We start from the raw sequence: 144,179 nt of genomic DNA on the forward strand, positions 1-144,179 counted from the left end.
GACAACCCCAAAGCAGTGAACAGCATATTAATCCAAAAGAAAGATAAAAAGAGTACAATCAATCAATCAATCAATCGCAACAATATAAAATTGCAAAATACTGATCACACTAGATATGCATTCATGATCTGCACTAATGTTCTCAGCACAGACATGGCCCCCAGCATCCCACTTAACACTTAGAAGTGTAGCTAAGCCTCTTACACCCCACCCCACCCCACCCCACCCCATTTCTCCAGGCTAGGAGCAAGCCCATCCACAACCAATCACCCATGGGGTAGTGCCTTCACCTTCATCAGACCCCTAAGGACCAACCCAAAAGGGAACTTCCACTTGGGGTTTTCCCCGCTGGAGCTGGCCTGTTGGCGGATGACCCACCATCAATGGTGGCCTCCAAATATATAGACTACACCACTGGAAACTAGATTATGATATGAAAAATCACAGTCAGTCATACACTCTTATGATTTGAAATGGAAGCATTTGTTGTCATTTTGCAACATTTCTTGGATAGGTCATTAAATTGCCTCTGGGGGTTTTCTTTAGTTTTCTGTATCTTGGCTTTTTCTTTTTTCACTGGAGTCAAATGGCACTTCTTTGTACTTAACTTTATAATGCATCGCTCAGTATCTTTCTTCTTCTTCTAAGGACTGATTCACAGGTCTGCTGCTTTTTTCTATTATGATTATTAATTGAATTTATATACCGCCCTTCATCCAAGGATCACAGGGCGGTTTGCAGTATAAAAACGCAAAAATACATAATAACAAAACAACACCCCTCCCCACACATAGATGGTTTATTTAGCCAAAGGCTTGGGGAAAGGTTTTCTACATAGAACCATCTAGGCAGCCTAAAATACAGAATGCAGCCTTGTGAGGAAGGTAACACCTGGCCAGTAACACCAGATACTGCAGCTGCTGCTTCCTGGTAGCTATTTGTGTGAGCAGAGTGCCTATGTTTGTGTGATTCCAGATCAGACATTATTTCTGCCATGTGGCTGCATTCCTACAGACATTTGGATAGCTCCTCATGGAAGCACCGTGAAGGCTATTTCACATTTTGAAAATAACTGATGCACATTCAAGCCGTCCAAGTGATCAGTATGCATGGAGGCACTTTTCTTCAGAGCCATGCAGAGGGAAGTTCTTCCCCATGGATTTTCATTACTTACTGAAATTCTGTTGCTTTCTCTCTTGTAAAGAGTGGGGCAGGAGAAAAGGTATCAGGGTAGTAGGATGGGCCACTTACACATCACCAAATAAAGAGGACAAAAGAAAAGCAGATCTGTATAAATCCTGCAAATGCTAACTTGTACATAGTGATGCACACTTGGAAACAATTACTGCCATTTAAATAGTCACAATCCCTCTCAATATAACAGTGTAGCTGTTGTGTCTGCTGTCTGTTCAGGTGCTTATTGTCAATGGGAAACTTTTGAGGGTCACCCTTTTTAGGGTTCTTTGAACTTGGCTTGGACAGGCAATCTGACAAAAAGAGGACCCTAGGAAGTTCGTAATATGTGAGCTGGCTTCAGGTGATTTGTCCTCGAGTATAAAATGTGGCAGAAAGGGAGGAGGTGAAGGTGACACTTGGCAAGTGACCCGTGAGAGACTACAGAGGAAGTCCAGGCCAAACCAACACTCTCTGGGGATTATAAATAAGAAAAGGTATGTGTGCAGATCATTCCTCCAAACACCAGTGCCATTTTTTCCTTGTCTGCAAGGTCTCAAGTCTTGTTTTCATTTCGGCATATGGCTTTATTTTTGATACGTTTCAAAAGAAAATAGATTCCGTAGCCATGCTACAGTCACATCAAAGCAACATACCTATCCAAACCTAGGACGAATTGCTGATGTCGAACAACTACATCGCTATTTAAGGCAGCACGCTTTCCCTAATCAAGCGTTAGGGAACATAATTCGGCCCATTGTCCTCCACCGCTCCCCCCCCCCCGCTCAGGAACTGGCTTGCCTAAATAACTGAGGGGGAGGAGCCAAGCGGCCCTTCCCGCCAAGAGCAGCGTTGCTTGGGCGCAGAAAAGGGCGGGAACTGCGTGCTCGCGCATTGGAGGAATTAGAACCTTATTTGCAGCTGCTGCTGCTTTTAATTCCCTGATAAACCCATTACATAAGGATCGACGGGGAGACTTCAGACGGCCGCCGCCGCAGCTCCCCCTACCTCCACTGGGAGAGAGAAAGCTGCCTGCAGGCAACGCAGTGCATTGCGTTACATGCACCGGGGTGGGGAGAGGTGGGGGAGAGAGATGATGTCGGTGCAAGCGCCAGCCTTGACTCAGCAAGAGTGGCGCGCGGCCCCTTTAAAGGGCCAGCTTACCCCACCCCCCACCCCCGCTCCTCCACCAGGCTCAGGCGTGCCGAGCGCGAGCGGCGTCTCTCCCTCCTACCCTCCCTTGCTCTCTACTCCATTGCGGGGACAGGCAGCCGGCTCTCGCTTTCTCTCCCCCCCCACCCCCGTCCGCCGCGCGCGCCTGCCTTCCAATCCGCGCCCGCCGCCCGCCTGCCAGCCAGTCCCGGGGAGGGAAGGGAGAGTGTGTGTGCGAGCGCGAGCGCGCCCCTGCTGCACCCAGCAGTTTCGCAGCCAGCCTGGAGAGACGGAGACAGACAGGGAGGGAGGGAGACGGCGCACCAGGAGAGAGGAGCTGCTGCCGTCGCCGCTGATTGCGAAGCGTGCGCGCCCCCCCTTCCTTCCAGCGCTCGCTTTTCCTCCCCACGCCTGACAGCCCCCTGTTTCAAAGGGGAAAAAAGGGAAGGGGGAAAAAGAGCAATAAACCCGAAAGGCAAGAAGTAGGAGGGTGGGGGGCGCGGGAAACAATGGAGGTGCCTCGCCTGGATCACCATATGAGCAGCCCGAGCAGCCCCTGCGAGGATGTCATCAAGAACCTCAGCTTGGAGGCGATCCAGCTCTGCGATAGGGACGGTGAGTGGAAGGTACCGGGGCTTGGTTGGGTAGGTAGGGGGAGCTCATCTCAGCGCAAAGCGGCCCGTGCTCTTGCTGCCACCGCCTCGCCCCACCCCCACCGGGCTTGCTAATGCAAAATTACCCCCCCCCCCGCGCGTATGGCTCTTTGTTGCCACCTCATCTACCCTCTCCAGCCGCCGCCCCCCCAATCCAATCCTGCGCGGGGTAAGGTTTAAATATCCCTCTCCATCCCTGGCATTTGAGAACAAAAGAACAGTTTTTTTTTTTTTTTAAAGGAATCCCCTCTATAAGGTGGGGGGGATAGTTCTACGCCTTGCAGAGCGCTTGCCTGTTTCGAGAATTGGAAAGGAGGAGGAGCTGCATTCAAACGGCTCTGAGAAACGCGTGTTTAGGCATGCATTTTCACGCGCACAGCCACTCCGAGTCCGATTGAGATGATCACTTCTTGCGAAGCCATGATCTCGAACTCCAGGCACGAACCCGATTGTGACGTCCTGAATTATTATTAGAGTGGGGAGTGAGGGGGTGGTATGTTCTTAGCTCTCTCTTATTTATGTTACTAATGAAGAAACTTGTCAAATCGCACAGGCGTACACACATGTAGTAATTCAATATAAATGCCACTTGAGGGGTACAAAAACGCCAGGGTTTGTGGCTGTAGTACGGGGTTTGGTAAAGGAAAAGAGAAAAGGAGAGGTTTGTATGTTTCAGCACCATGGACAGTTGCAGCCTCTTTTCTGGACTGTGGCGGAAGTTCGTCTGATCTAATGCAGAATTCGAGACTGATGCAAGCGATTTTGTGTGCTAATGTTAAATCCTTTGTTCTGTACTCTAGCAGTTACAAATTTTGATACAGAGGGAATATGGGAGTAGACATAGCGAGAAAATCTTAAAAGCAAGGGAATGTGACAGTGTTGGCTTGTTAATGCATGTTCTGCTAAGTGGCATGGTTAAAACTAATAACAAAACTTAATTTGTTAGGCAGAATGCAAAAGGGTTGTTTGAGCTGCAGAAACCCAGGCATTTGTAAGGCTGTGTAATAAAGAACGGGGAACAACCAATTTACATACTGATGTACCCACACTGGAGACTAGCAATTAGGAGTGTGTTTAATATTAATTCTATACAATTATGTCTCACTTAGTTGAAGAAGCACTGTGCTAAACAGCAGAATAACCTGTGTTCAGAAAGTAATACCCTAGAGTTAATTTACAAAACACAATTTAATTTTGTATTCATTTGCCTACCTTGCATTGTTCAACATCTAGTAATTCAAAACAACATAAAAATTACTTTAAATAGTATCCCCTAGCTTAAAAGTAGAAAAAATATGGCTTATATGACAGTGAACTATACCACAAGGTTTTAGTACTCTGAACATTTCGTGGTTTAATGTTAACTGTATATTTATTCTGTCTACACATATTATTTTGGAGTATGCACCTGCAATCTACAAGCAAGTTATTATTGAGTAGTCCCATCTGTGCCAGTTGAAGAACTGTAAAGTTGGTTCAGGACTGCAAATAAAGTAGCGCAACAAATTTGCTATATACCCTAAAAGCTTTGTTATAACGGGCCTTTTTAGTAACAGGCTTAACCATTCTGAAGCTGAATATTTGTCAAGTTATAGTTTTAACATTGTGTTCAGGAGTGTGAGTTTAAGGAGCCTTTTCCATTTCTACTTGAGTCCCCACAATTGCCATGCAGATTTCAATGATTATATTTTTGGTTACAAGTACAAATGGCATTAAAAACCCGTGTTAAGGGAAATGTTCCTGTGTTGGTGTGGGCAGCAACAAAGCAAAACTAGCTTTCATTTCATTTCATTTAATAGATACAGTAGCACAATTTCCTTAAATTGATTTAACTATGTCATTTCCACTAAATATTTAACAGTGAGTGGGTGCATTCGTGCATCTCAGTAAGCCAGGGTTGCTTGCTTACCGTAGTTTATTGAGAACAAGCCGCACACTGGTGCACCATTCCCACTTTGCTGTTCCTCTGAAGTGGGTGGAAAACAAACCAAGAAGCCATAGTCGGTTTTAATTCAGTTTCAAACCACGGTTTGTTGTTCACTTATGAACCTCTGGCTTGTCAAGGATCCTGGGTTGGGATGTCACAGGAAGCCAAGCTTAATTGTGGCTTCCTAGTTTGTATCTTCTATTTGCGTCAGAGGGAGGGGTGAAGTGAGAGAGATTAGGCGGCATTCATCAGCACACTGCTCATTCATGATAAACCATGACAAGCCACAAACGTGACCGGTATATATATTAGTCATAGCTGTGTTTGGTAACAGCAGATATTTTGAGATGGGGGTAAATGGAAGGCTCGCATAGTTCTCTGCCGTTTTTGCTTGTCTCAAAGTGTAGTGAAGCTTGCAGAGTTAATTGTAGCAGTCTGCTAATTGATTCAGAATAGCCTTAATTAATTGTTGTGTACGATGAAGCAGGGTTACACTTTTTAGTGTGGTTTTGTTTCCTCCTGATCTTTAAGAAAAAGAAAAGCTGGCTCAAAAAAAAAAAAAGATACTGGGGAAGTGCCAGTTCCTCCCCACAATAGATTTCATGCCTAGCTAATCCTCATACATACTAAACTCTGATGGCTGTGATCCTTAAAAAGAACTCCACCAGTGCAAGGCTCATTAATCCCAATGCCTTTTGAGGTAGGGCATTATTCCAAATATTACAGGCAGACAGAAACGTGTGCAGGCTTCATGCATTGAAATTTTACCACTAGTGTGCAGAACCTGATGTGGGTAAGTGCATTTGAAACATACTTTGCTTCCAACAGGTGGCACTTAAGACTCAAGAATGCCTACATGGAAAGACAAAATGGGATAAATGGACCCAACTTTCCAGGAGAGCAGCATATAATTAGTTGCTTCTAAGTGCAACACCATAAAAAACGACATAGCATCTCTTCTAAAGCATCATGGGGTGCAATCTATCAAGCAGTGTTGCTGTACAATGAGCATTTTGATGGCTCATGGGCAGGGCTCCTGTGAAAACTCCACTGAAATGAATGGCTATTTCGCAGCAGCAATTGTAAGGGAGACTTAAATATGATCTTTGCAGTTCTCGTCTCTTTGAAATCACTGGATGTTCAACTCTTCCCCAGATGACCGATGGTTTAAACTGACTAATGTTCTCATTTTATGGATGTAGACTTTCGCCCATTTAATGTGTGCGAACCTCACTGAAATCGGCAAGTACACTATTGTGGCCCATGTTACTGTTTTGTTTTCGTGTTGAGAAAATAGGTGTTTGGCTTTCTTTTAACTTGCTCAAGGTGAATCTAATCAGACAAGCACTTAACGATGCCCACTGGCAATGATGTGCATCTGAATGTGAAAAGATAAAGGAACACACAAAATAATGAACATTATATTCAGTAGTATTTTAACCTACTGCTATGTAATGGAGATGTTAGCTCTATAAATTTAAAACAGCTCAGTTCTTCTACAGTCTCATTTGAAAGTTTATTTGATTTGAATAGTTGCTTGCTTGGTTACCCTCTAGACCTGATGCATAGCAAATGTGAGATGTCAAAATCCTAATATTAGAAGTTCGAGAGAAAATAGTCTACCTGTTGATAACAACAATACATTTAAGATGTGACATGCATTTATTTTCCATTTCTCACTTTTCCAACTGTGTTGCCACCCTGAAGGCCAAACCGAGAATCTAGAATACTATACATTCCAGACGAAAAGAAATGTGATTATTCCAGAGAGACACAAACCCTTTCTGTAGATATAGAGTAGGACTCTGTTTTCCTATCCAAATGTTCTTCAGGTGGTCCACATCCATATTAATCAAATTAAATAAAAATGAAATATTTATTAAGTGCCAAAATCAACCAACAGATGCAGTGAAACATCAGCCCATAGACATTGTAACATCTTTCAACCTTCTTTTTTTTTTTTAAAAAAATACAAACTCCTGTTTTAATATAGCTGCGCTGGTCCACAGCTCATGTTGAGGCTTCATTTAGAGTGCTCACGCCAGTGTAAATGACAGAGGCTTCAAATATCTGAAAGACGGCCTCCTTCCCTACAGACCTTTCAGAGCAGCAGAGAGGGGCCTCTTGGTAGTTCCAGCACCCTCACAAGCTTGGGGTGGGGGGGGGCAGCCTGGGAGACGGCATTCTTTGATGATAATTATAACAGAAACATTTTACAATAGCACTTAAAGGCCTGCAGGTATCTTCTCAAACTGACCTCTCTGTTCAAGTTGTTCCATAAAGCTGGGGTCGCTATTTAAGAGCAATCCTAGATCATCCAATCAAGTCTCCTCCTAGAGTATTTTCAGCAGATCCTCTCTGCAAATTGTAAGTTGTAATAGGGAATGCAATAGCCTTTTAAAATCTAAATCTGGGCTCCCTTGTTGCTGTGGCGACTGAATGTGCAGATGGAGTTCCCCATTCACTTTGATGATGGAATGGGATGCATAGTGTTCAGTGATGTGAGTTTTCGGGGGTGGGGGAGGGAGGGAATCGAATTGGAAACATGTCCAGTGCATTCCTGAGGGTTTTCTAGTAATCTAATGTAGCATGTTTACTTGTGTTTAGTAAATGGAGCCAAACACTTTGTAACTGCTAAGATTGTTTAATACTGTGTTTACAACTGGCATCCATTCATTGTTATCAACGAACTTAGGAAATGGAAATTTTCCCATGGGAAAATAAAGCAATATCTTTTTTTTCTCACTCCACATTGTTGTTGGTATGCTCACAATATCTTCTCTCTTTTGTAACCAATTTATTGGTAACATAGTCGCACAGGGAAGCAGTGAAATGGGGTGAGAGAGAGAGAGAGAGAGAGAGAGAAGGCAATTCCCAGCCATTTTTCTCTTGCTGCTGCTTACGCAGGTTAACAATGGCAGCAGATTGCTGGGATATTCTTTGTTGTCTTGGTGGGTCTAATCTAAAATGTTTTCATTCCATTTTACCACCCCAAACCCCAATTTATAGGTATTTAGATGTATGCAAACTATAAATATTCATTCATTTTCAATATCCTCTGGTTATTACATTTTGTTTGTTGTGCCATGTTGAAATGCATATTCCTGGATATAGGCTGATGCCTGTTTGTCTGTCTTCAAATACATGGATCTGACTTACAGTAAAATAATTGTGGAGGTGGGGGAAAGATATATTATGATCTTTAAGCAAAATAAAATGTGAATTGAGAATGTGATATTAAAATATTAATATTAATAAATAGCATGACACACTTTGCAAAAGGGGATCCAGACTGCAACTTGGTCATATCGTGAAGGCACAAAATCCATTCAGTCTCCCAATCGCACAGGCATAAATAACTCTAGTGTCATCTTTTATTTAAATTCATAATAGGCACATCCTGAAATGGCACGATCACATTTCTGGTGCATCATCAACATTTTTAATGTCCATAGCAAATAAAAGAACACTGTTAAGGTTGTGATTACAATATGGAATTACACGCACACACACACACCAGTCTAGCTCCTGTAATAGGCACAGCTTTAAAACTCATTCTGAAAACCAGTGCTTATTTTGAGTCCTGCTGCAACAGAACAAAGTGTATTTATCTAGTCCAGCATTTGGATTTCCCCGCAGTGACCCTCCCCCATACTTCCAAGAGAGCCCACAAGCAGGGCCTGAAGGTATAGCAGTTCCCCAGATGCTGCTCCCCACCTGGTAGTCAGAAGGTATACTGTGTCTGAACATGCAGGCTCCATTTAGCTACATGGCTAATAGCAGTAGATAGGCAAAATCAAGGAGGGCAAGTCTGTTCCCTCTTCAGTGCCATCTAAACTTGTGGCTGTTGTCAGATCTTGGGGAAGCCAATTCCATTAACTGGGCACTGTGTGAAGAGGGTACAAATGGCACCTAGGTAAGAGATGTGAAGCTCCAGGGGAAGAGGTCCACCCCATGCCTTCATGTAGCTTAGCAGAAACATCTTTCCAGAACAGTAATTCAGAATATTCTTCTTTGTCCCTACTTGTCACATTCTAAAAATGCCATGTTCCCTTTGACTTTACTAATACCCTCCTTCTTAATTATTTTGCTTATATCCTTCAAGTGTTTCTAATTGTCTGCCGACCACATAGACAGGTGTGTGTGTGTGTAATATGTAATAATGTGTATTCTAATTTTTCTTGAGCATCAGTTATGTCTCCTGCCCCAGGCAATTTCTATTGCTCTTCCTTGAGCAGTATCCCTTCCTTTAAAAAAAGCCATTTATTGTTTGCTTTCTAATGGCATGGATGGTATTATATGCCTTTGTGCTGTTTATCCAGTTTGCCTTAACATACATTGTATTATTGCGTTTCATGCTGACAGCTGCTTCTGAGGCCACGATTAGCTGGGAAGCAGAGTAATCATTAGGATGTCCTTTCTCAGCTCCAGTGTTGCATCAAATTGTGTCCAGAAGTATTCTTCATTAGGCACTTGAATATAGTCCACTGAGGACTGTCTCTGCTTAGCACCCAGTCTCCCAGCGGAGCTTTCTTTATAAATGGAGTACTCAAGCTATGAAAGAAGAATTCATTACAGTTTCACAAGGAAAGCATGGGAGGTGAAAGTCATGCTATTTCCTAACAGGCAGCTTTTTCTGTGTCTTGCCTTTCCATTGTGTGTGTTTCTGTTAGATCATTTCTGAATGGTTCAGCATTCATTCTTCTACCTCTTTGCGAGGTGTAGATTTTTTTTAAATATATAAAAACACTCATTTGTATGAAATACCCAGTCATCTGCCCATTGCGACTACCAGTTCTCATTTAACATCATTGGTGAATTCAGCAGTATGTGTTCTCACTCGTCTGGATCATTAATCAAGCCTTTGTAATTGCATTTGTATCTATCCCCTGCATCTGGGGTACCTCGCTGTACACCTGTCCCTGCTTGAATCCTTTAAATTTGCCATGGTCTTTTGTTCACTCCCATGTGCCAGTGTTCCCACAACAAACAAGACGTTGTGGCAGGAAGGAGGGCAACCAATCATTTTACTGAGATGAAATGTATGAAAAAAAGAACCACAAATCCCTCAATCTGTGTAAGACTTCAACTGCTTATTACGATCAATTTATTCATAAGGTGGGTTATTTTGTTGTTGTTTCTGTGAGAGACCAGTACTACTTGAGACTGCCTTTTTCAGCTTTATAACCTTCAGGCCTATGCCTAACTTAGGTCCGTCCATCCATGTGTGGTCCAGTGTTAGAAACTCAGGTATATATGTTAGGCGCCAAATGGCTCCTTAAACCAGGGTTACTGTCACCAAAACGGAATGCCTGGCTGCTCAAAGGCCATATTTTTAAATGCAACTTTTTGTTTCCTGAAATTTATTCTGATTGTGCATTTCTAATCTAGCAGAATTGTACAGGATGTGTGGCTAGTGTATGAAAACAGTCAAGATCCAACTATCCCCAGGTATGCACCTCCAGATGGTGGAGATGTCAGGCGCCATCCTGGCGCCCAGGCATCTTCACTTGGTCACAAGTGGCCGTTGGCGAGGTGCAAAACGCACCTGGTTCCTGGCCAATTTTGAACGCTGGTCTGGTCCATCTTCCAGATGGTTTCCAGTAGCAAAATTAGGGGTTGTCAAGTGCTGGACAACCCTTACAATATGCATTGAGTAGGGCTGTGCTCATTTGGTTGATCATTAGGATGCTGCATTGGTCCAGATGCTTTGATTTGTCTCTGTTTATTTTTATTACTTTGCTCCATACACTGGGATTGAAAATATTCAATGACGAGCAGGCTGCTATTACTATTCATCCTCATCATCTAACTCAGCACTGTCTACAATGACTAGCAGCACTTCTCCAGGGTTTCAAGCGGGAGTTTCTTCCATCCCTACCTGGAGATGTTGGCGATTGAATCTAGGACCTTTAACACACAAAAGAAGGCACTTTTACCACTGAGTTGCAACCCTTCTCCACAATTGTGCACATTTCAACAAGTCTTTTGCCTATCACTCACCTCATCTTAACTGGGGAAAAAATCACATTTATGGAGTAGCCTGTGAATTTAACCAAGTCTTGTCACATGTTTGTCCCACAGTTAAAAATGAGAGCTTGGGGACAACCAGTGAATCCAGTTGGCATAGGCTCAGGGTGGTCGAAAGGAACATGGTATATGCTTGGCTTGTGGAACTCTTAACTGCAGAATGGAATCTATGGAGTTTTGTTACTTTATGCATGGTGGCACTTTCTGTAGCTATTCACTACTTTCAAAACAAGGCAGTACCTAGGAAAGGTCTTGGTGTGCAACAGATGTCTGTTTTTAACTCTTTCCTGTTGTAGCCTGCCTCTCTGACCTTGGCAGTTCGCCGCCACTCACCCTTTCTGGTTTCTGATTCTCCTCATTAATAGTCTTGGCTTGCTATGTCCTCTCTATTCCTTTGAACAATCTCGCAGCTGTTGGGTTTTTCCTACCTCATTAATTCGCCTTCGCTTTTCATATCCAGAGTAATTTTTCTTCTCCTTCGCTTGTTCCTCTTAATTTCTCTGCCCCCTTTGCCATCAATGTCCATCTGCAGGTTTCTTGAGAATAGGCTTCAAAAAGGGCATTGTGTGTCCACTTCTCTGTCCCTGTCCCTGTCTTTCTTTTCTTTTCTTTTTTTTGGTAGATGCACTAGGCTACCTATTTAAGGAGAAGTAGCAATGCAGGGGAGGAAGTCAAGCCAAAATCTGCGTACGTGTCAACAGAGGAAAAAACTTGTGTGTGCAGTTATGGCTTTGTTACCTGTTTTTGCTACCAAATGGGAAGGGACTATCTCTGAAAGAGAACTCAAATGAATGGGAATTGATTGCATGTTGCTCTAGGGCCAGGAAGTCCTTGGTTAACATCCCCCAGACAGTCAGGACCTTCACTGGGTAGCACTGGGCTTGTCACTGTCTCTCTGCTTAACTTGCCTCATGGGGTTGCTACCATAAAGCAGAGCAACCCCACATGCATTGCTCTGGATTCCTTGGAAGAAGGATGAGGTAAGCTATAGATACAGTAAGTAATCAGCAACTTTAACTGAAGTTTGCCCCAGCAGATTAAGGTAGAGCTAGGTAATGAAAAGTTTGTATGAGCTAAATTTGGACACCCAATTCCATTTTAAGCATTTTTGATAAGGTGTATGGGCATAGCTGTCAACCTTTCCCCCTTTTTTGCGGGAAATTCCCTTATTATAGCATTGGGAAACAGCAGGGAGGGTTGACAGCTATGGTCGTTTCCCAATGCAAGAAAAAGGAAGGTTGACAGCTATGTGAATGGGATGTGCTCTGTCAGGAGCTTTGTGATGACCCATGAATGCTGCCTGTGTGAAAACAGTCAAGATCCAAGTATCCTCAGGCATGCACCTCCAGATGGTCAAAATGTCAGGCACCATCCTGGTGCCCAGGCACCTGCACTTGGTCACAAGTGGCTGATAGCTAGGTGCAAAATGCGCCTGGCGCCTGGCTAATTTCAAACATATCTAGTACATTACTAACATCAGAGCTACTGATTTATGTTCATATTGGGGATAAAATGGGTTTGGGTTAAGACTGAGCAGTATTGGGTTCTCTGAGATTTTCTAGTGTACTAATAGCAGAGGTAAGAAATGATTTGGGGACTATAGTCCACCAACTACCTATATGTATATAACCACCTATGAAACTGTGTGCTACACAAAGCTGGATTTTATTCAGCTGGACCGCATCCCATCATGACCACCCTCACAAATTCTGGCTGTGTGGTGATTTCTATCTTTCATTTTATGTTTCAGTAATGAAACCAAATATAATGCCCTGTTAGTAGTGTGAAAAGTTTTCATTTGTAACAGAGAGAGAAGAGATCCTTAACCAAAGTTTCCCTTCGAAAGCTTTGATGCCATGTGTGCGTTGTCACATCCCTTGTCTGACCTTGAAAATATTTCTTTCAGCTAGTTATAACACATTGTGCTGTTGGTAACGGAATCAATTTCTATTGTGGTGTTTGTAGCTGAATCATTAATCAATTTTAGTTTTATTGTTATTACAAAGTGTTCTTGTCTCTGTCCACGCTTGAATGCAGGTACTGTTTTGCATAGGTGGTTTAGAAAACCATAATCAGACTTTTTAAAAATATGCTGAAGACATTCGTGAACCTTGACAATTGTCCCTCAAATTGGTAGTGGGTAGGTTATGTCTTGCTACAATATTCCATACACACACACACACACACACACACACACACCACTCCATGTTTCTGTCCTCTTGTGTGTGTTTTTTCAGACGAAGAACATTGTCTAATCTCAATGCTCTCTTTTAACATTCTGTTATTATTTGATAATTGGACTATGCCTTTCCTAAGAAAAGCAAATTTCCATACTACGGTAATTAGGGTTGAATCTTAAAAGCTGCTCACCTGTCAGGATAGGATGGCATAGTTAGACCAGGCCTCAGCAGGCAGGACATGGAAACCAGGGTATGGCAGAGAAGAGGTAAGCTAGGCCAGGTGGAATTTGGAATAAGAACTGGGTTTCCGAAAAGAGGTGACCGAAGAAAAGCAAAGGAAAGCAGACCAAGGTATAAACGAGGGATAAGGGAACCCTTTTCACCATTAGGGCCACATTCCATTTTAGGCAGCCTTTTGGGGGCCACATCCCAGTGCTGTGTGGGGCTAGAGGCAAAAGTGGGCAGAGAAACTAAGTTTTGTGTTTGTCCAGTAAGCTAGTTTCTTCACACTTGGACACCCTCCTCTTTGCTCCCTCCTGGCAAGCAACAAGCATTATCTGAGTCAAATAATGCATTCCAGCCAGGCAAAAGCACTCAAGAAGGATGCAAAGCAGGGCTGGAGAGTGGTTGGGGCATAGGCGTAGTGCCAAGGGGCAGATAGAGACGATGACATTTGCCCCCTTGGGCTGACGTTCCCCATCCCTGTTATAAACAGATTCAAGGCATGGTGAAGGAGCTCTACCTGGAACGGCAGTCGGCCCTCTTCGCAGCCTCTTCCTGCACCCTGTTGTTGAAGATGTTGGGACTGTTCATAGACTCCACTTGTCTTTTTTCTTTTGTGATTTAAGTTGAATCACATTCAGCACCACATGTAGTTTGGCCCTGATTTCTTATAGACTTGATATGCCTCCAAAAACCATACAGGTACTTTAGCCTTGTATTGATAAGGTAGGCTGGCAGTGCTGTGGGGCCTCTGCCTCCTGACCCAGCTAAAATCAACAGTGGGAGAAGTATTTGTGAGGGGAGCACGGATATCATGCTTCTTTATGTAGACCTGCCTCATACGTTCAAAATCACAGTCTTGAGTGAAAGAGGTTGGCCAAATGGTTTTTGCAAAGTGTGGTTGACCCGGGAGAATTCCATCAAATGAGAACCCAGCAACAAAGATTTATAATACAGTACAAGAGTGCCAATAGGAGGAGGAGACCAGATCCAGATGTGTGAGCAAACACTGCAGCAGCTGGAACCAGCTGCCCCGCAGTGCAGACCGGGCTATAATAGTGTATCTTGTTGCAAGGAGATAGATGCAAAGTTACAGCTTATAGATACAGTGAAGGGACTGTGCACAATGGCCTCTTTCTTCACTGGACTTCTTTAGTATCCCTCCCTGATGATGGCTTGCCCTTCTTTTGCCTCGCTCCTCTGCCACGGGAACCATCCCTTCCCTTGTGACTCTGCAATGCCTCCCTGGCACTCTTCAAGCTCTGCCAGGTCATACTAGGAAGGTTATTCACTTCTCTTCTGCTGAATGTGTTCTGTTCTGTACTTGCTGTAAAATGAGGTGGTAAAATCCTCAGGAGAGAGATTGGAATGTACCACTTCAGATAGTAAGTGGGGCTCTGCCACTTTGTTGATGCTCTCTTTGAATGCCTTCAGGGTGTCAGTATTTCATGAAAGAGATTCAAGTACCGGGCACATACCAGAACTTTTGGTTTCCACAATTGCCATGGGAAAATGTGCTATTAAATCCACTTTTTAAAATATTAGATTTTTGTGCTTTGGAAAGTAACAGGGAAATGCATCAAATAGCATGGGATAAATGATTAATGGGAAGATGTGCAAAAACTCTGCACGCAAATCGGGACAAATGCAGGATGGGTGCTCGTTGACATATAACCTTCCCACACATGCAAAAATCAGAACAAATGTTCAATAAATACCAGATACAATCTAACTTCTGCCTAAGGTTTGGACAAGCCAATCAGGATGAATGGGCAATAAATAACTTGTCCGGAGGAGCAATCGTATTGTGATGGGGTGGGTGGGATCCTGCTCAGTCAGTTCTTTGTTGTGCTAGGTCTGTACATGCAGCAAAGTGTGCGAGAGTTTTAAGCATTCAAATGTGACCCTCACCCATTTGTAGTTTTAGGACTGACCATTGCTACCTCTTTCTACTGCACATGTAAACAAAGCCAGCCTACCTTTTTCATTTTGTCTCTCCTTGTGTGCTCTGTATTGGGATCTGTTAATTCACATTGCTTAGGGGCAGGATTAGACTTGGTGATGCATTCACAAATCTCTGGCATCACATGTGCTTTGGCCCTTAAATTCTCAGGAAGCTGAATTTTACCCCAAGTAATGTCATCACCTGTGCTTCCGGAAGGTGGGGAGCTTACTTTTGCCTGTATTTTTCTGCATTTCACTTCCCTGTGGTTTCTTCTTCTTTCTACAATTCATTTATGTACCTGCAACTCCGCTTATGCCACATTAAAGTTTGTTGGTCTTTATGGGGTGCCACAAGACTCCTTTTGTTTATGCTTCTTCTGTATTCCTTCAGTGTATACATAGGACTCAAAGCATCCTCTGCTTGTTTTCTTAAATTATCAGGACATTTTTGGACGCTGGATGCAGTCCTGACCGAGTCTGGCTGTTCATACGCTGAATGCAATTTATTTCTATATTTGTAATACAGAATTCACTATGAAATAAGTGTAGATTTCTGATGCCTAAATTGGCCTCCACTTTTTAAAAATGTGGCATTTTGACACATCATATTTATACAGGAGTCATTGGAGACCCCCCCCCCAAAAAAATTTTTTTGATCTAGTCACTGCGACTTATGCTGCAGAGAGATAATACAGTCCTGCTAGGCTGAGCATTCATTTGATATTGCATCAACACATTCAGCCTTAAATGAGAATGCAGAACCCAAAATAACAATGTGCTAAGCTTTTTATAGATGCCATTGTCTTTCTCTGTAGCTGTCCTTTTAATGCTAAGTATGGACTATGTGGTTTTGCATATGTTGCGTGGATTATGTGTTGGATGCATTGATCTTTTGCTCCAGCAGCTATATTCAGACCCATTCGCAGACACCCTCCCTTTTTAAAACAGCCTTATAAACAAATCGGCAAAAAACGATAGCCCAGAAAAATCCTTCCATGCCCACACATATGTTTGTCCATAATTTACAGTATATCAATACTTGGAAAGGTGCGAGGGGGAAAGATCTGTTATTTTCAAGATTACAAATGTTTCTTGTCTCTAGACATACTTGTTCCAGGTGAGTCTTGTTCGATGGTCCGGCCTTTAAAGGCTACTGTACTGTAGAATCCACATTAGTTAGAATCCAGAAAAAATGTTGGTAAACTTGACTCCAATTGAAATCAACAGGGGAGAAATAGTCATGCTTTCAATTGCATTCATTTCAATGGGATTTAAGTTTAACTAAAGACAGGCTCACTGTTTTGGAGGTGTTTATTAGGTAGGTTGGAATGGGTGAATAGTTGTTGCTCTTCTAGGTATGGACTGAAAAACTCAATCTTCAGTTCTGTATCTGCTGAGCATCCACCTTAATTTTGCAGTTTACACAATGCAATGGTGCTGCGAAGGAGTTGGTAGTCCTTTGCAGCTGCTTACTAGGATCATGCCCATTGATCTAGCAACTCATTTGTATATTCAGATACTCAATCGGACATTGTTATTTCTCCACAGAAATACTTATTATCTACATCTATATAGAAAACTGGCATTCTGCCATCATCTTAGGAAGCTTTGCATCCAATGTGAGGATCACTTGTTCATCCTGTGAATCTCTCGTCTATACTGTAGACTGGTTCTTGTTGCTCCTGTCTAATTTAGGGATTATGCCCAAGGATTCTTGGTTTCATTGCAATATCTAGCTGCTGCATTGAGTCTTTGGAACCAGTTGCTGCCAGGTCATCAGGGAGGGGGCACTATTCATGAATAGGTGGTTTTGCAGCAGCATGGCAGACTCTCTGCTTCAACTTTGAGCTGTTTGCCTGATGGAGGCAGCTTCCATTTGGTGAATATTTGTGTGTAGCCGTCTGTATTATGCTAAGGCCAAGACGCAGAGTAAAATCAATGTACTTCCCCTCTTTTTCATGCTCAGGATTGTTCCCCTTTTCTGTCCTATGCCCAGAATTTCCAGCTTTAGTCCCTTGACTTCCAAAATTCCTTATTGATACAATTATCACAAGGAGGCTTGCTGTGGTGTGTATATATAGGACATTTTTGTGTGTGCTTTTTTTAAACTTGGTATAATGTCACCTAGTAGTCATCTTTTAAATATCAGCTTCACTTCACTTGATCTTCTCCAGTCTTCATTTTTCTTAAATTGAAGTAATTTTTCATCATATAAATGTCAGCAGATAGCTCTTGCACATCTTCCTCCCACTGTTCTCTCAAGATATATATAGAGCAAAGGAGTATGTCAAACGTTTGGTAATAGGTTTGGTAACCAGCCATATTCTAGATAGTACATAACCTAGCAGAACCAGATCTCTCCCCCCCCCCCTTTTCTCAGTTACATTTTAGGAAAACATTCTAGAAAATGAGGGAAAGTGCCAATTATCTTCACTCCTTTGACCTATGTCAAGTGCATAAATTCATTCACTGTGTTGTCTGTATTTGCAGAACTGGAATTCTAAAGATGGGTTTGCATAGATTCAAGAGCCCCAAAAGTTTCACTGCTCCAAGTGTATACTTCCCCAAGTGACTTATGGTGTGGCTTGTTTGTGTGTGCTTACAGGGGGTAACTGTTAACTACTGTTGCCCCCAAACTGCTCATGATGTAAAACTCCAGCGTGGCAGTTGTGTCTCTTGCCCCTGCTACAGTTTAGTTCCATTCTTTTCTCCTCACCTCCCAAATGGTATTGAAGCAGAAATTGAGTCTGCCTTGCTAGAGCTCAGAGACAAAGAATCTGGCCTTGCAAATGAGATTGGACTACGCTTAACTTCTTTAGGCTGCCGACCTAGGAATAAGTCTCATTGAACTCACCGGGACCTGAGTAGATATGCCTAGGATTGTGCTGCAAATCTGACAGAAGCCTATCCTGATCAGGCTTGTCTTGTCTCCTTCTTGTTTCCTTTCCTTCTGTCATTGATTCATGAATCCTCATTTCTCACCCTCCTTTTCACTACCAAAACACAAAAAACTTGTCCACAAATTCTTGCATGTTTCTGCAAAAAAGGATAACATTTCCTGCCTAGGAATACTGTGGTCTGCTCCCCACCTCCACCCCTGTCACTCTCCATCCTTATCCTGACTGCAAAGGAAAAGTGGAGCGTTACCACTTACAGTTTGAACCTCCAGATCTTTTAAGGAGCTCCTTGCAGCTTCAAAGTCAAGAGGAGCTTTTTACAGACCTTTATAGAAGAACTGTTCAGAATTATGTCCTGCTTGCTTCTGCAATCCTATGAGCGCTCTGTTAAACCCAACTTAGGCTGTGATCATAAGTCCGCCCACAAAGATGCTACATCTGTCTATACTATAGTTGCACTAGTCTGTCATCACACTGTTTTTGTTGGTTGTTTCCCAAGATTCTAAAGGTAGGGGTGGGAAAAGGAAAAGGGGCCAAGAAGGAAAAGGAGGGGACTCATGTCAATGGTAAATGACTTGGGAAGTTTAAGAGAAGGCCTTGGTGTGGGGCAAGGAGCAACTCTGTGTTTGCGGCAGTTTTAGTTCTCTGGTTCCAGCAGGGACGAGAAAGGAGGAAGTAGGGAAGGGGCATGTGGAATTGAGTGGGAGTAAATTTGACATTTGGAGCAATGGGGGAATTGGGGAGAAGGGAATGAAGTGTTTGTGAGGGAGATAATTTTGGGGCTCTGGCAAAGAGTGAATTAAGTTGGAGAGGAGGAAGAATTGAGGAAGGAGCAAATGGAAACCAATGGTGTTGAAGGAGGCATTTGCTGTGCTACGGAGGACTAGGGAGGGGGCATTGGGAGAAATGAAGGGGAATATATCAGTGTCCCACTTGGAAGTTTCATGGAGTAGAAAGAGGGGTTGATTTGTGGAGAGTGGGAGGGGTAGCAAGCAGGAAAGAGACAGCCTAGTACAGTGGTACCTCGGGTTACAAATGCTTCAGGTTACAAATGCTTCGGGTTACAAACTCCGCTAACCCGGAAGTAGTACCTCGGGTTGAGAACTTTGCCCCAGGATGAGAAGGGAATCGTGCGGCGGTTGGAGGCCCCATTAGCGAAAGCACGCCTCACAGGTTAAGAACGGTTAAGAATGGACCTCTGGAACGAATTAAGTTTGTAACCCAAGGTACCACTGTATTTGTATAATTATATATTTTATATTTATATAAAATTTATATATATTTATACATTTACTAAAATGGCTTAACTTAACTCTTCAGTGTATTTATTTAAACTGGGGGTTGCTAACCTGTGACCCTCCAGATGTTGTTAGACTCACAACTCCCATCAGCCCCAGAGAGCATGGTCAGTCATCAGGAGCTGTGGTCAAGCGATATCTGGACGTCCACAGCTTCCCCACACCGACTTAAACAATTTCCAAGCTGCTTCTCAGGATCATCCGTCCTCCTGAAGCTGCTAAAAAAGCAAGCAATTCAGTAAAACAACATTGTTAATGAGACAGTTAAAATCTGTGCAACATTTAACTAATTAAATACAAGAAAAAAGCAGCAAACAGTAAACCTTATAAGCATCACAGGCAACCTCCTCAGCCTCTGCACAGGGCATTAGCTTATCGTAATTGAAATCAGATTAGACGAGAAAAGTATTTAGGACTCATATAAAAAAGAAGAAGAAAGGAATTTTTTAAAAAAATCATGGGAACTGTAGTCCTCTGAGTGGGCCAGGGCTCCTGGTTGAAAATTATGGGCACAAAAATACAGTTTCCACAGTTTCTTCAAGGAAACCATGACAGTTAAAGTAGTTCAAATCCAATTTGCTCTGTTTGTGTACATGTGCCCTAGTTTGGAAGCAAGTTTCTTTCGAAGTCAACTAGACTTGCTTCCAAATAAATCGGAGTGAGTTTCCTGCAAGGTTGTCCTTGATATTCTTCAGTCAAGTTTCCTCTTCAGTATATTTCTTTATGTGCCACAAGAAAAAGAGAATATGTGAAAGCCAGGATTCTTAAAGGCAGTTCAGGCAATTTTATGTTTTTGTGAAGCAGAGGAAATATTATTTCAAAGGGAAGAACTCAGACCTCTAAATCTTGAGGGACACAAGTCTCTGTGGCAAACTGAGCAGCAATGTGTTATTTATGGAGCAGACATGCTGCTTTTGAAAAGAGTCGAGAAACATGATTTATGCGGTAAGAGTTTGCCAGGCATGAAGAACTTGGAACCATCTGACAACAAATATGCTGTGTGCATCTTAGAGAATATCTGCAGTGCAGATTTTGAGGTAGTCTTCATCTTGTACTGCTCACAAAGCATTTGCCTTTCACCTCACCCATTTCTTCCTCTGCTTTTGTGGCCAGTATGCTTTTTTCTTCCTTCCTTTGGGTCCACATATCCCAGGATGCTTAGTCTCTTGGGTATTTAAAACCTTGATGATTGTAAGATTTTTTTTTATCTTGATCTGTTATATGATACTCATTGAAATGCAAAATACCCATGAATGAATAGATCTACCATACATCCAGAGTTGGTCTAACACTTTGCAGGTAGGTGTAGCGGTAATAAAGAGGTGGATTGCCCTGCTGCCAAAGGACAGGTACTATAATTAAAGAGCGTTTGCTGGTGCTACAAGGACTCTGTGTTGGTGCCAATGATTGAAGGTTGCAAGTACAAATCCTTTAGCCACTCTCATTTTGTCAGTTTCCAAAGTCTGATACTCGGCACTTATGGAGCAAGAGCCAGATCTTTAGAGCCAGGTAAGTTGATGCAGGAGCTTGGAAGGGATGCTAAAATGCAGGTGGACTTCACATTTGGATTTTTACCAGCTGAACTGACATGGCTTCCTGTGAAGTAATCCTAATTGGTGAAATTCCTAGGAATTTTGTTAGAGATTCCCCAGGCCCCTCTCGCAGCGGAACTCCAGCTCCCAGGATTCTCTGTGGAGAGGGACTGACTGGACCAGTCTAAGTATCTGGTTTGCTTCTATCTCTCTATAAAGCAGTGCTTGTCAAACTCTTTCCCAGGAACCCAGGATTCCCTCATGAGTTTATCAGCAGGCCGTTCAAGCGAGCTGATCAGCAATGGAGAACAAGCTTACCAGATACTACTGATCTTTCCTGTAAAGCAGGCATGGAGGAGTGTGTGTGTGTGTGTGCGCACACACACACACACTCTGGTGTGTAGATTCAGTGTCAAGCAAGCAAGGTGTGACATTATTTGCACATTTAACCCTGGTATGCTTACTTGCTTGCTTCCCATTGTGAATAAGAGGATTAGAGAAGACAGAGTTCTGATCACAACCATGGCAGCAGGTCCCCATTATCCCACGTCACCATCCTAGTCTCGGTTCTTTCTGTGCCCCACTGGCTATTTACTTATTTATTTTAAAAGCAAGCATTGCCAGGGCTAAAGTAATAAATAGAATCCCATCTATTTTGACCCTTGGTTTGCACAGGCGAGGCTCCGTAGGCTCTATACCATACTATACATGACTATGCCATAGAACCCAGAATAACAGCAGTATTTGGCAAGACTTTGCCAAATTTGTGCCCTTCCTATGTTTCGGATGCTGACTGGAGCTGATGGAAGATGTAATTTAAAACACCTGGATGGTACCAGCTTGGTGAAGGATGGCAAAGGCAGTCCTTGGCAGATGCACATGGGTTCCCTAACAAGCAAATAGATGTGGGGATAAGGGTTCTTGTAGGTAGGAAATTTGAAAACCGCTCTTCTGTTTGAGTTCCAGATTAAATCACTTCTTGTTTACAGTTTTTTTGTTTTTTTGTTTTTTTACTTTTCTGGATAATAGCTATAACTTATTATCATTCTTCTTGAATGGGATATCTTTCTCCCAGTCAGTGTGGCCTGCAGCCTGGCTGTTTCATTCTCTCAACCCCCACAGAGTGCTTCTTTGAAAGTGCTATGAATTTTCATGGCTGGAGAAACTAATGGGAAGCTAGAGACAATTGGTATTGGCATTTAAAAAACTCTGCAGGTCCATTAGTCACTCATGCCCTTTCAAGCAGAAATCCATCTAGAGAATGACCTTGTCCAACCGTGAGATACCACTATTATGCAAGAAGAATGATCTATTCTAGCTTGGGGGGTTGGGGGGTTTTGATGTTTTGGCGGTGGTTGTATTTCCAGGCCATCGTATCTGTTAAAAGTTCACCTCATGTGGAGGTGGTGATCAAGGTGGCACTTAAGCAACACTTAATAAGTCCAAAGCCAATCCCTGGCCCCTAAGGAGAGCTAAAAGTTTTGTGCAGAAACCCCAAGTGAGGTTATCTTTCTCTGGGCTGGGCTATTCAAGATGGGGGGAGGGCCTGAATGTTTCCATACATGAAACAAGCAAAAATGCTTCCCCCCCCCCCAAAAAAAATAGTATATTGAGGAAAAGGTTAGCCTAGAACCTAGTATAGTAGTTTTATGGGGGGTGGACTTTCTGGATATTTGGTTCCCAACTGCAGCTTGAAATGGTACCACCCAGTAACGATTCGCCACTTGGGGTATCGGGATGCCTTTTCTTTTGTTCTAAGGGTGAGATTTATCCCTCCCATCTTTTCCAAGTTCTCTAGCCACAGTAAAACCATGGAAGTGTATTCCCATTTAACGTGGAGAACTAGTAACTGCTTCCCATTAAAACAATCTAGAAAAGAATCTTGCTGTTGATATGCAGTATATATCAGCATACTTACATTTCATTTGTTTGAGCAAATCCTAGATTGATCAGCAAATGCCTATAGCTGCAATGGTATTGTTTCTGAAAAAATTAATATGCTTTGGGGTACAATCCATAGGACTTTTAAATATTCACACTGTTAGAACTCTTATATCCAACTTGAGCAATATTATGTGGGGGTTTTTCCTGCCTTGCTTGCTCCCAAACTGCAGTGTCCTCTTACTGCAATGCACTCTACATGGGGCTACCTTTGAAGGTGACCCGGAAACTGCAATTAATCCAGAATGCGGCGGCTAGACTAGTGACTGGGGGTGGCTGCCAGGACCACATAACACCGGTCCTGAGAGATCTATATTGGCTCCCAGTACATTTTCTGAGCACAATTCAAAGTGTTGGTGCTGACTTTTAAAGCCCTAAACAGCCTCGATCCAGTATATCTGAAGGAGCGTCTCCACCCCCATCGTTCTGCCCAGACACTGAGGTCCAGCTCCGAGGGCCTTCTGGTGGTTCCCTCATTGCGAGAATCAAGGTTACAGAGAACCAGACAGAGGGCCTTCTCGGTAGTGGCGCCCGCCCTGTGGAACACCCTTCCATCAGAGGTCAAGGAAATAAGCAGCTATCCTATTTTTAAAAGACATCTGAAGGCAGCCCTGTTTAGGGAAGTTTTTTTAATATTTAATGCTGTACTGTTTTTAACACTTATAGAATCATAGAGTTGGAAGAGACCACAAGGGCCATCCAGTCTAACCCCCTGCCAAGCAGGAAACACCATCAAAGCATTCCTGACAGATGGCTGTTAAGCCTCTGCTTAAATACCTCCAAAGAAGGAGACTCCACCACACTCCTTGGCAGCAAATTCCACTGTCAAACAGTGATTGGGAGCCACCCAGAGTGGCCGGGGAAACTCAGCCAGATGGGCAGGGTACAAATAATATATTATATTATTATTGTTGTTGTTGTTTTGTTGTTGTTGTTGTTATCTTGTAGGTATTTTCTTGCAGGTATTTGTGCCTTGAGAAATAAGGGCGTGCTTGGAAAACCCATTTTGGCAGTCACAATTCTGCACAGGCTGTCTGTGAAAGCAGAGTGGCATCGGTAGCAGATGTCCTGCTGTTTTTCAAGGAGCTGAAATTCAATTGCCATGTTGACTGGAAAAATAATTTCCACCCCTTAGGCAGAGTAACTGATTTAATAGCATCCCTTTCTGATACAGGCTGACGTATGATCACATGCATATCCACATATGTACAGGAATGTGAAGGTCACACTCATGATTCAGAATGTCACATTGCTTGTTGGCGCTCACCACAGGACATGCCCTCATCATGAGACTTTAAAAATTGGGTTGGTGGAGCAGAAGTCCTATGACATTGTCCTCCATCTTTGTTCAGAATCATAGGACTTTGCATCTCTTAATATGTCTACACATTACAGCTTTAAACCAGTTTGAAACTCATCCTATGCCAGCCAATGATTCATAGTTTGACAGGCAGATCTCAACACCATTACTGAATGGTAGTTCTGCAAATTCTTTTGAGGATGTCCTGGCATTTAAACTAGTTTTAAAATGGTTTATATTTATAGTGTGGATGTTCCTTCGTGTGCATTTCACTCCAGAGCTCAACGCTCCCTGCATGTGTGGAGTAAGTTAAACCTGATGTACTAATTTACTGTATGTAGGGAGGTTTTGTTTATAGGATTCCCCACTTGCAGTTTAAAGTGATGCAGTGCACAAGTCCAATATTTCAATCTGTGATTCTGCATGGTGTGTAAATAAGTTCTTTCTTCTTGAGACTTGAACATGACACTTCTGCTAATGCAACCTAAAATGGCTGTCTCTTGTCTTGTGGCTGATTCACATTGAATATATTGTAGACGGTACAAGGCTCCCCAAGTCACTTTTGGAGGTGATGCTTTCTTGCTATAGTTGCCCACCCTTAAAAACAAAAAAAGGCTGAAGAAAATTAAGAAAGCACAAATGACCTTTCAGGCATGTTCTGCTCTTTTAGTTCAATTTTATTTTCTTCCAGGTATTGTTACCTCTGACAGGGCACAGCTTTGAATATCTGACAGAAATGTACTGCCTTCCCTTCCCTATGCGCTGTGTGAAACGATAAAGAGAATAATAAAGTACGTGGAAAAACACTTTGTTTGCTGAGATTTTGCTTCAGCTGCAGTTGTGATGATCACAACTGCTTCAGAATTGATTAGACAATTTAACTTGAAATTTAGCTCTGGCTATGGCAGAGAGAGAGAGAAGCCTGTGAACAGGAGCATAAAACATTAATCTTTTGGTGGTCCCTTTGATCTTAGTAGAGCTGGCAGCTTGTGCTTATTCTTTTGACTTTTTAAGGGGTATAATCTTGCCCTCAAATGTGTGAACAATGTTTGTTCTTTGGCATTTCAGAAAATGGCGAAAGGTAGACTGTTTGGCTCGGAGAGTGCAAGGCTTTCTGGAGAGCAGAAAAGCTTCCAGAAGATTGAGTTGTTCGCTGCATTAGAGCTAGGACAGGGAATCTGTGGACAAAGCACCACACGTGGCCCATGGTCTAATTTAAGGTGGCATTTGGCATCACTGGATGCTGAAGGATTCCCACTTTTGAATCTCTTCTGGTTATAGTAGTGTGTTGTACACAAGAGGTGGAGAAGAGATGCTATGACACAGAGAGAAAGAGCAATGCAGTCCTGCAATAAATGCTGCACACACACACACACACACACACACCCAACACACACACTTTTGGCTCTGGTTCAACTAACTGTTGGTTGGGCCCCTGACAGACTATTCTTGTGGTTCAGAGGCTCTTCAAAGGAAGAAGACTCCCCACTCCTAGCCTGAAAGAGTTCACTTCCTCCTGGTGCTGGATTTGGGGCTGACCCCAAAGCACGTTTCTGAGGCTTCAGTCCTACTTTGTGCAACACTTCTTAGCCACAGATAATCTGTGTTTTGTGTGGTCGACCTGCAGAAGGGGAAGGGGAAACAATCGTTTCCAAATATACTGAGTTGAGGTGGGTGCACATTGGAAATCATGGTTCGCTGCAGTTTCCTGACACAGGTCACTATGTTTCCCCTTCATCCTTCACTGCATTCCCCCACAAAACACTGGTGGTAAATATGAACGCTTGAAAATTTCCAAATATCTCCTATGGTTCCATAATCTTCAAATTTACCAGTTTTAAAGCAAGAACACCACTTGAGTAAGGACTTTCCGACATTATAAATTATTGTTGCAATTAGTCCTTCATTGCTTTCCCCTGTGCCTGGGCTTTCCCCCAATGTTGTCTCTGCAGGCTCTCTGTATTTAGAGTGTGGGTAGACTTGTTGGTGCTATTTTCTCCAAAAGCAAACTTTAATCAAGCAGCTTGTCATTTTCCTTCATCAGCTTGACCTATATCATAGCCTCAGGGTTTCATAATAGGTTTCAGTTGTTTCCTTTTGTCTGGAGGGCTCTGATTCCTGCTTGGTTGAGGACCTGTTGAGTGTGGATGACTACATTCTCTTGATGTGCTAGAAGAAAACGGCTGGCAAGACAGCAAGCCCTGCAGCCTATTGTTACGACCACTATATCCTCTACGGCAAGTGGCACAGATCCTCCGGCAGGCAACCGGATAAGTCTGAGAGCAAAAGAACTTGATTGCTTTGCCTTGGCAGATTAGACCAAGATACATCCAGTCCAGCCTTTTGTTTTCAGCAGTGGTCATTCGGATGCCTCCAGGCATTAGTAAGCAAGACATAAAAATTATGGCCCTTCCCCCTCTTTGTTGCACTTGGCACCTGATATTTTGAGGGTCTCCAACACTATTTAACGTGCTGCCCATTAATGGTGCTCCCTCCTAGATATTTCCTGGGCTGACTGCTTTCATAATAATGCACAAGAACAAAATTTAACGTTGTGAGGATCAGAACTTTTCTGGTCACAGCTGGCAATAGCCAAGCATCAGACTCAAAAAAGAATTGGGGACCCTTGAGTATCACCTTGAAAATAGAAACCCATTGGAGAATGTTTGGTGTTTTTTTTTTTTTTTTTTTTTTTTTTGCTTATTTTAGGGTTTGGTCTGCCACTCAGGAGGGTCCCAGTTTGCTGGCTAGCCAGGAGGGCTTTTCTCTTCCTTGGGCAACCAGCTTAAATGTCGCTGAAACCAAAGGGCTGGTGGTGAGTGATCTGCAGGGGTGACCATTGGCCCCCACCTTTCTGATTTCATCCCTGAAGCTGTTTATTTCCTGCCCTATGGGAACTAATAGCTCTCCTATGTATGCCATATGTTGAGCTTCAAAACTCATGGGAACCAAAATAGCTTCACAAGTATTCAAATGGGGAACCTTTCACCAGATCCATGTTTGGATAGCAAGACTCTGGACAAAAGGTCCAATATTTGTGAAGCATATCAAGTGGTGAAAACCATCAGTCACTTTGGTGGGTTTCATAAGATGCTGGGAGAATGCCCCTGACAAAGAACCTTGTGAAATGTATTTGACAAATCAATTCGCTGTTGCCGTTTGCAAAGGGACCTTTCTGGAAAACCGAGCAAAATTACGATAGCTAAGAGATTGCATTTTGCAGACTCTGACAAGATTCTGTAAGCATCCATGGTAGGATATTTTATCATTTTAATGAGGCATTAGAGTAAATGCAGTTTTTAACTATGTCATTGATAGTGAATTAATTTGTTTTTAAAGTGCTCTAATGTAATACATTCAAACTTGGGAGATGTCAAAATAAGACCTGCTTTTCCGCACCGTTCGTACTGCATAGAAATTATTCAGAGATGCTGAGAAATGCAAGTGAATGGGGATTGTTCACTCTGGCAAGCTGAAATGCTAAGTGTTGGCAGAATGTTATCCATAGTACTGCACTGAATTTCTTCTGAGGAGAAAAGGTATCTTAATTGGTCCCACCACCAAGGTTTAGATGGTTGTTTTGTGGTATTAAAATTTGGCCACAAACCTCTCATGTTCCAGCTGTTGCTGCTCTTTTACAGCCAACAATTCCCTCTGTAAGCCGGAGGAAGCCTAGGAAGCAAGTGCCATGGGGCCATTGGGTTGATGGCTCAAGCCATCTTTCAGTTCCATAAACTCGCACAGCCCCTGGCGAAATAGCTAGCAACGCTGCAGAGTAAACTACCTCAACAGTTCTGAAAAACTTGCCTTGTCCACCAAAAAAATGTGTCGTTGCAACGCCTTTTGCCACCAGATCACCAGAGGCAACGTCGGAAATCCAACCAATGCAGTGCTTAGCAGGCTTTAAAAAGAGACTAGACAAATGCATGGAGGATGGGCCAATGAACTGCTAACAAATTTGTCATCTATGATAGCAAATCCATGATCTGAGGCAGCATACCTCTGTTTCTGGGGGCAAACAACAAGGGAGCGTGGCATACCTCTCAGAAGTACCTGAAGACTGAAAGGGAATTTTTATTTTAGTTTTTTAAAGCGAAAAAGAGAGAGTGGAAGTTCAGCTCTATAATGTGTCCTTTTTGAAAAGGTTGTTCTTTCACCCTTTTTTTGCAATTAAAATAATTCCGCTTGCCTTTGAGTGTTTGTTCTGGAAGAAAGGCGGTAATGAAGAGTGGGAGTGTGCTAGTTCATGTTGTGCTAACATAGCGTTCGACAACTGTGACTCTTTTTTAGTCACTGCTCATATGGATAATAAGTTAATTATACAATTAGCCATTTGTGAATCAGACATGTGCTGGGGACGTTGGTGGGGAGAAAAGAGCAACAATTTGTTCACAGCTTTCATCACTATTGTTGGCTCAGACATACACTTGACACATAAAAAATATATAGGCCTGTGGTAAATGTCCTGTTCCCCACCAGGCATCCTTGCGCATGACCAAAGGAGCTATTTATTTTTACTATGTTTAAAATTAGCACAACATTTAAACAGTTTTTTCCCCTCCCTGTAGAGTTGTTGGTGGTATTTTTCCCTTCAGCACTTTCCTAGAAATTGGCACTCCCATGCCAAACTTAATAGAATTTGGTCTGGAAATTATTATTATTATTATTAGTATTAGTTTTAGTTTTATTATTATTTATTAAATTTATATACTGCCTTTCATCCAAAGATCACACGGTGGTTTGCATCATGAAAATACAAAGTGAAAACACAAAATACATAACAGAGTGGCAATAAATCAATGCCCATCCCACAAACACATTTAAAAGGCTGTAGATTGTTTAATTAGCCAAAGGCCTGGGAGAAGAGGAATGTTTTCACCTAGTGCCTAAAGATATGTAATAAAGGCACCAGGAAAGCCTCCCTGGAGAGAGAATTCCACAGACAGAGAGCCACCACGGAAAAGGCCCGGTCTCGCGTTGCCACCCTCCAGACCTCTTGTGGATGAGGCACACAAAGAAGGGTCTCGGATGATGACCGCAGGGTTCAGGGCAGTTCATATGGGGAGAGGTGGTCCTTGAGGAATTGTAGTGTTGGGCAAATTGAGCAAACCTGCAGCACGCCCCAGATCTGAAGGATGTTAAGAAGTGCTACAATCTCTGTGCCATCCTGCAGCCCTCACCAAGCAAGAGAACAACAGGGGAGACTAAACAAGGAAGCTTCTTGACAATCAGGCAGAGCAGTTGACTTGTGGCTGCCCAGGACGCCTATAAAACCTTTCTGTTTAGGCTTGCCTCTAAGCAGGTTCAACAGAATTTACCCTCAGGTTACCAACCGACACTGCTGTTGTTAAGGGACTCTGCTGTTAAGGGCTCTCTGATAGAGGTTGCCATCATAATACTTCACATATGTGGCACCTATACACCCCATTTTGCCTATCAAAGTCTAGCCAAAGAGGTTAGTAGGGATTTATAATCAACTGATAAGAGTATGTCCCGGCAGCAAGTGATCTGTATGGCCCATGGGCATCCCCTCTCACTGTCCTCCATCCCTTATCTGCTGGCCAAAAAAGCTGAGTTTACAAATCAATATGTAACTGAGGAAATTCACTTGTGAACATTGATCAACAGACTTTTAGCAGCCTACCTGTCCACATATGCCGATAGTTGTGGGCTGGTAGCCTGAGCGTAGATTCTGTAAGGTGCAAAGTGCTTCCTAGTATATGCAATTGAAAGGGCTGTGGGAAAAGAGGGGAAAACTTAAGCGTGAAAATGAAACACAGAGATGCAGGTGTTTGAATGTCCATGTCAAGTGGATAGTTTTCAGTAAAAGGATATGCAAATGTCCCTCAAACCTTTTCTGCATGCTGTTTCGATGTGTTCAGAATTCAACCCTAGGATCAGTTTTAGGTCAGCGCAAAAAAGTCATATTCAGTGTTAAGATAAAGAATTCAAAATAAAGCAACAAAACTAGCATTGTGCAGGCAATTATGCAAATATTTTCCTTTGATGGAGGATGATCTCTGATATAAATGTTTATGTTTTTATTGTATGCGTGTGTGTGTGTGTTTAAGTGTAACTGCTTTTATTTTTATTACGGGCGGTAGACAAATATTTTTATAAATAAATACATTATTATGAGGGTGTCAGTTCTTGAAGTCCTCACATTGTGAATGTTGTGTGAAATGCTGACAGCCCATCTGCTGATAGTTTTTGGCTGTAGTTGGGTACTATATTTTAATCCTTTTGGACCATTGTGTATTTGCTGGATTTTGTTTATATGTCATATTTATTAATATTTTATTTTATTTCTGCTGCACCTCGGTACTGTTTTTAATATGCTGGGCCTTGGTGTTCATTATTGATTACGTCCATTGATATTTTATTTCATGTACATTAATATTTTACTTTATTGTAAGGCTCCTTGAGGATATTTTTTTTTAACTTAACTTGTAAAAATAATGAATAAATAATAACGAAAGAAAGGATATAGTCCAGAGCTCAAAGAAGAAGAAGAATGTGGCTTAGATTTTCAGCTCCCCGGCTTGAATCGCCTTTCTTGTGGAGAGAAGGCTTATAAGGTAGTGGCTTTTTACTTGAGGAAAAAAGATGAATAGCAGGGAATATAAAAGGCTCTTGCACATTTCTGAATGGTGCAGAGTGAGTGAAAAGGCAGAAATTACTCTCTCTCTCTCATACAGAGACTCAGAGGTCACCTGAAGAAACACACAATGTGACTTAATGGAGGCAGTTTGAATGTATCGTGTGATAAAGTGTTGTACTTGCCTGCCTGAACCAGAAATCGGTATGTCAATGGCAGCTATTAATTAGGGGTGCTTAAGGTGTTTGCTGGCAGTAGTGGGGCACTATGTCTGAATTCACAAGTGAGATCCAGCATAACATCAGCACGAGACATTTTGAGAGCTGGTTTAGTGCAAGTGGTCATGCAAGAGGTAGCGTACAAGTTTAACTGTTGGAGAGTAGAACAGTAGAAGTTGCACTAGGGTTTCCAGCTACGTCACGAGTCAGTGGTGGTCACTCCTCGCTCCTCCCTCCTCCGCGGACAGCGAGGAGGTTCAGTCAGGGGGAAGCCAGGGTTTATGAGGCAAAAATCCTGGCAATGCTCCCCAGTGGGGTCTAGGGAGTTCACTGCATCCCGCTGTGCCGCACAAGCCCAGGTCTGCCAACTTGAAAGGCAGAGCGGATGCAACCTCGGAGTATGTCCCTGCCACGGACGACCCTCCATCTCCGGCATGATTTGTGGTGAGTTCCTCCATAATTCGGACAATTGGCATTAATCAAGAGGTGCTGTTGGACCGACACATGTGCAACATCTTTCACAAGCCACCCGCTCAATTTGGCTATAGTACACTATGCTAAAAAATGGGGTTCCCACAAGTGGGATGGCTGTTAAACCGCTGGGCTGCCACAGTTGAAATCTGCCAGTGTTTCTTGCAGGTGTTGTTTTTATGGTGTGTGTGTTTAAATTCCAGAACTTTAAGAAAGATGACATAAAAGAAATATTCAAGGGTGCCTGTCCTGTAGGGAAGCTGGTGTGTGTTAGGCGTGGGCGATACATCAATATATCGTCCAGGAGCAGTATGAGGCCAGAGTGGGATGGTGGTTTCACTCAGCGATACATCACCGATGAAACCGCCACCACTCCTGAGTCCCTCTGCTAGCAATTTCCTCCAGTGAACGTTGCTAGCAGAGGGACTCAAGAGCGGTGGCAGTTTCACCGGCGACGTATCGCTGAGTGAAACCACCCTCACACTGCGCAGAGGGAGGGAAAATGCTGCATTGGCGAGGTGCCGATACAACTTGTTCCTCCCTCAGTAGCTTTAAACTGCTCGGCTGAGGAGTGTGCAGTTGCCGCTCTCCTCAGCTGAGTAGTTAAAGGACCCCCCAACCCGGCGCTGGCTCCCATGCAAGTGGGGGGAGCACCAGGGATGATTCTGCGAGCCGTTCAAACAAGCTACATTGTCCCAGCCCACTAGGCACTGGGGTGAAATCGCCTCAGCACCTGCAATGAGAGCTGTGGCAATTTCACCCAGCACCTCACAGGCTGAGGCCAACGCAGCTTGTTTTTTCAACATCGCGGTATATCGCCACACCTCAATGTTTGGCTGGTGATATACCACAATGTTGAAAAGCTGATATTGCCCAGCCCGTGTCTCTGTGTGTTGTATTTTATTTTAATTTTGGTCCTGCTGGAGTGCACCAGTTCAGAAAGAAAAATAAAGACATAAGTTTGTTTTTTTAAGGCCCACATTTTTCCTTAAAATGTTGCTCAGAAGAATAAGAATCTTGTCTTCTAAGGAAGCTGGGTTGTCATATTTTTTTTTCCTCTCCTTGTATGCAAAGTACATTATCAACATTCCAAAATTATTCATTCTGGCCAGAAGACAATCATGTTGGAATCTAATGCATAATGGGGTGGATCGGGAAGAATTTGCTCACGTCAACCAAACTTGTATGCCTCTTGGTTGCAAGATGCAGAGGGACAAACAGTGGAGAATGTTTATATCTGCCATGCTCTCTCTGTGAGCTTCCAAGGCTGATCTAACCAACACAGTTCTTGCATTCTTAACATAAAGTAAGAGCAATGGGGCGCCATCCCTGGCCAGGATCCCTCGCCAGTTTGGTGTAGTGGTTAAGAGCAGCAGACTCGTAATCTGGGGAACCGGGTTCGTGTCTGCACTCCTCCACATGCAGCTGCTGGGTGACCTTGGGCTAGTCACACTTCTCTGAAGTCTCTCAGCCCCACTCACCTCACAGAGTGTTTGTTGTGGGGGAGGAAGGGAAAGGAGAATGTTAGCCGCTTTGAGACTCCTTCGGGTAGTGAAAAGCGGGATATCAAATCCAAACTCTTCTTCTCTTCTTCTTCTTCCCTTTGTGTTTACGGTAGGGGTGGGAAACCAAATGTACATACAAACATGCTGGGGGGGGAGGAGGCTAAGGATAAGGTACTTGGAGCAGTCAAGATGTTGTTGGGCTCCAAGTCTTATCGGCTCCAGACAGCAAGGCCTATGTTCAGCAATAGCTGCAATTGAAGTCCAGCAACATCTGGAGAGCCACACCATTGATGATAAGAAGCCAGCCCATTGAGGGGATGAAATGATGAGCAACAAGGGAACTGAACACAATGCAGTGCCCAGAAAGCCTTGATTTGTCTCCTCTCCACCTGTTCCTGGGCATGTCCAGTGACCCAGTGCACGTGTCATTTTAAAGATGAAAGTGACTAGCCCTCATCACTCTGTGATACAGCTTGAAGGTAGAATCACAGAATTGATGACTTGGGAGGAACCCTGAGGTCATCTCGACCAACCCCCTGCAATGCAAGAAAATGTGGTTGTCCCATAAGGGGATTGAAGCTGCAACCTTGGCATTAGCAGCACCACGCTCTAACCCAGTGTTTTTCAACCTTTTTTGGGCAAAGGCACACTTGTTTCATGAAAAAAATCACGAGGCACACCACCATTAGAAAATGTTAAAAAAAAATAACTCTGTGCCTATATTGACTATATATAAAGTAATTTTTCAATTTTTCCCACGGCACACCAGGCAACATCTCGCGGCACACTAGTGTGCCACGGAACAGTGGTTGAAAAACACTGCTCTAACCAACTGAGCTATCCTGACTTCTGCTTTCTACATGTTCTCTCATCTCTTTTGAATTTGTGTGGTCCTGGTCTTTCGAAATGTGATGCAGAAGCGAGAGCCTTCCCCGGGGCCTACAACCTGCATCTCACAAACAGAGATGACCACTGCATTTTACTACCCACCTCACGGCCATGACTGTTGGGTCCAAGTGTTTGGCTTGTTACAGTCGCAGGCATTTTCTGCTGGAGTTGCTGTAAAATGCCAAAAACGTGTCCCAGCAACTAAGAGAAGCTCTTTGGTTATTTACAAATAAATGTAGGAAGCCAGTTGCAGTCGTTGAGTCAGCCTTTTTCATTCAAAAACTCTGAATCACCCTGTTCAGAGCCGGAATACCTCTTGTTTGGTTTGCATAACATGGTTTGCCATCTCTTTCCGAGGCAAAAAAAAAATTCTCCCTTTTGGAGGGGCGCTGCTGCACAATATGCAGGCATTCAGGGTACTGTGGCTCCTCCTCACTGTCTCCCCTTGCTGGTGAGAACTACACCTGTTGACTTCCTGCCTGTAATGCATCTGCTAACAGCAGAAGCTCCTGCGTCCACTCAAGGAGAAACTGTAGGAGACTTGGACATGAAATCGTGGAATGAGAGCCACGGCCATTTGGCTGGAGTCCGGAGTCTGCATTCAGCAGGAGCTTTCCATCAATTGCAAATGTTTTAGCTCAGCTTTCTCCTTGCCCCTTTTGCTTTCCTATCTCTTCTCACATTCTCGGTTTCCCTGGTGCGGTGTCTTTTTCACACACACACACACACACACACACACACACACACACCTTTCCCCATTCTCTGCCTTTTTTCCTTCTGCAGTGTCAGTTTGCACCTCCCCACCGTCTCATGCAGTATGAAGCTGATAAACATCACATAGCCCTGCCTGCTTTCGCACTTGCTGGTGGCACCACTGCAGGAAAGAGCTGCTATGCGGGAGAGAAGGCCTAATTTTAGTACAGACACTTCTCCCTTGGCAGTGGGATGTTAGTGGGCACTTGGCTCCTCCCTCTCCTGTGCGAACTGCAGAAATCTGACAGGGTGCTCTTTGGAAAGGCAGTGCAACTGTAAATACACCCAGAGTGGTGACCAAAGGTGACAGGAGAATGATTGCTAGGCACACATTTGTAGAAGCCCAGAATCGGGTTTTTCTTATTAAAAGATGGTATGTTGTGTTTGGCACTAAGGAGGGGGTGGGAGGAAACTGCATTAACAAGACATGGATAGTGCAGTAATTTGCATACTGATAGGCTGATTGGTCCGAGGCACTTTGCTGTCCTAGGGAGCAGAGCCAAAACAAACACCCAAAAAGAAACCTGCCACTGAAATTATGTGTGCTATGGTGCAGCATACAAAAACTTCCCTCGTACAAGAAATAAAAGTGAGGCAAATTCCAAGTGGTGGTGGTGGTTTGGGTTTTTTAGTTTTTGAGAGAAGTGCAGCAAGTTTCAGAGTCCTCCCATCCTGATTTTACACACACACACACACACACACACACACACACACACACACACTTTTTATTTCCGCTTTTATGCCAGAAAAGCACTTAAAGTGGTGTTTCAATCAAAACAAAATAAAATAAAAAATTCCTTCCAGTAGCACCTTAGAGACCAACTAAGTTGTTATTGGTATGAGTTTTCATGTGCATGCACACTTCTTCAGATACACTGAAACGGAAGTCACCAGACCCCGTTTTGTTTTCAATCAGTACACCTTGCCTTTTGCTATTGAAACCCTCTCCCAGGTCACCGATTGCTGGGCTCCCAACTCCCATCAGCCCAAATGGCCAGTGTTTAGACCTGATGGGAGCTGTAGCCCTTCAGTGCCTGAGGGGACAGGTTCCCCCACCCATGATATAGTAGTTGCTACTCTGCCATCCAGGCTTCATCAACAGCTGCTCAAATCCAAGCCATGGGAACTTCTTGAAGTAGTAGAGCATGTGCTTCACAGATAGGAGCCCCCAGGTCCAAGCCATAGCATTTCCTTGCATGCATTTAATTTGTACAGTTTCAACTTCAAGGTTGAAATCACATTAGTTAAATGTGCGACTGTACTGTACATAAGAGATGAGACGCCTTTAAAAAGCAATTAGACAAAGCAGGTTTTGAAGCCAAAAGGCCTTTTCTGTTCTGTTCAGAGGTAGACTGCCTCTGCACCTGGAGGTTCTACAGTACTTGGTAATTAGCTGACTGATAGCTTTCATCCTCCAGGTTCATAGGCCGTTTGTCTCTGAATAAGTTGAAGGAGATGAACAACCAACAGAGAAGCGTCATTGTCAACAACCCTCCTTGTGGGCTCCCTGGTGCAGTTGGTTACTATTGTGGGAAGCGGGATGCTGAACCAAATGCAAGTGCTTAGTTCTTCTATAGAAGCCAAATAAATAAATAAATCTCCAAAACATCTTGTACCATTTGCACAAAGCAGGCCACAAGCTCTGACTGGACAGTGCAATAAAAGTGATGTTACTGTTTATTGCTGCTGCTTATAAATGCTAGCAAACATTTCCATTCCCGCATTAAGGCCTTCATAGTACCCATGTCTAAAATAGGCATTGAAGCTTAATTAAATTGTGTGTGTGGGTAAGTAAAATATTCCAGTGGCCTGGAATAGTGGCTGGCATTAGCTATTAATTAGCAAAGCAATTATTTCTGGAACAGCAACAATTCTCTCTGACATTAATTACTTCATATGTCTCTCAGGGATAGTAAAAAGAAAAGAAAGGGGGGGGGGAAACAACTCACATTAGCTCAGCTGACTTTCCTGTGAACCGGACTGCAGCCTTAACTAATGCTGATGAGCATCGAGTCACGTGGATTAATCCCATTTGCGTCTGCGGGCAGGCCCTGCGCTTATGGGTGTGCTGTGGACATCCCATCAACCCTGACCCCTTGGCCATGATGGTGACTGGGAGTCCAACAACGTTTGGAGGGCCACAGGCTCCCCAGTCCCGTTAGAGGCTCTGCATCTATGTAGCCTATGCACTATCTCTTGTGTACGGTTGCCAGGTGGCTAGCAGGGGCATACGAAGTGGGGGGCGGAGGGGCGGTTTGATCCGGGTGCCACTCTGGGGGTGTGGTGTGACAAGATGGCCCCTGCCTCCCCCCAGCTGTAGAGTGGCTGAGGGCATACATAGTCCATATGGGCGCCGCTCTCATGCGCTGTCCATACAGGCTGCCTCTTGCACGGTGACCATATGGGCTGTCGTGCGTGTGCACTCCGTACAGGATGCCACACATGCGCAGTCCATATGGGGATGCCCCGACCCAGGTCCCGGAGAGGGTTCCTCTGCCACTGGTGGCTAGTACTGCTACAAAACAGTAAATGTTCTGTCAGGTAATCACTAAGCCTTTCTCCACTCCTGCAGCAGAATAAAACTAGACTGTAGTAGTTAAGACCTCAGGTGCAACCGCGTCATTTATTTAGTTGTCGCCCCAGATCAGGATGCTCAGTTTTTATTCAATGTATTGCTTAAGTAATATCAACAACATCAAGTTACAGTTAAAGAAATAAGAAGCATTGTGTCCAGATTTGCCCATGCAACAGAACCCCCTCCTTGTATGGTCCCCCAAATGGAGCAATCTCTATTCTCTACCTCAGAGTATGGCATGCATGGCCAGGCCTTTGAGATCCAAAAATCTCCCAAATTTTCACCTCCCATTTCTGCTCTGCCTATGTGACATGGCAGGTTCCGGCTTGGCTGCACCCCTGGTCTTGCCCAGCATTTTGGCATCTTAAAACAGACAGACACATGCACACCGACACCCCTAATCCTCACCATTAATGAAGAAAACAATTCCCTCTCGTTTTCCAGGAATATTAGAAGGGGCAATCAATCTCCAACACCACTCTTTATTAATCTCTTCCCTCTTGTACAGGGAACAAATCGCAAGACAGTGGAATCGCAGAGATGGAGGAGCTTCCTGTTCCACACAACATCAAAATCAGCAACATCACCTGTGATTCCTTCAAGATTTCGTGGGACATGGATTCCAAGTCCAAGGAACGCATCACTCACTACTTCATCGATCTAAATAAGAAGAGAACAAGAATTCCAACAAATTTAAGCAGCAAGGTATGTTTTTGTTTTTGTCAAACTGATCAGCAGAATGAGCTTCGAGTAACTGCGAAGTTCTACATGCTTTTCAGATCGCTGAAATGCTTTGCGATTGTGACACTTGAAAGGAGAGGTGGTGATCTTAATCTCTTAAATGGTGAATTTACCAAAGAAAAGGCTTTCATTAAGTCCATGTTTTAAACTCCAGTTGAGCGTTTTTTTCAGTGCCTAATAGTGAGCCCTGCCCCCAAGAAACTGATGGATAATTTCTGTTCCCATCAGCGAAATGTCATTCCCCCCCACCACCCTCACTGCCCAGATTTCTTTGTCCACAAACAAGGGTAGAGAATTTCAAGAGGTCATTTGCACACAGCCCTCATTTCAAACATAAACCTGGTTCACACCAACCTTTCTCCTTGTGATTCCAAACATATGAGAGATCGTATGGCGAAGAAGCAGGGGAAAACAGTATACACGCGGGAACCATCTTAAGTCGTGTGTGTGATTCTTGTGGTGTTTCTTCAAACTCTATTGTCCAAGTACTTTGACCAGATGTTGGCCTACTTACTCCAGAAGGCATGGTTGAGGGGATGGGGGAACCTGCAAAATGGCTTCCCCGATGTTATAAAGCAGCAGCTTAAAAGACACCTCACACCAGTTTTGTTGTGTGTGTGTGTGTGTGTGTGTGTGTGTGTGTGTACACAGTATTGAGTTGCCAGGTACATCAACTTGTATTGATTTTTGCCTGGACATCAGTTCGTTTCATCAGTTGTGTCCTTTTCATCAGTTCTACGCCACATTATGCTTTAAGGTGGGGCAAAAGGTGTGAATTAAAAGGGAAACCGTTCAATACTAGAATGACAATAGTTCACCCCATGAGGTACTTTTGAAGAAATGAAGAGGCTTGCAGCAGAAATAAAACATTTAGGTCTCGCAGCAGAAAATAAAACATTTCTGGGTGACTAGCGCTGGGGTGGGGAAACAAAAAGAAATCAATGTTTGTGTGCCAAGGGGGTAATAGGATCAGATCAATGGTTATTATAAACAACGTAGCTGATCTACCTAAGGCTACTAAGACTGTGTCCAAGCATATGCTCTGAAATTATCGGCCCTGTTCTAGTAGTTTTGGGTTTGACCCAACGCATGAGCCCCACAAACCTCTGGGTCATGGTGAGTTCCTTAAACCAGGCGCCTTACATGTAACCCACAGCATGCATTTAAAGCACATCTAGTGCACATTTTAAACCACATGAGACACACACACCCCGAAAATGTTGGGAACTGTAGTTTAAGGGTACTGGGAATTGTAGCCCTGTGAGAGGGAAACAACAGGATTATTTGTGGGAAGTCATGTCTGCTGGCTGTGCTTAAATGTATGGTATGGATCTCCTCTTTCCCACCTCTCCATAGGCTTAAGGATAGTTGCAGTGTTTTAAAATCATGAAGACAAATTTAAACACAAAACATGACTGGGTCGTGATGAAGTACCAGTCATGCAGAAAATATTAACCAGGCACACCGATTTTGCAGCGCAAATGCCTGCAAAACTCTTTCCAAAAGCCTTCTGAAACTCCTAGTAAACTGGCGAGGCTGAAGGCCCTATAGGCACATTCAAGTATGCCTGTTTGGGAAACCATATCAGCTTATATGCCCGTTGCCCCATGGATCAGAAGGATGATTTCAAACACACTGATATTATGGGGTGGTTTTTGTTGTTGTTGTTGTTTTGAGGTTGCCCCCTCCAGAGAAATTTAATCAAATGCAAAAGTGGAGGGAAATGAAAAGGAGAGTTGTAATGCTTTGCTATAAAATGTTGTGCCCTGGCGATTAGAAAACCTGGCAGGAATCTGAGGGGTGGATTAAAAAACAACATATTGGAAAATATAGAGGGTGAAGGGCAGTAGCAGAAGAAAGGACTGTAGAAGACATTAAGAGCCAAGGAGAGCATGAGAGAGAGATGAATGGGAAGCTAAATACTTCAGCTGACAAACTTATCCCGTAGGAAAGCAGAGGTTAAAATAGCAGCAACTATTGGTACCGGTGACAATTATAACAGATTGAACTGATTTGGTTTAAAAAAAAAAAAAAGGCTTCGGAGTATCCCTGCCTGGACTAGAAGATAATGAGCTAGAAGATCCTGAATTAATAGGCTTGATGGGCTTAGCAGAATTTGCATGAAGCAAAAGTTTGGGTACAAGGTTATAATTTCTACAATACATTTTAATATAATATCTATAAGTACGTAGCAGATTATTCAAGTTAAATGTAACCTAACAGGTGCAATAGGCAAGCCACCATGATCTCCATATAACAACTGCTTGTGCTGCCTGCCAGTTTTAGGGGTGGGCAGTTAACTGACAAATGAGCTGTGATGAGCTTGATGTGTCACAACAAGTAGTGGTAACCTATATACATCCTTCTAGTGTTTTTTTTTGGGGGGGGATGTGAGTGATAAAGTTTAAGTTAGTGACAGCGGAGAAATTCATCTCACTTTGCATATAAAATCTATCTTTCCAAAAACAACACACAAACTAAAACACAGCCGTCCTTTGGAAATTTCACATTTCTGAATTTTGCAATGTGGTTCGTTTGCAATGTATAAAAAAATGCATATACTAAAGTATGCATGAAAAGGCACATCATTAGGGGAAGTTGCTTTGCAAAAAAAAATGCACGTTAGGCAAGAAGTGCATATTTAGGAGAAATTTAGAGAGAATTCTTCATGAGGACTTTCTTGAAAACAAAATTGCAAATGTATAAAACGTGGAGGGGGGGGGGGTTGCAGCTCACAAAACTTTGAACACTTCAGACATTACAAGGATTTAATTACCTAATGGATAGTTCATTACCAACTAGGTTCTACTCAAAATAAATTCTGCACTATTACAAAGGTAAAATATAAAAATCAGAAATGTAGAGAGAAGTGTAAGGTGAATAAAAAGGAAATGTTTTGCCAAGAAGATGCCACAAGACCCCGGAGGACAAATACTACCTGTGGAGATGGCAGCCAAGAATGATTAGCATTAGTAGAACCTAAGCTGCACAATCAATTGTGAAGTGATTTTTCAAGAGAGAGAAAAGTCAAAGTCACTTACATCGATTTTGCAATAAACAATATGGGGCAGAGTTACAAGGCATTTCGTGAACAGAATGACTTAAGAAGATGATTTTGTGCAAAGTAATTTCAAAAACAAACCACCGCATAGAATTCCTGGCGAGTTCAGTCCTTTCTTGGGATGAACATATGCATAGGATAGTCTTGAATATCAGCAAGGCTTGATGGTATCCAGAAGCATTATCTTTGATCATTATCGTGACTGTTGCCCACCTACTGTAATCTTTTTGCTCTCTTTCTTAAAACCTAAAATTGCACTCCCCTCCACACTGTACTCTCCTTTCAAACAGGGCCATTTCCCGCACACCTCAGTTGCGTACGAACTGAAGCCCTTTGCTGCACGTCACTGGGTGTTATTTATCTGCCTGGATAAAGAGACATAATAAATTGTTTGGATCGTTTGATATTCAGATAAAAGGAGAGTTCTATCTGTGCGCACTTGTGGTGTATTAGAATTATGGGGTGGAAAACTTCTTGTGTTTAGATGATAACAATATTTGGATTATTACAGAATGGAAAGGGGAGTGTGGTTTTCTTTGACGTAGGGTCTCTTGTGAAGAGGCAACAGCATCTGAACCTCTTTCTGAAGGCTAAGCATAATTAAGCGAGAATGGAACTTGATGGGCATGCTGATATTCTTTCTATCTGGGTTGAAGGTGCATCTTTCATAACTGTGAAATATGAGAGTGATGCTGTTAATCGACAGCACATTCCATTTTTTTCTTTTTTTTGCTGAGCGTAATAGAGTTCTTGGTGGAGTGAATGGAATCTGGTTTGAATTAAGATGTAATTAACAAATAACCTTCTGCTTCGACGTGTTGCGTGAGAGCTTCCATGCTCGCTCGTTTCCAAAACGCCTGGAAATAGCCACTGTTAAGTCCAGACGGCAACTTAAGAGACACATTACTTAGGCAATATTGGTACGGTACCCAACTCATCCTATCCTGTGTCTAGTTCTAGCTTTGCCACTGCTTTGGTGCTGGATGGCTGGTGGTTCCCCTGCTCTACAAGAGTGTTCCCAAACTTGGGTCTCCAGCTGTTTTTGGACTACACTCCCATCATCCCTAGCTAGCAAGACCAGCGTTCAGGGATGATGGGAATTGTAGTCCTCCAATTTCAGGAGACACTGCTCTACAATCACCCCAACTTATTCTGCATGTTCACAGTTGTTAAAGGCACAGGAGCAGGCCCAGCTGTGAGTTTCTCAGTGGCATTGGTGACATTCATCTCCCAGCATGCCATAGGTGTGGGTAGGCTCACGTGGACCTTTCCCATACTTCGGCTTCTGGAGCCAACCTGCTACATTTTTCACTTTGGCTACTGTGTTGGTTCAGCAACTTGTCTCTCCTGTTTTCTATGCAGTAACATGGAACTCTGTAGCTTCTGATTATCTCTGCCAATCCTGCCCAGTGGATCAAAAACCTTATGTACAGACCCATTAATGGGCGGTGGCACTATTCATAGAGGAGTGATGCATGCCTGTCACCAAGCAATGTTGAATGCTATATGTATTGTGTAAGATGAGCTTGCTTGGGGGGGGAGGTACTGTCAATTTGAGACTGGTTATTTCAGAACTGTGGGGAAATGGTGTCATCTTTGCTGTGGGATTTAAATACAGTGGTACCTCAGGTTAGAGACGCTTCAGGTTACAGACCTCCACTAACCCAGAAATATTACCTTGGGTTAAGAACTTGCTTCAGGATAAGAACAGAAATTGTGCTCTGGTGGCGCGGTGGCAGCGGGGAGGCCCCATTAGCTAAGTGGTACCTCAGGTTAAGAACAGTTTCAGGTTAAGCACTGACCTCCAGGACGAATTAAGTTCTTAACCCGAGGTACCACTGTAGTTGTTCGTTATTGTTTTATTAAATTTATTGGCAGCATTTTTACCAAAGTAACTCCAAGTAACTTACAATCTATAAACTGTACTAATGTACAGTTACATTAGTACCGATGAGAAAACAAATGTCCTGAACATGCAAACAAATGGGAAGGGTGTACCAGTAGTTATTACACACAAACACAACATACTGAGTGACAACATTTTATTGGCATTGCAAGGGCTTCAGGAACTTGACTTGGGGCACAAAAATGGGTCCTTCCTATTGCAAATAGTTAACAGATTGTCTGTGCCTATTACATGGCAAAACTGGCTCTGAACTGCACTTCAGACTGAGAGTGGGGTAAATCTCATGTTTTGAATGTTCTCCTCAATATTTAGATAGATATAGCTTAAAAATTACCTCTTTGTATGTAGAAGACTAGCATGTTAGGGAGAAGGCTTGGCTAGAACCTGACTTGCTCACTTTCTATGTGCAGGAATTTCTTTTTGTCAGGGAATACTCAAGCTTGATCCTCCTCCTGCAGTCTTAGGGAGTCTTACTGCTCATGTAGGCTGGAACTTATTGTTGTTGTTTGTGTTCCTTCTGAACTATATGGACATCCTAATGCTCCATCTCATGTTGCTACCTTTTACTTGCAAGCAAGTGCAGTTTGCTTTGCAAATCATTCCTGGTGCCCTTTATTTTTATTCCCTTGCTTTTACCTCTTTAGATTTCAACACTGTTGTGCTTTGTTTTTCACAGCAAATTCGCAAAGCTTTCTCACTGAAGCCAATGTGCATAAATGAAGGGCTTGGGTTCGTTGGCCAATTCCTTAATTTTGCAGTTAGAGCTTTTAGTGCTTCAGGGGGTAAGGGATGCCAGGCACATAATGGTCAGAATTAGAGTATTCCAGCCTGTTGTTCCAAAGGAGCAAAGCCATGTTAACCCAGATTCTGTTCTATGAGAAGAGTAATAGGGTTGAATTTTTCTCTCTGTCTTTTTCCTCTTTTACAGGTGCATGTATTCAAAATGCAAATTAAACTTTGTGAACTATGCACACTGCTTTAGCATAATAGCAGATAATGCTGCTCTGCCTTAATGCAATTCCAGTTTCATCAGAAAGCAATTGCTGTATTAGAAGGATTCCTAGCCAAATACTTTGCATTGCCCAAAGTCAACCGTTCAGTTGATTTTATTGGGGTGACTAACGCAAGATAGGAAAGCGGGATTTCAACTAGAGAGCATAAAAAAGCAAGGCTCATATATTTAACACTGCAGCCTAGGCACCAACAGAACTTTAAAAATCCATTTATTGAGTTTGTATGGGGGAATGCTTGAAGGGATGGGTATTTTTCAGATTTCAATACAAACAAATCTAATTCAGACCTACCTGACTAATGCATGGATTTGTACGTAGTTATCCATAGATTTTGTGCATTTCCCAAATGCTCCAGCACTGCACTTGGCTCAAAGACATATAGAACGCATTTAGAAATTCCTGTTCTGAGAGACAATATGCTGTATTTAAATGGGCTGTTTTTTCATCCACCCCTAACAATAAACATTTTAAATCATTGTACAGTGCCTAGTTGCGTTAGGCACTTGAGATTAGAATGATCATTGTTGCTGTGTTGCTATTTCTGCACTCACTTGATCTACCCATTTTGTTGTACCCACGAAACTAGTGGCAAAGGCTGTTCCCCTGCCCATGACGGTCCTGAGTGATACAGTATGTTGCTGTGCAGACTGCATCAAAGCAAGTTGATGGTGATTACATGGTTTCAGAATGGAGCGAAATCATAGAATTTGTACAGGAGGTGAGCTCTTTGCTATGAAGATCCAGCTCATGGGGTCATGGGCATAAGTAATGTATGTGCATTTATTTCACTGGGTTTGCTCTGAGGATGACTTCGTTGCGTATCACCCATAGAAAAGAAGCATCATCAAGATGTGTGACTTAACTCATTTCTGTTTTACAGACTTGCCATTAACTGAGTGATTCTTTTTTACAATGCACACATCCTTCCAGGCTATTTTGCTTTTGGCAATTCCCCTCTGTGTGAAGGCACCAATGTTATCCTATCCTACACCGATTGCTGTAATATTAATCATATATTTCCTTCTCCTGCTGCTATGAGCAGAAATAACGTCACATTGTTATTTCTGCTTTTCACTTGGAACTAAAACACTTTGAAATTTGGGAAGTTAGTGTGCTTTGTGTTAATTAGTGGGTTTGGGAGGGAGCTCTTAATAGCGTGTTAGTCTGGAGCTAATCCCTTATGGGTGGGATTCACCTTATGAGCCCTGTTGCCAGAAGCCGTGTGCAAGGACATCTACGTGAGCAATGGTGCTTCTCCCCATCTCCTTTCCTTTGCACCTCTGTGCACCCCGAAATTGTCCCTGGGGGGTTGGGAGAAGCCCCAGGACAGCCCTCAGCATGAGGGGGGGGGGGAATCGTCCCATCTGCCAAGCTGAATGAAGCATTTGCACCAATGGAACATTCATAACAGTGTGGTGTTGAAGTCCACCCTGTGTTTTTAGGTAGAAAAAAGTATGCTCAGACCGAGATCAGCATCTGACACCCTTCATGTGCCTTCTCCACAAGATTTCTGGAGGGTGGCAACCCAAGAACGGGCCTTCTCTGCAGTGGCTCTCCTTCTGTAGAATGCTCTCCCCAGGGAGGTCTGCCTGGTGCATTCATTACACACTTTTAGGCACCAGGCGAAAACATTCTTCAACCAAGCCTTTGGATAATTAACATTCTATGTGTTTGTCAGAGGAGGAAGCTAGAGTTATTGGTTTGGTCTTGTTCTTGTTTTTTATGCATTTTGTGTGATAATATATATATATTCTTGTGAACTGCCCTGAAATCTACAGATGAAGGATGGAGTAGAAAAACATGGAAAATGTGTGAGTGGCTGTCTGAACACATTCGTTCTCCCAAATAAATTCTGGGCATTGCAGTTCATTAAGGGTTTCTGGGAATTGTAACTACATTGCCCAGAGTCTTTGAGCGAAAGAATAGTGTTTTGAATGTTCTCTAAAGGAGAGCTGGAGAACTTCCAGTGTGATCGTCGCTCCAGGGTCCCCACTGACCTCTGTCTCACCCCAAAGCGTAGAGCATCACCATGTGGACTTTGGAAAACATCATGTGCTGCTTCCCACTAGCAGACTGCTTTTTTATTCACAGATTATTCATTTTTTAAAATAAAAATTATTGGTATTTCCACACAAAACAACAAATAAAAAAACATACATTCTACATAGAAAACAAACACACCACAATATACAAATAACAATCAAATAAAACTAATACATACCTATCACCCCACAGGAACACAAGAACACACCAATCTAATTATTATAACCTTATTTCAAATCTTACTTAGGGGACTTCCTCACGTTCTCTTCTGCGTTCAATTCTAATTTACTTTAGTAACTTTTGTAGCACTCATTATTCTTAATCTTCAACTAACATTATCTTATCTCTATCAACTTATTCATAACCATAACATCTAATATATAAATCAAAATCTTAACTTCTATATACTATTTTAACCTAACATTGTATAGCTATCGCCTGTTATATTCACTGATTTCTTTATTCACAGATTATTCAAAGGTCCACTTAACACAGCTTTTGGAAAAGGCGGAAGTGATTGCAGGGCGCATGCTTAAATTTTCTGTGTTTTATCGGAACCAGCACAAGGAATACTTTGACTACATCAGGTAAGAGAACCAGGACTTTTAAATATCTCTGCACGGAGCAGGCAAGGTTTTCTCCATTGTGTACATAACAAAGCTGCCTATTTGTAAGCTTCTTTATTGATCAGCATTGGCTACCAATACGTGATATACATGGTGAAGTTAGTAGCCAGGTACTCGTTTGTATAATCTGTGCCACCTCTGAGAGCTTCAGGTGGGTGACAGCTTTATAAAATAACACACGCATAAAACAAGACTTTTAAAAACTTCAAATACAGTCATTTATTCATAATTTGCCATTGTTGGGATTCAGTTAGAGTACAAAAGATGTATGGGACTTGTAACAAACATTGTGCTGTGCACCTCTCTTTAAAATATATACATATACTTCTGCAAACCTTGGGACTCATAAGAGAATACAGATACCCCATGTTGCTTCTCAGTGTGTCTGGCGTGGCCTGTCTGAGTTCTCCCGCATTAGAGGGAGCGATAGAATTCTATAGCCGCTCAACTGAGAATCCCATATGCAACTGGGCAGCTGTGTATACAATTTTCAGGGCTGGAAGTGCAGGTTGTCACCACTGTCATTGGTCACCTATTTGAGAAAGGAGACAGGATTCAGCCTCTTCCATTTCCTCAGATAATTAGCAAGTAGGTCAGTAAGCCAAACTTTGACTTGCCATCGGAGTTCGCCCTGCTGAACTCCTGCCCTGCTGCTGCTGCTCCCTTTCCCAAGCCAGGCAGAAGCAAAACAGGGTGCTGAAGTTGTGTTATGTGCTAACAAGCACTCATAGCTTGTTCATCTCCAAAACAGACCAGGGGCGGAAGCCAAGAACAAACTTTGGCTTCCTTTCACAGTTTGTTTGGAACTAGGGAAAAGGAGGAGTAGGGCACAATTTTAGCAGGCTGCATGAGTACAATTGCTTACTCATGATAAGCCATAGCTTGTTAACTTACCATGGTGTGTGAACGAGATTAATAATTCTGTTCTAACGTACTTGAATCATTGTATAAATGTTCTGTAATATCCAGGACTGTGGGGGAGAAATGGTCTACAATTAGCTTAACTGGCCACTGGATGTCACTGTGCTGCCGTTCAAGAATGGTTACCTGGCCCTTTTCAAGTTCCAGGATGATGGATTTTATTTACTGATGCTTATCTCTGGTTTGATGTTGAGCTCATCTGCAGCAGCTTAATCTTATTTGAATATACTTTCTTCTCAGAGTCTTGTTTTAGGAAAACAGGAAGGTGGAACTTTCAGGAAGATAAACATTTTAATGTTTGCTTTGCGGCTGCACTTAAAAGTATAGCAGGATAGAACTGTCTGCTGTTTCAAATGATTGACCCTCCCCACCCCACCTCCAATGCGGCACATTCTGTATGCATCTGTGTAGCAAGTCTTAGGAATTGGCCCCACAAAAAAAATAAAAATCTGTGCTGCAGAATCAGGGAGGTGGCTGCTGCCGCAAGCAGTTCCCACCTTCAGTGTTCCAGCCAGCCACGCCCTCTTTCTGGATGCTCTACAGGTGAAATTCGAAAGAATATCGTGGAAAAGTCCATTTATGTAAGCAATTGTTTTCATTAGCTACTGGAGTTTAATATATGAGATAGACTCATGGCATGCAAAGCGAGTTATGTGAAGCCTTTATTCGTTATAATTGTGGCGTAAAGCTGATGAGAACCCCAAAATAACAATTTCAACTTTGGGGTTTTATCAGCTGTACACCATAATCATCACTATTATAACAAACAAAGGCTTGACATACCTCGTTTTGCATGTCATGAGTCTATCTCATATGTTTCACCCTTTAAGTTGAATTACTGAAAGAAATGAACCTCTCCACGATATTCTAATTTTTCGAGTTTCACCTGTATTCCAGTCGCAACAGACCCTTAGCATTCTGTTGCCATTAGACTGGGGCAAATCTGTCAATTCTGAATTCTAATTTTTCCAGACTTGAAATCAGTTCTCCACACTTTGCCCAGCAAAAGCAATGAATGACTGGCCCTACCTGAAAGCAAGTGTCAGAGGTTTTGTACACCAAAATCACAATTGCTCGTGCCATTTTAAAAAGCTAGAATGTGAGATCTGTGCCTACACACTTATGTGGCTTTTTCCTGTATGGGAAATGGGTATATACTTTTGTGGGTGGCAGAAGGTGTATAAATACGGTGTTTCATCTTGGCTGCTTATTTCGCTCAAACAAAGGAAAGTTTCCTGGTCTGAAACCCTGGAGAGCAACTGCTACTGAACTAGATGGGCCAGGGGTCTGGTTTAAAGCCACTTCCTTGACCCAAGGCAGCTTCTTTAAGTTCCTAACGTCTCGCTCGCTGATGCCTCTGTAAATATAAACCATTACCCATCCTTCATTTCTAGAGAGCAGCACGGGAGTGCTCTGCAGCCTTCGGTCAAGGATAACAGCGGGAGCCACGGCTCTCCCATTAGCGGGAAGCTGGAGGGCATCTTCTTCAGCTGCAACACCGAATTCAACACCGGGAAGCCCCCGCAGGATTCGCCCTACGGAAGATACAGGTTTGAGATCGCGGCGGAAAAACTTTTCAACCCAAATACTAACTTGTACTTTGGGGACTTCTACTGCATGTACACGGCCTACCACTATGTCATCCTCGTCCTGGCACCCGCCGGGTCGCCGGGAGACGAGTTCTGTAAGCAGCGCCTCCCACAGCTGAACTTGCAGGATAACAAATTCCTGACCTGCACCGAAGAAGGCGGGGCGATGATCTACCACCACGCGCAGGATGTAATCTTGGAAGTGATTTACACTGACCCTGTGGATCTCTCCCTCGGCACCGTTGCGGAAATCACAGGCCACCAGCTAATGAGCTCGTCGACGGCCAACGCTAAGAAAGACCCCAGCTGCAAGACGTGTAACATCAGTGTTGGACGTTAATTCGGTGGTTCCCCCCTTCCCACTCTTCCTTAGGAGCCTTCTCTGTGGCCTATTCCCCATTGCCATCCGTTCTCATCAGACGCATGCATAATGCCGCTCTTACCAAGAGCAAACACCAGTGCTCAAATTCCTCAATAGTCTTCTTCAAGCAGAGCTTAACAATGCAGCTGGCACAGAGCAGCCCCCCACCACCACCACCATGGCACCCTGTGTCCAGATTTCCCCCTTCCCCACTGTTATTTAGGGCAGGCACACTCACCCCATGTTGTGTTGTCCTCATGTCTCTGTAGCCTCCTGTCCACATTCAAAAATCGTTGGCTATCGGTGGTGGGCAGCACTTAACATGGTGGCAAATTGCAACGCAGGTAAGTGTGCCCAAACGTCGTCGGGGAGAGGGACCATCCAACTTGGGCATGATGTCATTGGCGGCAGCACTGTACCCAGTGAAGCATGTAGTTCTGCCCTTAGTATATTCCTTACCTTCTTGGTCCACCAGTGCTTTTCAACTGTTAGGAATCTTGGTTTTTTCTTTCTAGCAACCATTTATATATCTAGATGCTGCAATTGGTGTTCCATTTTCTTATTATTTTTCTCTCCTCCTCCTTCATATTGCCAAATGTAACAAATCTATAAAACAAGCTTTAGCGAAATAAAAAAAAAAAACTACTGGCTTCTAAATGGTGTTTTAAATATGTATTCATTTTAATCTACTGAACAACTTAACTGAGATATCTCTCCAAACAGCATGAAAGGGTGTAATTGCAGCATGATTTAACTCTTGCAGCCTAGGAAAAAAAATGTCAGCACTTCCAATGTGTTGTTTGACAGTGTTATTTATGTTATTTATATTAGCTAACAAGCAGGGAAAAAACCCACCTGTGTTTCAACATAATAAATAGAAAAATATTTTATTTGTACTGTTGTATAAAATATTATACAATCATATAGAATATATAGATACATTTTAATAGCAACTGTATACATATGTCATGAAACCATTTTTCCCTTATCAAAGATGTAGTTTGTAAACTTCAAATTCTTGTGTATCTGTTCCTGTTGCTCTGACATGACTTTTAATTAAAACAGATTTATGAAGGAGACCATTCTGATTCATAAAAGTCATATAAATGATCAAGCCAATTACACTGAAACATTACATCATTTTTTTTTAAAAAATAAATTTAAAAATTCCACTTAGGTATATAAGCAGGGTGTGACATGATCCCACAAATGTTTTTTGAAAGTTCTTTTTGTTTTGTTTTGTTCTTTTTTCTCTTTAAAAACCATGCTTCAACGTTACATACAGCAGAAATAAATAAATAAAAACAAGTTTTGTGGCTAATAGGCTTCATGAAATCAACAGCTTCTTTATTACTATAGCAAAAAAGAGCTGAGGTAAAATCTATTGTCTTCAGCTCTGTTCGCAAGGAGGGGGATCCCCCATGGAGGCCTCTCCCTGCTGGCCCTCGCAGCTCAGCCTCCCAGGGCCAAGGTGCATGCAACCTTAACTGCACAGTTCTGACTTGGATTGTACCCCAATCCCTGTGCTGGATATTTGTGAAAATAAAGCCCTGCACTCAAGGACAGGACCACACGGTTAAGCTCAGCCCCACATGAGGGGCAGTACACAATGACCTCACATACAGTTTACCCAGGGATCCCCCACCTTTACAGAAGCAGTGCTGGAAGACTAAGGATTATGCCCCTGGTTTTCTTGTCATTGGTACAAAATGACAAAACAAGAACACTAAAGACAGTACATATATCTCTACCTGGAGCTCTTTCTCAAAACTTCTTTGCCATCAAAACCTGCACTTGCCAGTGAGCGGTGCGAACTCGCCGACTGCCGCTCTCCCATGGAATTCATGCGCCACTCAGGCGTGATCTATTGCAAATTTACCTCTGCTTATAAAGGCGTGTTCCTTTTTTAACGGCAAGACCGGGGGGGGGTGGGGGAATATATCCAGTTTATAATCTATCACGTAAACCAGAAAAGAAGCCCAGCCTCCTTCAGTTCATAACCATGACACTTAGATTAAATAATCTGCATACATTGATCTATCCAAAATATCATAATGCAATAAACTATTGTCACTATTTTTAATAAACTATCTTGGCAATCATCACACAGGAAATATTAAGGTCCTACAAAGTGCATGCTTTCAAACAAGCTTTGGTTGTCAGGAAAAAGCAAAACAAATTATAGCACTGGGCTAAGGAAAAGTGCTACAGAAATAAAAATTGGCATTTGCCATTAATAACTTTGCTTCGCTTTGCTTTATTTCGGTTTCTATCAACCAGTGTCTTTTAAGCAATTTCTGCTTAAAAGGATGGAGTAGTTTACATTGCCTGGTCATTTTTTAAATAGCCACTCTTTCTCACATATATATGCCATATTTAGTGTCCCTGCACCCCAACAAATAGCTGAGACTTTTCAAAATTATTATTTTTTACCTCTTTGTTCTGCTTCAGCATTATCTTAAGCTATTTTACCTCGCTCTGTGACTTAAGGGCTCAAGTGATGGATAACCTTTTCCTGGCTCCAGCGACATCCAACACACATCTGCTTCTAAAGCTTCTGGAAGATCACCAGAACTACAATCAGAGTAACTTAATAAGGGTTTGGGGCATGGAGCAGTCAGTTTTGTATCACAGTCACCAGCCCTGCTGATCTTATTACTCCCCATTTGCAACACCGTGAATTCTGGGTGCACTTTGTAAGGGAGATTATCATGACGGATTAAAGCTTTCGGAACTGCTAGTCTAGCACTACTGGCCTTGTTCTGGCAAAACCCCAATAAGCTTCCAAAGAGAACCCAGCGTCCCTTGAATCTATGCGCAACATCACAACTACTGGAGAGCACAGCTGATGTTTAGGCAGCCGGCAGCCACTGTCCTTTGTCTACAGCAGAACTGAGGCTCAATAACAGTGGGTGCTGCTGGTGGTGGTGGTGTAGTAGCACTGGCAAAAACAGGAACTCTAGAAAACCCTCTGCTAACATTACCCAAACACCTTAATCCACCCCATCTCAAGGACTGCCAATTAAGTCTGAGTGCCGCAAGCTTTAGTTTCTCAGTGCCCGCTGTAATCAAGGTTCCTCGAGAAAGCAAGAGGCTCTAGGAATGGGATAACGGGGGCGCAAGCAACAACACTAGAGCCAAATGCCATGGGCAAGGCTGCGTGACTTTGCCAAAATAGGTAAACTCCAAAACTTAAAAGTACCTGTAACCAGCTTGGATCATCATAACTGTGTCTTAAGATCCACTCTGACATTTTACTTTGGAGTAGTTGAATAATGAGTGAATAAAGTCGACAACAATGAGACGCGCTCACAAAAGCTTGTAACTATTAAAGAAAAATTATACTGGCAGGCAATGCACAGAGGAGTCCTGCTGCTGATAGCTATTTTCATGCAGGACCTCCCTGGTATTTTGCATTCCAGGGCTCATGCCAGAGATGAAGCCTGGAAAAATTAACTGGCAGACTCCTTTGCCATGAGCTAAGGGGGGGGGGAAGCCACCTGTCATCAGCACAACACTCCACCTCTCTTACTTTTTAAAATCCATGGTTTGTTTGCTGTTTAGATTTCTCTAGGTGTGAATTCTATAGCTCCTGGGAGGGTGTCCCTGGCGCCACAGGATTTGTTCCATCTCCTCCCATGAGGGTGAAAGAGAGATCTGCCTTGAAAGGTCAGCAGCTGGCAGTTCTCCGTGATCAGACCTGCAACACCTGAGAAGACAAACAGGAAGCATCCAGAGTAGGGTGAACGAGGTGCTGGATCTACAGGATCCAAAGCCCTGATGTGTCCCCTAAATTTGGGGGAAGGGGGCATTCCAGTCCTGAAGCTACTGTAACTTTCCTCCCACTGGGAGCAATGAGAGAGGAAGGTTTTTTATTTTTAAAAAAGTCATACAACTGTAGAATGCCAAATGAAAGACCATAGTTCAGTGACAGAACATCTGCTTTGCATGCAAAAGGTCGCTGGTTCAATCCCTGACATCTCTACGTAGGGCTGGGAGAGAACCATCCCTGAAAAGACACTGCCAGTAAACAACGCTCAGCTAGATGGACTAATGGTCTGACTCTGTACAAGACAAGCACAAGTGGGTAGGGAAAGTGGCCTTCGCCCTGTCTCTCAGAAGTGCTCTGCCCACCAAAACCCATTTATCTAAACCAAGCATCATTGACAAGAGAGTTGGGTCTGGAAGCCCGGCTGTCTGTCGCTTTATCTTTTTGATTTAATTGTTCTGCAACAAGTGGTTATCAATGGCCACGAATACAATTATCTAGAAACTGCCAGTTCATAAGGTACAGGTCTAATGATCCAAGTGGACATTGCAAACATCATTGTTTTTGGAATTGCACCTAAAATGGTAAATGGGCATACAGCTGCCGACTCCTTCCCTTCCACCACACACACACCAGCGATATTTCGTTGCTCTTACAAATCTAGATGGCATCTACCTAGTAAAATACATGCTATTCAAATCAGCCGATTATGTCATCACTCCTATCAGTAAATGGGTGAGAGCGTGTGGGTGTCACCTGCATACGAACAGACTAGGCACCAAAATACATCCGGGGTAGGCCTGTGGTGGGTCACTTCAATTGGGGGGGGCATGCAGAAAAAAATTAAGACCCCAGCAGGAGTGGCTTTGGGTGTGGGGCAAAAGGAAGGAATAATGTGAGCGGAGGCAGGTGGAGGGTGTGTTTATGGAGAAGGAAGGAGCTCCAAGCCTAATCTGACACCCCCCCCTTTGAGGATCCTTTAAACTTAGGAATTGTTCCTTCACAGTTTCTGGGAGCATGAGGTGGGGGGTCCTCTCCCTGAGTCTTGGCTTTGGGGCCAATGGGAAGTGGCAAGCTTCCCATACATACACACACCCTTAGGCCCCCCATCCCCAAAGCTGTCTTGAGGCTGGACAGCTTCCACTGCAGCCCCTCTGCTCAAACAGGGCACCTGCCAACTATAGCAGAGAGGCAACTATACTTGGAGCCAGCTCCATACAGCCAGAAATAATGACTGGGTGATGGAAAGAGAGGAGAGGGCAAAATGAGGAACAATAATCCTCCTCCTTCCCTGCTTTTCTTCTCTCGTTCTGCAACTTTCTACACAGTGCACTTCAAAGAGAAACCTCGTCTTCACTGGAAAGGCAGCTGTTGCATGCCTTATTGGGCTTTTACCTCTCATTCAGCCCAAGTCAATCAGTCCTGTGCAAATTCAGGAAGCTGGGCCCATAGTCCAAAGCCTAAGTTAGGTTCCTGCTGGAGTTAGCTTCCTCCAATATGCATATTTAGACCAAGAAGACCCTGGGGGTTTTTTCCAGAACAATGAAGCTCTGCTAGCTTGCTCTCCCTAGCTTTCCAGCACAGGAAAGGTTGCCTCAGCCTGAGCAGAGCCACTCTTGCCTTGATGTGCCAGCATGGCAGGAACTGCATGGTGACCTGAATACCCCTTGCATTGTGTGGAGAAGACAGCCTCTTTAACCTTCACAGAGCTGGGGATCCAGAAGGAATAGCTGCCATGCACATGGGCCTCTGCTGGGTGGGGGAAATGGGCGGGCTGTGGTATTGCAATGAAAATGGGTAAGCCAGATTCTTCACCAAGAAAAACAGAATTCTACAACCTGTGTACATTACACAAATAGACATAATTTATCTTGCTGCGCACAACTCTGTGACTCTTTCTTCTTCTGTTTTTAATTTAGTCACGGTGACAGAAAAGCTGTTAAGGGCCCTGAAGTCACACCACTGCAAATCCTATGCAGTAACCATGCTGCCTTCTGACATTTCACTAAGTGTTGCCCACACACACTTTCACAAGCATGCCTTTGCAAACCAAGAGCTAGGAGCCTCCTTCCTATTTTTACCAAAAAAAATTAAGGAGATAAAAAGCTACCATTGTCAGGAAATCGAATTCTATACCCAGTTCCATATGTTATGCAGGGTTGGGTTTTTTTTTGTTGTTGTGTTTTTTGCTGCTTGCATGGAATTACAGCACACACTCACAAACAACAGCTCAGACAAGCTCTGCATACTTCTATTCTGCCACAGGATTCCACCCACCCACAACATCTGGGTGCTGTCTCATGCATCCAAAATGGTGCCCTCTATATGGAGGGCACAAGGAGAAGGGGACGACAGAGGATGAGATGGTTGGACAGTGTTCTTGAAGCTACTAACATGAGTTTGGCCAAACTGCGAGAGGCAGTGAAGGATAGGCATGCCTGGCGTGCTCTGGTCCATGGGGTCACGAAGAGTCGGACACGACTGAACGACTGAACAACAACAACATATGTTTTGGTCTCCAACTCCCATCAGCCCCAGCCAGCAAGGCTAACAGGTGGGAACTGTACTCCAAAACATCTGGAAGGTCCGGTGCTGGCTACCCTTGATTCAGACCACATCATCTCCTATTCCTGCCTCAAACCCATAATACCCCCATCCCCCCAAGTGTGAAACCCTCTCCAAAATTCTGCCTGCCAATTTGGTATCTGAACTAGGTATCTGAGGCTCTTCCTTCGTGTCATAATTCTTCCCACATTTCCTGGACCTGAAAAGTAGAATTTCTACCTACCCTAAATACAGCCTGGATGATGCAGGAACCAGTGGTGCTTTCCATGCAGTCCAATCCATGTACATTCCACAAACATAGGTTGCTGCCTATATCGGAGCCATCCTTCATTCTCTCTTTATCCTGCAGGAGCTATTTTGCCCTGCACTTTCACCCAGGCTCCGCCACTTCAGGAGGGGTGGCATATATATCAAGTGAGAAGTGTCTCTGCCAAGCTGGTAGATTTAGGTGGTCCTTATCTGTTAATTATTGGAGGGGAAACAAGAGCATCAGGAACCCCCTAACGCAGGATGGATTAAGACTTGCATCTTGGGTGCCTATTAAATTCTCAAAAATGTCCCCTCCTGCACAAGTATTTGATCTACGGAGAAAGTCAGATTCTTGACATTACTGATGGTTGCGTTTGGACAAACAGGGTCCTCTAGAGCACACTGAACCAGCAAAGACAGCTGCTCACATTCCTGGGGGTTGTTGGTCAAGTTTTATCTGCAGGGGTGTGCTGCTTTCCTTCCTTCCTTCATTATCCTCACCCAAGATGGAAAACTACAGTTTCTCTGTGACCTGTACTTTTTTACCTAGCCAACCAGGCAGAAAAGAGGTTCTTTACTGGTGCATCTCTCCTCCCAAGATTAGGGATGGTTTTCAATCTGGCCCTCCCAGTGAATCCTGGGATACAAAAGCTGCCCAGGCTACGCACTGGAATACACAAATAAAAGAGGCCTATCAGATTGTGGAGGACACTTCATAATTCTGACTGAGTAGGTTTAGGAGAATCGCCTACCTAGAATTGTGTTCCAAGTTTACCTGATGGGCGGCTCAAGAGACATTGATGTGCCTCTTTTTTCTCTAGTCCTATGCTGCCCAAGTGGGAAGAGACAAAATAAAAACCTGGGTGAGCCTGTTTGGATGATTGGACTGCCCTTCCATACCTTTGAGTGCTGTTGAATTAGCACCACCTGCCTGGAAACACGTCACAGTGGAGCTTTGAAGTGAAACAGGAAGTTCCGCCAACCCGGCTTCCTGAATGTGCATATATGATTATAGTACCTCCTTTTGGCTAAAGCGAGGGGAAACTTGCCCGAGTGAAAAACAGCTCCAGAAACAAGAGACGACTCACAGTTAAGTGTTAGCCCTCCCATGCAATCACTCCTCCTTCCTGCATTCTCACACCCCTTTCTCTCACTCTCTTGCTCACCTGCAGCGATAGAACATAAATAAAGTGCATCAGAATTTCAAGGTGTCAAAGCCATTGTGCAGGAAGAGCCAGACCTGTGCAATCCTTCTCTCTCTCTCTCTCCTTTTCCCAGACCAAGGAGTTTTACTATTGCAAACCACTGGACTTCAGATGGTTTTGGAGACATCGTGCTTGCTGATGAGGACCTCCAGCAGCCTGAGCTTGGCTTTGATGTGCTTGTATTCCAAGTACTCCTCTGACATGGGGATGCGGTCCTCCTTTTGGGGAGTCCTGTAAAGTGGTAAAATTTGAAAGCTGGGGCTTAAAAGGAGCAAGCATTCGCAGAGCACTTCTGGCTCAAATAAACTTTTGTGTTATATATATAAAAAAAAACAACCACATTCAGACAGTCTTCTTCCAAAGAAGAGACAAGTGAATGTTGGAGAGAACTGTACACAAGGTTAGGCTATATGCTCGCTTGCAACAGTGGGGTTCAGAGACTGTGGGGCACCCTAGCACTCACACACATTAATACGTTTGTTAACATGTTGAAGACCATTGGGTCTGCTATGTACGTGAGCTATTCTAATATCTTGTCTTTTCATCATAGATGCTGTCCTCATCTACAAATGGCCAACAAATACTCCCATGGAATGGGCAGATGAGTAATCCCCAAAGGTGTACATTGTGGCAAACTTAAAACTGCCAGTATGCTGGTACAAATACACAGACAGACAGACAGGCAAAAGTGGCTGCCCATTATATCTCTGCATGAATGGCTCCTCTGGATTTGTCTCCTTCCAATCACAGGCACATAGGCAGGAGGTTCTCCTGCAGGCAGATACCTCTCATTCTTACACACCTCAGTAATAAACTTTTTTGTGGTGGAGGGCAGAGAGTTGTGAGCATGACGTGTGCCTGCCAATTTCATTTCCTAAGAAAAGAAGGGCGCCTTTGCTATGGCAAAATTAGAAATCCCTGGCAAATCTTGGTTTGTGTAGTCACCAGAGGAAAGTTCCCAGGATTTTAGTACTACAGGGGAAAGGCTCACTCAAGAGATCTGTAGGCAACTTACTCTTCAGGATTTGTGACTGCCAAGGTCAGCAGCGACATACAGAAGGGGTACAGAGACCAAACATGAATGTAGTTGCCTTACCTTCCTGTTTGCTTAAAGAACTGGTCCTCAAATTCTCGTAACATTTTCCTTAGCCTTTTCTTATCAGCTCTCGTTTCTCGGAGATGTTCCAGCAGCACAGGCCTGCAAAAGGAGAATTGTGTCTGAAAACACTGAAAGTGACAGACAGGTGACAGATTTGGGATCAGGAATATGCACGCAGCTTCAACAGGTGCTCCTCTTGCAGCCCGTGCCTAGGACAGGATGCTCTCAAACGACATGCATTTTGCTAATTAATTCCAATAGATATTGAAAGTTCTGACAAGACACAGAGTGGTTTACAGTAATGTAGTTTTACACTTATTATTATTATTATTATTATTATTATTATTATATGGCAAGTAGAAAAAGTTGTACTACATTAGGCCAATTTCCAATACGTATTTACTGTTTGTAGCTGTGGGTCATTGTCGATGTCATAAAAAGCCTATTAGCACAGGCATGAAACAAATAAATATATCCTCTGTTACATTAGGCATGTGAACAGATGGCTTAGGATCAAAGCACAATGCAAAGAGATGACGGGGAGATTTGCGCTTTTTGTTCCCCACACTTCTGCAGCTTGTCAGAAACCGTATCCCCCTAAGGAACAACCGTGCTATTTTGTTCAGTTTATGAAACAAAAGTCAGTACTCACATTGTGGCCTCGTGCAAGTTGGACATTGACAGGGCAGGCTGTTTGACTGCTTTCTTTTCATCCAGGGGTGACACAAAGGCGGGCTCATTCTCCTCGTCTGAATGACAGAGATGTTCGTCAGAAGGCAAATGGAGGGACGTGGCAGAGGACAACTCATAGCTGCTCTGGGAGTGATCTTCATCAGAATCTTCCTCCTCCTGCTTGTAACACAGAACGAGGGTTATCAAATTAATTACCTGCATGCACATCGGTGGAAATTAACGGTGAAGGAAACGTGAAACAGATCTGCACCAGAAATAAGTACTGGGAAAGTTCCATAGAAAGTGCGTGGGATTAACCATGGTTGAAAAATAATGCTAAGAAAATGTGACTGACAGAATCTCCCCAGGACATAAGCTACACACTCTTAATTAGGAATTCACATGGTCATTTCCACAAGGGAATTAGTTTTGTGTGACACCACCCCTTAATATAAATGTAAGAAACTGCAATTTCTGGGATCTAGTTTTCCTTCAGAACCATTTCCATGGAGCTAGCCTTGAAGCCCAGTCCTAAACAAGTAAAAATGCTGAGTCCAATGCATTTTATTTCTTGGGAATAATGCTTGTGTTTGAAGCCTTACTCATGTAAGCAGCTTGCCACAGAAAAGAAAGTGAGGCACACCCTTAATGGGGTAGCAACAAACAATTTGGCTTACTCTCTCATAAAAGACACCTTCCCAAAGGATGGTCATTGTTTCCCAGTACTGTACAAGCTTTGTATTTCAAAGTTTGAGCTAGACACAGTGGTTACTTTTTAAAAGAAGAGAACCCGGGGATGCCTGGGATGCAACTTCCCTAATCCAAAAGATGGGGATACCCAGGGTTGTGGGAAAGGAAGGGAAGGACACATCAGGATTCCTGTGGGAAACACCGGTGTGAAGACCAGTGTCATGCACCAAGTGTGGAAATAAACAAAGTGTGCACATGCCAATTGTGTCCCCCAGATGTTGCTCCCAGGGATTTACAGATATATGTATGGACATATTTAACTTCCGAGGGTTATTAGTATGCTGTGGAAACAGGGCCGGATTTAGGTTTGATGAGGCCCTTTATATGTCCAGCTGTCCTTTGTCAACAACAAATTGTCACTGTTTTTCATGTTGAATATATGCTATATGGTAATTTAGGGACCTAATAGGTATCTAAAGCCATTTGCACATAACTAAATATGTATTTTATCAAAGTAATTGTTGAATTGAAATACAATTAATACCAGGTTTTTTCCTTTAATTTTTTTGAGGGCCCCCAAGCTATAGCTATAGCTTGTTTAGCTTATACGTAAATCCAGCACTGTGTGGAAAACACCAGCGTAACACTGGTTTCCAGCAGTAGTCCTGGATGTGTTGTCAATCTGCAGGGTTAATTAAAACTGTAAAACAGTAAATAAATAAAAAAATCATTATACAGAGAGGCAAGATGGAGCCTAAATAAACACTGTACTGAGCATTCTGAACAGCTTCTATTCCATTGTTGGGAACGCTATTTTGCAGTTCCCTTGGTTGTACTATTCCCTCAACACATTCCGTGAGAAGGATTCCCTAGTGGGCAAAACGCTTCATATGAATGGAGCCTTTAAAAAGGCAAAAGTTTGGGCAGATTTATTTCCGCAACCTCCTTTGGACTTACAATGGTTGTGATCAAAGATGGCGTCGACAGAAGCTGCTTGATAATTCTGTATCTTTCATAAAGGGGCTTCATCAGACTCCTATCTTGCTTGTTTCCCTGAAAAGAAATAAGAGAACACCATATTGACTCTGGCGAAACAAGACGTCTGTATTGTGCTGGGTGCCAAAGAAGAGGCGTTGTTGGTCCTAATCTATACGCTGCTTTATGTTTCTTTAGCATAAACAGTAGCAGGAGGAAAGTGTGACTCTGGCTTTTAAAAAACACACAAATGCACTTCATGCCACTGCTTTTTTTGCAATAGGGATTTAAAAACGAGGAAGTAAATTCCTGGTTGGCTAACAATTTCACTGGAGCACCATGTTTGTGTAGGAGTTGGACTCCAGCAGTCCTGCCAAAGCAGATGGCCAGCAGTGCTGGGATCAAAATTTCCACTGTCTCTGTACACTCCTTGCCCCTGACAACTGCGTGATCCATTGTCTCAAAATACTGGCACTGTTATGGCACTGGGTGCTTGGTTTAGTGACTTGCTGTTGACTGTCGGTCAATTTAAGGATTGTCAAGCCTCGGATTGTCCAAGTATTTACCAACCTCTCCTTTGAGATTATTGAGCCTTAGCACCACGATTAACTTCTGCCTCAAAATAATAGGAAAGAGGGACTCAAGCCAAGACAAAATGAGGTAATTACATTGAAAGAAGTTGTACATTTTTGCCTGCTCCTGGTGGCTGAAAGGATTTTTCGTTCAAGTCATATCCTCGAGATTGTCCATTCTTATGGAAGGCCTAATTAAAATGCCAAGGCACCAACTATGTGGGCCAAGAAACCACATTGTGGACAGTTACAATGAGAAGCAATACAAGTAGGTTTGGCTCACAGGTCATTTTGACAGATGTCCCAAGCTGGGAAAGTTTAAAGGCACTGGTAACTGGAGAAGCTTGAGGAATTCAGTATCTGAGAATCCTCATTTGACCTGACCTGATCTTCACCTCCCAAATATGCAGACTGAAACTTAAGTTTCCCAGCAGATTTTTAAACTGGATATTCCAGTGGCTCAAAAACAGTAACAAAACATGCTTAAACATGTATATTTTGAAGGAAAAAAATACATTCACAACTAAATAATTTAACCATGTAGCTAAATGCGAATTTGTGTGCAGATTTAAAAAAATCAAAAAAAAAAATCAGAAATGAGTTCAATTCGTTGCATGACCCAGAAGGGAAGTCCCACTGTTCCTTCCTCTTCTGGCTGTGTGAGGATGAAACCACGCCCCCTCTGGCAGGCCACCACTGCCTGCGGCGTGGCCAAGCTAAGGCAGCAAAGGGTCCAGCCCCCCCAGATCCACAAAGGTAAGTAGCTATTTCTGCTGTTAAAGCTGTAATGCATAGCATACATAGCTCCAAAGCCAGCCATGGGAACCTACTACATACAGTACCTACTGCTCAACGTGGCAACTCAGCCCCAGGAAATGCATGTGCAGAGTGTGTGCGGTTCCTGAGCCATTTATATATGCAGGTCCGCCTTAGCATATGCTGGGAGACACCTAATTTCTCCTGCATGAGCATGCACAGGAAGGAGCTTGTTCTGTCCATCCGTAAAGACACCAGCTTCTTTTGCTTTACTGTACTTTCTCTTTTCCCACACATAAATCTCCTGTTCTGAAACACTTTAAATAGAAAACTTCTACATGGGAATCAGGAAAGTCAGTCCTCCCTTCACCAGGTTTTAAGTACCCATCAGGTTGCACACATAAAGCTAGCTAATCAATAGGCAGGAGATTTTAATCCGTTCTCTCCACCTCCATTTATACATTACATGTAGGAAAAGCAAGAAGGAACATGAAAAGAAGCAATATATTCCACTGTCTAAAAGAAATCCATGCCTCTCCAATTTGGACATGTGCATTTTTAGGCGTGACCAATATATGCACAACTGCACACATGTGCACAGCGCCAAACCCGGAAATGTTATAAAAGGCATCACTAAAAGGGCAGAACAGGGGTGAGGCAGGGCAGAACGGGGTGTTTCAACTGCATGAGTTTTCACACAAGCGTGCAATGACCCCGAATGGAACCCCACGCATATCGGGGGGATAGCCTGTACTTGCAACTGACTTATTCCATGTGCTCAGCACAGCTTGTAACTGTAACATTAGCCCCAACAAACCTTAGCTAAATTAGGTCCTCTTCTTTCTGTGCTGTATAACCATCTGCAGGTTTCTGAATTATGCACAAAGCCTTGAAGACCCCTTAGAAAGTGGCTATATTTCAAAGCGATAAAGCTTACAGAGTTGTTTTGATGAATCAGTCAAAGGTTCCTTGCTCCCTCCAGCACCAACAAGTGTCATTTGATATCCTATTCTTTGAGTTTTCTCTCTGATTCAGAAAGCACTGTGGGCCTTTCGATCCGTCTTCATGCAGGCACGTACCTAATTAGATTGGGTTAACCTGGAACTGCTCTCTGAAAACAAGCCCACAAAGCTGATGCTGATCAAATTAAACTTAATTATCATCCTAGAAAAAAAATACAAATGCATTTGATTTTCTTTACTATCAATCTCCCATAAATTATTTCAAGTAATCTCAGTTTACAGCCTTATTGTACTTGACTCGTAAACTTCGGTCCCCACTACAGGGTGGGGACCAAAGGTGGACAAACTACCCCAGAAGGAGCATGACATGTTTCCCACCAGAAGTACTATGCCTCCTGACCATAAGAGGTCCTCCATCCTTGCTAGGGTGGAGTAACTTCAACCTTGTTTGTATGTGCCGCAGGCTGTCTGCACTGAATTTCAGGCAAAGGGGACAAAGTTCTCTCTCGTATCAGCCTTGGTTCTCATGCAACATCTTCTCAGGCAGCAGCTTACAGGACTGGGCAGAGATTAAAAAAACATCCACTCCCCAATCTTATTTTGCAGGTGCCATGTGACCACACACATTTAACTAATCCTAGACCAGTTACAGCTGCCTGAAAAGTTCTGCAATTTGTTTTAAACTTCTGGGGATTAACGGGGGATAAACCAGCTTTCATATACATGCTTCTGACAGGGCTCATGATTTCTTGGTATAATTTTAAGTAGCCGAATTAAATTGTGGGCAGAGAGCAGGGCAGGGGATGGTGGGGGGGGTGATAAGCAAGCAGAGCAAAAGCCGCTAAGGGTTGTTTCTGGATTTAATTTATGTACTGATTTATATGGGTGGTTTATAATCCACTCTTCATTAAAATCAATCCCAGAGCAGGGGAAATCATAAAAATATATACTACATAATAAAATATAACAATAAAAAAAATCAAACCACCACAACAATAAATCAATTTTACATCACATCACCACAAGGGTGACAAAGCATCTCCTACAATCACTGTAAGGATGGAAGAGAGATTTGATTCAGTTCTCATTTCAAAGGTGAACCTACCAAATTTGGTAGATTCTGAAACAATACATGATCCAAAACTAATCCACTGTTCGAAACTGACACTTCTCTGAATATTGCAATGTACTTCTTCAGCTTATCCTCCATGAATTCATCAAATCCTCTTTTCTAGCCATCCAAGTGTCCATCACCACCACTTTTGGGAGAGAATGAATCCCTGCGCATCACAATGACACCTACACTGGGCAAAGACTAACTCCATGTAGCTCACCCCACTCAGGTCTCAGTAACGCATGCCAGGTTGGCACCCACATCCACGATTAAACCGTGGGTGGTAGATGCTTATTTTGGATAGATCTGATGTGTAATAACAACAGCCTAGGTTATGTTGGTAAGCAACTGAGGCACACAAGTCAGGCTGAGATTGAAAAGGTTCACATTGCAGAGAACATTTTCAAAACTGAGTAAGTTAACTTTTTTTAAAAGCTGATCTCCATTGGTGCTATGACACTGCATTCCCTTTCTAGGTCAGATTGCCTACCAGAGTATAAACGACAAGCAGATTAGCCTGAACTGAGGGTTGGATACCACCTTGGACATAAGGCAGGACACAAAAATGTCTTTTAAAAAACCATTGGGGCTGATTTAAACATGGGGACAGCCACACAAAGACCACTGAGAAGCATATTTCTGTGCAAATGCTTTATACAGCTGATGACACATTGATAAGCCTTGAGTCCGGTGCTCTGGAGTTCCTAAGTGGGCCACTGCTTTATGACGGTCTCCACATGGCCACCATCACAATTAAAACAGCCCTCATCCTTTGTTTTGAAGACATTGTGCCCAGTCCAGCAAAACAGAGATGTCCTTGTCCCACTGATTTCAATGGGACACTATCTCCCAACTGAGCCTGTTATTTTTGCCTGTATCATTTGTCTAAGACAACAACACACACAAAGCCTAAAGTCTTAAGACAGTTACACATGCTTCCTAATTAAGTTGTTGACATATAAACGAGGATCCATCATGGTCTTCCCTCTGTCAACTGACATCTGGCAGCCATTCCACCAGACTGTGGCAAAGCAAGAGGTGGGAAGCAGGGACACTCCCATCAGTTTGGCTGAGAGACTAGATCCATCAAGATGCCCTCGCTTCTCAATTGTCACCCAACAGCAGCCAATCTATCAGGCTGCAGGGGAGAGATGGTGGGAAGGGCTGTTCAGCTAAGAGACCAGCTCCAACTGGCTCCTCCTCTTTCTGAATTGTTTATATTCCTATTGGTGGCCATTACAAGAGCTACTCTGTATTCTTAATAACGGATGTCTAAGCTGACTTGTTTTGCTCTTCCCTCCTCGTTGCTTTTTCCTTTTGTGTTATGTTCTATAGATTGTAGTCCTGCAAATACAGGACTGTTTTGTTTTTATCTTGCCTAAGCTGCTCAGGCTGAAAAAATAAACCTATGCTGCCAATACTCGTGGTAAATCAGTATACAATCAGCAGCACAAAAACGGCGCACACAAATCTACCAAACCATTCCACGTATGAATGAATAAATGCTTAAGCCAAGAAAGAACTTAGCATATGAAGTTGAAAGTGTGCAAATGTACCAAATCTTTGTGAAAGAATATTGTGAAGAAGACTAGATGTTCTAGTTTAGATGAGATGTAACATGTAAATTTGTATGTATGAATATACAGTAAATCCTGGGAAAGAGTTTACTGAAGAAGCCCAAAATTGTCCATGGGCGAAACAGGGGACAAACGCCGGCACCCTGTCTAATTGTTGTGCGTCACATCGTCAATATTCCATCTGATTGGACTTGCTTTCATCTATTAACATCTGTGCGTGTCATCTGACTGGACCTATTTTCATCAATATCTACAGGAGCCTGGCTAAAGACATTTAAAGACTGAAATTGTCCTGTTGTACAAACTTGAATGAGTTTTCTGTTTGTGGCTTCTTTGTTTGATCTTTTGCATTGCTCTTTTTGATTGGACAACCAATATAGAATTCAATACGTGGAATGGTTTGGTAGATTTGTGTGCGCCGTTTTTGTGCTGCTGATTGTAAGCTGCTCAGGCAGCATCTTTCTGCTGAAGTGGTGCAAAAAAGGTGTTTTTTTATAATAATAAAAAAATAGCCAACTCTCCCCCAATCTAAACATTAGTGTTCTATTGCACACTTCTCATTCCTAGTGGAAGTTTCATGAAACATACTGACCAGGACCTGCACATTTTTTTCTGAACAGCCTATCAGTTCTTTGTCCATCCAAGACTTCCTAAAGACATTATTTGCAAGGGAGGGGTGGTATCTCCCCCTGCAGTTTTCGTATAGCTCTACTAAACTGTTTCATTTAACTCTTCTTCTTTTGTTGGTGGCAAAACGTGGAGCTACACTGAAGGGATGGGACAGCAATGCATGAAAACTGCCACTGCCTTTTTGGTGGTTCGGCACATGACAAACAGGCCCAACAGTTCAGGAGCTGAACTTGGCTGAAGGCTGTGCAAATAAGGAATACCTTACAAGTGCCGTGTTACCTTAACGTTCTCGGGGATATGGAGCTGCTGCCGCTTCTCGTTCAGCCGTTTCATCACGGCGTCCATGGTTTCTTCTACGGAGGGGCTCGGGGGAGCTCCTGCTGTGTCCTGCTTCACAGTCTCTTTGGAGCTCTCCTGATGAAGGTTCCTTTGAGTTGCTTTGAGGGGGCAGCTTTGTTCTTCTGACATTTTGAGTTTCAGCTCTGGGAGGAAAATTCCCAGGACACGAATGAGCAACCACTTGCAACACATTCCTTCTGCCACCACACACACCACCACCACACTGAGCTGGATTGCTCATGTACAACCCTTACAGGTGACCCACAGAGTTAAATGCAACCCCCCATCCATATATGATAGCTCACAAAACACGTGTTAAAAACCCCTGGCTTTTAGAACCTAAAAAGATCCCTGCTGAATAAGATCAAAGTCCAGCATCCTGTTCTCACAATGGATACCCCTTTGCTTACTGCATTTGGGGACCCTCCTCCTCATTCTGCTTCTGAGTGTGGCCCTGGAGCCTTGCTCCCACATCCTGCCCTTGCGACACGCCTCTGACGCATCGACATCAGGAGACTAAAACAGACTAAAATCACTCCAGCTTCCCACAGGAAGCTCTGCATCTGAATTGTAACCTGCTGTGGCCATTCTCAACTTTGCACATGCCTTCATAATAACGGTAATATGATGATTAGGTTACTTGTCCTGATTTATTCCACTCACATTCTGGGTGGGGACCTCATCTGTCTCATCATGCAACATAACCCTCATTGTTAATTGAAGAAAAAGTATGAAGTGGACGTGATTTCCTTCTGGTTGGGATACACCTTATAATGTAAGCCAAAGAAACTCACACTCAAGGGAAAATCCGACACTCACAACTTAACAGAATGGGGGGAAATTAAGTCTTTTAAGCAGTTTGGTAACATAGGATCAAACGCATCACTTAACTATGAGTGTGTAAAAGGTATCAGCATAATAGCTATTAGCTCAGCATTAACTCCATTAGTGTTGCACTCTGTGGCACTGAGGGAAATCAATGATACTGCTATTTAAAATTACAGGAAAAGAGATGGAATCTAGCAAGCCTGATTTCCATTCAATCCCCATTCATTTCATTGAGGATTCCACAGGAACAGCTCCTGGCAGACTGCACTTTACAGGGCAAATCTACACTGCCAGCTTACACAAGCTTAACCCAACTTCCTTTCCCTAGGGAAAACTGAGGACTAGGGTAGTGGGGTTTGGGTATTGCTACAATTCCCAGGATGCTTTCAGGGAGGCGATGGCTGTTAAGACTTGGGTAAAGCCAGTTTTGTGTATTCTATAGAAGTCCTGTGCACCTCTCCAGATGTTGCAGAACTAACTACAACTCTCATCATCCCTGACCTTTGCCCCTGCTGCTGGGGGATTATGGGAACTAGAGTCCAACAACTGTCCACTCCTGCTCTTAGGAAATTAATTGCTTTTCTGGTAAGGTTCAAGACAATCGGTCTTTCAGCTTCTGGCTGAATTGGACCCTCCTTCAGAACTAGTGAGAAGTGACCCTGAGTGCTAAAAGAAGCCTTTTCCCCCCCCCCCCCGTGTCTTTCCACCAGATTAATGTCACATATTGGTTGAAGAGAGACATGGCCTATCCTACGGGACCTGCAGCTGATAGCTTGTGTTTACCTTAAGCTGTTTTCGACTTTTGGGCCAAGTCGTTCATCCATTTCATTACTTCGGGATTCGATATTTTGTCAGCGTGAGAATGCTGGACAGGAAAGAACAAGGGGGAAACCAGGTGGTTAGACTGTGGCTGTTGTTATTCATACAGCTCTCATTATTAATGGGCAAAGTTGCTCACCATACATTCTGCATTTATTAACCCAGACTATATAAATTAATGTTCCAACTGACATCTGGATTGTGTCCAGGCTGGGTCAAAGGTAACTTGACTGCCAAACTCTGTTTACACACTGATGGCATCCAAACCCCACTAGAGTCTAAATGGCCAAAAACTACTTACCTGCCCTTTCACAGCCTCTATAATAAGACTGCACATTGCTGCTCCCTAACCTTGCTAGTGCCCAGGTGACTACTGGTTCTTATGCTAATGTGGCAAGTGTATCTGATAACCAGAACCTGAGTATTTGTGACATCATTGCTTAACTAGCTCAGACCTTTATGAGGTCACTTGTAGTTATGAGGTCACTTGCAGCCTGCAACACTAGTGACTGCCATGTCTCTCAGCAACATAAATACTAGTAATGCAGATTTTCATCTGCTTTGGACCTGGAAACAACAAGAAAGACACATAATTTAATCCAGGCACTGTGACCCAGCAAGTCAAATGCAGTCTCATCCACCTCATCAAACCACCACAGAAAACTTGTGTGTGTTTCTCACCCGATAATTCTCTCTTGCTCAAACCTTTCTTCATATTTCCTAATTTTCCTCTTAAGGACTTTGCAGGTGCTTTGTGAGTTGTGCTATCGTCTGCGGCTCTTTGGCAGTCATCGCAGCTACCTCTGGAAGAACTTCTGGCCTACAAAGGTAGAAGTTATGAAATGTCCTAAATGTGAAATTGCTTTACAGGATTAGGTCTACAACTGCAATGGAGTGCTGGGACTCTTCTGGAGGTGGTGGGGGGGAGTAGGAGACCATGAAGAAGGGTGATGGGGGCAGGATAATAAGAGAGAGGGAACAGAGCAGGAGAAACGGAAGGAGTGGTATGGCCTGGCCTGCTTGTTCCTTGAAAAGCTATGGAATCTGCTGAAAGCAGGAAGTGAAGCTTTTCATGAAAATGAAGACAGTCACCTGCTAATGTCTACACATCAAGCTGCTGTTAAAGGACACACAGCCACAGTGCTTAGTTCAGAAGTTGACAACCCCATTCCATAGCTGTCAACTTTTCCCCTTTTCTTGCGAGGAATCGTATCAGAATAAGGAATTTTAAAAGGGAAAAGTTGACAGCTATGCCCCATTCACCAGTTGGGCAGGTCTGCTTTAAATCCCAGAAGCTACCTGGCACCATGATTTCTACACTGTTCAAGGGTGTGGTTAGCAAAACAGGGACTGGAGTTGGAAACCTCTTTCTATGTGTGTCTGTGCTGGGACAGAAGAAAGGAATACAGCGGGGAGGGGAACCTGTGGCCCTCCAAGGTAAGTGGTGTCCAACTCTCTCATTGTCCCTGACCATTGGCCATGCTGGCTGAAGAAGATGAGGATTGGAATCCAACAGTATTTGGAGGGCAGCAGGTTCCCCACCCCTGCACTGAAGAATAAGGAAAGTGAAGAGGAATAAGACACAGCATAAGACAGGAGGGAAGTCTCCACTTGATCCAGCATTGGCCCTCAGTTGGCTAGAGTGATGGGGATGCCCCAGGAAGGGGAAACAAGTGATCAGTCCAGGGCTCTCCAGCAGTATCCGAAAGCACCTAAGATTTTTAGTAGACTGAACCTTTAAATAAGCAAATAGAATCAAAAAGAAGAAGAAAATACGAATAATAAACGAAAACGAAAACTGTACGCTATATCAATATAATAATATAAAATGCAATGAGGCTAATTGGAAGTACGAAATGTGTGTGTTGTAAGTGTAGATAGTAGTTATGTATGTAAACATTTATACTAGAAGATGTAAATATATGTGATGTATATGTTTGTTTTGTGTGATTTCAAACAATAAAGAATTTTAAACAAGAAAAAGAAAGCACCTAAGATTTTTAAAGAGACTGCTCAGACATGTGGCAGCACTATTCTCAGATTAGATTGGCAGAGGGACAGAGCATTTAAGGGCCACCACTGTATATTTAATATTTTTAAAGAGTTTAAAAAAACAAAACACCTTCTCCCAATATTATTATTTCACTTCCTCTTGAGAAACCCAGCTCTCCCTTTTGCATGCTAGGCCGAGCTCATTTGCACTGCATGCCTCTTGAATACTCACCATATAACAGATAAAATAGGAACACATTTTATAACATCTCTGCTCCTTACCATGAACCTCTGCCTCAGCCCCCACAGTTCTGATGCTTCTATTCAACCTGCTCCATGATGTATTATCTTACTCTGCAATAAGCCTGCCTACCATGGATCGAAAGTAACAATACTGACTTCCATTATATGGTTATTATAAAGATTTCACCTAGATAATGTATATGAAGCACTTGAGACACTTGAAAGTGTTATGCAAATATTACATTTTATCAGTGCTTTTTTTTTCTTTAAAAAATGTTTAGGGTTACTCTCATTTTCCTACTCATATTGAAATACTGCCCCTCAATGAGGCCAAACTTAGATTCACAAAATGCTTAGGGGTATGCGTACCCTGCATCCCCCCAGAAAAAAGACTGTGTATTATTATTATTATTATTAGCCAAGATTATGCTTGTAGCACAATTAAGCTCATCTATTTTATCTTTAAATAAATGGCTGCTCTCAGCCATTCAAAACATATTTCAGCAGTGTGTGTCTGTGCACACAGAGTAATTCCACTGTAGCTGAACATTTGGGGGGCTAGCCACACTCCAAACATTGACCTGTTTAAGTTATTACCTTTCCCCAGAAAACACTGGGAATCGAGGTTCTTGTGAGCAGGGGGCTAACAAAATTCTTACCACCTGTACCAAACTACAATTCCCAGGGTTCTTTGGAGAAAGTTTCCACTTGTTTCACTCTGGAAAGCGTTATCTTAAAATTGTAGAGTTGGCAGGAACCGCGTGGGTCATCTAGTACAACCCCCTGCGATGCAAGAATCTTTGCCCAAGGTGGGGCTCGAACCCACAACCCAGAGATTAAGAGTCTCATGCTCTACCAACTGAGCTATCCCACATCATCATCATTTGAAGTTTGCTATTTAATGCTTTTGAATTATGGTGCTGGAGGGAGACTCTTGAGAGTCCCATGGACTGCAAAAAGATCAAACTTATCCATCCTTAAAGAAATCAGCCCTGAGTGCTCACTGGAAGGACAGATCCTGAAGTTGAGGCTCCAATACTTTGGCCACCTCATGAGAAGAGAAGACTCCCTGGAAAAGACCCTGATGTTGGGAAAGATGGAGGGCACAAGGAGAAGGGGACGACAGAGGATGAGATGTTTGGACAGTGTTCTCGAAGCGACTGGCATGAGTTTGGCCAAACTGCGGGAGGCAGTGGAGGATAGGGGTGCCTGGCGTGGTCTGGTCCATGGGGTCACGAAGAGTCGGACACGACTGACGACTGGAATAACAACAACAATTAATAGGTGGGAGGAGAGCATCAGATATATATTTTAGAGAGAAACAATGGCCATGCAGAGGCAGCTCTGGGAAATAAAACATGTCTTAGCTTACATCATGAACAGTTGAGCACTTGGTGGAGAAGGAGCTGATTCAGGGTCTAAATTAAATCTCTGGCTTTGGCTAAAAATAGAGCAGCGAGGGAGACAGCAGAGGATTATCTCCATCAGTAATGTGATACAGCAGCCTGCTGGTCCCTAAGGAATGGTGGTCTTCATGTCCATTGTCTGCATCTGCCTGGCCCTCTTTGTAGACTTGTGCAGGCTCTGCAATGAAAGATGAATTTAACAGGCATTTAGAAGGGCAAAACTCATTAGCTGCACACATTAAAAGAGCCTCTGAGGTTCATCAGTGCTCCCTGGAGAAAGTTGTGATGTGACATAGCGGAAAAAGGGATGCAAGCATATACCAAGAGAAGGTTGTGTGCATCAAAAATAAACAGTTTAAAAGAAAAACTTTAAGACTGACATCCTAACAAACTTACTGGAAGGAAGTCCTACGGAACCCAGTGGTATCTAATTCTGAGCTAACATGCTTAGGGGCAAGGCCACATGGTGAATATTAGAAGAATAAATTGCCCAGTTGCGTGCAGGACAATGCACATGCAAAGATGCTGCTTGGCTGAAGAGACTGAGGAACGGCCATAGCTCAGTGGATTGGAGTCAGGGTTGACATTAATGAAACTTACTAGCAGCAGTAAGCCATAAGTGAATAAACCTTTCTATTGTACTTCCTGAGATAATCGTTTTCTCGCACTCTTAAATACTATGTGTCGTGAATCCTGACGCGACACTAATAAGGTGATATGCTAGCTACATTAGGCAGTCCTTGGGCCTAAGTAGCTCCCTATAAAGAGACAAATGGGATTGCCTACATCCACCAAATAACCTCTAAAGTAGGTGTAAGGTCCTCTGTTCGTTGCTCATGAGTAAGCAGGCAAAACTCCGAGTTTCCTTTAAGAGTTTTATTGTGCAAACTATACAGTGCAGAGCTAATAAGTTCATGTCTGTATCAAGCATCGTCAGAATCCGGGAATGGCCCCTTCCGGTTCTGACCCCAACAAAAGAACTTCGGTATATGGAAACCCCGCCTCCCATCCTTTCGTTTCACCCCTGACGCCTTTGGGGCGCCGGAAGCTGCATGTCTCTTTCCTCACCCCTTGAGCGAGAGGAGTGCGAGGGCTCTCTAGTACCGTGTTTCTCATAAAATAAGACGGGCCTATAAAATAAGCCATGGGAGGATTTTCAAGCGTTCATAAAATATAAGACATACCCCGAAAATAAGCCGTAGTGCTGGGCAGTTCTGGAGGGCGCCAAGGAATAGGAAGAGGTCTGTCGTGTTGGCGCCCAGAACTGGATGTTGCTGCTGCTTCAGCCCCGAGCCAGCGGGATCCAGCAGCAGCAGCCGCCGCAGCACGCGCTGTGTGAAGCCCCGTGCCAGCGGGATCCAACAGAAGCTGCAGCGCGCGCAGCGTGGAGTCCGAGCCAGCGGGATCCATGCCGCAGCGCGCGCCGCGTGGAGCCCCGAGCTAGCGGGATCCAGTCGCAGCGCGCGCTCTGTGAAGCCCCGTGCCAGCGGGATATAGCAGAAGCTGCAGCGCGCGCAGCGTGGAGTCCTGAGCCAGCGGGATCCAGCCGCAGCGCGCGCCGCGTGGAGCCCCGAGCTAGCGGGATCCAGTCGCAGCGCGCGCTCTGTGAAGCCCCGTGCCAGCGGGATATAGCAGAAGCTGCAGCGCGCGCAGCGTGGAGTCCTGAGCCAGCGGGATCCAGCCGCAGCGCGCGCCGCGTGGAGCCCCGAGCTAGCGGGATCCAGTCGCAGCGCGCGCTCTGTGAAGCCCCGTGCCAGCGGGATATAGCAGAAGCTGCAGCGCGCGCAGCGTGGAGTCCTGAGCCAGCGGGATCCAGCCGCAGCGCGCGCCGTGTGGAGCCCCGAGCTAGCGGGATCCAGTCGCAGCGCGCGCCGTGTGGAGCCCCGAGCCAGCGGGATATACCGTAGGCAGAAGCTGCAGCGCGCGCAGCGTGGAGCCCCGAGCCTGCGGGATCCAGCAGTGCTCTGTACGGTAGCAATTTGAATCCTCCTCCTCCTGCCGCGGCTCAGGGCGATCCGCGCAGCGCTGCTGGGCACTTTTTCAGCACTTCAGCAACAGCCAGTTCCGGGGGCCGAGCCACGGCAGGAAGAGGAGGAGGCTTGCCAGGTCAGCGCCCAGCTGCGCCGCGCCCGAGCCATCCGGGAGCCAGCAGGAGGAGGAGGCGGTGGCCTGCCGGGTCGGCGCCCAGCAGGGCCACGTGCCCTGAGCCAGCTGAACCCAGCAGCAGCAATGCTGGCCACGGCAGGAGAAGGCAGGCGCCCAGAACCATATAGTACTTAATAAAAAAATAAGACACCCCGAAAATAAGCCATAGGCTTATTTTCTGAGTAAAATAAATATAAGACGGTGTCTTATTTTATGAGAAACACGGTATCCTCAGAGCCTTTTCCCTCCATACCCTGAAAAGCCTGCCCCTCCCCGCTCGAAGCCTCACTGCTCCCTCCGCTGCCAGAGGAGGTGCTGCTGGTCAGGTGGGACCGGGGCTCTCTGTAGCATCCCAAGAGCCCTTCCACCACCTTGCGCTGCCCCGGGGACAGTCCCCTGACAGTAGGGTTGCCAAATTTTGAAGAGCAAAAAAGAGGGCACATTTGCCAACTTCTTCTTTTAACTAGGGATTCGCTATTATGACTCCACCCATGAAAAAGAGGACATGTCCCGGAAAAAGAGGACAACCCTACTCTAAATTGGGCTGTATGACTCTTTTCAAAAGGGACAAGCTTGGGCAAAACATCAAACAAATGAGCCACGTAATAATAAAATAAAAATAATAAAATAATAAAACCCCTATCAGTTTCTTTCAGAACACGCAAAGCCTAATTTTTATCTAAAGTTAAAACAGCTGGGCCAAAACAATTTATTAAGCTAAATAGATGGCATTTGCAATACATGCATTTAGTAGTAATAGTAGTAGTAGTAGTAGTAGTAGTATTTATTAGATTTTTATTACACCCTTCCTCCCAGTAGCCCATAGTGGCAAGCAACAAAACAAACTCTCTCTCTCTCTCTCTCTCTATATATATATATATATATAAGGATTAAAGCGCTTGCGAGCTTCTAATAAATCTCTTTAAAGAGGAAACACACACACTAATGAATAGTGCTGCATTCTGGCAGACATCATGAGGAGCGAATCTGACCTAGTTTTCTTTCCCCTGACTTCTAAACTGTATTGACTGACAGCTTCTATAATTTATGATCATGGATCAATCACCACTCGCACAATCCACCCAAGATAGATTTTATATTTACATTAAAAAGAAAGGGCAGTTTTTCCTTTTCAAATAAAGACTGCCTATTGTTAACATTCCAGCTGGTCTTTAAAGATGGGGTGAACCGGCACTTTGACACTTGGGGTGCATATGTATTTTCCTAGGGAACTATGCTTGTGTGTGTGTGTGTGTGTGTTTAATCATAAAGAGATCCATACACCTGAGACGAGAGATAAGTGAGCTAAGACCTGTAGGAGCAGTTTGTACACCATGCACGGGAAATAACAGGGACACAGCACTGACATTACAGAACAACACATCATGGGGGCCTGAATCCAGAGATTACTGCTATTCTCTCCACCAAACAGGTGCTCCACATTTCAGTTTGGTGATTCAAAGGTGGAGAGGGAGAAGGAAAAAGAGGGTAGTTGGAATCAACCCCCCTTTCGACACACACACAAAGCTGATAGCACTGTGGTTATGCACACGCCTGTGCTTCAATACATTTGAACGCCCAAGTTCAGCAAGGAACCACAGTGTAAGCAGCATTGCAGTTTCCTACCCAGCAGTAACTTTGCACCTGTGCAGGGTTCAGTCCAGAAGAGGGTCCACAGACAGACACTCATTTGTCTGCACAAGTTAACCTTGCTGCATTGTGTGCTGTGCTCTGCTTTACATGCATTCTCAGGTAAGAACTTTTATTTTGCCTCCTCAGCTTCTAATCCTCTGCAGCCAAAGGCAGCTCACCAGACAAGCCAGAATGGGACACCTCTCCTGTTTCTGTAGTCCCAAGAAGTTTCGCCAGCACATGTGATTGTGGAGTTACAATCCCCCTGTGGCTACCCTGTGGCCCTCCAGAGGTTGTGGAGTTCCAGCTCCCATCAGCCATGTCGGGAGTTGCAATCCAGCGTGAAGCGGACCTTCAGCCAGACCTTTGGCTGAAAGATCTGGGAATTATGCAACTGCAGAATAGTTGCTGTGAGCTGCACACAATGTAGGTGCTGCATGACAGCCACTTTAAACCGCTCTGTGGGGTGGGACAAAAGCAGTTGCCCCACGGAGGGAGTCAAATATTGTACCCTCGCTTTTGTATACAGTGGTACCTCTGGTTGCAAACGGGATCCGTTCTGGAGCCCCGTTCGCAACACGAGCAGAACGCAACATGAAGCACCGCGTCTGCGCTTGTGCGTGGCATGATTGGGCGCTTCTGCGCATGTGCAAACCGCCGAATCCGGAAGTAACCCGTTCTGGTACTTCCGGGTTCGGTGCGTTCATATCCCGTGACGAATGCAACCTATCGTAACCAGAGGTGTGACTGTATTCACATGGCTTTTCTTAACTGATTTAATGGCTCGGCCCTAAGTTTGGTTCAATTGGCAAATGCTTAGGGTGAAATCAGCTCTCTCAGCACAATGGCCACAAGCCATTTTGTTATGCTCCAAATATACAAAGATCAAGACTGAGGTTATTTTCCTTTATTTTATATATCCTGAACTTTGATGCAAAGCTTTTCCAGTGAGATCTGTGCCTCCTAGCTCATGAACAAGCGAAGTCCACAATACTCAAAATAGGGAAGCGCAGGGAAGTTGCAGGTGGCCAGGTGGAAAATAAAATCCTTCCAGTTCCAGTGCAACTTAAGAAAAGCTTACAAATGTACTAGCCCTGGGACAATGTTCCTCATGGACACGAGAGAATGAATTCAGGGGAGATGTGCATTGGCTGCTTTTGAATGTGTGTGTGCTACCCTCCAAATGTTGTTGAACTACAACTCCCATCATCTCCAGTCAGCATGGCCAATAGTTAGCGCTATAGTCCAACATCTGGGCAGCACTACATTGGCTATGCCTGGTGTGTGGACTGAATTTTGCCATATCAGAGGAAGGCCAACCTTGAGCATGGAGCACAGTGGCTTCTTTCTTTCACCCCAAATTGATCTACTCAGCAATTTTAAAAGCAGAGTGGTTTGGGTCTCTTTTGTATATCTTAAACCAAGACAAAATAGGGGATGCTGACAGAAGCAGCTGGATGCATCTTCCTTTCTTTGCCTTAATTGGGGCACATCTAATGAGGATCTCTCTAGCCCTTGAGAGCTATAGAGTTTTTGCCCCAGTGGCTTTTATGGATGTGAAATGCATCTCAAAAGGTAGAACTGCCAAACTAATTTGAGAGATTCTTAGAAAGAGATGGGTTATCCTTTGCAAAATGACCGAGAATAAAAAGCTTTTGAAATAAGCTCTTTTGCTACAGTCACTTTATTTATCTATAAAAATTACCTTGGGATTAGGCCATGTAATACTGACCCATTTGCCTTAATGGAGACCACACACGGCCTGCACATTTTAAGCTTGCCTATAACTCATCTGCTTGCTACACTGGTCTTGCTAACTATGACCCACTTTCATGCACAGTGATTTGCCTTCTGCCTGAACCCAGGAATCCATCTCATGCCATCTGCGTGATTACAAGCTCAGAATTGACAGAAAAGAATCCCAAGCTTCAAATCCATTTATTTCCAACAGTTGATTTTGAGCGAGAGAGGAAAGGGAAGGAATGAACAAAAAAAGGATGCACACCAAAAAAAATAGTGTGTTTGATGAGCAAGCCATTGGTGATGAAAATTAATGTGTGGCTTTTAAGTCTTCCACTTGCCCTGCTCAGGCAATCAATCTGCAATCAATAACAGAATGGGGAAATCAACAATGGCCTGGCAAAAGTGTGCGAGTGTGTGTGTTGGAGTTGGGGGAACACAGGCAATAGACTGTCTAGAAAAAAGCACATGTTAGCACAATCCTAACAGTAGAACATAATCAGAAGTGAAATGGCCGGAAACCTACAAAAATCAATTTTGTGTGAAAATGAAGGAACTGGCCAATTTTAAGACAGTGCTCTTCCCCAAAGTAATCAGAACACACACAAAATGGCATTTGGCTTTCCTTTATTCTCCTCTCACTGTGTGTGTGTGTGTGTGTGTGTGACTGTATTAGCTTTTATTTAATCAATAATAACAATAATAAGTAACACTTGTGACACCAAATTATGCCTCAGCCCTGCGTGCTGTTTGAAGAGGGGGGCCCTGCAATTTATTAGGTCAAGGCGTATGCCACTGAGTTGCCTCTACAATCAGAAACAAGGGCAGCCCATTAACAAAGATCTTCTCTTACCTCCACAACTCTCCCCATCAACTTGCACACTGCTGGTTGGGATCGATGAAGGAACTGGGTCTCTTGAAGCCGGCAGCTGTGGTGTTTCTTCCTGGTTTGGCAGAAATGCAGAGCAGAGGTCAGTTTCAAGGGCTTGCAGCTTCAGCAAAGAATTCTGCAGGCAAAAACAGAACATTGGGATAGATGGAGAGCGAGGGAATGGCAAGGATCAAGTCTCCAATTCCTTGGGGCTGTCTGCAAGAAAGGCTGCTCCTCCTCACAGCTCAGGGAAAGTGAATTAACTGCTTAGACATGCCATACTCCTTATGCGCCTTCATTTCCTCCATCTATTTAACTGATCTGGATTATTTATGACACAAGGGAAAGATCATCTCGTCAGCAAAAAGGAAGAAAAGATTTGTTCCTGAAAGCCAGTCTGAGAAGCTGGAGGCTTTGCTCTCGGAGCAAAAAAATGCCATGTAAGGATTTCACAGGTTGTGCTGATTGCAGGGCCTGGTGGCATTAAGCCCCTCCCCCTTTTCCATTCATAAAAAGGAGGAGAATAAAATCCCTCCATAGCATATTGTGCAATACATTGCAGAAAGCAAAGGGTTACATTTCTAGGCTCCTCTTTTTTTTTCCTTTTTCTTTTTTGAGCAGAGGGTTGGCTTTTCATTTCCCATCCTGCGCCAGGGCAAAATTAACAGATCTTTGTCATTCGCTGCAAACAAGTCAATGACGGCAAAGGCTCTTTATCTCTTAGCAGCTCCTCCAGCTCCTGTTTCATGCTTGAGCCATTTCTCATTCCCAGTCTTGAATACAGAGTGCAATATTCTAGCCGCTTAATCTGACACAAGCATCTTGCTGGGATGCAAGCATTCCCACAGCCCTAATCATTCATGGACCGAGGAGGTGACGAAAGTCCATGTGTAGGCGATGAAAGTACGATTTCTCCTCCACCCCCCAAATGCAGGGCAGAACGCAAAGGAGTTCATACCCTCTGAGCAGGGAACAATCCAAGATAAAGCAAAATAAGGAGAGCTTGTCAACGCTAAGGCATAAACGAGCATTGCTCCAAAAATGTGTGACCTCATATTTCTGCAGCTTACATTTGATTTTAATTTGATTGATTGGTTGGTTGATTTGTATTCATACCCCAACTCTCCTCTACAGAGCTCAAGGTAGCAAACACAGTTATTCGCTTCCCAGTTTTACACTCACAACAACCCTATCAGAAAAGTTAAGCTGAAAGACAGTGGCTGACCCAAGGTCACCCAGGGAGCTTCACAGCTGAGTGGGGGCTTGAACCCTTGTCTCCCAAGGTCCTCATCCAGCAATCTAACCACTATACCACACTGGCTCTTAAACTGCAGACAGGCAAGTGACAGCTCAGGGAGAGGGATACAGGAGCTCAATCCAGAACTTTCTTTATCCGAACCTAGAACCTCTTACACTGCATGCAAATATACCCTCAGCTAGAGGTGTCCAAAAGACCCTGATGTTGGGAAAGATGGAGGGCACAAGGAGAAGGGGACGACAGAGGATGAGATGGTTGGACAGTGTTCTCGAAGCTACTAACATGAGTTTGGCCAAACTGCGAGAGGCAGTGAAGGATAGGCGTGCCTGGCGTGCTCTGGTCCATGGGGTCACGAAGAGTCGGACACGACTGAACGACTGAACAACAGAGGTGTTCAGTTTTGTTTGCATTATAATGAGAAATCACATAATCTGCATTTCCTGACCCCCATCGATCTACCCAGACACTGAGGTCCAGCGCCGAGGGCCTTCTGGTGGTTCCCTCATTACGAGAAGCCAAGCTACAGGGAACCAGACAGAGGGCCTTCTTGGTAGTGGCACCCGCCCTGTGGAATACCCTCCCACCAGATGTCAAAGAGAACAACAACTATCAGACTTTTAGAAGACATCTTAAGGCAGCCCTGTTTAGGGAAGCTTTTAATGTCTGATGAATTATTGTATTTTAATATTGTGTTGGAAGCCGCCCAGAGTGGCTGGGGAGGCCCAGCCAGATGGGCGGGCTATAAATAATAAATTATTATTATTATTATTATTATTATGTGAACCAAAACACAGGTATCCTTAGAAATTCACACTTCTCAGAATTTTGTGATACCATTCTATCACTAAACAGTGCGTGCAAAAATGTGTGTATCTAGAGAAAGTATATATGAAAATGCAGATTTTAGTGAAAATGTGCAAAAATATGTTGTTACATTAGTGAAAAATGTTTGCAGAGATAAGTTATATGATTGAAAATTGCATTAAAATGTGTTTATTAGGAGAAATTCACACTAATACACCGGTAAATTGTCATGATTCTTTTTTTAATGCAAATTGCTGGAGAAATGTGGAGAACTGGATTTAAGAATGGAAAAATGAGAAACCAAGAGAAACCAACATTGATAAGATTCATCCATCCCTACCCTACACCAATGTTTCTCAGACTTCTGATAACTGCCAGGTGTTTTCTGAATCAAAGCTAGAAAAGACACTTCATATATTCCTCGGGGGGGGGGGGGTAGAAAAAAAATGGTTTAACTTATAGAGTGTGCAAGAGTGACAAATGCACACCCTCACCGGAGTTTAGCTTCTGGGTTTCTGCATGAAACACTTGTCCTGCAAGTACCTCCTTCTCCTCCTCAGGCAAATAACTTGTGCCCCTTCTCTGCATTGGGAAAAACTGAACAAACCAAACTGCATTCTACACAAAAGACATTGCACCGTCACCCATCCAGCAGATGCAGACGGGAAGAAGGCATGGCCAGAACATTCAGCATTAGAACTTGCCCCATCCAGAGATACAGGGTGGCTTTTGGCTCACAGGAGCGTTCAATGATTTAATTCATTTTGTTTCAAGAACTTCTATGTTGCCTTTCCTCAGGCAGGGAGGGCATTGTTTCCAGGGCAGGGTGCAACGCCGTAAAATAACAACCCAGCAGCAAAATTTGAAGCAACGCAACACAATCTACATAGGGTAAATCCACAGCATAACCTAAAATGCTTGGGTAAAGAAGAAAAACCTTCCATCTGGAATATAAATAGTATTAATTTAGGCACTAGTTGGGTTTCTGTGGGGAGCTCCTTTAAGTGGGTACCACAGCCAAAAATGCCCTTTCCCCTCCCCCCAACTAACTTCTGGTGATGAGGGCACCCAGAAAAGGGGATTGGTTTGTAACTGGGGTTGTGGTCACTGACCCATAACCTCTCTTCAGCACCATCTGTTTGTGGGGAGCGTTGCTTCCTATGTGACTTTGAACCCATATAGTGCAGGGTTCTAAGTCATGCAAGGAGAGAATGCACACCACTTCAGATCTCTCCCCTCCAGTGGATGAGAAGCCAGCAAGTGCAGTCCTGCAGTCGTAATACTGCAAGGGAGGATGTTCAAATGGGGATTGATGCAGCAGTCTTTCTGGGATGTTTCTCTGCTGTTACTGATCTTCCCATTGGAAATCCCCACTAAACTTCTTATAAACCAGGCATGTCCAACAGGTAGATCATTTGACGTCTGCGGTAGATCACTGGTAGATCATTGGCTCCTCCCAAAGAAGCTGAACAACTGTGGCTCCCCTAAAAAAAAGCTCAACATTTTACCTCCTCCCTGAAAAAACTCAACAACTTTGACCTGAACCCCAAAAAAGGAGGTAGATCACTGCCAGTTTTTAACTCTGTGAGTAGATCGCAGTCTCTAGGGAGTTGGCCACCCCTGAAACCATAGAGCTCCCTGGAACAGTTTGCACATCACTGCCCTGGGAAGCATCAAGAAAATAAGCAGGGATATGTCTGAAATATCTCTCTCATTTGGCTGACCAGACAGAAGCAATTAACTCCTTCATCAAGAGGAAAATAAATTCCTCAATTTAGAATATTCCTACAGATATATATTTGTTCCATAATTAACAGCTGACACTCATTACTAACTATGGTACAAAACTCCCCAAGCAGACTAGTGTGTTAAAAACTGGGTGGTCAGTGCTGTTTTTAGCAATGCCGATGCTGTAATATACTCATTTTTAGAAAAATTAAATCAGCTCTAAATATATATTTCTCCCATCTGTTGCAGGCATGAGGTTTCCAGCAGATTTCCAGCTACCGTTGAGGGATTTGAAATAAAAATATATTTTGTTAAAAACATTTTTTTTAACATGACCTTGATAGTGACTTGGAATACAGAACCAATATAAATAACTGCAAACCGTCAAGTCTGAAATCTCTCATTTCTTACTGATTCCTCTTTTCAGGTGTATGGGCCAATGAAGTGCTATCGAAAGGTGGAGGAAAGCCATCAAGCATGGTATGGCCACAATTGCATTCTCCTGCTATTTCCTAGAAAATAGTATTCAGAGGAATGGCACCTCTCAACCCGAAGGTTCAATATCAATCACTTGCAGCCATTGGCAAATCTTATCATTGCTCCTCCTGCTCCAATTCGCTGATAAAAGTTGGCAGTTCCAGAACTTGAGGGGAACTACTTTTAAGGAGCTGTGTAGAAGACAAAAGTCTACCAGGTACAGCTCTTCCCCCTCACTGCAGCACTATGGAGGGGAAAAGTCACTTATAGCGAAATTCTGCTTTCTTTATGACTCTTACAATCCTACTACGCATGTTTCTTCAGAAGCAGGTCCCACAGCAGTCAGTGGAATATGTACGCTTAAGATTGCAGGTCTTTTAAAAATGGTTTCTTTTGGATTCTAGATATATATTTTTTCAAATCTTAAATTAAGTTCTCCACATTTCCACCTCAGTTTGCGGTCCTCAGGAAAATTTATCAGCCCTTTAGTGTGGGTGTCTCCTAATAGAAATACATTTGTGTGCAATTTTGCCTTACATTCATATATTTACAGAGCAGTTTTATTAATATAATGTCCTCTGCGGTATTTTCAACAATATATCCATTTCTATGTACACTACAAAAAAATGAAGGGATGCATTTTTGAACATATTGTTCGGCTGGAGAAGTGCACTGCAAAATTCAGAGGAGTGTGGATGTCAAAGAATGACTGTATTTTTGTTGTCCTATTGTTTCGGGAAATGTGAATTAGGTAATCTCACCTTTGAATGTGAACTGAATTGAATTCATCTCCCATTCCTAGCTGTGGCACCTCCTTTCACTCATTCATCGCTACCACTCATGGCTTCCAAAGGTCTCCTACTTCCTGAAATGGCTCCACCCATTTCCCCTCGCTGCCTCTTATGTCTGGAATGGCCTCCCAGAATGCCTCTGTGTTACCAGCTCTCTTATTTCCTTTAAACTGTCCTCAAAACCCACCATTTCAAGGAAGCCTTTGGATCAACCTCCTGCTCCCTGTATCTTTCTGCAACTAAGGGCACATCCACACCATACATGTAAAACACATTTAAGGCACATGACCTCTGCCACCCCGCAAAGAATCTTAGGAACTGTAGTCTGTTAAGGGCATTGGGGATTGCAGCCAGCCGTGTGGTGAGCAAACTACAGTTCCCAAGATTCTTAGGGGGACGGCGGCAATGTGCTGTAAATATATAGTGTGCAAAAGGGCGTGTAATAGAAATGGCAACATGCTCTTCTCTCAATTGCGCATTCTCTGCTTACCCCTTCCTGTGCTGTTTCCATGTGTCTGTTTTAGATAGCAGGCCTCTTTGGAAAGAGATCTGTCATACCTGTTCATTTGCATATATGGTGCTAACTAAATAAATACCTGTGGTAATAATAATAATAATAATAATAATAATGTATCTCCCTTCCAGGCTCAAACTGGCCTCACGCTGACTCTTTCTATATAGGCTGAATACCAAAGTCTTTGGAAGGACTTCAGAAAGCCAAGTTTAATCGAATGTTGTTGTTTTTTAAATAAAGTCAGCATACAATGAAATACATAACAATGAAAGGGCCATTTCTAATACTAGTCACTAGGTTTTTATTAAACACTAGGCTTTATTTAAAAACAACAACAACAACAACAACAACAACAACACCACACACACACACAGAGAGAGAGAGAGAGAGAGAGAGAGAGAGAGAGAGAGAGAGAGCATCCTTTCAAGGAAAGCAGCATTTCAAAAGAAGGATGGTGGTAGATTTAGAGTCTATTTAGGTGTTGGTTGTGGGGGGCAGGAGAGAGGGACATCAAAGAGAACACATCTTTGCCAACCTCTATTTATCCAGAAAAAAAATTGCTATGGTTTTTATATGTGATAAACAAGGAAACTGTCAACATCTGTTAAGACGGGGAAAGGAGGGGGAGAAAACATACTGCCATTTTCAGTCAGCCATTTCCTTTGTGCGTGGAACAAACCAACAGCGGTGAGACACAAAGAGACTCGTGTTTTGTTTGTTACAGGACACTGCTGAACCAGCTAAGCAGAAATTGCTTTATCCAGGCATGGCATAAGGGCTATAGATATTTTCCCTCATTTACTAAAGAAATGTCCCTCGTGCTGATGGGTGATGAAGAACCTGTTTATCGCAAGGACCTCTGGAAGAGGCAGTGCATCTGCTCACACAGAACCACCTTATTTTGCCCCAACAGAACTTAATGAGGGGGGGCTTTGTAAATTGAACCGATGTCCATCTCCGTAGCCCTGCCCCTTTGTTTTTGAAGACCTAGCCTGGGTTGTGTCTTTTGGTCACGCTGCGACACTGGTAGAGAAACTCTGGCCCTCCAGATGATGTTGGGACTCTCAACTCCCATCAGCCCCAGAGGGGACGGGCAATGTAAAGGAATGATAGGAACTGTATTTTAGCAACACGTGGTGGTCCCCCCCCCAAACACACACTCCTTTGCTAGAATATATTTGTGTATGGCAGACCTCTGGAGAGGAATGCTTGAAGAATCAGATCTTTGTTGAATTCTGGTATGAACCAACCTGATCCACACCTCCCAGACTAACACACAGGCTGGAACTTTCATTAGCCGCCAGCTTTCCACACTTCCTGGTTTTTCCAACATGACTCTCAACCCACAGAACACAAAAAAGACAGAATTTCTAAGATGTGCATTTTGAGAGAAAACGCACATAGAAACATATGTTTAAATTCACATCTTAAATACAAATTTGGGCACACGTCTTTATTGAAAATTCAACAGGTTAATGTGGAAATGAAAAAGAAGAGACAGGAGTGAACACGTGGGAAAGTGGCATGGACGCTGGCCCTTCTTGAACTTAGGAACTGGCTTCTGTAGGTAGGGATGTGACTCTTCTAAGGTTTTTAGACCACACACAAAGCCTGTAAGAAATATGCAGAGCTCTCCAAGTATACAGTCACACCTTGGAAGTCAAAAGGAATCCATTCCGGAAGTCCATATGACTTCCAAAACCTTCGGAAACCAAAGCACGGCTTCTGATTGGCTGCAGGAAGCTCCTGCAGCCAATCAGAAGCTGCGGAAGCCCTGTTGGACTTTCGGCTTCCAAAAATAGTTCGCAAACCAGAACAGTCACTTCTGGGTTTGCAGTGTTCGGGAGCCAATACTAGTTCGGAAACAGAGCTGTTTGAAAACCAAGGTATGACTGTATATGCAACTTGGGCTGCAAACCTAACCCCTTTTACCTGAGAGTAAGCTCCTTTGAATTCAATAGGATTGACTTCCGAGCAGACATGGTTGGGACTGCACCCTTTACTCAGCTATCCAAGCCCCTTGTCAGACCTCCATATATTCCATTTTTGAAACAACCACAGTTTCCAAGTCACCTAACGGCTTGTTGTACACAAACCAACAAACTATGCATCGGCAGTGTAGAGGGGGATGGACACAGCGAAGCACAGCTTCAGGACTTTCCCCACACAAACACAGCAGTAGCAGTTATGTCATCCGTCAGAGAGCTGAGGGTAACTGACAGGCCCTCCTTGCTCTCGCAAGCGACTGAGTTGATAACGAGACCTTCAGCTTCTGACTTTCATTGTGACAGATTAGCATAGAGGACGTCAGAGAACGAGGCATTTGTTACTCTCTTGACTGCCAACAAATTCACAGAGATCAACACTGCTTTCAGATGCTCTTCGGGGGTGTGGCTATGTGGGCTGTCAGGGTGAGTGCTTACACTTCCAAATTTACCACTACATCCCTGGCCCTACATTCTTGGTGCAACCGCGTGAAGCAACTCATCTGAATTATTTGTGCACTTGGCCTACAAAACTTGGATTGCTAACGATGGCTTAATGAGCTGCACCTTGTCTCCAGTCTAAGCCACTCCACGTGATTCTTCTGTCTAGCAGACAGCTTATTTAGACTATAACATTTCTGGACTTCCAACTACTGATCCCGGTAAACAACAGACCAAACGGAAAGGCAGATCCAAATAAAGCAGGGAAAGGCTCCGCAGTATATTAAATTGAAAGAGTGGGCTCTTAAAGGCAACTCGTTCACTTAATGCACGTCAGAATATGATTCACAAGCAGAACTGTGGCAGCAATCACGCTCTTTTCAAAGGCATAATTTTGACTTATATTTCATCCGAAACTCTTTGTCCCATTTAAGTGCTTGCAAAGCAATATTGCGAGAGTCTGTGGAACTGGGTGCAGAAGTGTCATTGTCAAGGCAGGACTTACACCACCTAAGCACAGGACTTGTGCTGGGTACAGAAGCAAGCAGTAAGATATCTTAAGCTTTCACTTCTTTTTTAAAAAACGGATGTTTCCGGCCCTTAAGATAGCTTGAAAGTGGGTGGACGCTGCCTGGCAAAACACCAGATGTTAGAGAAGGGAGGAGGAAAAAGACTTCTAGCTATTACAAGATGGATTTCAATACTCTTGGATAGTGCTTTGCCCCCAATGAAGTATATAAACCAAGCAAGTGTGCTGTTTGTTTGTTTTTTAAAAAGAAGTGTTTCACTGATTCAATTTTGCATTCCATGCTTCTGTGCTCATAACCTAGACTACAACTTTGTCCACTACTATTAAGCTACGCATATTACAAGTGTTTCTGAATTTCCTTGCCACCCGTTTTGCTGTCCCCTTAAAGAAATGTTATGAGATCTATGAATTTGCCCTTACCCCACAATTTCTAAGGTCGAAAACTGAATGTTTGTTTTGCATTTGCCGATTTCTCACAAAATGAAATGCATTTTTATTCGGTGCTGAGAAATACCAGCAAGCCCAGAATGCTGCGTGTGTTACACAAGATGCAGAACTATAAAGGTTTTCTTGGCACTGAATTTAAGTTACCATGGTGCATGATTTGGATTTTTCTGCTCACGCTCAATATCTAGGGTAGGGGAAGTACTGTAGTGCCACAGGGACCTTTTCATTTAAAGCAGAGGCTTTTGAGGGTAGAGATGCACCTGCAGCCTATATACCCCAAACTCTCGAGCCCAAAGCTTCTCAAAGTATATCCCTGGTGGTCAACAAGCTCCATTTAGGTGCTCAATGGAAAGGTTGGGAACAGCTGAGGATATTTGTACTTGGCCCTGAACTTGATTTATTTTTTTTATGATGATAATGATGGTCAAAGACAGGCTATCAGCATTAAGGTCCCGGCCTAAGGCCAGTGATTTTCATAATACGGTGCTAGTGCATTCTACTAATTATTCCTTTTTTAAAAATGTACCAGTTAAGGTGTCCCTTCTATGTAGCATGGCCTGGGAAGGGCACATCATTTTCATAATACATACCTGGTTTGGTGTTAGTTATGAAGTCAGTGCTTGAAGGGGTGTGTATTTTATTTTTTCTCATTCGCTGCACTAGAGAGTACGTTTTTAAAATATGAGTTACCTATATGCTTTTTGGGGGATGTGTGTGGCGCTGTGGGTTAAACCACAGAGCCTAGGGCTTGCCGATCAGAAGGTCAGCGGTTCGAATCCCCGTGATGGGGTGTGCTCCCGTTGCTCGGTCCCTGCTCCTGCCAAACTAGCAGTTCGAAAGCACGTTAAAGTGCAAGTAGATAAATAGGTACCACTCCGGCGGTAAGGTAAATGGCATTTCCATGCACTGCTCTGGTTCACCAGAAGCAGCTTAGTCATGCTGCCCACATGACCTGGAAGCTGCATGTGGACAAACGCCGGCTCCCTCGGCCAGTAAAGCAAGATGAGTGCCGCAACCCCAGAGTCATCCGCAACTGGACCTAACAGTCAGGGGTCCCTTTACCTTTACCATTATATGCTTTTTTGAGGGGGGGGGGGACCAAAAGGTGGGGGGAAGGTGATGTGTCCTATGAAAAAGAAGTTTGAGAAGTGCTGCTTTGGCCCATAGTGGTCCTGCACCCACAACTGCATTACAGGCAGGACAAATCTAGAGCAGAGTTCTGTCGTGCCAGATCACTCCTATTTTATTATGAATGCTTGCCACAATGCTGAATCTGGTGCAAATATGCCTTTAGTCAACCTCCTTCATGATGGTTCTCTTGCCCAGGGCAACAGTAGTACACTGTTATGATCATCAGAGCATAAATCCGCTCGATTATATCCTCTTGGCCTAATACGTTTCCCACTGCCTGATCAAGTAGGCAACCTTATCATTATTTTTTAAAAAGCTTCTCAGATTTACTCTTCAGCAACACATTTTGATCCTACTATTTTGCTAGTCACCAGTCTTGATTTTCTTTCATTATAGTTTTGCCTCTTTTGTTCTTCTACACTCTGCTGTTATCAGCACATAACATCTGCACGTCCTCCCCTCAGCTTAACAAGGTCTCTCGTCTACCTTGAGCAATCTTCCCCTTGTACCTTTACAATGCTCTAAGCTTACAAACGCTTCTGATTTTCAAAGGCATCTCAGTTTTCAGAACAGAACCAAACCAAAACCAAAAACAAGTTATGGCAGCTTATTTATCTGCATGCGTGTCACAAGGTGGGTGGCATGGCAACACGTAACACATGCTTTGTGTGGTACGTAATTTCACAAAAGGAGGCCATCCCAAGACTAATTTTGAACCACATGTAATTCAAAACAGCACAAGGGTGATCACTGACCAACTCACAGGAGTGCAAAGAAAGGCTTGTCCGCACCTCTCTTTGGTCTGCCACTTTCGCCTGGAGAAACCCATGGTTTACCACTGAATCGGACCAAATAGCAATTGGGTGGTTCCACGGATTGCCATTTGTTCCAATTCAGTGGTAAAGAGTGTGTTTTCCAGGAGGAAGTCGTGGGGCAAACACAAAACTGCTCGGAAAGCATGGGACAAGCAGGAAAATGCTCAGATCCTTATTTCTCTGTACAGGACAAGTGGAAGTATGGATGAGCCCAAAGTTTCTCCCCAATTTCTTCAAAGCAGAAGTGCCACCCTCTCAACTGCTAACCAATTGCCACACTTGCCACCAAGTTTTCTGCTTACTCGCTGAGCATAATACAGGGCTGGCTCTCAAGAGGAAGAAGAGCATTCTACTAGCCAATTACCATCCACAGTGACTGCCTGATGAAGAGGAAGTGGCTCTTTTGACCCTCCCTTTACTGATCAGTCTTTGTAGATGACAGACATATAAGCAGCACAAAACAAAATAATTTGTATGGACACCGATCACTAGGCTAAAGGAGTAAGCAGCTATGATGCAAATCTCTTGAATGTTCCAATGCATATAAGAAAAGCAATGCTGTCAATGATGGCCTTTAATTTTTACTAAATACATGTACATTCAGATCATAATGCAGAACTCCTGCCTCCTTTCAGGACCACTGCATGTACTCCAGAATTAGTGTTTCGAAGCAAATGCCTTCAATAAAATTAGGCCAATTCATAAATGCATGCACATCCCTTGTACTCTTTATTACTTGACTGACAATGGAAGCATGAACCAAGCTCACTGAAATCCGACCATTAGAACCTCTATCTGGGACCCAAACGCCTGGAAGTGTGGTTCTCCCTATACCAGCCTGCTCATGTCTCTGAGTTCTTCGGAGGATGCTTGGAGATGGCTTGCTATGTGTTGATGGGGAATAGAGTCTTGTTCTCCTGGCTTCCTAGCACCGCAGGCCACAGCCACCTACCAAGAGGGAAGGGGCAGGGTGTGAAGAGCCTGGCACCAGTGTTGGACTGGCTCCACCACCACCTGTCGCACCACAACAAGCTGCCCGTGCCTCATCCCTCTCCCTTCTTCCTCTCGGTAAGCAAGTGGCCTGTGGTGTTGGGTGGCCAGGACAGCAGTAGACTGGTACCCACACTGCCCCACTTTTCGCTACTGCTTCTCTGTGGAACACCCTCCTCTGATGCACATAACTAGCACTGACATTGTTACCATGCTGGCCCCAGGTTAATACTTATATTTGTTTGCCCAGGACTTTTAAGGTTTTTGCACTGGTGATGGTTTAGCCTTCCCTGCTATTTTTAAGCTGCCTTTGCTTGTTTTGATGGTGCATAATATAAGGCTTTGTTGTCTCTTGTATACTTAGGTTGTTACTTTTTTATGTTCTGTACCTGCCCTTTTATCTGTACAGGTGAAGGTTAAGTTATAATAAATAAATAAATAAATGAGAGAGAGAGAGATGCATTATGCCAAGTAAGGCTATTTGTCTATCTAGCCCATTATTATCTATATCTGAAAGCCGCTCTCCAAGATCTCGGGCAAAGGTGCTTCCCATCACTCACCTCTAACAGATTATCCGTACAGTCATAAAGGGATGCATGGAGAGCATGCAAGTGCCAACCGGCCCTTTGTCTCTTTTACTCACTTAAATAAAGATGCCCACAGCATCCTAATACACAGCTTTTAAGGTCACTGATAAACTTACCTCACTGAAGTTCTGGAAATGTTCAGTGCCATCCTTTGGTGAAATAAATGCACTCTGATCTGTCCTGCAACGTGAAAATTGGGAGGGTAATTGTAGGTGCCAATTTGAAGTGTTTTAAAAGGCGGACTGCCCACCTCAAGAACAAGGACTGGGGCAAGATGGAGAGATGATTCAGCTTATACATGTGTCTTTGTGTGTGCTTGCATGTGTCACAAAGCCACACACTGCAGCAGGATAACCCACTGTGGCACTGTTAAGAATGCCACCTAGATTCCCTCTTTTCTAAGGCCCAAACTAGACATGAACCACACACTCATGGCAATTAAGTGAGTGACTTTTTAGCGTAAAAAGCACACAGAGAGCTCCCCATGGCATTCCCAATCCAGATCAGACCCCTGCTGCCTGCTTGTCAGCACTGAGTGGAAAGTTTCCACTGACACCATTAGGAGGATTTCCCCATATTTCAAATAGCAGTTGTGGGGCCCTTGTTCTAGACTGGTACCGTAGCAAATGGATAAACCACCTTAATCTTCCTGTGCCAGGGTTCCAACCCAGATAGTTGGTCTTGTGTGCGCTAGTTAGACTAAGAAAGAAAAAGAAAGATTCACACAACTGGTACTTGTGTGAATGGCATAGAGACCAGTTTGAACCTTAGAATGTCTTGAAAAAATTGAAACTCAGTCCGATTCATCTTTGAAATAGTTATCACAATTTTGACAAGGCGGTGCCATCGTAAGATAGTTATCCAAATAAGTGTGAGATCAATTCCCACTTGAGCAAAAGCAGTTGTTTGTAATGGTTAGCAAGAACTCAAAGAACTGAGCAAAAATAACATTTGTTTTTATTAGCAAACTGAGCAAAAAAATAACACATTTGTTTTCATTAGCAAAGTGCCTATCAGTTGCACAGACTGTGCTTACTTTTACCACAGAAATAAATGCTTTCAATTAGCTTCTATGAGAGAAAATAATGAAGCATAATTTCAAGGTTGCTGAATTAAGGTTTTCTAAACAAAGAACTTGGGTTACCTTGGCATAGAATCTCATCTTTCAGCTGTGTTTTTTTCTTTTTCTAAAACTTTGTTTCTGATAGGAGTAGACCTGCAAAATTTATGATCCGGCAGCCATGTATGGGTTAGCCCACAGGTGGCTCAATAAATCGGTTTTTGCTGCCTGCCTGAGACTGGAAAAAAGTGTTAGGCACCCAGGGGAGCACCAACCATGGCTGGCTGGCTATGTCTGACTGAGTGAATAACAAGTTATGCCAGCTTGCAAACAGAGAAGTGCAGGTGTCCGCCCTGATTTAGAGTTAAACAGAAGTGAACAAAGATTTGTTTACTTGGAAGAAAATACCTCGGTTGAAACTTGATGACAGTTTCCTGGTATCTGAATGCCACGTTCTCGGTGTAATCATTAGCCGGCGTTCCCGTTTTCCTCTGACAGTCGGAGAGCCACGGCAATGCATTTCCCATCTCCTGCAATAAACAAACAAGGAAACAAATTGACAAATGCAACCCACTCAAGTAAACAACAGTGGCCGGACTGGTGTCAGCTGTCTATTTTGGGAGGTGGGGAGGGGGGAATGTAAGTGTGTAATCAAAGCTCATCTGGAGAAGGGGAGGAGAAATGAGGGGCCCAAGAAGGGACTGTACTAAACGTTGTCTCGATGCAATGACAGCAACCTGATGCAAAGATTGTAATGAGAACGGGGGGGGGGGTGTCCCCCAAAGACACACCTGCGTGCAGTATCAGTGCTATTATCGTAACTCTGTCACTTTCTCATTTTAAAAGAGATTTTGTCCAAAGCCACCCAGCTTCTGTTTCAGGCTACCTATGTTGTAATGAATTGTTGGCTGCTTTTTTTAACACTCTTCATCTTGAAGGTGTCCTTCCCACGTTGAGTGATCTGCTACAAAACCCTGTTATATGTGTGAAAATATACATGAGAGGGTGCTGGCCGCACCTGTTGGACCTCACTGTTGCTCCATAGGACGTGAGCATACCTTAGAAAAGAAACACCCCTTCGTTACCCTATATAGTTGTGCACTGAAAGGGAAGGAGGACCAAAGAGGACAAGTGAATTTCTGAAAAGCTTGCCCACCACCACAGAGTTTCCAGCTCAAGAACGATCAGCTTTCCAATGAACCTCTAAGTTCCTCAGCGCATTTTGAAAACCAATTTTGTGGTGCAACAAGGGTTTCTGGTGGCAGAGATAAAGTTTCTGTCCATAATGGGTACAGGTAGGTAGCCGTGTTGGTCTGCCGTAGTCGAAACAAAATAAAAAATAAAATAAAAAATCCTTCCAGTAGCACCTTAGAGACCAACTAAGTTTGTTATTGGTATGAGCTTTTGTGTGCATGCACACTTCTTCAGATACACATAATGTCCATAATGGGGTTGCTTTAATGCCACAGAGAAGCAAGGGCAGGCAGGAGATTGCCCAGATGCCATTGGCTGGCCTATAGCTCGGCTGGTGACTGAAGAAGCAAGAGCTTAAGGGGAAGCGGACAGCAAGGGACACAAGCAGCCTAGGAAGAAGAAGAGTTGGAAAGGGGAATCCAGAGTTCATCAACATAACTCCAAAGTCGAAGCCCGAAGGAGACCGAGACTTTTATGTTCACTGTGTTCAATTAGGTAAAATATCAGCACTTTTTGAGTCAGCGTCAAAATTTCCCGCTCAATACTAATTCTCAATGAGGTGATAAAAACCCATGTCTGGGCTGCAGCATTTCATGATGCAGGTGACAAAGTGCTTTCTTGCTCTCTTGCTGTCACACACACATGCATTTATTTATAAAGAGAAAATCAGCTCTCAAGAAAACAGGCAGCTCTGGCCTCACCCTGTATGCTATATTTCTATGTGCCAGGATTATTGTTGTTGTTATCTATTGTTATTATTAACCATGGATACTTTTGTTATTATCAACTATTCTAATTGTTTGCTTGCTTGCTTGCTTGTTTATTATTATCATATGATCATGTGAGCCCCAATTCTATTCCATACCCTCCAACATTTCTCCAATGAAAAAAGGACATCCTAAGGAAAAGCAGGACATTCCGGGATAACAGCAGAAACTGGGTCATCTTCTGCAAATCTAGGACTGTTGCTGGAAAATGGGGACACTTTGAGGGCCTGCCAGTCTGAAGTGACTACCATTGGTGGTAACGAAGCCTCTGACTTTCTGAGGCAGCACACAAAGGGAATAGCCTCACGGCAAGGCCTCTTAGCAACACACTGTCAGAAAACAAGATACTGCAACATTATTTTGTGGAAACAAAATAGAAAATTCTTTCCAGTAGCACCTTAGAAACCAACTGAGTTTGTTCTTGGTATGAGCTTTCGTGTGCATGCACACTTCTTCAGATACCTGAAGAAGTATCTGAAGAAGTGTGCATGCACACGAAAGCTCATACCAAGAACAAACTCAGTTGGTCTCTAAGGTGCTACTGGAAAGAATTTTCTATTTTGTTTCGACTATGGCAGACCAGCACGGCTACCCACCTGTAACTGGAATTATTTTGTGGATCTTACAAACAAACACCCACCCACGAGGTTTGGAGAAACCACAGATCACAGCAGTTTTCTTTCCTTCACGAGCCACGATTTGTTTTATCAGAGACCAGATCTTAACGCTCGATTGCTTCCCACTGCGTATTTTTCTTTTAATTCAGGAAAACATATTTTATTGCTGTAGACAGGAAATTAGCTAGAGATAGTTGTTGTGCTTAGAGGCTGGGAGCCAGTACAGCCCAATACATTAGTCTAACCGTAAGGATTAAGAAAGGAGACCTCCCAAGCCTCTATTTCTGGAGGGAAGTCGGCGTCCCCACCCTAGCCGTTCATATGACATGCGATCATTTCTCAGGGACTCCTGCATCTCGGGCCTACCACACTAAGCGGTCCTCAGGTTGCGGAAACCTCGGGATCCGACCGGGCCTCCGGAACGGATCCCGTCCGCAACTGGAGGTAGGCTACCCCTGCATTTAAATGGCCCTTCACATTTTCAGCTTCTGTGGTGTTCTACACAGCAGCCAACAGACAAGTCCCTGCCCTGAGGTGCTTACACTACAAACTGCCAAAGTCACTGACCCAGACAAAAATAAATCGTGAAGCACATCAAAGTTGCAACGATCTTTGTTCCCGAGCTCACATTCACATCAAATCGATTGTACTACAGCCTGCAACGGTTCCCACTTAAAAGGGTTTAGCGCTGCATGCCAAATAGCATGCCCTTGAAATAATGAGGTGAGCGTTTGGCTTTCACCCCTCCGTCCATAGCTGATCTTTTATTTGTCGGGCTGAAAGTGTTAATCAATATGATTAATCAATGGAATTGCTTGGTTAACGTGGAAGCTGCAGATCAACCATGACTCCCAGGGACATGCTGGCATAGCTGTTTCATGGGGTTCTGTGCATCCCTTAATTCCTCCACTATTAGAATAATCTATAGTCGAAGTCCAGGACTGAAGGAAATCAAATGCACTGATTGACACAAAATACAGATTTCCCCAATCCATATATTATCTTATGCACACACACTGCATTCATCCAATGAATAATGGAGCAGTGTGACTGGGACTAGACTTTATTATTTTATATACCGATAGTTATGGTGCCGATATAGCTGTTGGTGTCATATATATCTCATAATAATCTCAGTTTGGTAGAATGCAATACACTGAGTACAGATACAGATTTCGATCCAACTGCCTTGGCTATCAATTAGTTTTCGGGCCCAATTCAAAGTGCTGGTTTTGACCTATAAAGCCTTAAATGGCTCAGGACCACAATACCTCAAGCACCGACCCTCTCCATATGAACCTGGAACCTGAGATCATAATCTGAGGCCCTTCTTCATGTGCCTCCTCCGCAATAGGTCCAGAGGATGGCAACACAAGAATGGGCCTTTTCTGTGGTGGCTCCTTGTTTGTGGGATGCTCTCCCCAGGGAGGCTCACCTGGTGCTTTAGTTACATCTCTTTAGGCACCAGGAAAAAACATTCCTCTTTAACCAGGCATTTAGCTTGCTGGCATCTACTGCCCTTTTAAATGTGCTGTGGAAGCAGGGATTACTGGGTCATTTTTGTTTTCGTTTTTATTATGTATTTTGTGCTTTTTACAGCAATACCTCCATTAACGTCCGCCCCGTCGACCGTCCATTTTGGCAAACGTCCACGGCAAACCTGGAAGTACCGGAACGGGTTACTTCTGGGTTTGCCACTCGCCCATGCGCAGAAGCGCTAAATCGTGCTTCATGCATGCGCAGAAGCGCAGAGCGGCACTTTGTCAAGCGTCCCTTTCGTCAAGCATCCGTTGTTCAGGGTTTGGAAGTCTTTGCCACCACCCACCTTGTTTGAATCAAACTATGCATATTCTTTCAAACAGAGGTTCTTGGCATCTTCACCTTTGAAGATTTGTACTTTCTTAGTGCTCCATCCTAGCAATTAGGACAAAAATTAACAAATTCTGTTTTGCTCTCCTTTTTAAACCAAGGAGTTTAGTATCATTTTAGGAGTTCATCTCTGTGCCAATTAAGGATCTAAGAGTGAATCATTTCATTATCCATATTTGTATCCATGCATAGGATACATGTGCAATTGGAGGACAATATGCATTGCCTTTTAACACCTCAGTTTCATCCTACAAATTCCATGATTGCTTTTCATCCAGCAGACTTCAAACAGAAATACTGTAGTCGTAAGTGAATCCATGCAGACATAGGGTTTTTTAAGAGCACATCTCGCACATGATAAAGGGCTTGCCCTTATACTTCTATGGAAGAGGAAGCTCTATCGGCCCAAGAGGGATCTGTGAACAAAAGGAGCCTGCACACAAAGGAGATCCATCTGAAGTGAGAGTCTGTACAAAGGAAATCTATCAAGCTAATAGAAGATTTTGCTGGTTTTGATTAGCTACTAATTCATTGGCTTGTTTTTATCTGCTCTGGTTTTGTTAGGATATATTTTACCATGCTTGTTTTCTTTGGGTCTGTTTCATTTCTGCTAGCCGCCCCTGGGCACTTTTTGCTTGTGGAAAGGCGATATATAAATTTAATTAATAAATAAAAACATGTAGGATTGCTATTGCAGATCAACCATAATAGGTAGTGTATACTCTGTGCTGGAGAAATCCTATCTCAGTCCCATGAAAATATATTGTAGCATTTGCCATTAACAACTATACTAATTTGAATCATTAAAAAGGATACCAAGATGGAACATCAACTCTGGTTTTCAATCTAGCACCGTGACAAAATATTGTGAAGGTACAATGCATTTAAGAACATAAGCCCTGCTGGATCAAATTAAAGGTTGATGTCGAAACTCCGAGACCAGAGAGAAGAAACGGTGCAAGAGGAGTGGAAGAAATTTAAAGACTATTTGAAACGACGTGAAAAGATAGACATTTGAAATTGAAAACAGAGGACATTTAAGGCTACAGTAATATTAGAAGTTAGGTTAAGATAGGATATAAGAAGTCTGAATTGTGTTATGTTTATTGGTATTAGGAATAAGATTATAGTTATATGATGTTTATGATATATAAAGATTAAGATTAGTTGAGAAGGAAGAATTTACAATGTTATAAAGTTACTATAGTTAATTAGAAATGTACGCAGAAGAGAGGACGTGAGGAGTTCCCAAAACAATGTGATGAACAAGTTAAGAATAGCTAAATAAGTGTTTGTTTATTATGGTTTTTGTATTTGTATTTTTGTAGTATTGTAGTTTTGTTGGGGTGTTTTGTTTATTTTGTATTTTGTATTGTTATTTTTTGTTATACTTAGTTAAAATTTAATAAATCCCTATTAAAAAAAAACAAATTAAAGGTTGATGTCTTCCAGCAGCCTATCCTCACAATGGACAACCAAGTGAGAAGCTTACAGGAAACCCACAAAGCAGGACATGAGCACCACAGCACTCTCCACACTTGAGCTGCATAGCAAACTAGATGCAAAACACACACATGCCAATTGCCAGACCTCCCAGACCATGAAGGGCTAAAGAAAAAACCCCAGATCCACAATTCTCGCTCCACCAGCTTGAGACATCTTAAGGCATTGCCAGCAACCCCACAAGCTCAGGGCTTCGTCCGATCCCATCACTCCCTAGTCACATGTAGGAGCAATCCTAGCTTGACATAAAGGGCCCATAAATGGGTACAAACAATTCACACACACTCCAAAAAAAAGTTGGCACCCAATGCATCCACCAAAGGGCCACCATCCTGACTTGAATGCTTTGCACTGCTAGTAAAAGCCCAGGACAATTTATTGCCCTTGAACTGCCCTTCCTTGGAGTTGGTCTTAATGACAGTGGAATATTACACAGCTCAATCCAACTCATGTTACTTGAAAATTCATTGAGTTCCATGAGAGTTACTCCCTGGTAGGTGTGCACGGGATTACCCGATCACACAGCTGGGGGGGGGGGAATGGGGCTCAATATCCCTGGGGAAGAGAGGAGCAAAATCTGGATATCTGCAGGATTGGGCCACAGGCAATTAGGTGGTCGGGAAAAGACACCTAACTAAGGATCAAGGGCGGCCAAGGGACAGTTCCCAGCAGCCTTTAGTAAGCCAAGTCAGAGCAGGTGAGGGACAACAGAATCTGATACAGGGCAGCCATTTGCATCACCAAAAAAAGAGGACCAAAGAGACAGCTTATTGGCATCAAATTTGTGTGCATGCTAATTTGCACATGTGCATGCAAATTTAGAAATAATATAATTTCAATGGTTGGGGGTGCCGGTGGCCTGTGTGCCTGCTCAATCTGATATCCAAGTGCTAAATTTCCATGAGCAACTTCTCCAAGCTGGACTTTGGTAAGACTTTGAACTTTGCCTTTCACCTGGCCTTCAGGTGGACAACTGTCCTCTATAAAGTAGGACACATGTCCACCATAGATGCACATCGCCCAATCTATGGCACAGACAAACCTGCTAAGAGGAAGGAAAAATGTTATAGGGAGACAGGAAAGGGCTGTGACCAATCACACAGCTGGGAAGCCTAGAGCATGGCAGGACCAGTAAAGCTACATGGGCTTGGCTGGGCTGGGTTGGGGTATTTTGTCGCACATTCTGTAGAGGTGCAGTGACTCCAGTCTATCCCCCAGACGATCTGTGGGTTGAGCTGAAATGTGGCTGGTGGCCCTATCGCTTACGTGCACGACCCTGATCACCAGTGGAAGCCAGTTGCCCAAGTGATTAAAAATGCCGCCACTTTGCATTTAAACGGCATTTCTTCTATCGTCATACAGTTATAGCGCAAATAGGAGAGCTTATTATTACCTGACTTTCTTCACGCTTTTTCCCATTTTCTGGTTTTGAAATGGATGTGGGCTTTCTGGATTTTAAGTTCCCCATTCCAACCCTCAATGTGCCATCACAGGGTGTCTGGGTATCTTGGAACACTGCCTGGTTTTCCTCTAAGACTATAGCTTTGTCTGGGTGGTTTTCCTTGTTTTCATCTCTAGAAGAAAATAAAAGCAAATTTTAAAAGGCACCGTGACGAGTGAGCAAGAAATGTAATGCTCAAGACATCATGCTCACAATTTCTTTTTAGATTACTTTTGTTTAGCGCCCCCCCCTTTTCCCCCCTTTCCTCCTATTTAATTAACATTCCAGGACAGAGCTACGTACAAATGTAACATTTTTAAAACTACAAAAAAAATATCGCTGAAAAGTGAGATGGTTGCGTTTGCTTAATCAGGCCATACTTCAGGCCTCTACAACTTTAGAAGATGCTTTATACCAGGTCGTTCCTATGTTGGGATAGCTCGGTTGGTAAAGCCTGAGACTCTTAATCTCGGGGTTGTGGATTCGAGCCCCACATTGGGCAAAAGATTCCTGCATTGCAGGGGGTTGGACTAGATCAGTGTTTTTCAACCACTGTTCCGTGGCACACTAGTGTGCCGCGAGATGTTGCCTGGTGTGCCGTGGGAAAATTACTTTATATATAGTCAATATAGGCACGGAGTTAAAAATTTTAACATTTTCTAATGGTGGTGTGCCTCGAGATTTTTTTCATGAAACAAGTGTGCCTTTGCCCAAAAAAGGTTGAAAAACACTGGACTAGATGACCCATGTGGTTCCTTCCAACTCTACAAATCTATGTTTCTGTGTTAGGTCTGACAGCTCACGCATGTGGTCCACTACTACCGTCTAATGTGATTGGCAACAGCTTTCCAGGGTCTCAGGCAAGACAGCCTCCCCCATCACTTGCTGTTGGAGCCTTTTAGCTGGAGATGCTAGATGAAACTGTTGCCTTTGCATTTCAAACATATACTTCAGCTGTGCTGCTTTTAACTTAGGGGTGAGCAACTTGGGCTTTTCCCTTCCTTTTTGTGGAGGGGCAATCTGTCCGGAGCCACATGTGAACTGTGGGTGGGGTCACCCTTCACTCTCACTGGCTTTCTGCCAACCCCTTCTATCTCTCTCCCTCTCCCCTCCTCACTTAGCAGGCTACTGGGGGAAATGTCTGAACTGACAGTGGTGGGCTTTGGGCTCTCAAATTTCTGTGGCACCCTGTGTGACACTAAACTTTGCGCCAACCCCCACTTCTCGCCCTCCATTATACGGCATTGTTGTGGCTCCCAATGTAACCGCACTGGCCATGCTACCCTAAAACCGCCTCTGGAACTGATCACAAAGAGAGGACTTTAGAAACAAAGCTGGTGTCGCAAGTAATTAAAGGGCCACACATGGTTCTGGGGCCTCAGGCTGCTAACCACAGCACACCAAACATGTAGCGTGTCCCACCAAATACGTGATAAATCTCTTGGTTTTGTCATCTGCCTGAGACTACGAAAGAAGAGGTTTTCTCAAGACCTAGCAGGCCCCAAGACTTGACCAGCTTTTGCTTAATGGGAGATAAACTATACAGATGTTTACAAAACTTATATACCGCTACCAGTGCTTTTTTTCTGGGGGGATGCAGAGGTACGCATACCCCTAAACATTTTGTGAATCTCTGTAAAGGTAAAGGTAAAGGGACCCCTGACCATTAGGTCCAGTCGTGTCCGACTCTGGGGTTGCGGCACTCATCTCGCGTTACTGGCCGAGGGAGCCGGCATACAGCTTCTGGGTAATGTGGCCAGCATGACTAAGCCACTTCTGGCTAACCAGAGCTGCACACGGAAACGCCGTTTACCTTCCCGCCGGAGCGGTACCTATTTATCTACTTGCACTTTTGACGTGCTTTCGAACTGCTAGGTGGGCAGGAGCTGGGACCGAGCAATGGGAGCTCACCCCATCACAGGGATTCGAACCGCCGACCTTCTGATCGGCAAGCCCTAGGCTCTGTGGTTTAATCCACAGCGCCACCCACATCCCTACGTGAATCTCTGTACTTTTGTCTATTTACTATATTAATTTTTCCTGATTTGAACTATAAAATGGTGATTTTTGTGAGTCAAAATGAGAGTACCCCTAAACATTTTTTTTAGCAAGGAAAAAAAGCACAGACCACTACTATTACAGAAAACTCACATCGTCTTGCATGGGGCCCCTAAGCAGCAATTGATGAGGATAAGACCTTCTCGGCATTAACAGTTTAACATCAAGTGTCCTTGAGCCATTTTCAGGGAACTACTGGATAATTCCAAAAGAACTTCCGGCAAGAATTTGTGAACCTGGCAAGCATAGCCTACCCTCACAAATACCTTTCTCTCGCATCTAATTCTACTTTCATACAAAACATCTGAAAGTAATATTGTGGCTCTCTCTTTTCTACCCAGTATTATCTAATAACTCCCAAGGTAATGACGCTTCATTTGCAGAGGTATTTACTAATGACATACGAAACTAAACTCAGAGATTTCACAAGTTCTAGGCAAAGTTTTATTATCTCCTGAAATTCCTCATGGTATTTTTGGCTAAAATCTGAAAATTTGCCTCAAATTGTGCAGCATTTAGTGGATAATAATGGGTTGAGGTAAGGGGGTACTGAATCCAGTATTTATCATAAAGTTTATCACCATTGTTTCCCTACATTTATAGAATTGTGTTTAGGCCTCTGTTTAAATCTCCAGTCAGCTATGGAGTTGCTCTCTGGTAATAATTTATGCTTTGCTTGCAATTCCTAAGAAAGTAGCTCTTGAAAAATCTCTAAGATAAATTTAAAAAGAGATCTGCTTGCTACATTTTATTTCCTTTTATAAAACACAATAGCAAGATACCTGTGAAGGGAACTGGCTGTTTGGTCTTCATGTACAGACTCTGTATCCTCGCCACACCTTGAAAATGGATATAAAATAATTATTGAATTTCTTCTACTTGGGTCTTTTTCAAGTAGCTAATAAATTCATTCTTAGGTCATAATCATTCAGTCTTTATTGCGGACAAAGACCAGACAGGTTAGGTCACAAACCCTGTTCTGATAAATACAGATGCTCATTTTCATATGCTCTAAATACAGCCTGTATAAAACAATCACACCAATTTCATCCTATGCCAGCACTCCTGACCCAAAGGAGGACTGTAAGAAGGTCCAGCACCTAATCCTATGCCTCTCAGGAGGTTCTCTTGGGAGCGAGTTACTTCAGCTTTGTGCTGTACAAACCCACTGCTATTCTGAAACTTCCATCCACCCTAGCAAGCATGGCCAGTGGGATAATGGGAGCTGTCATTCAGCAACATCTGGAGACCCAAAGGTTTCTCATATCTGGTCTATGGAGTCTGGGATTGTCCCAGTCCCTGTAGGAACTTTTCATGTGGAAACCCAAAAGAAAATAATGGCAAACACGCAAGGACACAAAAATGCATAACTAATTTTCACCTCAGCATTTAATTTCAGGAAAGGAGTCGCATATCTTCATGCCTGCCTAGTAGACATTTCCACTGAGTTAGAAGCAATGGCAGCTGCCATCACCCCCAGCCCAAATATTTAAGGGCTAGGTGCAATTAGTCAGTCATGATGGGAAGTTGCTCTGCACATTCTCAGATGCCTTTTTAATTGTAACCCTGGCCTTCTGGAAGTCCCACTTATATTCAAACAGGAAAAGGTCACACTGGATGCCCCAGCAAATTTTTTTCTGATTCAAAAAACGGCATTAAGAATATTTAATACCAATAAGGAATACTTCCAGTGTGGTTTTGAATGAACTGAAAATAAAGTAGATGGAGAGAGCTTTGGGAACTAAGGTACTTCAATTTAAAAACCTGACAGTTAGAAAGGTCTCCAAAACTAAACATCCCCAGAATCCTATGGGAGAAATACAAGATAAATATTTAACACGAGCAACAGTGCCGGCAAAATAAGGACATTCCTTCGTGCAGTCCTAGTAGAAGAAGGCAGTAAAGCATATCGAAGGTTTCCGTGGCTATCAGTTTAAATCAACCTGTCTCCGCTGGATTGCCAAGTCTGCACAAATGCTGCACTTTCTCTCTCTTGCCCTTATATTTCACAATTATTTTGTGTTTATATTTCCAGTTTGCTGTCAGTGGAGTAGGGCCCATTGCTGATTTGAGAAACAGTCTGCAATGTGGTTGACCCCTCCACTATTTACAGCATCTGCCCTCTTTGGCGCAATGATAGTATTTATACTCTGCAACCATTCTTTGTTGAGAAGAGCTTGATATACCCAACTCTCTCTCTCTCTCCAGAAGTTGCTACTGTTAGCTGTTTATGAGGAGGTACTCACTCAACCTCATATCACCCCAAAACTATTGTGCCTCTACCCCCACTTTCTTTTATTGGAACGCTAATTTAGAATACATTAACACCGTATGGAGGGACATGGGTGGCGCTGTGGTCTAAACCACTGAGCCTAGGGCTTGCCAATTGGAAGGTTGGCGGTTCGAATCCCCGCAACGGGGTGAGCTTCCGTTGCTTGGTCCCTGCTCCTGCCAACCTAGCAGTTCGAAAGCACGCAGTGCAAATAGATAAATAGGTACCACTCTGGCGGGAAGGTAAATGGCGTTTCTGTGTGCTGCTCTGGTTTGCCAGAAGCAGCTTAGTCATGCTGGTCACATGACCCAGAAGCTGTACGCCAGCTCCCTTGGCAAGTAAAGCAAGATGAGCGCCGCAACCCCAGAGTCGTCCACGACTGGACCTAAGGTTCAGGGGTCCCTTTACCTTTACCTAACACCGTATGAAGTCATGGAATGCCCAACAAATAAACAACAGAAGAATTACCAGTACATGTTTTGGGGGGTTTATATTTTTTTACAGGGAAAACAACAGAGGGCAGAAGGGAACATGGTAGAAATTTATAAGATTATGCGTAGCATGGAAAAAGTGTCTCAGAAGAAAAGAACCCTAGGAACATCCTATTAAACTGATTAGCAGGAGATCTGGGACAGATAAAAAGAAGTATACCTTTACACAGAACATAATTAATTTATGCAATTTGCTGTCACATCAGACCTGGTGGCAGCCAGTAGCTTAGATGGCTTTGAAATGGGGATTAGACAAATTCATTGACAATAAATCTCTAAATGGTTGCCAGTCATTGAGGGTGGGGGGCATATAGAACCATAAGGTTGGGTGCCAGCACACCCACTAGGGAACAACAGCAGTAATAAGCTATTTCCTTCATACACAGCTTGTGGGCTTCCCCAGGGCCCCAGTTGGCCACTGTGAGAAAGAGGATGTTGGACTAGATAGAGACTTTGCGCTGGTCTGTCTGGGCTCTCCTTGTGTTCTTGCATGATCCAATACATCCTTCTATTACTAGAAATTACATGAGGTGTATTCCAAAATTCCAGGTGTTTTCCACCTGGAAAATGAAATGCAGCAAATTCGTGGCCCAAGACACCCCACTGGTAGACAATTTTGTTATCTAACCATCAACGCTAAGGACATGACGTTTGGTTCATATAGTAGGGGCCAGTAGAAAGAAAGGAAAACTACGTCTCATTTTCATTTGTTTGAATTAGAATTGGAAACATATTTGAGGACGCCTCCATTCAATTCCCCTCCCTTGGCTTTTCTGTGTCATCACCACCAACCTCATCCAATAGTCAGTCCGCATTTTGGTGGCACTGAGCATGCTCAGTCTTCATGGGACTATTTGGGAGGGAGAATTCTAAATATTTGGTTGTACTTTGGCAAACTTCAAGGCTATCTGTGGCGGTGGTGGCTGTTTTGGCCGTTTGAGTGACCTTCAAATCAGAAAACAGGGGGCGCTCAGCCGTAGTCAGAAATATGTATTTAGAAGCCCAGATAGCTCGGTCAGTAGATCGTGAGACTCTTAATCTCAGGGTGGTGGGTTTGAGCCCCATGTTGGGCTCAATTCTATTGATTTAAGATTGCAGTGTGCACAATACAATTCTATGATTTAAAATTGCAGAATGCAAACCATGTGAACTACTGTGTGTGAATCACATGTAAGCCAACCTGATAGAAATTAGCCAGTTTGATCCAAAAATCTGTAAAAGCCACAAAAACAGGAACCAACCAACCAGAGTCAATTTAAAAAAATGTTGCTGAGTAAAAAGCCCTCCCTTGGGCCTTGCCATTATGCAGCCTAGTAATTAATTTTCTGCTTTCTTCTTCCAGTACCGGAGCTCAGATTGCATTATGAGGTAGATCGATATAAATATTATCATTAGCTACACATGCATATATCCTTTTAGTCACAGCAGCTATTGGGCTGGGGCTTGGTGTATAGCAATGCAAGCTTTCTGTCCCTATGGAAATATAGCATTTTCTCGCAGGGAGACAAAAATTGTCTTGCCCTGGAAGAGCCACTGCTGGTTCCACTCCTTGAGGAACATAGATTTATACTTAAAGATATAGTTTTTACTCAATGTGTCTGCACATGCCCAGTTTACTGTTGTATATCTGTGTTGGCAGCCAAACAATACTTAAGGCAGAGACGACAGCTTGTAGCTCCCTTGGCACCACTTGGCCTCTTAACGCCGAATCTGAGCAACATTTCAAACAGGGACTCAAACACAGAGTGTCCCCTGCTCTGTGCTTGTCCCTTCCACCTCTCAATGAAGTCTTACACCAGCAAAATAATAATAATAATAACAGTTGCTCTGGGAGCAAAGCAGGTCATCAGGTATTTCCAACAAGAGGCAGCGCTCCCATTATTCTGCCCATGAGGAGATCACTAAAAACAACCTCCCTGACACAGCTCTAACATTTTCAATTTTATTTTATTTAAACAATTTATATACTGCTTAACTACAATAGTTTTAAAGCGGTTTACAAAGACAGAATGCAAAAAATAAAAATCAGTTCAAACTATAAAATCAAACTTCAACAAAAAACGCCTGCTAAAATTAAAAATAAGTCTTCAGTAGGTGCCTGAGGCTCAGTAGAGAAGGGGCTTGTCTGAGATCAACTGGAAGGGAAAGCCATAAAATTGGGTCCACTATACTAAACACACATCTCCTGGTGGATATGAGCTGAGCATACAATCCATGGGGGGACCACTAACTGTTACTCCCCCCCCCAAGATCTCAGTGAATGGGCAGTCCTTGAGGTACCCTAGGTCCAAATCACTATGGGCCTTGTAAATTAATACAAGAACTTTGAACCCGACTCAGTAGTGTATAGACAGCCTCTGCAGATTTTTGAGCGCTAGGTTAATAGCACCAGACTATAGTCTGTCCTCGTCAACCGTCTGGTCACAGCGCTTTGCTTGGAAGTCTTTATCAAACCGATTGCTATCATCATGCAGCTGATGGTGACTCACATGGGAACTCTCAGCATGCTGCTGATCATCATCCTTCTAGGAATATTACATATTTATTATATACATTGCAGCTGGGAATGTAGCAAACGCACCATGGCATTGCCGTGATCTGAAGCATCCCCAAGGGTAGCATGCGCTGAGTTCCAAGTGGCCTTAAGTGTAAAAAAGGGGGGGGCAGCTTTTGCATTAGTAGTGGGGAACCAGGTACTGTATTGGCTTTCCAACAGAATCTTTGTACATGCATTTCTGCTGCAGTAGAGAGACCACCTAATACTATCAGGAGACTGTATATACGTAGCAAGGGATACCAGCAACAGTGGCAGGCAGGCATCAAGCAGAGCCCAGAAGACCTGAGACAAGATCTTTTGCGCAAAAGAAGCACACCTCACAACTTCAAGACTTCCTGAAAAGGGCACAACGAAGGGCATTAAGCACTATATTAGGTTGGGCAACTTCAGGGCTGTGCTAATAATGTACATGCCAAGGCAATATATTTTCAAAATCCTGTTGCCATGTTGGCCGCACTACTGATGAATTGACATATGGGTTTATAAGAACTTGAGATTGCTGCACACTGAGAGACAGAATTGTAATTATAAAATACATGTAACACTGTGGTCTTCTTCGCTCAGAACCTTTAGCCAAAGCAGGAACCAAAATATCAGCGGGGAAATAGCTTCCTCAAGGACCCACAATCTGGAAAGTTTTGAAATCTACCATGTAACTACAATGTAAGGATTAGAGCTCACTGCTCAACCAACACCCCTCACATTTTGCCATAGACATTTCAAGTACTGCCCCCTTTCCCACTCCCATAGAACCTACCTCCCCTTTCCCCAGCAATTTCTCAGTAATTATTGTTGCTGTTGTTACTTCTTCTGAGAATGTAAACTTGCTCACTTGGCATTGCCCTCACATTGTTTGTCCTCAGTGGCCTTGCTACTTAAGTCAAAAGTAATGGGCTACACGGGATGGTGATGTCATCCTTTTCACTACATGGTACCTGATTGCCTGGAGACACCAATGGGGCCAATCTGAGGAGGAGGGCAAGGCAGCAGCCACGGGGGACAAATTGCATCAAACCAGCAAGAGCCAGAAGCAACAAAAAAGGGGGGAAAGGGTGAATGCTTGTACAATTGCAATGTTGGGGGGGGGGATTTCTACCTCACCGGAATTTCATTTTTACATAGAATTTGAAACTGAGCAATATTGGGAGGGTGATTTTTTCTCTCTCAGTAACACCTAAAATTAATATGGAATGAAATAGAAGACTGCCCAAATATTTTTACTGTGTAACTGCATGGTTTCTGGTTGTCACCAGCACACTATGGACAAGACATGACAATCATTTGCATGCCAATACATCTGCAGGGCTTTCAGTTGTCTGTGTTGTAACTTTTGGGGCTATTTGGGATTGTTTTTAGAACTGTTATGAGTCGCCAGCGTACAAAATGTCCCCACAACACTGCCAAAGACAAAGCAGAGGTATGAATGAGCAAAAACCTGCAAGGAAGAAGCTGAGTTCCCATAGTGGGTAATTCCCAAAAAAAAAAAAAAGAGTTATCACACTTTATACATCCAAGGAAAAAGGGAGAATGCTATTTTATATCCAGCCTTTGAAGGTTAAAAGCAAGCAGTTAATATTTTCACAAAAAATCTAGGAATGATCCAGACAGTTAAGTGTCCCGACTGCCATTGAACTTAAATGAGGGAGAGGCCTAAGAGACTCCAAAACTGAAAGCCAGCACTGCCATGCATGGGGCTCCCATTCTGCAAAAGAGTCAGCACTGCATGCATGTTCATGGCGCATAAGGCTATGTGTCTACTAGTAATCATGGCTATATTACAGCCTGAAAATCTAAGGCAGTGTGCCTTTGGGATCAGATAGCTGTTGTGCTGCCCATAGACATCTGGTAAGCCACTGGGTAGGGCTATTATGATTACCTCATGTTTTTGTGCGTGACAAGAGCTAGCCGGGGAGTGAGAAAAACGTGCCCCCGTTATGCTATTTGCCGTTCTCTGCCCACGTAGGGATGGGTTGTGCTTTTTAAGTCATGAAGGGTCGCCAACCTTTTCGGGCCAATGGGCAGATATGGAATGTTGAGGAAAGCTCTGTGGGCGCCAGTCACAAAATGGCCGCCACATCTACAAGAGCAGAGACGGGACCCACAAAAGGGTTGCAGGGCTGTCCTCCCCTACCACCCCAATCGGCAGGAGGCCTACCTACACCAACCACCAATGCGCTCACTCACAGGAAACTCTTTACACATCTCCTCTTGAGAGGCACAAGATGGAATCCAACACAGCCCTATGGAGAGTGTTCTGTCAGTGCGCAAGCATTTCTACATATTTGGAAGAACAATTCCACCCCATTCCTCTCCACACACACTGTTCTGGGGGTTCCCCTGATCTTCCAGAGCAGATTTAGGGAGGTGCATGGAGTGGGGGGTGACATGAGGGGGTTGAAGCCTCCCTGCATCAGCCAGTAGAGCAAAGTAGTTAAACCAAGTCATCACACTACCCTCCCTTTATAAAGTGTGCATCCCCAGACTGATAGGAAGAGAGAAATAATGTGTGTCAGAGAAGTGGGGGGGGGGGACAGATGCCCCCAACTATCCATGAACCACTACATGTCACCCTCGGGTGGGGGTAAGGTTTCCTACCCTGGAGGATAGCATTACAGAATAAAGAATTACATGCTGGTTGATTTACAGAAAAGGCCAGAAAGCAGAACCACTATATTACAGCCAGGGGGAAGGGAAGTCTGCCAAGGACATGCAAAAAAAATTAAGGACAAATAAAAAAAATAATCATTTACGGTCAGCACACATGTATGCAAACTAAGTGACTGTCATTTACCTACTTGTTATTTTGCTTTAGTCTTTTTCAGGTTCTGCCATTCTGAAGCACCTACCATTTAAGGCTGAATAGCACAAGACACCGGAGATCGAGTTTTAAGTATTCAGGCTAATGGCACTTGAGAGAGTTTGATCCTTTCTCCTCTGCCAATTTTCCTGATCTGTGGTAGCCCCCTAAAAGCTGTCATTTTTTTGCCCCTGGGAAAAGCGCACAACTATGCAAATACGCCCCATAGTGGAGCCAACAGCAGCTCTGGGGGGGGGGCAATGTAAATGGGGAAATTGGCATAAAGGGGAAGCTTCACCGCTCTAGCCGATTTTCAATGAAAACTAAAACACCAGGAAACCAGGCCACTCCAAGATGTGGTGCTGTGTGAAGCTACAAACACCTCACTCCCGCCCCATTGCCAACTGTAGCAAGCACTGCTCTATACAGTGGACACTCGGGTTACGGACATAATCCATGACAGAGGCACATCCACAACCTGCAGCGTTTGTATCCTGTAGCACTGCATCTGCGCACGCACGTGATTCAACTCAGCACTGCTGCGCATGCGCGATGCACAATTTAGCGCTTCAGCGAGCGCCGAAACCCGAAAGTAACCCATTCTGGTATTTCCGGGTTCGGGGCGGAGCGCAACCTGAAAAGACGTAACCTGCAGAACATCTTACATGAGGTATGACTGTACTGGGTAGAGCGGTGGTGGTCAGAAGGAACAGCCAGGGGCTGCCCCAGAGTGTCTGTTCCCTCTGTCTAACAGTTGGGCTGGCACTATTTGGAGATGTCCCACATCTTCATCTGCTACGGGATCGCTTTCTGAAGATGCCTGAATTTGCTTCTCCTTCTGAGCCTTGTGAACTTTGAAATGTTATTTGTTTTTTTTAAGAGGAGAAGCAATTAAGAGCAAATAGGAGGTGTGTCAGCAAATGGGAGGATACAGAGTAGTAACTGCTTGGCTTTAGTGCTTGGGTCGGAGATATGACGTCTCTGAAAATGGAGTTTCCAAAGGCTAGTAGCCCTTGATGGATCCTTCCTCTCCGAAGTTTTCTAATCCTCTTAAGAGCCATCTGAGGCAGTGCAACCTTTGTTTTCCAACGTTTCGCAAACTGATACAGTGGTACCTCCGGTGGCTCGTGGGATCCATTCTGGAGCTCCCGTCAGATCCCGAGGAATTCACAACTGGAGATGCCTGTTCTGCGCATGAGTGTGGTGCGTAGAGCATTTCTGATCATGCACACACGGTGAAACCCAGAAAAATACTTCCAGGTTTGCCGCGTGTGTATCCCAAAGGATACACAACCAGAGATGTGCGTATCCAGAAGTACCACTGTACTCCTTTTGATCACTGGAAAATTGGTGGATGGGTTAGAAGGTTGAAGCATGGCATATCAGCAAATCTGGAAGTAACATATGGTTTGAGAAACTCTCTCAGGCAGCTGGTACAGCATAAGGCTCTAAATCTCAGGGTTATGGGTTTGAGCCCCACATTAGGCAAAAGATTCCTGCATTGCAGGGGGGCCGGACTAGATGCTTGTGGTCCCTTCCAACTCTACAATTCTATGATTCTGCACCATGCAGTGGGTGCTCAGGGGCAATCTATAGGTCGACAGGATTTCCCGCCTTTAAAAATAACAAAAATTAAAGCCCCTACCAACAGGACAAGGAGGGAATCATATTGGAGTCAATACTGCTGTGAGGGGAGATTTAAACCCTCCACCCAACCCTCACAAACACAATTTTCCAGATTTATATCCAACACCACCAACACCTTATTTGCTGGGGGGAAGCATACATGTCACATATGCAAGGTCTCTCCCCCTGCAAGGTAAATAGAAGGGGGGTGATTAAAACAGGGGGGAAGTTAACTTCCACTTGGCCACCACTGTAGTCACAATCTGATTTGCTATCCTGCCCCAACCCACAAATAGGCCCTGTTCACTAACCCCCCCATCTGATGTGTCCAGCAGCACCCTCAAATACCCGGGAAACCCATTTGTTCCCAGCATCTGTTATTCAGAAGCGAACTGGTTCTGGTTCCATTTATCCATGGGCGTAGCCAGGAGGAGCAGGAGGCAGCTGCCCCAACCCAACCTCATTGACCATTTGTGTTGCAGATAACTCAGTTCTGTCCGCCCCCTAACATAAACCCCACCCCACCCCCCAAATAAATCCTGGCTATGCCTATGCATTTATCTAATGTCACTAACAGGTGTGCACAGATAGACCTTGGGTAGGGCCAGTGGGAGGAGCTTGGTGTGGGTGGAGCTGAGGGGCAATGGGGTAGGGGCCTGACTTGGCACAATGTGGGCCTTGTAGCACTCCCACTTTTCAGTAGCACCTGCTGGCAGCACTGCTTATTGCTAATGAAACAATACGTATTAATCTCTCCTGCAGTACTTAAGTCTCGAAAACGCACCTTTATGCATGTGTTTAGTGTATTTTGTTGCGTTCCCACCGTTTCCACAATGGAAAACTGTACTCCACACACATAAACAAATCCACAAATTGTTTCCCTGCTCCTGACCTTGCTGAACCCTCATGTTTCCTAGCTCCAAAAATATAACGGGGGGGGGGGGGCTGATGCAAAAATAGACCACAATATTCCAGGCATCGCACATGCTCTAGAGATCCACAACTGCAGCTCGCAATAAACTCAGCAATATTCAGATATGAAAATGACACCTTGAAGGAAAGCAGTATCAGGGTTTTTTTAATAAAAGAAAATCTAGGGTCATTAATAAAATAAATGCATGCACTGTGCATTAACTCCCAACAAGGCGAGGGGTGGGGAGGGCGGATTTTGCCAAATCTGCAGGAATTCAGCGGTTTTCCCTGAAAACATGCTTTATGGGGTGGTTTCCCCCCCCCCCCAACCTCCCCGCTCCTGCCGTCACTTCCTAACCCTCACGTACTGGCTCGCCCCGATTTACAACCAGCTGGATCGTTACCCTCTTTTCTCTCGAGGCGTGCCCTAGGCATAAAACTCCTCTCTGCAGAAACGTGCGAATCCAAAGCAGGAACTCCGCCATCTGCACCAATGCTGACACCCGTACTAGAGGTTGCCAGGCGCGTCCAGCTGCTAAACAGTTAACTACTCCCTGCACGTAGAGAGAGGTTGCTCGCTTATTGTGTTGCAATTCGGCCGGCTCGTAATTTAACGATGACTACGGGAGGGGACATGTTTCCCCCCGCTTTCCTTTCCTTTCCTGCCTGCCTTCCATGCAAAGGGTTTGAGTAACGTATCCACTGCCCAAAAAGCATACCGTTGCCATTCATCATGGGGGGGTAGGCAGCCGGGGGTGGGGGGGTAGCCACTGAAAGCAGGCACACTTACTCTGGCAGAGCCGAGCTGCTGAAGGAATGGTCCTGGATGCTGAAGCAGAAGCAAGAAAACATCGGAGGGCAGATCAGAAAGGCGGGCAGGCTCCTTTTCCGCCGCCTCCTCGGATCCTTCTCAGCGGCTGCAACCCATGCAGAGGCATGGCACGGCGAAGGCGAGATTATCCTGCGGGCGGGGGCGCGCGGCGGCTAGCTCGGCGTACACAAGGCTGTATCCTGGCCTCTTCTGCACATGCTCACCATCCGAGGACCCCCCTGGGATTTCTGCGTGTAAGCCTTGCTGGAAACCACAACGCCCATCAGGCACTGCTGCTGCTGCGCTGAATGAAGGTACAGAAACAAGCGCTAGGCTAGGAACGCGACGCGCTCGCCCTTGCGCGCGTCTTGGGGAACGGGGGAGGAGGGGGGAGCAGCCCGCGCGCGCACCGCGATCCCAGGCTTTTGGCGCGAGCCTCTTGCCACACTTGTCGGTCCCTGCAGTAGGTGCGAGGATCAGGATGGGCTCCCTTTTCTCCCTGCCGCCAGGATGAGTCATCTTCGGAGATTCCCTTTCGCAGGTTCTGCTCGGCAGCGCGACGCCTCCCGGGAGAGCGAGCGGAAAAAATATCGCGCCGCTTGGAGAATTCGGAGGAGGAAGTGCGCTCACCATTGCAATTATGGCGATTCAAGAGGTGAAGTTGTTTCTCTGTGTGTGTTTATACATGTGGTGAGAGAGAATCATAACACTGTAGAGTTGGAAGAGACCCCGAGAATCATCTAGTCCAACCCCTTGCAATGCAGGAATCTTAACAAAAGCATCCAGGACAGATAGTCATCCAACCTCTTCTTAAAAACCACCAACTCCTGAGAGAGTCCATTCCACTGTCAAACAGCTCTGTTAGAAAGTTCTTCCCAATGTTTAGTCGGAATCTCTTTTCTTGTAACTTGAGGCCATTGGATTGAGTCCTATCCTCCAGAGCAGGAGAAAACAAGCTTCCTCCATCTTCCATGTGATTGTGACAGCCCTTTAGATATGATGGCGATCATATCTCCCCTCAAGTCTCCTCTTTTCCAAGCAAAATATACCCAGCTCCTTCCATCGTTCCTCGTAAGGCTTGCTTTCCAGACCCTCGATCATCTTGGTCATCATCCTCTGCACACATTCAAGCTTGCCAATATCCTTCTAAAAATGTGGCACCCAAAACTGGACACAGGACTCCAGGTGTGGTCTGACCAAAGCTGAATAGAAAACTAACTAAATGAATTTCAATAGAAGGTCATATTGAATCTTGATTCTGCCTTCTCCATACACTTGATCTTTTACAGGGGAAGAAGAAGAAGAAGAAGAAGAAGAAGAAGAAGAAGAAGAAGAAGAAGAAGAAGAAGAAGAAGAAGAATTGGTGCTTGGAAACAGTGGTTGCTGCACTAAAGATAGAACACTGTGTGCACTTACAGAGAATAATCTGTCTATACCCTGCCCCAGATCTCCCTCCCCCCAAGAATTAATAATCTGAAATGTAGGTAGGACAGGCAGGGGTGTTCCTAGGGTTTGGCAGCTTGGCTGCCACCAAGGGTGCAGGCCCAGGAGGGCACAAAACTCTCACCTCTCCGCCCTGGCTCAGAGTGGCCTTTCCTCCCATCACCAGTCCAAAGGATTGGCTTTGCTTGCCCTCAGTGTTGTTGCCACCAAAATTTGATAGGTTTTGTGCCACAGTGATGTCATCACATTCCATTTACATTTCCTGATAGGTTGGGATCACTTACAGAAGACAAAATCCCAGGTAAACAAATGGCACTAAAGCAATAATCGTAAGGGAAACCACAGGCTATAAATGCCTGTCAACACTTGGGGAGTGTATGAGAGAAATTTCACTCTTTGGCAACCCACCCACCCCCTGGATATCTTGCCCTTAAAAAAAAAAACAAGGGAAAAACCTTTTACCTCAACAATATTCAAGGATGAAAATCAATGCAGCTCTGTTTCTTACACCATGTCTGTGCTATGTGATAAAGCCACCGCGTACATTTGTAAGGGATATTTGTCTGAGGTCAGTGGAGTATTCAGTCCTAGCAACAGAATAATGATATTTGTAATCTGGGGGAATAAAATGTTTGCTCAGCTGGTGCATAGGCAGCACAGTGAATACTAGCGAAATCCACATTCCTTGGTATATAGGAAAAGTGAGCATCTCTGCTTGGTTGCTTGTGGCATTTGCTGTCAGTCCTACAAAGCATGATTCACAGCGATTGCAAACAGTGGCAGAGGAACCCTCTCCCACACCTGGGGCGGGACGCCAAGGGGCGGGGCAAACCACCCTGGGATGCCGCACGTGCGTAGTCTGTATGGGATGCCACTTGTGAGCAGCGGCCCATACTGATTGTGCGCACCCTCGGCCGCTCTACAGCTGGGGGGAGGCAGAGGCCATCTTGTCACCCCACCCCCCAGAGTGGCACCCGGGGCAGCCCGCCCCTCTGCCCCCCACTTCGTACGCCCCTGATTGCAGGGCCTTTATTTTTATGGGGTTTTTTCCCCACAGAACCTAAATTACTTCTACTGAACTGCCCTCCACATTGTCCTAGTGACCATTATGGTTTACATTCTGTTCTGCAGCATACAAGAATATTATTTCTGGCGAAATATGTTTTTTTATTAAAAAAAAAAAATCAAGATGACTCCATTTGAAGGAATGATATGCAAGGAGAAGCCCAAGCCGAGACTGCTGACTAGAAAACTTAAAAATATTTGCTTACCACACTCACACCCACCTCTATAATCTTGGCTCCCAAACTATTCCCATAGCAAGAAAAAATGGGGAAAGCACCCCAAATGAACAAGATAAAAAGGAAAACACACCCCAATGTTCACTGATGCAAATCTCTTAAAGTTCACTGTCTTTTGGAGTAAAACACTCCTCCTTTAGGAGCTATTAAGAAAAACAATGGACAGCATTAATGCCAATGGCCCTTAAACAAATCATAAATTGCTTTGGGAGGGGGGAATCAGATGGTGATAGTCTCTACAACCCCCCAATTCACTACTTAAAAGAATTTTTAAGTCAATAATGAATAGGGGGTGGTTATGGTTATTTGTTATAATTCTTTGGCAGCTGTTAGGTTTGCTGTCTGGTGTTTTTGATCCAAGTTGCATTCACATTTAAGGGGGGGGAGGGGCTGAACTGCAAGTCCCATCATTCCTGGCAACTGGCCATGCTTGCCGGGACATGGGAGTTGTAGTTCAGCAAACATCTGGAGGGTCAAAGGTTCCAAACACCTGCCCTAAGCAAGCCTTTATCCTGAATCAGAGTAGGAGGTTCTTATTCTGTCTCACAAGGAAGTTGTGGCTGTAACTTAATGTATGCATTTAACAATTTAATAATTAGTACAATGAAGCTTCGTTGCCTTTGAGCTATTTACTCAATAATAATTACTTGTTTCTGTTGACTACGTAGGCAGGGTTATGGTTTAATGTGCACAGGTTGTTTACAAGACTTTGCAGAGAGGGTTCTTCTGATGAGAATTCCAGATCTTAAAATCTATGATTAATGAACAGATTCCACAGATTAAGTGATGAATGCTTTCAGCTCTACTGAGACTATTAGTTTGGGTTTCACTGCCTTATAATTCTCCAGAATGACCATGGGCCTCACTTCCTGTTTGCAAATAAGGTTTGCGAACAAATCTGCAGTTCTTCTCACTTCACTTTTTTTTCGGAAGGGTTACTCATATTTATACATAGTGCTAACAGCACTGACTAAAACCTCAAAGGAGAAATATTAACAATGATGTAAGATGCTGTAAAGGTGCAGAGTAGGAGATAAGAGTTTTAGCATAGAAATGACTAACCAGGATTTAAGGGTTTAAAAAAAAACAAACCCACAGAGAAAAGCACACGAAGCATTATGGTTTAGTTTTTTAAGTAGAAACTTTAGTTCTCTTGTTCTTTGGCATTTTGCATTTGAAATCTCTGACATGGTAAAAGGGAAAGGAACTTGGAGTGTCACAAGAGTGACGTGTTCAGTGTTTCCACCAAATGAGAAAAAAGAGAAGCGCCCCCAGTGCAGGGTTTAAGTTCACGACTTGCATCTACAAAGTCTTGAGCTCAGTCTCCAGCATCATCAGTTAAAAGAGTCCCAGGTTGCAGAAGAGGGAAGGGTCTTGCCTGGGTTTATGGAGAGCTGCTGACTTTGGGACCCTGGCTGAGGGTGATGGGAGTTTTCAGCCCCAAACATTTGGAGGGCACAACAGGGTAAGGCTGGAGAAGACAATCCTGGACTACATAGACCAGGTGTGGGGAACCTCTGGCCCTCCAGGTGTTACCGAACTATCATAATCCCTAGCCACTGGCCATGCTTGCTGGGACTGATGGGACTTGTAGTTCAGTAACATCTGGAGTGCCAAAGGTTCCACACATTGGTCTGTGGCAATGACCTGACATTATGCTATATAAGGCAGCTTTGTAGTTTGTCTCCACAATCTTAAACAAACTTAACTGTGTTAAGTACCACTGAATACAGCGGGATTTACATCTGAGTGAACAAGCCTAGGATTGTGCTATGAACCAGGTTATAGTTCTGCACCTGTCCCCCTTATCCAATTCATGGTGGCTATGGACAGGGTAGATGAAGGAAAGTGTCCTCTCCACTACCACACAGCTATGTCAAGTGGCAAGTCCCTTAGTGAGTCTTCTCCTGCTCCATGTCACAGTGAGACACTGAGGTAATATCCACCACCCTGGGGTGTCCCTGTTCACATACTGAGTTCAGTATGAATGCATACACATTTAAAGATGTCAGCAGTGGTCTGTTGTTGTTTCTTTTCAAGTGGGCTTCACTTTAGAACATATGGACATAAGAAGAGCCTGCTGGATCAGGCCAGTGGCCCATCTAGTCCAGCATCCTGTTCTCACAGTGGCAAACCAGATGCCTGTGGGAACCCCACAAGCAGGACCTGAACAAAACAGAATTCTCACCTCCTGTAGTTTCAAGCAATTGGCATTCAGAAGCATTACTGCCTCTGAACTGATTTTTCACCCGGAAATGCATTACTTTACACTTGCATTTGCCATTTTGCTGCCAGTTCACTCAGTTGGGAAAGTCCTTCACAACCTCTCTCTTGGCCACCTCACCGGTCAGTCCTAACTCTACATCTCTCCATTCAGCGTGCCTCTTTCTATCCCATTTCTTTGTGTACTCAGTTTTGCCGCCCAAGTAGCTTTCTACCACACATTTCACAGAATGAGGACACATTTTACCTCAAGGCACTTGGTCATTTAGCTGCTCAGGAAAAAAGCTTTGTATTTTTTCCTTGCAAGTGTCAGGAGGAGGAAATTCTATTTCACCAAAAGCAGGTTCTCAGCAGAGCATGACCTAGAGGCATACATAAGCAAGAATCTAGAACAACCAAGACAAAAGGCAGCTCGCTAAAAATAACCCAGCTCTTCATTTTTCTCTATGTGGAGCCTTGTGCCAGCAGGCTTTCTTATTCACTTCAATACAAGGAGGCACACACAACCTTTGGCACATCATGTCTTGCTGAAAAAGCTGGGGATTCTATAGGTAGGGCGGCCTTTTGGGCACAGAACAGCCCCCCTGCCCCAAACACTGCTGAATCAGTAAGTATTGGGATCTCCATGCTTGGGTATGGCTGAATTGGCCTCTCTATTTCTTCAGCACATCTTACGTAAATGCATCCACTGTAATGCAATAATGCAAGACAGATACATAGCAATTTAAACGTGAAGACAAACAGTATACCTAAACAAAGGGGTGATGTGGCTGCCTTTCATTGGACCCGTGTTTCCCCCATATTCTGTATTGATCTCTTATCCCGGGTCCAACAGCTTTCTCTCTCTGCTTGCTCTGGTTAACCATTAAATAAAGTTTTATGAAATCCAGGGGAAACCCAGAGAGAGATTTGCTCCACTTTCTAAACTGCTCTGAAAACAGTTCTTAAATGGGATTCCTCATACTTTCCCCTGGAGTTGCATTCTGGGGCAGTCCCCCCTCACCTCTTCACATTCTTCCCCTGCCTCCCCTCAAGGATCATTTTCCAGTTGTCTTTCCAACTTCTGAGCAGCGCTCTTCTGGTCCTTAGCATTACTGACCCGGCTGATTACATGATATATGCGCAAAAACATGTCTGCTGCCTTCGCAGTTCGTTGTTTCTTTCAATTTTGCCCCCATTTGTTTTAAAGATACATGCAGGTCCAGCTGTGTGAATGTAATCCCTTCTCAGTTCACTGACTCGCTGTTTCTCCTACTCTCTGCCACAGCTGGGCAGAGCTGAGGGAAGAATACATGGGGAAACACGGGGTTTCAGGGATCTTCCTCAAGTAAAAGCTTAGGCAAAAATCACAAGTAGGAACACTGACCCTGGATCAAATTGAAAATGAGGCAGAGAGATATGGACTTGTGGGAAATTGTTGCTGGGCCCCCAGTAACATAACCAGATCCCAATGTGCTTTAATATGAAGTTGGGTGTCATTTGGAGAAGGATAGAAGAGATCCTTAATTTACAGAGAGCTCAGCACACATCCCACTCAGACCAGTAAAGGTAAAGGACCCCTGACAATTAAGTCCAGTCTCAGACAACTTTGGGGTTGCAGTGCTCATCTCACTTCACAGGCTGAGGGAGTCGGCGTTTGTCCGCAGACAGTTTTTCCGAGTCATGTGGCCAGCATGACTAAACCGTTTCTGGTGAAACCAGAGCAGCGCACGGAAACACCATTTACCTTCCCGCCGGAGCAGTATACCTATTTATCTACTTGCACTTCTTGGCATGCTTTCGAACTGCTAGGTTGGCAGGAGCTGGGATCGAGCAACAGGAGCTCACCCCGTCGCGGGGATTCGAACCGCCGACCTTCTGATCGGCAAGCCCAAGAGGCTCAGTGGTTTAGACCCCAGTGCCACCTGTGTCCCACTCAGATTATTAAGTGGCCCCAATTTGTTTTATCATTACAGATTTTGCACAGTTCTATTAAATCGGAATTGTGCAAAAGTGCATTTATTTTTAAATAAACGAACAAGCAAACTGCAGTCTGATCCTGCAAGGTAACTGGGAATATTTAAGGAGGGGGCCGATAACAAAACAAAACCCCAGGTTATTCTCTGCCAAGCTCCACTCAGAAGCAGAATATCAATAAAGATGGTGAGCAAAAAAGGGGGGGTCCTTAATTGAGCATTCAGAAAAATCATATCCAAATGACCCAAATGCAAGATAATCCCCCTGTCTGGACAAAGCCATGATCTGCCCATAACATTTGGCCAACTCTTGCCAGTCAGGTATAAGGTTTTTACTAATTTTTCATTTGCTTTGTTTTATCTAATGTAAATATTCAATGAAACAGCCTAATTTTGATCCCTACACATGATCCTAATGCTATCAAGACAGGAGGTCATAGAAAATACTCCTAATGAAAGGCAGAATTAACAATTATTCTTAGGAGAACAGGCTGTATCCATGTGTGCCAGGAAAAATAAGACAGCCACCAAAAAGTAGTAGAACTGGGTGACTCAAATAAATGACTCACAAGTTGTGACTTGAGTCAGCACCGTTCCTTCAAGACCTGCGCTTTGAACCAAGTGCCGGTTAGGCATTAACAGCTGTTCAAATCTCTTTGCGTTCCAAATCTGTATAGGATTAGCAAGCAGAATACATTTCACACTGTTCTGAAAGAGGAAGTGCAAGACCTATATTGGACCAAGATTAGGAGCTCCCAGTTCCATCACTGTTAACTCACTGTCTGGGTTTGACATAGTACTTGGATGGTTTTAACGGTTCCACTTTAGTACAAAATGGCTTGGAGGTGCAGAACACACCAAGTGAGTCAGACTGTTGGATGTGCTTCCATCGTGTTGAAGGTGCCATTCATTGCTGAGTCACCCTGGCAATGCAACTATGAGTTACAGTCAGAATTTCCAACAGCCCTCCACTCATTTATGGAGGGCAGGTGGGATCATCCATGTAATTCCCAGTCCTTCGTATTTCAAACCCTATTTGTGTTTGTGCCCCACAGCTACCTCTTTCAACTCAACGGTTCTGCACACAGGTTGAATATTGCTACAAATCATATGGGACTCTATACTAGGCATGCATGTGCAAACCATATATCCCTTTGTTTCAAAAAAGATATAGCTGGGAATTGTGCAACTAACCTCACAATAGGTATTGCCATCATTCACTCTAATAGCAAATTATGCTAATTGAGTGCCAGTAGATTGAAGCCATAACAGAAAAAAGAAGGGAGGTATCAGTATATTTTTTAAAAAGCTTTGGGAATATTTTTAAGGGTAGGAGGACAGCAAAATTCATGGAAGATTTTTTTCTTTTTAACCACACAAGGAAGCCTAAATACATTTGGGGGGGTGATTTGGAGAGGCTGGGTAAAAGGAAGAAAGAAATTTGTTTTATTGATTTAGACATTTTTTATATATTAGGAGGAAAACTATAAGCAGTTTTCAAAACATGAAGAAGGATCAAATATGCAAAAGACAAGAACAAAAATCCACATTGTAGAACACTGTATTTAACTATGATTGCAAATAAATGCTCTTGAAATGCATTGCTGTTTGACAATTTAACCTTGACTGCATCTGGAGCTTGATGAATCATCCCTCCTCCAGGAATGTCCATACAGAGTAAACAATGTCCATACAGCATGTCACACTTTCAAAGGCCCACTTAACAGTAGTACCCTTTTCAATTCTTTCCTAATTTTAACCAAATTTAAAATGCCTTCTTTCATCACCATTTTGCCACCACCTCTCTGCCTCTTGAATGCACGATATGCTTCACGGACCATCCCTTCCCCACTTCTGAAATGGCCCCTGTAGCTTCCCCTCCCCCTCAATTCCCACAGAGCTACAATTCTCAGCACCCTGAGCAGAGAACAGCTCCCCAGGGTTTCAGCCAGGAGCCTCTGGAGACACCAAGGGGTTAAACCTGGGAATTGCAAGCTAGGAGAGCACTGACCCACTTGCCCTGATTGTGAGCTTCCCTCAGGTGTTTGGTTGGCCACAGTCAAAACAGGATGCTACACTAGATGGGCCTGGGGCCTGATACAGCAGGAGCATGGAGACAATAGAGGAAGGGAGGGATACAGGAAGTGGTCTTATACCAACCCAGACCCTTGGTCCATCTACCTCGGCCTTGCCTACACTGGCAGTGGCTCCCTAGGATTTCAGGTGGGAGTCTCTCCCAGCCATACCTAGAGACACCAAGGATTGTACCTGGGATGATTTATTCAAGCAGTTGCTCTACCTACTAGAGTACAGTGCTTCCCTAACACAAGAAGGAAGGCGGTGATCACTCAGTCCAAACAGGAAGCTTTCAATAGCCCTTTCAGGTTTGGAGGGCCCAGTGACCAGCCTGGGAGGGTAGGACCAGTAAGGAGCCCAGTAAGATGCTCCAAACTGCATTTTTTTATTTTTATTTTTTGGTCCACCACTTGGTCAGCTGTGTAGAGATCCAAAGATTCCCAACTCTAGTGACTCCTGGCAGAGTGCTAAGACTGGCTGCAAATCCCTGCCAAGTATACACTGAACTGGCAAACCTCACGGTTCACTTCCACAGAATGTGTGAAATAGCACTGTGTTCTCTTAGACCCAAAGATTCTTCTGCAAGATAGATACCTTGTCAAAGCCAGAGGTGCCAGCTTGCCCATAAAACCAATTGGGACTAATCCGCCTTGTTGCAAATCAGCCCATGGCCCCATTATAAGGTGAACTGCAAGCACAAGTTCAAGCCATTCCAGTGAGCAGCATCCTATTTTTATCGAACCCAAGATGCAACAGAAAATATGGCCGTTGCTGTTAAATGTGCGGAGAGGTGGGAGGGATAACTTCCATCCTCTGGCACATTTATTATTTTCTAGAGCAAGGTATACTTGCCAAATTATGTAAAGGCTGTGTGCGAAGCAGCGATCAATCACCCAAGCAATACCCCCAAGACCAATAAACAGACCCAATGATCATCAATTATTCACAACATGAAAGCATGGTGTGCTACCAAGCAAGACTAGCTCATATTTCTTTAGTCAAAATACATTTAGGAACCAAAAGATTTTTTAATCAGAGAGAGAGAGAGAGAGAGAGAGTTCAACAGCGACTGCCAGAAGCACCTGGGAAGATTGAGCAGCTGCCCAGGTCTCGTATGTTAGAAGATTTGCCTCGCTGGATCAGATCACTGGCATATCTAGTTCAGGATTTTGTTCCTAGTAGTGGCCAGGAGCCAAATGCCTCAAGGAAGTTCCTTAGCCGAGCATGTTTAAGTCAGGCATGTCCAAAGTCCGTTTTGAGGGCCTAATCTGGCCCGCCTGTTAGTTAAATCCGGCCACTGTGGCAGTTTATTTCCTGGGGTAAAATCCTAAAAAAAAAAAAAGCTCAACAACTTCAATCCTAAAAAACAACTTTGGTTGGCCCTCACGTCCCTTCACTTCATCAAATCTGGCCCTCTTTGAAAAAAGTTTGGACACCACTGTCTTAAGTGGTACATCCATCAAACTATGTGTCAAAAAAGAGGGGGGTATTTTTTGGCCCATCCACTTGTGAGGAACCTCCTGGTCACCACAGTGGTAGGCTGGGTGCAGACCCGGGGGGGGGGCTCAAAAATTATGCATACGCACTCTGGCTCAGAGTGGCCAAGAGCCCTCCCACGTGCTCAGACAGACTCATGTACATTTTATGTATTTGCATATTTAACACTACATCTGTTTGGGCCCTCTGCAACTATTCTATAAGGATTCCTAGATGGAAGGAAGGAAGGCAACTCACAGAGAGTTGCAACATGTGGTTCTGTTAGCTCATAAGATGCTGCTCAGAGCTACAATGATGGCACACAGACGTGTAGGCTGATACAAATTGTTCTATTAAATTTCAGTGATCTGCAAAGTATCATTTTCTCCCACCATATGGGATTGATGTCTCAAAGGTACTGGCATAGCTTCCCTGCCTCTTCAGATCTTTTGAAGGAAAGTCATTTATAAAAAAAGAAAGAAAAAAGTTGGAAACACAAAATTGCCTTTGAGCCCAAGTCTCAGAGGGAGACAAAGGCAGAGTATTATGAGTATTATGAGACCTCTCTGGTCCTGAATCCAGCAAGTGTTAAAGCTAATCAAGCCTTCAAATTTCAGGAAACAGCCAGATTAGCCTCCTGGTGACGTATAAGGAGAGCAAAGGCAGGTGCTCTGTGGGTCACGGCAAATGGGTGGGGCCCGACAGTGGTTTGATCCCATGTGCATTTACCCCAATATAAGCTCCATTTATTTCAAAGGGGCTTAACCCCAGGTAGGATAGGATTGCATCCCTAAGGGAAGGTAATTCAGTTATATCTCTGCATTCAGGATGGGACTGACTGCTCTAAAACAATTCAATCCTCTTAATCCCAGATCTTGACCTTATTTGAAACAGCGAGACAACAAATAGCCCCACAAGTCAGTTGTGCAACCCCATGAAGAGACACAGCCAGACACAGTGGCCTCACAAGCAAATGTCACAGTGCAGAAATGGTTGCATATCCAACCCAATTCCAAACTGAATTGGCGCACCTGTCTTTCCACTTGCTTGCTCTGTGATAGCAATATTAGTTTAACCAATAAAAAAATGCCTCTACCAGGTTACATTAAATAGCACAGTCTCCAGTGATCACACATAGCTCCAGTTCAAAGTAATATAAGTTAGAATCTAATTATCCAAAAGGCACAGGGATGCATACACTTATGGTCTAGGGTTCTTCGGGTTGTCCATTTTGTGGCTACCTTATCGAGATGGTGATATTGCTGTAGAGAAGAAGATGCATGAGTTCCTCATAAACCTGTGATGAGCAAATCATCTTCAAATTAAAAGCACAGTTGAAAAGTAGAGAGAAACCTCCAATTAGCAGTAAGCAAGATGTGAAACTTCAGGACAAACTAAGTCAAGAAGCTACATGTTCTATAAAATTCAAATCTACTTTTCTACGCAAAGCAGAGACTACAGCAAAATAGAGGGGAGGCTATCACCACAGGATGTAATTAAAGGTGTAGCTCAACCTGTATCTGTACTGTATCAGGAGGTAGACGCTCACATGGGTCTTGTCCACACTAGTGCAAAATGCAGTTTTGCACTGCATGTCTCTGCATTATTGTTGTGGCATCTACATTATGTCCTCCCCATCCCAGTGTTGTGCCAGATCTTTCCCCCTTTTTAATAGTGTTCACCCACCCCCACCCCCACCCCTTCAATCCTGGCTGTTTTGGACTTTCCAAGCAGTGGACTATATTGCAGATTGAATATATATATAATTTCATTTCTATCTATCTCTATTTCAAGATATCTATCTATCTAGAGAGTCCCATGGACTGCAAGAAGATCAAACCTATCCATTCTCAAGGAAATCGGCCCTGAGTGCTCACTGGAAGGACAGATCCTGAAGTTGAGGCTCCAGTACTTTGGCCACCTCATGAGAAGAGAAGACTCCCTGGAAAAGACCCTGATGTTGGGAAAGATGGAGGGCACAAGGAGAAGGGGACGGCAGAGGATGAGATGGTTGGACAGTGTTCTCGAAGCTACTAACATGAGTTTGGCCAAACTGCAGGAGGCAGTGAAGGATAGGCGTGCCTGGCGTGCTCTGGTCCATGGGGTCACGAAGAGTCGGACACGACTGAACGACTGAACAACAACAACAAAGTATCTATCTATCTATCTAGCTATCTATCTATCTGCCATTATGGTGATCTCATAAAGGAACTGCTGATCAGCTTCTGAGGTACCTCAGGTTCCTTCAAAACAAAGTTTGAAAACTATGGTCCTAAAGCAAGAATGTACCTCAAACAACAAATCAGCTACACCAGAGTCTAGTCCTTTGATTTAAGAGGCTTCAGATCAATTTGATATACGGCTTTGGGGAAAACAAGTATTTTCATAAAATGCCACAGGGAGTTCATGGTGAACTGGGAGTTGCCTGTGGCATGTGCCAATATTCTCAAATACATGTTTTCAAATACCAATTTTGGAACATATCGTTTCCATATTGCGCATACTGAAAATCACAATGCTTATGTTCTAATATTCAATATCCACCAAGATAAAACGCTCACGTGCCTGTTCTTTCCAAAGCACCATGTACATAGATTATGCTATATGAATAAATGATAATATGCCTGGGTTATATGGTTTCTACGGTACCAATAAGTTCTGAACTCTTCCTTTCTCACATGGAGTGTGAATTTCAAAGCAGAACGGTGACTCTCTAGAGAGACACTTGTTAACAACGTTTCCAGCGCTGTGGAGATAACCATTGTGAATTATTTAAATGCCTTTAAAAAGAGCAACAGAAACCTTAATGTCACATTTTATGAGGGAAAACATCATTCAGTTCTTGGGTTAACAAAAGAAAGAGAAGCAAGGGGGAAAGCACATAACTTTCCACTCCACCCTCAACTGTGTCAGTTCTTCAGCTGAACACACTCGGCTTCATCACAGGCAAAAAAGGAGCAACATCAGACAGAATGACCTGGTCAGGGTGATGATGTCATGGCATCTTTGCCCTGACCAATGGGGGGCCAGGCTGTGAACAAAGGAAGATGGAACTTGAGAGGAATTTTCAGTAAAAATTGCAGTTAAGAGCCTATGGTAGAAGGAAGAAAAAGTAAAACAAAAAGAACTGAGGGGAAAGGACTCAAGAAGTGGGTGCATTTAAGCTAGAGGAGAAACACCAGATTTCGACTGGGGGTGGGGAGGATTCCTTTCAGCATCCAATTACCTCAAGAAGGACCTCAACACAAGAAATTTCAATGAATACACACAGTGCCGGTTTGAGTCCGAAAGCTAAAATAAACACATGGAACTGCTACTGCCACATTTAAGCACAAAACTGCCCCAGTCATGGGCATAGCCAGGATATTTTCTAGCAGGGGTAGGCCTTTTGTTGGGGGGGGGGCAGAACCTCAGTTAGCTATGTATTTTTATTGAATTTTATTGATTTAAGGGGGCAGCCGCCCCTCCTTGGTTACACCCTTGGCCCCAGTCATGTAGAATCAGCTGGAGAGGGCTTGATTTTAATACCTATAACATTTCATACATGAATTAACAAGTGCTGTGTAAGCATTACCTTTTCCTCTGGCTCCAGTGGGCTTCCTTCTGCTCCTGATGTCTGAAGCTGTGTCCACACAATATTTATTAGCCACCATCCATATCCCGTAGTTCTTGAGGAATACTGCTGTTTGATGCATTTCCCCTCCAACCAGCTGCCATGCAATTTGAAAACAATAAGCCACAATCACTTCACAGTTAAGCTGAGGTGTGTTCTTGTGAGGCAGCTGTTTTGCATGTGCAATCACAGCTTAACGAACAGAGGCAGGTGCAGGTGCCGGGAAACCAAACAGGTAATGTGCATAGGACATCCCTCCTTGCTCTCTGGTTTGTGCAGCAACATGCAAATGTGACTTGAAGTCCCATGTGGGGAAATGGCCTGAGTTTTAAGCTGCTAATGATCACATCCTTAGATTAGTTTTATAGCTAAATTGTCTCTTCCAAGGCTTTTCTCCCCCCCCCTCCACACACAAACATTTGCTATCACCAGAGTAAAAGATGGATTTAAAGCAGGGGTCAGCAAACTTTTTCAGCAGGGGGCCGGTCCACTGTCCCTCAGACCTTGTGGGGGGGCCGGACTATATTTTGAAAAAAAAAATGAATGAATTCCTATGCCTCACAAATAACCCAGAGATGCATTTTAAATAAAAGCACACATTCTACTCATGTAAAAACACGCTGATTCCTGGACCGTCCGCGGGCCGCATTTAGAAGGTGATTTGGGCCGATTCCGGCCCCCGGGCCTTAGTTTGGGGACCCCTGATTTAAAGGGTAGGGGTAAAGGGTCTTTTAAAATCTCTCTTTAATCACCATGACAATGAGGAGCTTTTTAAAAGGGCTCAAAATGAGTAACAGGTATACTTGTGCACACATTAGGCCAGACATCAGGTGCAATAGTAAGCCAATTCAGATAGAACACCAAATCATGGTTTGATGTGATACACATGAGGGGACACTGAGCTTTTGTGTTCTCCCCTACTCATACATGGCAATTCTGTGTCTCCAAACCATGGTATGGCATCCATCTGAATTAGAAATTCATTTATTTGTAACTATATAGGCCACCTTTTGGTGCATAACCCAAATACCATCTTCTCCCATATATATCCAACCTGGATCTCTTTGATGTCCTGCTTGCTCCAGGTGCCTCTACTGAATGAAGTGACCACAAAGTGAAGTAACCACCAGAGCCTTTTCAGTAGTAGCACCCTGGTTGCGGAGTAGCCTTCCCAGAGAGGCAACACCATCTTTGTGATATTTTTCATCCCACGTGAAGATAGTTCTGTTTATGCAGACCTTTTTAATAGCTTAAGTGGTCTGGAACCTTAAACACACACACACACACAGAGAGAGAGAGAGAGAGAGAGAGAGAGAGAGAGTTTTAATTGTGGCAGTGGTGCAGCAAATTCTGTTTTGTTCTATTTATCTAGCTCTTTCCCCTTTAACGGTTTATGTTTTGTATTACAGTTGTTGTTTTCTTTATTCACTGTAAGCCCCTCAGAGAATTTTAGGTTACAGGATAGCATACGAATACAGTGGTGCCTCGCAAGACGAAATTAATTCGTTCTGCGAGTCGTTTCGTATTGCGAAAAATTCGTCTTGCGAAGCACGACCATAGGAATGCATAGGAATGCATAGGAATTTAATTCCCATAGGAATGCATTGAAATTTTCGTCTTGCGAAGCATGACCATAGAAAAATTCGTCTTGCGAGTCACCCTTTCGTTAGCGAATGCCTTTCGTCTAGCGAGTTTTTCATTGTGCGAGGCATTCGTCTTGCGAGGTACCACTGTATCAGAAAGGAAGGAATGTCATAAAGACCCAGCAAATACAACAAACCATATATTTTTTAAAGCCTGCTATTAACAATTCTCTCTCTCTCGAGAGAGAGAGAGAGAGAGAGAGAGAGAGAGAGAGAGAGAGCTTTTCTATCCATGAAGGTTTCATCTGCAAATTGCACCCAAGAAAATCTCAGTAAAAAAATTTTATTTTTTAAAAATAAAGGTTTTATCTATTCATTACAGTTTCCACAAATTTATATTTAGCATCAAATGTATAGATTTGTTGCTACTGTGGAGAAGCATCCTATATTTCTCCCACAAACACACATACACACACAAATTACTCTCCAACAAACAGATTTGCAGATTAAAGAAATTTGCAGCTCCAACCTGTGGATGGCATCTTTGGCAGTTGCCTTTTGAACTAAAGTAATTGGTGGGGAAAGGCAGCGGCTTCCTCAGAGCCTTCTCCTTAACATTTGCTAATCCTTTTCATGATGGCTACCCCCTCCCCCCCCCCCGAAAAAAGACATCAGAAGTGCACTGTGCATAAATTTGCTTCGCAGGGCTGCTGTCGAGGCAGAGAAGTTTTCAAGTGTGTTTGTTTTTCTGGGCTTAAAATGAAGAGATATGAAGACAGCCATATCAGCTCTCATTACCAGGGTCATGAACATGCTTCTCAGCATGGTTATCCAGAGCAGACAAATGAGATGCTGAGAGTTTAATAACAGCAAACGGCACTGCTGAAAAAGAGCAATTGATCCAGGATACAATTTTGTTCAACCTCCAACCGCCTTTCATACGCTTTTCAAAGTGTCCCACCTGGTGGCTGGTCATGTCAGTGCCTTGCAAGGAAAAGTTTCAAAAGAAGATGTTAATGAAACTGATCTGTTAAACATGTTACGGGGGGGGGGGGGAGGGAGAGACTGCACATACTTTTGTAAACCAAGAAAATCTTTAATAAAAATACATTTTAAAAAGAGAGAGAGAGAGAGATGTTAAGTGAAATTGATAATGGGTTTTGGCAGCCAAGAGAAATGGATAAGTGGCATGTTCTAAGAAGCCATTCTGTATTGAAGATATGCCAGTGCTTGAGATAGCACTGTGTTGTCAATATTCGAACCCACATCCAGCATATTATCTGCAGTATCTTATCAGCTCTAACAATCTCTGTGGTGGGGAAATGATTAACTGATTGCGATATGTAACCTGTCCTTGTAAGCTTTAAGTGACAAATATTGTGTTCTTTTTACACAGAGAGAGAGAGACAGACAGACAGACAGACAGACAGACAGACAGACAGACAGACGGAGTGAAGGCCTTGGACACATGCACCCAACTCTGCAAACTGATTACCTGCTGAGGAAATAATTCCATGCCCAGAGAGCCACTGACTAGTCTCACTAGTCATCACGTAATGCTTACCTTTAAGACCTAAATCAGGGAGAGAAACATTTATGGAAATCAGTATAACAGAAGTATTGCTTCAGGCTGTAAGTGTGAGAGGAGCAGAGCGAATGTGTCTGCTAACAAAATCCCCATTGACATTTCAGTCACCTTTCAAATCGAGAAAGATGAATTTCTACTGCAGGGAAGCTTTTGTACCTATGGGTTTTAGAACCATGGGAAATTGGGGCTTCCCACTGCAGACGTTCACCTATCGCAAGTTGGAAGGTGGCAGGGTTAGCAACAAGCAGGCAGAGATAGTGAACTCACTCCCACTGCCCCCCATGTTTAAATAACACCTAAACGTAATGCCTGAAAAGGGCTCTGACTCACAACAAAATATGAACCAGCCTTATACCGAAGCAGATCACTGGTCTGTCTAGACCAGGGGTGAGGGACCTGTCGTTTCTGAACAACAATTCCCATCAGCCCCAGCATGCATGCCCAATGGCCAGGGATGATGGGAGTTGCAGTTCAGCAGCATGTGGTGGGACATGGTTCCTAACCCCTGGTCTAGCCCAGTGCTCTCTACTGTGTCTTTAACTGGCGTCCATGCTCTCAGGCAGCAAAGGTATTTCCCAGTTCTGCTATTTCATGTTAAATTGGGGTACCATGGACTGAACCCGAGACCCTCTTCAGGCAAACCATCTGCTGTATCACCAAGCTATAGTCATGCCCCTGGAAAATATATCAACACTGTTCAAAAAGAAAAAATTCATCACCACAATCTTAAGAGAAATATTCCTCTTATTAAAATAGGAAGTTCTTTAGCTTGTTGTCTGCCCTTTAAGGAATGCAGACTATGAATGGAAGGAATTGTCAGTTTCAATTCTCTTAACTTTTTCAGTTTTCCAATCTTAAATTTCCACACTACTTCCCACTTCTCCACATTGCTGCAGCAATTTGTGGGTTGTGTTGTTGTTTTTTAAGAGTATCATGGGGGAGGGGAAGAGTATCATGGAAATTATTCAGCATTACACTGTGAATTTTTCCAAATAAACACATACACATTTTAACTAGTGTACACATTCCTTGCAAACAATTTCTCTTAATAAAATACATTTTTGTATGTTATTTTAAGTTGCATATTCATTGCTATGCAAATTACCCCCTAAGATGTGTGTCAGTGAACTGTCCCCGGCTCAGTGCAGGGTGGTGGAAGGGCTCTCGGGATGCTACAGAGAGCCCCGGGCCCACCTGACCAGCAGCACCTCCTCTTCCAGCGGAGGAAGCATCAATGTCTCTAGTAGGAAGGGGCATGCAGCTCAGAGGCTCTGGGGATGTTGGAGAGACCCTGCACACACACACACCCCGGCTCAGCGGGCGAGGAGGGAGACACACCATTTCCATAGCCCCAAGTGCACAGAGGGGTAAAACGCAAGGAAGGGAGGCGAAGATTTCGGATACCGAAACTCTTATGTTGGGGTCCCAGCCGGACGGGGCCACTCCCGGATCCTGCTAGCGACTGATACGGTCATGTTTTTCAGCACTCTGCACTGTAAATAGTTTGCCGAATAAAACTGTTAAAAGACAGTTCGGACTCATGCCTGCTTACTCGTGAGCAAACCAACACAGACCTGACAATGTGCATTTTTGTAAACATTGCTTGGTTAGAGAAATGCACCACAAAATTCAGGTTAAGTGTGAATTTTGAAGTGTGGTTGCATTTCAGTCTTCATATTGTCATGGAAAATACGGATTTGATAAACTCACTTTGAAATGCAAACTGAATCAAATTTCTCCTCCATCCTTAATGCAGACTACACTGACTAGTTGACCCATAACAAAGATTAGTTCCACCTCTGAGATCATTTCTATGCATCACCATGCTATGCTATAGGCCTGCTGCAGCCACTTTCTGGGATAAGAGAAGCCCTGCCATGAGACAAGGTGAGGTGGCAGTTTTGGGCCACAGATTTTGCAGCTGGGGCTCAGGGGGTAGCAGTAAGATGCTGGAGACTAGAGCTGCGTGTGCCACATGGCCAACTCTGTACCATAAGATAGCCTACTGACCTTGTGGGGGTTGAGGGCGCTGTCCTATTTCCAGTAGTCAGAGAAGATTCAACTGCCAATCTGGTCATCTCTGCTTGCAGTGGGGTGCCTCCATCCTTGTTTCAGGTGGGACAATGTCTTTAGCTGTACCATGGAGCGTCAACCTTTCCATGTTTACTCAGTTATTTCACCCAGATTTATTTCCAAAGATTTGTATTTAGGATTGTAGGCTTAGGCAGTTAGTTACTGGAATGGCATGGATGGAGAACATATGCTTTCCCCCAGAAGTTGCTGGACTAAAATTCCCATCATCCCTGAACCATTGTCTATGCTGGTTGGGGCTGATGGGAGTTGTAGTTCAACAGCATCTGAAGGGCTACAGGTTCCCTCCCCTTCCCTACTATTGAGGTATGACCTTTATCGGTACAGAAATCAAGAGGTAAGACGTAATACAATGGTACTTCGGGTTACAAACGCTTCAGATTACAAACACTTCGGGTTACAAACTCCGCTAACCCAGAAGTAGTACCTCGGGTTGAGAACTTTGCCCCAGGATGAGAAGGGAAATCGTGTGGCAGCAGTGCGGTGGCAGTAGGAGGCCCCATTAGCGAAAGCACGCCTCAGGTTAAGAACGGACCTCTGGAACGAATTAAATTCGTAACCCAAGGTACCACTGTAGGTGTACACAACTCCTCTGGGCATTTATTAGCAGTTAAAACATTTGTGATAGCCCTTCTCATTCCATTTCTTCTTCTTCTTCTGATGGATTTTGACTTGCTTCAAATTAAACTAAGACAGAAATAGATTAGAATCAGTAGTGAAGTGTGAGAAGGTCCAGCCAAAAGGAGGGGTGGGATGAAAGTATGTGCAGACATTAATACAGTCTGGAGACATACATCCACAAATGGGACTCGGCACATCAAATAAAGATGCCTTCCTCTTCATTTATTGAGAATTCAGTTCTTTTTTTCCTTTTCTTTTCTTTTTACACCTGCAGGCTGCGATGAAGCTGCAAAGCCATTAAAGAATCCATTAAATGGGAAGGGTGTAACTATAGTGAAGGCCTGAGGTAAAGTTAACTGCAATGATGTTTGGGAATATGAGAAAGAGTTACCAAACCCTTTGTTCTCTCTTCTACCATGTGAACCCTACCAGCAAGGAGGCCTAAGCTGGATGCTCCAAGCTTAGACTGTATGGCTTAGGCAAACCATCTTTGTGTTTCTATATAAATAATTTAGAAATTCTTACCATCATAGGAGCCAACTCATAAGTGTCACGGGGGCTTCAGCTCCACAAAATTGATGGGCATTCCCATTCAAATGTGCGTGCACTGCATCATGTGATTGGTTATGTGGGACAGGGATTACCAGGGCCCACACAATATTTATCCAAGTTGGCACCCTTGCTTACCGTTTTGGAATCTAAGTTATACTGCCTGCCTTTTATTGTTGCTGTATGGAAAAGCACATGATTCTGACCTTTGAAGAATTTGTAAGTAAACCATATTTAACTTAGCAAATATGTGGTCTCTCTATGCTACAGGAAGTGGTGAAGCAACTTAGAAGGGGATATTTTTAAATATCTGACAGCCTATAGTTCCACCCTTTACTTTGCTGCATGCTTTGTGATTTTAAATATCTGCTAGAGCTCTCTCACCAAAGAGTAGTTGTCCCAAACCTGGATCTAGGCATCCAGGGAATTCTCCTTTTGTCTGTATCTACTATTTTTCCCTTTCCCAAACAAACACTTTTCAGATAGGTCTGCCATATTCCAGAGGTTTTGCCCTTATTTACTGCTAAAACCACTACATACCTGGAAGGGTCGATTTATGTTTCCTCCTGATAGGATTGGGTAGCAAAGCACACCATGGATAAAAGAAAGCTAACTATTAAACCTCTAAACCTGAAGGGTTAGAAAGTTTAATTCAAGCACAGCAAATGAGAAAAATGTAATGATTCTCATTTGTCGAACGTTCTTTCCATATTTCAGTTTTTTAACCTTGACAGCAAGAAAATGGAAGTTCACAGAACTTCTGAGGGTTTAATTAGCATCCATACCATCATTGCAAATGGGCCCTTTTAAATCACCTTCACACCTGCATTGGGATCTATGAGTCAATTAGTGCCTATGCAGGTCTTATCATGCATCAAAAGGGAAAGGGAAGTAAAATTTAGTCAAGTAATTAAACTTAAAGGTTTCAAAGGTGCCTGTGGATATTGGGTGCTCAGTTCTACTTGCCATTCAAATAGAAAAGGGCAGCCAACTTCCTTGAACTCCAGTGAAAATATATGTGGTTTTCTTTTTCCCTCGTCTCTTTCCCCATTTTTTTCTACTTCTATTTAAGTGACTTTACAGTACAGGTATAGTGTAGCAGTTTTAGGGAAGGGGTATGGTAAGAGAGCAGCAGCCTTGTGTATGAAGCACATATATGCACTATTTCACACAAACCCTTGTGTATTAGGAGAGCCAGGTTGTAGCTGTGTTCAAGCCTACTGTTGTTGTACATTCTTCCTGGAATGTACACCAGTGCTCCTTTCACTTGGGGCTCTCTGAAGATCTACCCATGACAAAGTGATAGATAAGAAATTAGCCACCTTATCAGCAGGCATCCAAATGCAAGATAAGAAATGCGGCTGGCTAAAGTGTCCCAGACCCCAAAAAGGTCTGAGCATGAGAGGAGCTATTGCAGTACACCACTAACTCCTCATAATACAAAGGTCTTTCGCATTTCCGTTACAGGCTGCGACCATTTTGAGCACATTCAATTGATGCACAACCGCCAACACATGGGTCGTTTTGGACCCAGAAAAGGGTGAAACGGGAGCATAACAGGGATGTAACAAGGCGGTGCAGGATAATGCACACTCTGTCGATGTGGGGTGGGGCAGGAACAGAACCCCTGTGCTTGTTCCCAGAGAGGAGCTCTTACACAATCCTTTGACATGGCAGCTGAGCCAAGGTTTGACTTAAAGTGTTGTCCAAGCCCAGGTGAGCAAAAAACTTTGACTACAAGCAACTGTGAGGTGGAGAGACCTTAACCACAATCCCAGTTTTAATTACATACCAATCTAAACCATGGCATAGCTGCTGCGTCATGCTGTGTTAAAAAGGACCAAGAGGAGCAAAGCAGATGTGAGCTGCTGCTCTCAGGGAACCAGCACATTTGTGCAGCCTCGGTTTGGCCTTCTGTGGCATGTCCAGTTGGAAATATCCCCACCTCTTGTCATTAAAGTGAAGTTTTTTGGAAACAGGTTGCTCAAGCTTAATGCCCCCCTGCCCCCCTCCCACCATGATTGCTGTCATGTTTTCTGGAACGGGAAACACAAGATCTGTAGCTGTTTGGTTTCCTAACACATTGCTCGTGGCACTTGGGTTGTTAGCATTCGATACCTCTTATAATTTGGCTATATATTTATTGGTGATTTTCTGTTTAATAGATGTAAGCATTTGAGTTCTTTCAAGTATGTATGTACCCAGATGATTCATGCTCACAGATTAGGCTCTGCAGTGCATAAATATTAAATGACTGACTGGCTTATGCATTTTGCTTTTCCTAGGCCCTGTCTGACCTAGTTACTTTAGCACATTGGTAACTTTCTTTCCTAAGCCCCAGAGGCTGTCAGAGCTTAATATGTGCCGGGGCTCACCAAGACTCTGCTCTGGCATGTGCTTTCCAATGCTAAGGCTCAACCATGGAGCACATGACGTAAGACTAGATGACAATCTCTCTGAGCAAGTATTAGGTACCCTTCCCTCTCCAATGTCTGTAGGGGGCAGGGGACCATGTCTACCACTCCAAAGTCACACTGGCCATTGGCCCCACCCCTCATGCCCTGTGCTCTGAGTCCTATTTGAAAGGATAGCCTAAGCGCATACAGTTGTACAGGTGAGGACACCCCTTTCAAGTATTGTGACGATTGCATGGATATTTGGGGCAGGAGGTGTTGCTGGCGACGATAGTCTCAGGGAGCACAACACTGGGGACATGGCTAGCAAAGGTGGTGTGGTCCCCCACCACCGCCACCACCAACCCCAGGCCCACTTTCCACATTTTGGATTTATGTGTGAAGGGAGTTGTGGTGGGGTTTCCAAACCTATTTCAACCTTGGCATTTCTTTTTCTAGAAATTGAGCATTGCTAGCTATCATCAATGGCCCAGATCTGGAAGCAGAACTCCATCAGGTATAGCTTTTCCAACTGCTGCATTTGCTTGCTGTGAAATGGCTCACCAGTTGATTTTCTGGTTGTTGCGCAGCTGTTAAAGGCACAAGGGCCTTGCCAGGAAAAAAATGTTAGCAGCGCTTCCTACTTGGAAGTAAGATCCACTGCAATCAATTGGGGCTGAAGGAAACCCTTGGAATTGTGTTGCTTCCTCTTCAGTTCTGAATTCATAGCCAGAGCTTTGCAGCTCCAGTGATATGCGCACAAAGTTTCCCCATGGCTGTTGGTGTCCCTGTTTACTTCAACAGAAGCATCAGTTCCACGCAAACGAAGCATAATACACACACAGCTGCCAACTTCATCAAAATGAACAGGGAAGACCTTGCAGCAGGGAAAATCTTTGTATGCATTGGCATTTTGTTCCTGTGTCCATATCAATATGGTAGATTAGGGTATTTGTGTTCTGAATTAAGGCCCATACATTATGGTTCATAAGGCTATAACTCTACTAATAGAAAAAAATGTATCTAGAATTTTAAAATTGCTGCTGCGCAAATTACACCTTGCTTCCAAAAGGATTTGGCTGCATTTCAGAGAACAATAAGTGCAAGCGAGTCTAATTGTTGGCTGTAGAAGACAGAGAATTTATGCACAAGTCTTGCCCTTGCCAACAATAGGAAACCCCCAGCTGCGCTCGCAATAGTTGCGAGTTGAATCCCTTAGCCAGTGCGTGAAAAACAGAATCACAGACTGAATATGCATGCGGAACAGAAGGAGATGGAAAAATGGACTGAACCACATCAAACGACAGAAAACTCTCCATGTAGAAATTACCCTGCACACAGAAAACAAGCACATCAGGGCAGTGGCGGAGCGTGCTCTAATGACGCCCGAAGCGCGGAGGGTGAAAGGAGCCCACTGTGCTCTAGCCCAGTCCTCAGCCCTGTGCCGCTTTACGAGGCTGGGGCCTGATCTCATCGGGAGAGGGAGTGACCCTGATTACTGCTTGCCCCATCTGTTTAATGCCACCCCATCAATGTTTAATGGAGGGGAGTGCTTCAGAGAGCAGTTTGGCAAATCGCTCTCTGAAGCACCTCCCACCCTCTGATAAACCTCACTGGTGTGATGTTTAATAAAGGAGGTTTGCCCAGGGAACCATCACATGCCATTATTATGCAACGCGTCGTCCCTGTCTGGATCACATTTCCATACTCCTTCCTAACATCTTGCCACTGTTCTAACATGGCACTTCATTCCACAGCACATTCCATGTCTTTGCAGTTAGGAAAACCCTGCTGCTCTTGCAAAATGAATGAGTGCAACAGAGGTATGTGAGGTTAGTCACGAAGAAAGAACGAGGGATCCAGAAACGCACTTAGGGAACAGGTAGATGCAAGACGACAGATGGCAACGGGAGAAAGTTATGCCTCCGATTTAAACATCAACCAGATTTTTCTCACCAAGAAAATTATTCCATCTTTATGGAGGAAAGTTGCCTGGAATGGTGATTATGGTGATTTCAAATATGTGACCTTTGAAAGTGTCTTAGAATAATATTTTCATTCTTAAAAAAAAGCTGAGAATATTACCAGTTTTATACAAAGTTACAGCACACTAGAAACTGTTCAGCTAGAAACTGCAGTCTGCCGCCGTCCCCCAAAGATCCTTACAAGGCAGAATATTTCCAAACTGTGTGTGCCGCAACACATTAGTGTTGACTGCAGTGTGTAGGTGTGTCGCACAAACGGTCCCAATGCTCCTCCCGGGGTTGGAAAGGGAGTGGGCAGCCTGCTGGTTTGCTAATAAAACTGAATTAGTGTGTTGCAAAATGATCCAAGTCTAAAAAGTGTGTCACCAACAAGAAAAGTTTGGAAAGCTCTGGTGTACAGTGTTAAGTCTGCTTAAGTCCATTTGACTTCAATGGGATATATAGAGTCTACTGGGTTTATTTATATTTGGAAGCCAGTGTAGTATAATAGTTAGAGTTCTGGGAGAGCAGGGCGGTTTGAATCCCCACTCAGCCATGAAGCTCACTGGGTGACCTTGGGGCAGCCACTACCTCTCAACCTAGCCTACCTCACAGGGTTGTTGTGAGGATGAAATGGGGAGCAGGAGAACCATGGAGACCACCTTGATCCTTGGAAGATAATGGTGGCATATGAATGTAACAAATAAAGAAAATATTTTTAGCCAACTTGTTTTTAAAATCTGACTTTTGCTGCTAATTTTAATGTACATTTCATGTTCTATGTAAACCATTTAGAGGCTTTGATGGTTAAGCAGTGTACAAATTTTAAGAATAAAATCAAGCATTACGTGGAGCTAAACACTGCAGTGTTTCTGTTGGAAAATACTACTGCCTCAGTAGTAAAGTTAATGGTTCTGACTTGTAAAAATCACACAATTTGTGTAAGTGGGGGGTTCTAATTAGTAAATCATAGAATCATAGAGTTGGAAGAGACCACAAGGGCCATCCAGTCCAACCCCTTGCCAAGCAGGAAACACCATCAAAGCTGTCAAGCCTCTGCTTAAAGACCTCCAAAGAAGGAGACTCCACCACACTCCTTTGGCAGCTCTTACTGTCAGGAAGTTCTTCCTAATGCTTAGGTGAAATCTTCTTTCTTGTAGTTTGAATCCATTGCTCCGTGTCCGCTTCTCTGGAGCAGCAGAAAACAACCTTTCTCCCTCCTCTGTATGACATCCTTTTATATATTTGAACATGGCTATCATATCACCCCTTAACCTTCTCTTCTCCAAGCTAAACATACCCACCTCCCTAAGCCGTTCCTCATAAGGCATCGTTTCCAGGCCTTTGACCATTTTGGTTGCCCTCCTCTGGACATGTTCCAGCTTGTCAGTATCGTTCTTGAACTGTGGTGCCCAGAACTGGACACAGTACTCCAGGTGAGGTCTGACCAGAGCGGAATACAGTGGTACTATTACATCCCTTGATCTAGATGCTATACTCCTATTGATGCAGCCCAGGATTGCATTGGCTTTTTTAGCTGCTGCATCACACTGTTGGCTCATGTCAAGTTTATGGTCTACCAAGACTCCTAGATCCTTTTCACATGTACTGCTCTCAAGCCAGGTGTCACCCATCCTGTATTTGTGCCTTTCATTTTTTTTGCCCAAGTGTAGTACTTTACATTTCTCCCTGTTAAAATTCATCTTGTTTGCTTTGGCCCAGTTCTCTAATCTGTTAAGGTCATTTTGAAGTGTGATCCTGTCCTCTGGGGTATTAGCCACCCCTCCCAATTTGGTGTCATATTTAGGGCATTTGTTTAGTATGACTACCTTATTCATGGATGTGCTTATAAGGTATACCTTTGAGAGCTGGTGCAGTGTAGCATAATCAGTGTTACACTTCAGACCAAGGACCTGTAGAAAATTAAAATTTTATCTTTGAAAAAAAATTCCAAATTCAGCAAAGACCTACACAGATAACCACACGCCTTCGCAACTCTCATGGAATCTGTTTTCTCCTTCCTTTCCCCAGAGTTCCACTTGGTTTCTTTTAAAAGGACAGTGACACGTCATCAATCAATAAAGACAAAACTTCAGGGAGGGACTGTGGGCCTACAAGCCCCCTATGAGTCTATGGTTCTACTTTTCACACCAGCTGGAGTACAGACCTCATTCCACACATGAAGTCTCTCTCTCTCTCTCTCTCTCTCTCTCTCTCTCTCTCTCTCTCTCTCTCCAATACATAGGTAAAAATTATATAATATTGACTTACCTGGCAGGGTTTGGGGGGATTACTGAGGTAATGTAAATCAGTATTTTCCAAAATGTAACCAAGCAAACACCATGTTTCCTTGGAAATTCCTGAGAGATTCCACAATGAAAAGATCAGTAATGGTGGACAAAGGTGGATCAAAGGTGGGGGGGGGAGGATGCTGGAAGAAAAAGAGGGGACACAGCAGGAGAAAGAGTTATGCAGCATTTAGTTTCACTTTCAAAGAATTCTGGCATAGCATCACACACCAAAGCTTGTGGTTTAAAACAAACACTGGCTAGTTCAACAAACCAGCTTCATAATGCATGCCTTGAAGTTGTTTTTTTAAAGAAACTGACCAGAGTTTGCTTTAAACCACAAGCTCTGATTTGTAGGCAAAACTAAGCCAATATTGGGGGGGGGGGGGTTGACGACGGCAAAATGTTGCAGAAATCCTCCTCCTGCCCACACAACAGTGCCATTAATTCTTTGATGGGGCAAATGTGCTCTGAGTGTGCTTTAAACGTATAGTGTGTATGCAGCCTATGTTCTCTGCATGGATTTGGTCCTGACAGAGAGTCCTTCTGCTGAATGTCTGTACACTATGCAAGAGAAATGCTTACTCCCCCATAGAGGAGTTAGTACAATGGTGATTGGTCCAAGCACATTAAAACTTGGTTAGATTTTCCATCTGCCCTCATCTACCTTTAAACTAATATTCCCCACAAAAATACTTAGGCTAGACTAAATCACACTTAGCTTTGCAAATTATTGAATATTTTACTCACAGTTTTTCCAGAAGTTACAGCACACATATCTCCATCAGTTGGCAGTAAAAATGAAGAAAAAAGTTCCAAACAACTTTAAGGGGGGGGGGGCCTTGGTTTTCTTACGAAAAGAATCATGCAGTCTTTAGGCTAACAAAGGTGCAAGCTATAAAATCTCCATTTAGAGAGATTCAGTTCACTTGCAGAGAGCCATAGCCGCATGACTTCTTGCTTGTTCCAAGAAGCACAGAGAGACTGAGAGCCTGCTAAGCCACACCTACTCTGATAATGTGAGCTCAGGGCTCAGGTTCACCATTTTGTGCATGCAAGTGTGAGTCAGTAACTGTCAGAGGGGCTTTTTTTGGTAGTGGCAGCCCAGTTATGCAAAGAGCCTTCCCAGAGCAGTTTGTCTTGCACCATGTCATCTTTTCCAGCACCAAGTGAAGACCTCTATGTTCACCTAGTGGTCCTCTTAGTTTTAAAATATTGAATTAATTATTTTTTTAATTATTATTATTTAACTTTAATTGTTGCATTTATTTTGAGAGTCACCCAGAGAGCATACGTCAATAAATTGCAAATAAAATTAATAAACAAACGGGACCAAGAAATCAAAACATTCAAAGTTGGTCATTCAGTGACTCCCCTCATAAGGCCTGAATTTGTCTTTTTCATTTTGGTGCTCATTTTCCACCTACTTTTGTGGGCGTTTGTTAGAATTCCATACATTCTGAGCCAAACCCACCAGGAACATTCCTCAGGTGGCCAGGTGCAATGCTGTGGTGTTAACAAAACATGAGATATACTTTACTATGCTTGGACTTGCCAAAAACCAACTCAACAAGACAAGGTTTGCTTTTTTTTTAACAGGTAGGGGGGTGGGAATCAAAATTCGTAGCTTTGAGGGCACTAATGCTACACATGTGGTAGCAATTTCCTTCTGCCTTTGACTTCCTGTTAGTGAAGGGTGATATTTCTTTCATTGTTGCAGTTACACACAACTACATCACAGAATGATCTTGATGGATGCTACTTGGCACAAAACCACACTGGTTGGGAAAGACAGCTCAATGCTGAGAGATTTTCTAGCTCTTAAATTTGGCAGGTCAGCATGTTCACCCAAGATCCTTATTTCACCACTGATACTGTAAGGGCAGTGAGTTTAATAAGGTAGTATGAACTGAGCATTGGAGAGACTGGTCCAAGAAAAACAAACCCACATATTATAGTGTTGGAAGCTAAATTGGCTGGGTCACAGTGTTTCCTTAGAACAGAATGCCTACCTCAAATCATGTGTTGTTGCAAGCTTTACAGAAAGCTGACCAAGAACAATTTCTTATGGAGAAGCCCTGTAGTTGTTTTTTTAATTTATGCCGGGGCTTCAGCTGGCTGCCATATTTGTGGCAGAGAGAAAATTATTCCCATGGATCAGATTGGCTCAGTTGATCCAGGGTGTTCCTCCCTCCACTTAAGCCTCCTTGGTTTTCCCAAACTGTTGCATCCCCACATGCCCCTTGGTCATGCTTAATTTCATCTGGATGTTTGGTATTAGCCTGCAAGGAAGTTGTGCAGAAGATTTAAGAGCCTAGGCTTGCCATACATCAGCAAAATTCCTGACATGTCCTGAATCGGCAACATTGAGACTACAGAGGAGGAAGCTGATAGGCAGTGCCACCCTCTGAACTGGTTGTAAGAAAGAAAGTAGACAGGTGGTGGTGAGGGCCGGCTGAGGTTGGTGGGGCTATGCCTTGTTGGACCAGCTCCATTGTGTCTGACAAAGTAATACTGGGGCAGTGGCAGATCTTGGGATATCAAATTTCAGTGATGTCCTGGGCAGCAGCAAATTTTGGCGCCCCTCCACCTCTTCTAAAACATTATTCGGAGTCCCCAGTGGTGCCCCTGAGGCTGTGCACCCAGTGCAACTGAAGCAGGCACACTCCTCTCAATCTGCCTCTGCTGTGTCCAGAAAATTCAGACCAAGTTGATGGAAACAAGGAAGCCAAGACTCAGAATAGCAAAGCTGATTAACATGGACATGGGGGGAAATGGAAGAACCAGGCCACAAATAATTTTAAAAGGTATAAACACAGTTTAAATTGCATGGGGGAAAGGAACTGGGAGATAAAGGAGAGGATGATAAAGAGGTGTTGCATGATCAAGATGACAAGTGGAATGAATTACCCGAGCAGCAGCATTCGGAACAGAGATTAAAATTTGAGGCAGGATGCTCCGAAAGTAAAATATTACAGTAATGAAGGTGAAAAATTATCGGAGCCCAGGCAATCATCCTAGCAGTCAAAATAGAAAAAGATGGATTTTGACAATACTAAAGGCTAACAGAGGACAAGACATAGCAATATGTGAAAAGAATATGAAAGAGAATTCTACAAAACCAACTGAAGGTTCATGATCAGAAGACTATGAGGAGAAATTGTCTGCATTAATAATCAAAGAAGCAGAAAGGGGAAGCTTTAGTAGAAAAAGAAAAAGCTGAGTTTTATACATCACTTGCCATGAACTAATTCGGACTAACTAGTTCACTTAACTAATTCAAAAATCTCAAAATTACACCTGAAAGTAGTTCCTGCAATTCCTGTTGAACTGAACATGAATTGTTTCTTTGCAGTACAACTCTGGGTGATTCTTAATTCAATTCAATCTTAATTCTCTCTCTCACACACTCACTCACACACAAATTATATGAAATTCATTGCACTTTATGTGTGATAGTGACCATTCTAGTTACAATTTTTACTTATCTGAAAAACTATCATAACTGTTGGAAAAAATAAAACAATTGTTCACTTTAAACTGTGTGTCTGTTTTGGTGATTTCTTAGTCTTCATAAGCATATTTTATACTTTAGCAGAGCAGATTGTAAAATTCTGAAAACTGGAGGGGGGAATGCTGAGGACCACATGAATTAATTGTGAATTGAACTAGAACAAAATTAGTTCATTTTTTGAGGGGTGAACTGTAATTGTAACTGTAACCAATTCCTTTTTTAAATGAACTTTCTAAGCACTGGTTTTATTCATGATGACACTGAGGCATCCAGGGCAAAACCGTTAAAAGAAAGTGGTTTCAATCAGCTGCATTAGGGATATGGAGAGAAATTTGTATTCAAATTTAAAGTTGACTTAACTAGTTCACACTTTCTGAAGCAATATGCGAAGCAAAACACAGTTATCCTTTGAAAAGTGCACACCACCCAGTTTTGCAATACGGTTATACCAGGAAAACAGTATGTGCAAAAAATGCATTTACTAGGGTAAAATGTGCATTAAACTGCATATATATTGGAAAAGCTAACATATCAAAATGCATTGTATTGGGGAAACTGTATAGTGGACAAAAGCATGTGTGAAATGTGTTTATTAGGAGAAATCCACATTAAAATGCTGGTGGATTTTCATGACAACCTATATATATATATTCATAAACTG

General features: G+C 43.7%; 2 protein-coding genes across 2 annotated transcripts; one reads left to right on the plus strand and one right to left on the minus strand.

Moving 5' to 3' along the window:
• Window positions 1–2,554: 2,554 nt before the first annotated feature.
• Window positions 2,555–50,597, plus strand: PHYHIPL (phytanoyl-CoA 2-hydroxylase interacting protein like). The gene is given in 8 exon segments (XM_033148844.1): window positions 2,555–2,940; window positions 37,766–37,924; window positions 37,927–37,955; window positions 44,540–44,601; window positions 44,603–44,679; window positions 44,682–44,696; window positions 46,491–46,608; window positions 48,963–50,597. Coding segments are annotated over 8 exon segments (1,101 nt in total). The 5' UTR covers window positions 2,555–2,834; the 3' UTR covers window positions 49,498–50,597.
• Window positions 50,598–55,798: 5,201 nt separating this feature from the next.
• On the minus strand, window positions 55,799–113,146 carry FAM13C (family with sequence similarity 13 member C). Its single transcript, XM_033148843.1, is given in 19 exon segments — window positions 55,799–57,537; window positions 58,403–58,504; window positions 59,058–59,257; window positions 60,725–60,820; window positions 66,633–66,835; window positions 68,304–68,385; window positions 69,021–69,031; window positions 69,034–69,076; window positions 69,078–69,125; window positions 69,127–69,159; window position 71,655; window positions 71,947–72,035; window positions 72,037–72,158; window positions 78,351–78,441; window positions 90,982–91,045; window positions 92,334–92,455; window positions 99,269–99,449; window positions 102,157–102,213; window positions 112,820–113,146. Coding segments are annotated over 19 exon segments (1,731 nt in total). The 5' UTR covers window positions 112,882–113,146; the 3' UTR covers window positions 55,799–57,413.
• Window positions 113,147–144,179: the final 31,033 nt, after the last annotated feature.

Source organism: Lacerta agilis, chromosome 5, assembly GCF_009819535.1.
Source record: "Lacerta agilis isolate rLacAgi1 chromosome 5, rLacAgi1.pri, whole genome shotgun sequence".
In the NCBI taxonomy this organism is placed as follows: domain Eukaryota; kingdom Metazoa; phylum Chordata; class Lepidosauria; order Squamata; family Lacertidae; genus Lacerta; species Lacerta agilis.